Raw genomic sequence first — 105,000 nt, forward strand, 5'->3', positions numbered from 1 at the left:
AATTTTGACCGATGACCATGACCCCCGAAACTTCGGATCCTACCGATCTTCACAAATATGCATTTTTCACTGTAGGAATGGGTAGGATTATAAGTGACAAATAGAATAAGGTTCACTATAAGCTTAGTTTGATGTAATTCAGATCATTTTTGACGAAGTTTTGAGCGAAAAACGATTTTGATCTTTTCGTGACCTTGACCTTGACCTTTGATCCAATTGGACCCAAAAGTTAATGGGGTCGTCCAAGGTTCATTGCCCACCTGTGGATTGAATTTGATAGTGTTTGCTAAAGCCGTTTTGCCGTAAAGTTGCTCACAGACAGACAGACAAACAAACAAACAGACAAACAAACCGGACGATTACAATATCCCGCTCCCTCCCTCCGGGGGGCGGGATAATAAAGGAATAAATATTCTACACTTCCCTTTCTGGGGTTTCACCTCATGTTGTTCCCATTTGATCATTGTTCATTCTTTCATAACTTATTGTGTCCCACTGCGACCTGACTGCCACTCTGTTGCCATCTCTTACCTTGCTCTTCCATTATCCTAAAATTTGTACGCATATACAAATTAAAAGGATCAACGGATTATATTTTTCACAATAAATAAATTCCACATTTATTTTTGCATACATAATCGAGGCTCGTGGAAAAGCAAGAGGAGAATGAAATGGAAAAAATGGAAATGGGGAAACACCAACAGCAGAGAAGAGGTGAGAGTGATAGTGAGATCAAGGGGAGGGTGATAAGGATATGTCAGGTGACAAGCTGCACACCAGCTAAAACAGCAAGAAGGGGAAGGGTAAACTGGGGATTAAACAGAAAAGGAACAAACCAACCAACAAACTGTCTATGAAAAGAAGTGGGGGTTAATGGGGGGAAGAAATCACAATAACAATAATGTTTTCACTGTTCAATATTGAGTCCATCTTCATTCATTAAAATAGGATTTTAAAACCATGAGGTTCTTTGTAAAAAAACAAACCAAAAAGAAAAAAAGTATTTAACACGTGCTTCTTGAATGGGACTCTCCAATTTTGCAGAGCTCGAATCACTTGTATAACAAGGAATAAATAAATCTATAGGATTATGCATGATATTTTCATCAAAAGCCCTGGCACAGACTCCATAATGCTGTGCAGATGGTCCAAAAGTCCAACAATCACAAAGATCCATTGAAACTACTTCAAATACCATATAAGCCATCAGACTAAAACTGTCCATGCATTTATGAAATGCGACAACTATTTTTCAGACCCACAAAGCAGGCATATAGCTTCGCAGTCAGTCATAAAGTCCCTACAGGCAAGGATAAAGCCAACAAGGCCACCAGAAAGAAACGATATTATGCAGTGGCATGTCAGCTGACACATGGGGTCTAGGTGGGAGTCCTGGAAAGCCAGAAAGTCAATGCTCCGATAGGGCTTCATTATCATGGTAAGTCTGGTTCTGTCACTCACTGTGCCATTGTGTGAAAACGTAAGGAAGAGTGGTGCGATGAGGGGTGGTGATGGCATGGATGGGAGGTTGTCGTGGCACGGAGGGAGGAAGTGAGGGTGGGGGGGGTGATGGAGGTTGGGAACTCTGGAGGAATACGGTGGTGGATCCTCAAATGAATGAATCATTTGAATGTGGAAAGGAATTGAGAAAGCCCGATTGCACAGAAGCTGCAATGATTATTCTCCCAAGCTTGCCCCTTTGTTGCTGGCTTAACCCCCTTAACCTATGACACTGCATTAATGCGCTATGCTATCTGGATCAATACAAAGTGTCTCAAAAGAGCTGAAGCAGAAGTAATCAACCTTTAGCTTAATTTTTCTCCTGAAATGATGTAATTCTACCCAAATGCATATCATTCAAAGATGTGTCAATTACCACCACGTAGATCAGGTACAACAGTTGATTTCGTCTTTACAATTATCATGTTTAAATGTGTGTGTATATCCATATAAATATATCTACATATATACAAATATATATATATATATATATATATATATATATATATACATATATATATATATATATATATATATATATATATATACATATACATATACATATACATATACATACATACATACATGCATACATACATACAAACAATTTACTAATTTAAAGGATGTATTTCAATGCTTTATTTCTCATCTTTCCTTCACAAGATAATAATAATTTATCCTGGTGGATGGCAGTAGAATGTTGGTCTTATTTTACCGAGAAAGGTTTGCGGCAGCGCAGGGAAATTTTTGGCATTTCTAAAGATTTTGAAAGCTCAGTGAAGGCCGGCTTCAGAAAAGGTTAAAAACTCCTCTTGCTCGCCTGTGATCTGATGGCAAGAACACTCTCCTTCTGTGTGTTTTGACTGGCTAATGGCTAATCTGGCTGGCCAGCTCAGTGATGAATATGCAGTAAAAACCTCTTTTATCGGCCTCTGTCTGTCACTATTTCCCCCGAGGACCCCACTTCATCAGCTGATACGTTTGCTTTGTCGACACTGGCAATTTAAAGCCTTTTATTCTTATTTTCTCTTCAATTAATAATTGTACAGAGGCCAATTTTGGCACTGTATCTAACCAAGCTCAACCACTGTTTTCTATTTAAACATTACATCCTTCCAGCATTGTGTCAATGCAAAAGAAAGCTTTGCACAAAGCAGATATCTTTAATGATGCTGACTTATTCAGATGCAAAAAAAGTCCTTCCAGACATGAATAACGTTGCTATATATTTTATTGTGTGGCTTTGTTACATCACTGGAGGATTATAATTGTCATGAGTTTGGGGTGCAAAATATGCAGATGAATAACTATTTAACAAAAAGATAATAGTTGGGATAATGACGGAATTTTATTCACGAATCGCATATATATTTGCACATTAATGGGTAATTGTGCATTAACACTAATTAATTGAGTAACATGCATTAAAACCAGCAATAAGTGTTAATTATCCATAATTCACATGTAATACTTTCCCACCCCGAATGCTTATTGTAATAATACTTGGACTCCAATTTGCAACTTGATTAATCACATCATTTCATTGCATTATTTGGAATGTGAATTAGTAGTTCTATTCAAAACTTACCAAAATATATCTCACCTACCTGCAAGCTACGATCACTGAGGGAGCAGACAATAAAGCTTTGCTAGGTTGCATCAAATGGCGATATGTGTGTTAAGAGTATGATTTAGTAAATGAACCTAAAGAGTTGAAGGAAGGTAAGTAGTTATCCTGAAACTTTATATGTATTGTTTATTTCTAGAATTGTTTATGTCGAGAGTTTGTTTGTTTTTAACTGGATAAGGTTCATGTCAGAGCATTCTGACATTCTGACCAAGGTTAACATCGATAACATTCTGGACAAGGACATTAGAAAACATAAATGTACCTTCACATGAATAAATACGTTATTAGACAATACACGCAGTATAGTGTATTTGAACATAGGATCACAGCATGATGAGCGATGTACTCATGGGAACACCAAGCAGACAAACAGCTGATGACATGACTATCAGGTTTCACCCTCTTGCACCCTTTCCAACAGGATGTACTGTATTTAAGTAATTATGTTGTATTCCAATTGTAAATAATCTTTTTATGTCAGAAAGACAAAGAGAAGGTCAAAGTTATTGCCATTCTTTGGCAAAGTTATTGCTGAAGTTAGTGCCATACGATCAAAGTTATTGCCATTTTTTTCGAGAAAACTTGGTTATTTAAATTGACAAAATGAAAGGAAAGAAAAACAAGATAATTTACATATACGAGGGTCATCCAAGATTGGTGTTGATTTCTTCTTTGAGACTATTTAAACACAAAAGTTCAGTGCTGGAATTTTATGCAATTATTTTATCTATGTTGAGAAAGTTATACAGAAATAATCAAATAATTGTGGGTAAAATGATTTGGTGGTCAACAGTCACACGTGTGAGTGAACAGAGATGTATAATCATGTATCTTGTAAAGGAGGACATTAAATCATCTAAAAATTCACAGGAAATTCTTCTCTGCATAATTTAATGATGCACGTCTTTCACATTGTTGTGTGCTTCAGTGCAGCAAGTTCAATAATAGCCGTGAATTGGTGAGGGATTTTAACCATTTTTAAATGCAACCAACTGAAGCTAAAATTTTACGTGATGAAGGATTGCTGGATTACCATAATCCAGCATTACAATTGCCGTTGTCGAATTGCTGGATTACCATAAACTAAAATGCAGTTTAATCATTTGATGTCGTGGTTAGAAGTTTAGAAGCAATCGTTCATTCTCACTTGAAATTCAACAAAAAGGGTGCAGGGTTGGTCGTCCATGCACACCGAGTTGTGAGGACCTCACAATTGATCAAAAGGCAACTCCTGTGGTTGTTGCAACACAACCTCTGGAATGTCACTCGAGGGAGGGGATGATCTTTTGGCAAAACCGTGACAACTGACGAGACCAGGTCCATCATTTCACACAATAGTCAAAGGAAGACACCATGGAAATGGAGTCATTTTTTTGTCCCCACCATCAAACAAATCGAAGGTGCTGCAGTCAGAGGGAAAGTGTTTGGCAATCGTGTTTTGTGGCCTGTTCCGTTTAATTTATGGGTTGTGTCTTGAACGAGGGACAACCTATAATTGTACAGCACAATAGTGAACTATTATTTTATGAAGTGAGCCAAGCAATAAACACATGATGGTCAGGTATGCTCTCTCAAGGTGTGGCTTTAATGGATGATAATGCTTGCCATTACATGGCAAATGTGACTAGTACTACTACTCTTGAGTACATATATTGGAAAGCTCTAAAACACTTCTGATACAATTCAGACTTATCACATTTCAATCAATTTGGTCTGATCAAAGAACATATAAATATATTTTTGCGTCCGAGTACCTGTTAACACAGGATTCCTCAGAACCGGGACCTTTCATCCCAAGAGATGGTCCAAACGATCTTTTATAGCACTGCGGTCAATAATTAATCTACTTTACTGTCCCCCAAAGTTGCCAAAATAAGCCAAAAATTGATGGCATCCACACACAAAAAGCCAACGGCTGAAACACATTTTCTCACCATTTAAAGGGTTTATTTGAAAAGCAAAGTACTGGGAAGAAGGTTGACAAAATTCTATCGGAAATGGAACAAACCAAGTGAGTCAAAAGACACCAAGAGGAGAATGGAAACTTGTATACAATGATGAGAAATAAAAGCTCAAAATCTTACCCACGAGGCACCACAGATCACATTTACACAAGACAATAATCAGGCAGGACTTCCTTTTATCAACGATGCGTAGGGTGGACATCGGACTCAATACAGCCCGCTTTAGAAACTAGGGGTGAGACAGGAGCCAGTGACAATGGTGTCCAAAGAGGAAGTGAAACAGCCACAAGCAGGGCCAGTGATGAGTAGGCCTTCAACCAGACTACGTCGTCCTCTTTGACCTTTTCCCCAACAAGGCCTCCTGGTCAAAACATCTTCTTCCCCCTCCAAGTGATTATTTGCACTCTGTGCATGTAAAGCTCTCTTGTCTGAGGTCTTAGTTCTCTTCTTCCTCCAAGTGAGGTGGCTCCTTCATCCTACCTCTCTCCAGTAGGCAGGCTGATGCCAGCTTGGTCAGGTCAGGTCAGGCATGGGAGCATGCGCCGGAGCAGCGAGTAGCTGCGTCCAATTTCTGCCGGTACTCCAGGGGCCTCTGGCCACACCCCAGGCGGATGCCTGGCCCATCCCCATTTCCTTGAGATGCCGATCAACCTGTTGCAACCACGGGGCATGTGGTCAGCCCATTGGCCTCCTCCACTCACGAGACTCCCTCGCTGAGAGAATCTGGTGAGCAGGATCAGAGTCAGGAAAATGAGCCACATGTCCATACAGCCGCAGCTGATGCTCACGGACTATGCAGGTAACAAATCTCATTTGAGTCTCTCTCAGCAACTGTTCGTTGGACACAAAGTCCGACCAGGGATAGCCAATGATTCGCCGAAGAGAGACCTGGTACCAAAGGAATTAAGTCTCCATCACAGATTCCTGGTCAGAGTCCAAGTCTCACATCCATAGAGCAAGACTGGAAGCACCAAGGACCTGAAGACTCAGACTTTCATCCTCACGCATAGGTACTGGCAGCGCCACACCCCATGATCCAGTGAATATATGACTCCCCAGGCCCTACCAAGACGTCCATCGAACTCTGGCTCACAGGCAGCAGAGATATGAATATCACAGTCAAGGTAAGTGAATCTTTCCGTGATCTCAACATCCTCGTCACAAAAAAGGTAGAGACAGGATAGCAGCATCCAACATGTCATTGAAAGCCTGGATCTTAGTTTTGACCAAGGAAACTCAAAATCCCAGTGGCTCCGACACCTCATTCAGCACCTCGAGGGCCGCCAAAAGGATATCTCGAGCAGTGTTTCTCAACCTTTTTTGTCCCACACCCCACTTTTATTTAAAAAAAAAAAATCGTACGCCCCACCATGATTGGAGACACGACAGTAGATACTACATATGTACTCAAAAGGCTTTATTAAAACTTTATTGCAAATTTTATTAAATTGTTACTCACTTCAATGGGAGACCTGCCCTTGACGCTGGCTGGAGATTTGTTTGATTCGAGGAACCAATTTTGTCAATTTCAGCCTTAAATCACCACGTTTTGTGATTTCCAGTCGATTTCTCTTAGCTTGCAGCAAATCGGTAACAACACTAAATCCACATTCGACGAAATAAGATGATGGAAAATTGATCAATACTTCCCATGCCAAAGTAGTCGAGTTTGGGGATTTCTTTTCGCTCTCCTCAGACAGCCATATCATGGTTCTTTTGTTCTTGAAAAGAGGTTTCACAGACTCATCTTGTTGCAACTCGCATAACTCCTCTTGGTATTGCTCTGGTACTTCAGATAAATCCACCAGAAATGGCTGAGTCAACCAAGAAGGGAACTCATAGCAAAATTATGAAAGCGATCGTATATCGATTCATTAATTCTGAATCCTCATACCCCACCAAAATATTGCCATGCCCCACCTTGAGAAACACTGATCTAGAGTCTCCGCAAAGATGACTGCATCATCTGCAAAATCAAAGTCAGATATCTTCTCATTTCCAAATGATGCACTGCAGCTTGATCTCTCAGACATCCTCCCCAGAATCCAGTCCATATAATTGCTGAAATGTGTGGGAACCAGTACACACTCCTGACAAACTCCAGTAATAACAGGAAATAAGTCAGAGATGGTATCACCACATCTCACAGCACTCTCAGTACCAGAGTGTAGTTCAGACATCAGATTGATCAGTTTTGGTGGCACTCCACGAAGACCAAGAATCCTGCAGAGGACATCCCGATTCACTGGATCAAATGCCTTACGGAGATCAACACAGCCTGCAAGCAGCCCCCTGCCGAAACCCTCGTCTGCGTTCGGTGAGGACCCGAAGAGAAAGGATATGGTTAATCGTTGACCTCTTTGGTGTAAAGCCTGACTGCTCTGGATGCTGTGCTCAAGCAGATGGTGGCGAACCCTATCAATAATTATCTCAGCAAAGACCTTGCCTGGCACTGAGAGCAGCGTCGCCCCTCGGTAGTTGTTGTAGTCTTGGTGATCACCCTTCCCTTTCCAGAGAGGGACAACAAGGTGCCTCTTCCAGTCAGTTGGGATGATGTCTGTGTTCTCGGCAGAGTATGGAACTGCATGCAACGACATAAGTACAGCATTTCCACCAGCACTGAGAAATTCAGCATGGATGCCACCGATCCCAGGAGCTTTGCTTTACCCCATTTCAAATGGTTCACCACAGTCTGTATTTCCACAAACACCCCTGACATCTAACTCGACAGCTGGTGGATCAGCCTGGTTTAGCCGCTCAAAGTAACTGACCAAGCAGGCCTTCTCTTCAGACTCCTCTGTCAAGGACCCACCATCCTCTGCTCTAACTGCACAGCACCAAGGGATGGGCTTGGAGGAACGCAATGTGCCAATTCCCCTGGAAGCAGGACGAGAATCACTTAATCAGAGGTGATGCTCTACCCCCTCACAGATTCCTCGCACAAAGGTCTCCTTGTTCACCCTTAGTGCACATACAGTTTTACGCCTCAGCTCCATGAACAGCTCAGCTCTGCCATTCAGCCTTGCCCTGCAACTCTGGTCAATGGTATCCAGTGTCCCTCGAGACCAAATTCTTCTTCACCCTGCACTGAGCTCCAATATATCCACTGGCAACATCAAGGATGGTGGTCTTGAAAGCACTTCACAACTCTTCAGAATCCTCCGAAGCACTCAGACCCTCCAAATTTCCACTCAGTCTGTTCGCATACTCCTCAGCTACCCTCTCATCCTTTGAGTTTGCCAACATCCAGCCTATGATGGGATGGTACCATTCTCCTGGATTTAAGCTGCTACTTCAGAGTTTCTTCAACAAGCCTGTGGTCAGTATTGAAGAACTGAGCACTGAGGTGGACCCTGCAGTTTTGGATCATTCTTCAGTGACCATCAACGGCCACAATGTCAAACACCTTTGCCACACCGCCAGCATTGGAATACCAAGTCCAGCTATGAGCCTGTGGGTGCTGAAATCATGAACAAGCCACCCTAAGTCCATGACTTCTTGTAAAGTCAAGGCACTCAGTGCTATTCTGGTTCCCTGTTCCAGACCCAAGCGGACACATGTCTTGTCTCATAACCAGAAACATGTCTCATAACCATCCATATCAGTTCCAGTTGATGCATTAAAATCCCCCAAGACGAGAAGAGTATCTCGCCTGGGCACTGATCAACCACAGAATCGAGCATGGCATAGCATGGCGTCCTTCACGGTGAGATCATTCACCTCAGTCGGAGCATATACAGAGACCAGGGAAACAACACCCAAGGAGTGATGAATCCTTGGTCTCATAATATGCTTGTTGACTGGTGTTACCTCAATTGGAATCAGCTTATTGGACACAACGACAGCAACTCCTTGGGCATGGTAACCATCAGAGTGACCAGATCAATTGTAGGTATAACCACCCGCCATTATATCACCGCAATCTGGTCTCCGAACCTCAGAGAGTGCTGCTACACCAATGTCCAAACGCTTGGGCTCAGATGATAACAGAGACAGGTGATCATCCACTCTTAGGGATAGGACATTCCAGGCACCCATGCAGGCCCGTAGCCAGGGCTCAGTATTAAGGGGGGCATATGAACTGGATGGGGGGCACAATTATTATATTTAATATTTTTGATAACCCGGTATACTATTGTATTCATGCAGCAGTGACACATCTATACTGAGGTTGCCGTCGCATACTAACCAAATTGATCTCAGCTAGATTTAATATGTTCCGATGTTTTTGGCCTAAAATTATTCGAATGCAGGAGAGCCACAACAAACTGGCACATTCACAATGCAAATATTCAATGATTAAACAATTGGCACCAATTCAGGTGCACTTATACAAGGTGTTGCGAAGAATTGGCATTAGAAAATTAATATACCAGAGATACAATAACTAAATGGGGGAGGTTGGCACCAGAATCAGTGCACTTTGAAATAAGATACAGTCGACTATGACCTGCGATCATCACGTTAAACTATCAACAGCAAATACGACCAGCCTGAAGATACCACAAAGTCCGCATTTAAAGCAGTCAATTACACAGAGGTAAGGTTATGCACAAAGCACGAGATATGGGATATGCAAAGCACCAAACAACATTTAACTTAAACATCAGAAGTACAAAGCAGCCGACCACGGCGGGTGCTGACCACAATCACACTGCAACCACAACCACACACGCATCACCAGCAGTCACACACACAATCTGAACTCCTCGTATAGTTTTTATACCGCTGTACTCGCTGTCAGAAGAGCTGCAGGCGACGCGTCTCGGTGTGGAATCTTCTGAGGACCTTCTCCTTCCATTCATTCAGGCATTTACGTGTGAGGTCTCTCTCGAAGGCCAGCTGTACCAGTTGTGCCTTGCGTGCATGGCGCATGGACCGTCGATGGTCAGTGAAGACATTCCTCAATATTGAGAATGAGTTTTCACACATGGCAGTGGACACACCAAGTGTTAGTCCAAGTCTCATAGCAGTCACTACACTTGGCATGGCTTCCAGCATTTTGTGGTATGTTGAGAGGAGTTTTTGTGTTTGTCCATCTCTCGTTTGGCTGCTTTTCTGTCTGTGAGCGAATAAACTGCTTTGCAACCACACACTCTGTTTCACTGATGGTTGACTTTGTTAATGTCATGATGTGCTGGAGCAAGTGGGGATGCAAAAACGTGCCATTTTCAGGATTCAAGGCAGCGAGTGAACGGGCGAGTTGTGTGTTGTGCTCACTGAAGCGCTGAGCGATCTCACCAAGCACAGTGTCAATTACGCTGTAAAAACCCTCTGCAGTTCCTTCTTGTCATTGTCGTTGTTTTGTCCTGTAGTCTCCAAAACTACAAACTGTTCCAAGTTCTTATGCATTGTGCGTCTCTGTTTTGGTGGTGCAGGTGTAGAAGTGCGAGCATCGTTGGCCTTGTTCCACAGATCAGTGAACTCATCCTCAGAGCGGAGTTTCTTCACACTGTCACACTCGCCACCAGTTCCAACCCCATTAGAAAGTCCATGTCCTCTGCCTGCAAGAATCTGTTAGGGCCATCTAACAACATCAGCAGTTTTTGTACAAAGATAGCAATGAACATGAAGGCGGGCCCAGAGACTTCCCGCAAAAGCCCAATAGCCTCCATACTCATCTCTGCACCGTAGGCGCGCTCTGCATCAATCTCCGACAGTCAGGATGTGATATCCTTAAAAGATCCTATGATCACAGACACGGTGGCTAAATGTCCCGTCCACCTTTGATCAAGAAGTCGTTTTAACCGCTCACCTTTATACTGTGCAGCAACAGTGGGCTTTCTGAAGAATTTGTACAGGCAACAACAAACCTCGAGGAAATCAGTGACAGCTTTCTCTGCTGCCAGTGCGTGGATAACTACCAGATGGAGTTGGTGATTTAAGCAGTGCACAAAGGGGATTTCTCTTTCCAATATCTCTTGCAAGAACTTTTGCACCCCACCGTGCTTCCCAGCCATTACCGAAGCCCCGTCGTACACCTGACTTAATATTTTTGATGTGTCAAGTCCTGTTTTTATCAGCTCTGCAATTATTAGGTCTGTCAATGTTTATGCATTTCCAGCGTCGGCTGTAGCTATTGTGAGGAGACGCTCTGTTGCTTCATTTGATGCCGATACAAAGCGAATGATGATTGATATGTTCTCACATTCAGTGGGGTCCCTCGTCCCATCCACCTTGATGGCAAACCACGATGTGCCTACTTCTTCCACGATGGCATCCGTCACATTACTCAATGTGCAGATCAGTTTATTCTGCATTTCCGGACTAGTATAGCTTGCGTTTCGTGGGATATGCTTTATTATTTCGGCGAGCTCGGTGTCTTTTTTGAGTGTGTAGTTTAAAAGCGAGAGGAAGAGCCCACTGTGCCCGTCTGACATATCCTCAAAATTATCAAGGCTCCCTCTAAAAGGTATCTGATTTTCAGCGAGAAATCCCACAACATCTATAAGAGCAGACACATAGTACCGGTTTCTATTTAGCTGGTCAGCATTGAGGAGTGTGGAAATCTCCTCAGCACAATCGATGCGCCTCTCATTCTCTTTCCACCTCAAAACACAAGTTAAATGTTCCTTTGAAGTTGCGTGTTTGTGAAACCCCCTGCCTTTCTCAACACCATGTTTCCAATTCCGGTATCCTCGCACTGTGAAAGTAGAGTCCACTGGGCCGCGTGCGGTGTTAAACTTCCAACATGGATAGCAGAATGCTGCATCTGTCTGCACACTGTATTCCAGCCATTCATTATTCTGGTACCACGAGGACACAAACGAGCGACTCTTGTTCTGCAACAGATGGCCAGGGTACCGCTGTAGAACAACTTGATTCGGTCTCTCACTTCCAACATCATCGGGAAGCGGCTTGACAATCACACCCGACCCCGAGGCCGCTGCCGAGAATGGAAACTCGGCTCTCTGTGTTGGGGCTCCAGCCGCAGGGCTGACGTTGCTGGCTTGGTCAGGTTGGCCAGCTTCTGTCGGTATTTCATCGACATGATCGTCTTTTCCTCCTCCTCCTCCAACTCCTCTCACATGTCTTTCATCATCTTCTTCATTTTCGTCGCTTGCATTTTTTCCTTTTCTGAGCCAATTTCGTATATCCATCATCCACGTCTTTTTCTCCTGCTGCAAGCTCGTGCTCTCCGTGATTCGTCCCTCGTGACTCGTGTCACTAATCTCATGACTCGCGAGATTTGACGGTTGACGGTTTTATTTATTAAATGATCCATCCATCAAAAACAGGTGATATCTGCATAATTTCAAATGTAAGCACAATTGCAAACACAAATATTTTTAATTTTTATTATAAAATTACTTTTGTAAGATGGAGGGTTGACGGGTTGTGAAGGTCACGTGGTGCACGTGCACTTCATCTTTAATAATGTCAATTTATGTCTTTTCCTTAATCATATTATGACGATATTACATTTATACCTAACTTACAACCAATCAGGTAACCTGCTCAACAGGGTCTCCATATCGAATACGCTAATTGGCTATTCCTTAAAACTAAATGATCCACCATATATATAACCACCCACAACATCGACATTCGACACGCGGTCTTGGCTGCTGGCGTTGGTGGTTGCGTTATAATCTCTTATCTTGTGGTCTTGGACTGTATTGTCTTGCCAATTGCTTTTGGAGATGCGCTGGGAAGCGCACACTTGACTTATCTCTTGATTCTTATTCAAAGAAGGATATTAGTAAAGAACAGTTTATCCAAGAAGGCCTTATTATTCACCATGTTGAACATCTGGAATAAGGGTTTTAGTTCACACGGGTGAAGTCTTAAACAACAAGGAGTTCACAGTGGGCGCTCGTCCTTAAACACTAAGTTGTTCACAGGGTGCAACAGGGCATAAATGGGTGGCGTACAAGTGGGGGGGCACCAGATGCACCATGGGGGGGCATTGCACCCAAATGCCCCCCCTAGCGACGGGCCTGCACCCATGCAAATGGACTGCCTCAGGTTAACACAAGGAGACCGCCGTCTGGTGGACGACACCTTAGCACCACCCTGACACACACTAGCACAATCTGACCTGGGAAGGTTACCCCATAGTTTCCCTCCCATCATCAAAGATCGGGGTTCCCAAAGGCTTTGCCCCAATCCTGTCATCTAGTGAGCTGCCCTGTGAAGGCCAGCTACACAGGAGGTATTCTCACGGAGTGGATTTTCAGATTTTTTGTGCTTTTTGTATGTTTTGCAGAATTGAAGGGTTTTTGGTGGCCAGAGGGCAAATCTTGCCACCGACCTCCTCATAAAAAGTAACCAAAATGCAGGAGTACATCCGCAGACACATTTCGGCACGAGATATGGATGGCCATTGGCTCACAAGGAGCTCCTCCTCCCTTCGACAGGTTTTGTTTTTTATCCTGCTGGGTGTCCATATCATACACCCTACTCACCAAGAAACTTTTTTTTTTTTTTTTTTTTTTTTTTTGTTTTTGTATACCTTGGTCGAGGCTCGTATGAGAGCTAACACACAACTCACAGCAAGGAGGCATGAGACAAGAGGGGCGGGAGTGGAAGGGACAAAACAGTGGGGAACAGACACATTAGGTGAACTGTGGAAGGGAGTGGGATGGGGATGGGACGGGGAACATGGCGAGGGGAAGATGGACATTAAAGGGACTTTCAGGAAGGAAAGCAGGAGAATTGAAGGAAGTGGGCTTGGGTGGATTATCGGGGGTAGAAAAGATCGAGGATTTGGATGGGGGAAGATAAGAGGTGGTGGTGAACAGCTGTTTTGAAAGCCTGAAGGGAAGAATGGGAAAGAATAGAGTGAGGAAGTTTATTCCAAAGGCGGGAAAAAAGAGGAATGAAAGAGTGAAGATGAGCAGTGATTCGTGATTTTGGTAGTTTTACCAGAAGGGGGTTGTTGGCGGACCTTGAGCGCCCTGTGGAAATGTGGTTGGGACAAATCGCAGAGAGAGCAGGGGGGCAAGGCTGGAGAGGAGTCGGTAGAAGACAGAAAGACCACCGACCAACCTGCGGTGATTGAGTGAGAGGCCCAAAGACTCAGCTTCATTGCGGGAGATGCCAATGATCTTAAAAGCCCTGGTTTCGACAGCGTGAAGTCGAGAAAGGTGGGAGGCAGGAGCACCAGCCCAGAGGGAGAGCAGTACTCCATCAGGCTACGGACAAAAGCTTTGTAAGTGGTCAGGAGCCCAAGAGGGCCGAGGAAGGACTTTGCACGACGGAGGATTCCCAGTCGGCGACTGGCTTTGAGGCAAGGTTGGAAATGTGACTTTCCCAGGAAAGGTCATGGCAGATAGTGAGACCCAGAAGCTTGAAAGAAAAGACTTCTTCCAGAGGATTGTTGAGAAAGTGGATGGGGGGTTTTGTAAACGGTCCTTTCGAAGAGACATAGTGAGAGTGTGAGATTTGTCTGGATTGAAAGACATGTTCCACGTGTTGGACCAGTTTGTGATTTTATCCAGATCTGCAGTGAGCGAAGAAGCTGCTGCTTGCCGGTCTGAGGGATGACAGATGGTACGGCAGAGGGTTGAGTCATCGGCAAAGAGAAATAGAGGATTTTCCAGAGAGTCCGAGAGATCATTGATGAAAACCAGAAAAGAACAGGGCCCAGAAACGCTACCTTGAGGAACTCCAGCCTGCACAGGAAGAGGGGATGAAAGAACTCCATTTAGGGCCACACGTTGACTGCGACAGGAGAGGAAGTCTGCGAGCCATGAGTGGAGATGGCCTTGAATACCATGGGCAGAGAGTTTGGTGAGTAGGGCAGGGTGCCAGACTGTGTCAAAAGCACGTGATATGTCCAGGGATACGGCTCGGATTTCCTGTCTGGCATTGAGGACCTCCATCCATTGATGGGAGAGCAGTAGCAGCATATCTAGGGTAGAGTGACCTTGTCTGAAACCAAATTGATGATTGGAAATCAAGCCATTGGAGAAGAGGAAGGATTTCATGTCTGAAGCGATGATGGATTCCATAACCTTGCTGATGATTGGGAGAAGGCTGATTGGTCTATAGTTACAGGGATCTGTTTTTGCACCTTTTTATGCAGGGCAGTGATGTTAGCAGATTTCCAAGCAGATGGCAGATGACCCTTGGGAAAATGAGAGGGTGAATAGAACAGAGAGAGGGTGAGCAAGAGCAGAAGAGCAGGCTTTGAGGACACGTGGGCTGATGCCGTCTGGACCGGTTGCAGAATCTGACTCGAGGTTTGAAAGCAAGCTCTCCACCTTGTCAGGAGAAAAGGATACAGAGTCCAGGGACAGTTGGGTGCGACTGGGTAAAGTGGGTAGAGATAGTGATGGGTTTGGGACACAAGATTTAGCTGCAAACACCGAGTTTAGACATTCAGCTTTATCACGTGTGGAATCAGCAGTGCGGCCATTTGAGGTAAGGGAGGGGATGGAGGGGGAACATACACCAGAAACAGATTTGATTAAACGCCACCAGGATTTTGAGGAGGGAGAGAGGTTTGAGAGTTCAGACTTGAGATGAGAAAGATGTTGTTTTCTGGCTCTCCTGAGGGTAGCTACACACTTGTTCCGAGCTTTGTGGAAAGAACTGAGATTGCCCTCAGTTGGGTTTGCTTTCCATGAGGCAAAGGCAAGTTGTTTCAGGACAACTGCCTCGCCACAAGCTTCAGTAAACCAAGGGCGGGAGGAAGGGTAAGACAACTGAACATGAGAGGGGATAAATCTGTGCATGAGGGAGAGCAAGTTTCTTTGAAAGAATTCCCAGGATGAGTTGATGTTTGAGAAAGTAGTGATAGGAGACCAGTCTGTAAGTTTGATGGCTGCTCGGAGACCCTGCCAGTCGGCTTGAGTGAAATGCCAGACTCGACGGCGGTGAGGTGGTTCTCTGATAACAGCCAGAGAGATGTCCACTTTAATAAGGACGTGGTCAGAAGAACCAATTGGAGCGAAGGAAGAGCAGCAGATATTGTCAGGGAAATTTGTCAAAATCAGATCCAGAAGAGATGGAGTACCATTGGTTGAGATCCGGGTCGGGAAGTTGACCGATTGAGTCAGTCCCAATGAGTCACAGAAAGCTTTGCTGATGTCCCATGGCAGGTGAGAGAGGTACCCACACCTAGCCAACTGGCGTGATGACAATTGAAGTCGCCACATAAGAGGAAGAGAGAGTTTGGATGAGAAGATAGAAGAAGGTCCATGTTTTCGGAGAGTGAGGTGTAGATGGAGTCATCACAGTTCGGTGGACGGTACAGTACACATATAAACATGAGGTGGGAGTGGAGGGGAAGCCGAAGCCAGAGGTATTCCTGGGGGTGTGGGGGAGTGAGAGCAGTGCAGGGAGAGTGAGGAATAGAGTCTTTGATGAAGAGAGCAACACCTCCACCAGGACGAGGCTCAGGTCTGTCATACCGTAAGAGGGAGTAACCAGGGAGAGATACTTGGGAGTCAGACACGTCTTGGGAGAGGAAAGTTTCTGTTAGGCAGATAATGTCTGGTTTGTCAGTGGCAACCTGCATGGAAAGATCTGAAAGGTTTGAGCGAAGGCCCCGGATATTTGAGGTCCACACTTTTAATGAAGAGGTAGGGGAGGAGGCTTTTGGTGCAGGAGGTGGAGGGCGGGGAGGGTCGGACGAGGGACGAGGGGAGGTAAGGAGGGTTGCTGAAGGAGTGTGGGGTATTGCAGAATAGCGAGGGAGGGGGCCTAATGAGGAGGAGAAAAGGCTCTGTGGTGCTGTGAGAGAGGGGGGACAAGAGACAAGGAAGATGGCAGTTGAGGATTTGAGGAGGTGGAGTGAAGAGATGGAGGTGAGAGGGCAGTGGAGGGGGGCAGGTTGGTGGATGAGAGGGGGGGCAACTTAGAGAAGGAAGAGTGAGGGGGATTAAAGGTGGGAGAAAGGTGAGGGGGAATTTTGAAAGAGGTGAGAGGGAGGCTTGGAGGGAGAAGAGTGGGATGGTTGCTTTGAGAGTGAGAGTGAGGGGTGAGGGGGGTGAGTTGGCACTGAAGTTGGAAAAAAAGAATGGTTGATGGAAAGCGAGCATCCATGGCAAACTGTGGTTTTTAAAAGTTTTAGGTCAGAGATACGATTTAACACAATTCGTGATGGATGCAATGAAGGCGAATTCAGAGCATGGAGAGAAGAAGCGCTGTAATAGTTGGATTTTTAGGCAAGGAATGAAGGAGAGGTCGAAATGAGAGCAGTCTGTTAAAATAGCAGAAGAGTAGTGCATTGTGAAACAGTAAAGAGTACCACATGTGTGAGAGAGGAAGATGAAGCATTATAAGATCGTTTTTGTTGTTAATATTAATGTATGAGAGAGTTCAACAGATTAGGTCATGGAAGTGTAAAAAAAAAAAAAAAAAAAAATCGAGGAAGAGGAGGAGGAAGTTAAGAGGAAGAAGTAGGAGAATCGGGAGAAGGAGGTTGTTGTTGTTGGTTTTTTTTTTTTTTTTTTTTTTGAGATAAGAAAGAGATTAGTTGGGAGAATGGGGGATATTTGGAAAGTGGGGAGGATGAAAATTGAAGTTAATGCGGAGGATAGAAATTGAAGGTAATGGGGAGAAAAAACAAACAAACAAAAAAAAAAAAAACGATCGAACACCAAGTGGAACCGGTAGGCCTCAAGCCTAGGACTAGGCCTCAAACACCAGGTGAGAACGTCGACAATAAATACTCACAAAATAGCACGATTTTTGAAACAAAACCGAACTAGGAACACACATTAACATGTAGGTGAGAAAATTAAACAGTTAAAACGGGACAAATAACAACCGGAACTTAACTTTGAGAATGTCAGCAGGGAGCCCCGAAGGAGACCTCTTGCCGCTCAAAACCGGAACCGGAAGTGAGTGGTGCTGGAGGTGAACTTGGTGGGGGAGATGGTTTGTCGCCGACAACCCGACCATGTAACGGGTTAGTACAGGTTTACATGGTACCTCTAGCATGTCTCAGATCTAATCTGCCCTCTCCAGCTTGGGTCAATCCCAAAACTTCGTCACAGAGACCCAAAATAATCTCTGCTCATGAACAACTCCATATTCAGCTCCTCATCCTTCTCATGATCCTCTCTGTTTTTGTATTTTTTTCCTCATCAGCAGAGTTCTCTTCTTCCCCCTCTGCACCATCCCACCCACGGGAAGGCCCAAATAAAAATAAATGTACATTGCCATTTCTGGCTAGCACACACTGGCAAGAGATTGTAATCGACCTCGTCGCACACGTGACACACGCGCCTCTGTGTTTGGGAAGTCCACACCTTATTGGATGCTCATTGTAATAATATGCTGCCTCCTCACCATAATGTATAACAAACAAATTACTCTGACAAATCCCTGTTACATGGAAATCTAACCTATGTGAAACACATGGTCCAAACTACATTTATCATGGTCTTGCTATGGACCCCCTTCCCCAACCCTTCCACATAACAATATGGATGAAAATGAGTTTACGAATGTTGAAGACATGAAAGTATGTCCTTAAAATGGCGGCATACCCATCCTAAATATTTACACGCAAATGACATTAAGGCACCATTACATTCATGGGATGAGTGCATCCCTGTAGCAGGAAAATTCCATGAGAAATAACTGAAGTTTATTATCCCCATTAACCCTTCCTCAACCACCTCTCTTAATTGCATGTTGCAGTGTACTTCCTCCCATGCACTCTCTCTTTTCCTGCTTGTTCATTCCCCCAGCTTATTGTTTCCAATCGTTGCCCCAATGCACTCCCGTCAGTTCATACCCGGTTACCTTAAGCTTTTATGGACCTCAATCTTGTGGAGAAAAAAATTAACTGGTTCCTGTTTTGCAAGGTGATGAAACAGCTCATAAACGGTAATCGGTCTTCATGTTCACGTTTTTAAAATATTTCACAAAATCCTTCCATATAATGCATAATGCTTACTACAGCATGAAATAATTGGTGTTTTTAGACCATGATTTCCCCTAAATTTTGAAGAAAGAGCCTTGATATTATCTATTTTCCTCGATTTGGCAGGGGCAGGTTGTTTATTTCAAGGTATTGGGGAAAGCAAACAGAAACGTACTTCAATTTTGTGATTTACAAATCGAATAACACCCTCAACTACTCATTTTGTTGATACAGCTAGTACACAACTGGATGATGAAATGACCACAGGGAGTACAAAATTAGTGAAGACAACCCAGGGCGCCTGAAAATATATTGAATGATACTTGTCCATTCATTCAATATTTGACGCAATCAGTTGAGAAAGGTGGGCAAATAGTGTTGATGATTAATCCTTCATTCGGAATCTGCTCAAATAGATTGAAATCTCTGGACTATGATGGCCTTGCAAAGTGCTTGAAGTGTCATGCTTCTCAAACAATTTACATACATCTTTGGCATCTGGATAGGTGCTTTACGAAAAGTCATTTTCTTAATGGTACAAACATACCATTGCTGTCTTGATTCTTGAGTCCTGGGAAAGAAGAGTGGGAATCATAGTTTATCAAACTCAAAAAGTGTCTGTTACTTATGAAAACGAATATTTGCAAGGGAATTGGTTGGTCAAGTATGTTATTCTGTCAGTTACAGTTTTTTTTCCGGTGTATAAACCATGGCCGTGTATGAACCGCACCCATTTTTCACCCTCAAAATAAGTAAATAACTTTTCTGGTGTATTAACTGCACCCATGTTTTTCACCCTTAAAATAAATGAATACATTGATCATTTTATTTTCTGATCTAGATCTAAATACATTTGTACATTAACTTTGTATGGAAGAAAGTGATGGAGGTATCAATATGTTTACGCCCTTGTCTGCTAAAATTTCGTCTTACAGTCTTATTCTCATTTTCAAGAAGTTGAGGGGAAGAGAGGATACGAATAAGTTTTTATTTTTATTTTTTATAACAACAAAAAATTTTAACATTATAATTTATTAATATTTTATTGTTATTTTTTTAATATCGTAAAGAGGATTCTTTTTGTTACTAGAAAAAGGAAGAAAAGAGATTCATACTGGTATCATACATACTTCTTGTGGATTTGTGGCGCTGAAAAGGGCTGTGTAGGTTTGATGAAGCTTTTCAGCTAAACCCGAGGAAAACCTCATCAATGCTTTCCTCATCTAAAACAGCACGCAACTCCTTGTCCGAATCAAGGTACAGCAAGTTCCCATCACTGTCACTGTCATTTGCAGCCTCCTCCTCCTCCTCCGGAATGATGTCATCCTCTGTGCCGTACATGTTGTTGGAGATGCAGCATTTCAGAAATGCTCACTTGATGATGTCCGGCGGAATCTCCTCTCACACCTTAATGATCCAGAAGGTCGACCTTTCTCATCCTCCCACTCTTGTTGTACGTCTTCTCCCTAGTCATAACCAGTTGCACCAGCAGCAATGTATCCCGTCCTTGAACAACTTGTTGATGCACGCATCAAGGGGCTGCAGTGGCGATGTCATCCTGCCTGGGACGATGATGAGATTGGTGTTGGTCCGACAGAACAGTGCTTTGGTATCGGCGGTCTTGTGACAAATGAATGCATCCAGGTCTAGTGTGCTCCGTTGTCGGGAGAGAGAGCGCCATCTGGCCAACTACTCCAGACCGTGCGCACCCAGTCCTGGACCAGTTCCTCGTCTATCCACCCCTTCTGTTGTGCACGAACAATGATGCTGGTTGGAAACTTGACTCTGGGCATTGTCTTCATATATATTTATATATATATATATATATATATATATATATATATATATATATATATATATCTACACTAAGAAATGTCAGTGTGTGTGTGTGTGTGTGTGTGTGTGTGTGTGTGTGTGTGTGTGTGTGTGTGTGTGTGTGTGTGTGTGTGTGTGTGTCAGTATGTCTCCTCCATAACTCCAAAACTATGAAACGTTGTAGTCTGAAACTTAGCATGCATTTCATGCAGAAAATTTCAAGGAAGTGCATGAGTGAAAATTGGATGTTTGGTTTAATTGAAACCTCTCTTTTGAAGATAATTTACGGCCTTGTTTAATGATATCCTTTATCAGGCCCATCCTTGGTCATCGCTCTCTTTGGGATCTTAAGGTGTATCCGAGGTAACCTCGCTGGGGTGTGAAGCCGCCATGTTTTTTGGCCTGCTCAACCATGCCCTGACTTGGAACAGGCCAGAACAATTTCTTAATGATAAAGTTGTTTATTTTTCACTTTCCTTGCTCATATCATCGAATGCTTGATCATCATGCGTATGAATCTCTGGCTACATTGCAATGCTTACAAACACCCAGAGAAGGCAGCTTCGATGGCTTTATTTCATTTTAGCACACACGATAACCTCGAGAATCTTTTAAACTAAGAAGAATTACAAAAGTTAAGCTCCAGAATCGAACTTAGAAGCAGTTCCTATTCCTAAAAAAGTATTAATTTGTCCAGTTCGGACATATTTGACAATTTGGAAGTCTCCAGGAGGTGAATGTTTAACATGACGATTCGGTGATTACAAATCGCATGCCAAGTGAGCCGTTTCTTATCAACCATTTCATTGGAGTGCTTAAGCCACCTGGTGAGCTCTCTGCAATATTCTCAGTCACTGAATACTGCATGTCGATTGACTTGAGCAAAGTTCGGGGACACTCATGTGCGTTGTGAGCCACGTGTTATGCTGTGGTGCAACAGGCGGTGGCTGGCTCAATGAAAATGTGAAATTTTATTTTCCACGATGTTCCCCATTTTGTTCTTCTATTATAGACCTGTCACTTCGACATCGATACATATATAAACTATAAGGGCACTCGGTAAAGTGCATACCTCCATCACGTAATGCCTGATCCACGAGAACACATCAGGCCCAATACATTTTTGAAACAACATGCTAAACAGCACTAGATCGTCTTTGGCCCTATCCCTCAATGGTGAAGAATTACTATAAAAATTAAATAATTCTCGTATCCAGATCTGGAGTCTGATCTTCACGAAAATAAAATATATTCGTCTTTGCCACACACTCAATCTGTCCACCAAGTTTCGTCCGAATCCATCCACAACTTTTTGAGATATCATGCTTCAGGTCGGTTTAGCACAATCTCGCAATGGTGAAGAATCACTTGAAAAATGTTGGTAACCGGATCCGGATGTGGATTTTCACCAAAATCGAATTAGTTCGACCTTCTGTTCGACCAAAATCACCAATCGGTCCACAACGTTTTTAGATATCCTGCACACAAACAAACAGACAAACAAACAAACAGACAGACAGACAGAAAGGGGTGAGAACATAACCTCCTTCACCTTCGGTGGTGGAGATATATAGAAGGGCACTCGGTAGAGCGCATACCTCCACCACGCAATGCTTGATCCAAGAGAACATATTGGTCCCAAGACATTTTTGAAATATCATGCTATATTTCGTTTTTGGCCCTATCTCTTAATGGCGAAGAATCACTTAAAAAAATTCTAGTAGCCGGATTCCGATCTTCACCAAAATCTAATCAGTACATGCTCGTCACACACCCAACATGTCCACAAAATTTTATCCAGATCCGTCCACAACTTTTTGAGATATCCTGCACACAAACAAGCAAACAAGAAGAAGACATCATGCAGAGTACGATACTTGCAAAATCCATAAAACAAATTTGACCTCAAAAATAATTGGGGGTTGAATTCAATGACCAAATAGGCAACTCTTCAAATTTCAAGTGAATCGGATGGAAATTGACAATTTTAGAAATCCGGCCTACGTTGACCTTTTGGCCGAAGTGGAACTCCAAAATAATTAGATGGTTGAATTCAGTGACCTGAATTATAAATCGTCTTCAAATTTCAAGTAAATCAGATGAAAATTGAGGATTTTAGAAATCTCACTTAAGTTGTTGACCTTTGGCCTATTTGACCTTTTGACCTCAAAAACAATAGGCTTCTTCCTTATGACAAATGTGGTGAAGTGGTGAAGTTTCTTCCTTATGTGGTGAAGTTTTGTGCAGCTCAGTTTAAAATTGTGATCTGGAGGTGACAGACCGACAAACAGACAGACAACCGAGCTGCGCGATGGTGGACGATCCCTCAGGTGGTGCCTCACCGACTGAAAATGCGCAATTTCATTTTTAGATGACACCGCTTTATTGAACCTTTTGTTTATCAAAAAAAAAAAAAAAAACCTCCTTTGACCTCGTGTTCAGAGTTCCTTCATGTTGGTTTGGGCAGTGAAAAGCATTGGCCGACATTTTGTGTTCTCTATGGATTGTTATATTTTTGAATTGCATTTTGTACAAGAAGGAAATGAAATCCTACCAAAAGAAGGAAATGTACAAGAAGCAAACTTGACCAAAAACGACTTGCGAAAGTTGCATCCAGAGCAGCCTTAGCTCCTCAACAGCAAGTCACAAGATGAGAAGCAAATGCAGCAGCAATGGCTGCATCTAGAGCAGTTGAAACTCTTTAACAGCAATAAAGAAAACAATAGGAAAACACCACAAAAAAGCTGTATCCAGAGCAGCCTTAACTCCTGAAGAGCAAGAAAGAAGAGAGGCAAATGCAACAGGAATGGCTACATCCAGGAAGCAGCCCTGGAGGGAAAAAGAAAAGTCTGCATTCTCAAAAAAATCCAGCCTGGAATTATGCTTCTGATCCAATAGTTGCTATTGGCTCAATGTCAATTACTTGCAGGCACTGTGATGCGATGAAAAGGACAGGAGAAGCTCCAGGGATATATTACAACAGTGGTAAGGTTCGGCTACCCCAAATGAATTCTCCTCCTGAGCCTCTTCATACATTGTTGACAGTCAACACTCCAAATGCAAGTCATTTCCAAAGCAACATCAGAAGATACAACTCGTGCTTCAACATGACATCTTTCAGGACCACAAAAGAGATCAGAGAAAACGTGCCCACATTTAAAGTGCAGGAACAGATTATTCATCAGATTGGCAGTCTACTGACATGATCAAATGAAGAGCCAAAATTCCTGCAGGTTGACTTCAATGATGACAATACAAAGCAGGCTGAACAGTCATGGGCGTCGATTGCTTTTGGAAAGTGGGGGGGGGGGGGGGGGACATTGCATGTCCAGACCACGAAGCCCACTTCGTGCCGGCGTGGACACAGCAAGTCTACCCTTGCAAATTCTTGATTTTATACGCTCGTTGACATGCTGCCTTCTGATCACACAAATCCCTTAAATTAATCTGACCATCTATCGACCATCTTTTTATCAAATGTAAGCAGACAGAGCGAAATTAATTAAACATTGATCATACACATTTCAAAGTTTCAAGTGTCGTCAAAGAAATATATATATATATATATATATATATATATATATATATATATATATATATATATATATATATATAATTGTTTATCAAGCCTCCTTCTCACGACCCTTGAACGGATTCACTAAACATAAACTGAAAACTGGACTGACATACAAATTGATATTACACGAGTACGGTCAACTTACCTTAAAAGTTGCCAAAAATATAAACCCACTTGTCTGCCGATCCAGTTAAAAACTTTGTAGCAATGTCTTGGGGGTCAAGTGCAGTCAGACGATCTCGGTGAACATGACAGATCATGAGATGGTTGAGGCGTTGTTGGGTCATTGTGGAACGTAACCAAATCTCCATACGTCTAAGTGTGCTGAATGACCATTCAGTTTCGCATGAACTTGCTGGGGAAACCAATAGAAGCCTAAGCAAACGTTCTAGCTGTGGGAACATTCGACGGACTTCCGGCACCATGTCTACAAATATCTTACGGTAATCCTCAACAGATGAACCACTGAACTGGTAACGAAAGAAGCCAAGTTCTTGCTCTAGGGAATCCGACAGTTCGGGATATTTGCGGACTATTTGTGGTTTGAATGACCCAGACAGGAGCATTTCACCCAAATCCCGATATGCCATGAGGTCGGTTGATGTGAAGTACTCGTTCAAGTTCTTGGATGCGCTGTCGATGACTTTTAAAAATTCAACTCTGTATACCCCCTCTGCAGAATTGGCAGTGTATTCCTGCGTGCCTCCATCAAGTCTCTTCGGAAGCTTGCGCTTACGAGGGAGGGTCACTGGATCTAGTTGGCACTGCTGGAGCTTCTGTTGTGCTGCTTCGAAAACCTCCTTAACAGTCTGGTCGGTACGGAGAGATTGGAGATTCTGCGCAGTTACCTTTGCAGCAGTAAGCATACCAGAGACGGTAACTTGTGAACCCTGAAGTGCCTTATTGAGGTATTCTAGTGATTGGAGAACGGGCAATGATGGAAACAGACCGGGAACACACTTTCCTGATTAAAGACAGCTTCAAATACCGTTGGCTCACGATGCCGTGTTCGTACCAAAGTCATCACTTGCTTGTTGAAGGGCATCCAGTACCGCTTCATAGTTATCCAATATCGATTTCACGGCAGGAGAAAGAGTTAACCAACGCGTCGGGCAAATTGGCCTCAGGCATGTAGGGCAAGGAGTGTCAGCATCGTCAGCGTGGATATTCAAGTACAGATGCTTGAATTTTCCAGAGTTGTAGATGTTGCTGAGTACCTGGACATAATCAAGGGTGTCTCTTATGAACGGTGCAGTTTGTAGGGTTTGGATGTAATGAGTTGGGTGACATGAGCTCCACAGTGAACATAATTGGCCAGCGGTTGGAGTTTTTTTAGCTGTGCTTGACAGCCCTTGTACTTTCCGGACATGTTGCTTGCCCCATCGTAAGTTTGTGCTCTAAGGTGTCCAATAGCGAGTTGACACCGAATTAGGACATCCTGAAGCATCTTACAAAGTGATACTCCTGTTGTTGACGATACTTGGTAGAGGCCGATGAGATCTTCTTGAACATCAGAGGAATCCGTCACATAGCGCACACACACCGACTCCTGCTCATTACCCTGAATATCTTGCGCTCCATCAGTTACGAGTCCGAACTGAGTGAACATTTCATTCACGTTACTGCAGATATTTCTGAGGATGGCATGACTCATCAACTGTAGAATTTCGTTCTGAATTTCTCCACTTGTGAATGTCGTCTTCCTTGACAGCCACGTCTTGAGGTTTACATCATCCTCGACCCACAACTGTAAGAGTATTTTGAAATTCCCTTCAGAGGCATCCTTCCCATTAATTGCAAAACCTTGTCAGGCTAAATATTGCAGTGAGGTGATAATCTTCAGAAGTGCTGACCTGCAGATCTTTGCTCTTCTAGCAGTTTGCTGCTCAGCTGCACATGGACACCAGGTTGACTTCTGCGACATTTCAGATTTTCAGAGGCAAGCCAATGTGTGTTTGATCGTTCGTGTTGTCTGAATTTTTCTGTAGCCTTTTTTCCAGTTCCGAAAGCCCTTTGAGACAAATGCGTCTTTTGCACAGCGGGCAAGTTCGGTAAGTTTTTCATGAGAAGCATCCGTACAGGTGTGACAGAGTACACCGCCGATGCTCTGATCAAAATGAAGCCATGGAAAATCTTTGAACCACTGTTGTTGAAACTTCAACTTTCGGTTTGACAGTATTTGGACTGGGAAACAACTGACATCATGAGGTTGAAAAGGCTGATCTGGGAAATTAGGCCGAGTACTCGCACATGCACCCTTTTCTGCTATCTTCTCCTTTGAATCGTCCACCTCTTTCTGGGAACTTGATTGCTGCAGGAGAGTGGTCGGGGATGTGCTACTTGATGCTGTCACGAAAAACTTTCTGATATCCATATCCTCTATGAAACGAGAAGGGAATTACATTTCAGTTGAATAAATTTTGACATGTGAATTATAAGGGTTATTTTTGCGTAACAGGGCATTTTTAAGGTCAACATACTTTTGGCGAGGTCACTATACCTCCAGGCACAATGTTGACATGTGATAAGCTTTGTGTTGCACATGTATTACTAAAAAAAAGCACCGATACGAGTTCAGTTCTTAATTTATCATCTGAGCTCCCAATTTAGCATTCCATTACTCGCTTAAGGCCCTGTCACACCTTGACGATTTAAGCAACGTATGCCTGATGTGTGCAAAATTGGGCAAAAACGCCGGCACACGTCGAATACATTCTGGGTAAGCTTGTATACGTTAAGAGCACACTGGCATACGTCGTAGTACGCTGGTAAACGTCGTAGTTCGCTGAGATTAAAAAAAAAAAATTTTTTAAAGTTAAACAAATTTTCCATGCTTGAAATTTCCCGATGTATGCCAGCGTATGATTCACACGTTCCGCATAATGCTGGTCATAAGTTGTAGGCACGTTACGCGATCGTTGACACACGTCGAAACACATTACTTGTAAGTTACTCATCCGTCAAAACACGTCGAGGTAATGTTTAGCGTACCTGAAACTTATTTCTAACCTATGAGTAACGTGTTGAAGGGATGTTACGTGATCAATGACACACGTTACTTGTACGTTACTCATAAGTCGAAACACGTCAATGTAATGGTTAGCGTCAGTGTTCCAGACTCCCTGAATTTTTTTGTTGTTTTTTTTCTTCGGTATGACGGTCATGTTGACACTTCGATTTCTTGTGCGGTTATAATATAAAATAATTAACAGGCTGCCGCTCAACGATTTAAATCATAACCGTCATACCGAAGAAAAAGAAAAATAAAAATAAAAAAGGGAGTCTGGAACACTGACGCTAACCATTACCTTGACGTGTTTCGACTTATGAGTAACGTACAAGTAACATATGTCGACATGTGTCAACGATCGCGTAGAGTGCCTACAACTTATGCCAGCGTATGCGGAATGTGCGTCATACGTCGACTACGTCGATAAATTTTCAACGTGCTGAAAAATTCTCGACGTACTCAGCGTACAATGACGTATGCCAGCGTACTACGACGCATGCCAGCATGCTATTAACGTATACAAAAAACTTACCCATAACGTATTCGACGTGTGCCAGCTTGGTTCGGAAAATTTTTCATACGTTGGTATACGCTGGCTAAAACGTCAAGGTGTGACAGCGGCTTCACACTTCGATGTCTAGTGCGGTTATGATTTGAATCGTCGAGCCGAAGCCTATTAATAGCCTACACCACATGATCGTCCGCGATACACTTGCCGCACGTTCTGCATAAGTTAGACTATCGTTGGGCATAGGTTGTGAACGCCGACAACACGCTCAGCATTCGTTGGTATAAGTTATCAATATGTGATTAAAACGTTCTGTGCACGTTATGCATACGTCCAGCACGTTATTATACGCCCAAAAATAAAAAAAAACATCAATAGTTCAGCGTACGCCAGCGTTTTACATACATTTTGATACGTTGCCATACGCTGGCTAAAGGCCCGGTCACACCTTGACGTTTTAGCCAGCGATGGCAACGTATTAAAATGTATGCAAAACGCTGGCTTACGTTGAACTTTTGATGTTTTTTTTTTAAAGATTCGGACGTATTCATAGCGACTTGGTCTTATGTATAATGCATTGGTAACGGACACAGAACGTTTCGTTGTGTTATAGATAACTTATACCAATGAATGCTGAACCTGTTGTCGGCCTACACAACCGATGCCCAACGATAGTCTAACTTAGGCATAGCGCGTTGCACGCATCGCCGACGATGTCGTGACGTAGCCTATTAAAAGGCTGACGCACAACGATTCGAATCATAACTGCCGTAGAAATGGAAGTGACAACATCACGGTCACACCTTGGCAATCTTGCCAGCGTATGCCGACCTAAGAAAAATGTGTCTAAAACGTTGGGGCACGTCAAATACGGTATGAGTAAGTTTGGTATAGGTGAGTATAACGCTAAAGTACGCTATCATACATCGTAGTAAGTAGAGTACGTCAAGGAATTTTAAACATGTTCAAAATTTTACGACATACTCGGCGTATGACACACGTTCCGCATGCGATGGGGATAAGTTTTACACACGATATGTGGACGCTTACACACGTCCACAAACGCTACTTATAAGCTACTCATAAGTCGAAACACGTCGCGGTAATGTCTTTTTTACGCGAAACTTATTTCTAACTCATGTTTGACGTGCTTTGAACCAATTCTTTACGTAGTCCCAACACACATCGACGTATGTAGACGTATTCCAATGAAGTCTTCCGGTCGACAAAAAAAATAAATTAACGTGTTTCCAGCTTACAACTGCCATATAAAGACGTGTTCTCAGCGGTTTTGGGAATTGGTATATAAAAATGCTGCTCATAAAAGGGGAACCCAACAGTGTTTTCGAGTCCATTTTGAGTTGATGTCCATGTCAGCAGTAACAGTATCAGTATTAGTATTAGTAGTAGTTTGTTCATGTTGGCAGTGGTAGGTGAGTGTGAGGGGGAGGGTGTGGGTTATGATGGATCATCCTTGCGTTTAACGATTTAACGATTTAAATGATAAACTCAACGATTTAAATGGCTGCATCTCCACTATTGAAAGTAGACGCTTGCGCTCAACAATTGGATTTTTTTTTACACTCAACGACTTTTAAACGGTACCACTTAACTATTTTCATTGTTTACAATGAACGATTTAAATTGCTGTCACTCGCCTTTGTTTTTTGACGCTGGGGTTTGGAAATTTTAATCGTTTCTATTGAACGTGCTAAATCGCTCAAACTCCACTATTGAAAGTAGACGCTTGCGCTCAACAATTGGATTTTTTTTTTACACTCAACAACTTTTAAACGGTACCACTCAGCTATTCTCATTGTTTACAATGAACGATTTAAATTGCTGTCACTCGCCTTTGTTTTTTGACGCTGGGGTTTGGAAATTTTAATCGTTTCTTCTGAACGTGTTAAAATGCTCAAACTTGACTATTTTAAATAGACGCTGCCGATGGACAATTGGAATCATAGCCAAGCTAGACATCGAAGTGTGAACATCCTCGTCATGCCGAAGAAAAGTTTGAAGAATGCTGCAAATAAGTGTCCTGGCCGTGGCCGTGGCCGTGGATGATGACGCAAGGACGATCCATTATACCGACGTCTTTCAGCCTATGAGTAACTTAAAAGTAACGTCTGTCGATGTGTGGCAACGATCGCGTAACGTGCCAACAACACATTAATCATAGGTTAGAAATAAGTTTCGGGTACGCTAAACATTACCTCGGCGTGTCTCAACTTATGATTAACTTACAAGTAGCATGTGTTGACGTCTGTCAACGATCGCAGACCGTGCATACAACTTGTGGCCAGCGTAGCGGAACGTGTGAGTCATACGCCGGCATACGTCGTGAAATTTCAAGCATGAAAAAATTTGAGGACAACCAAAAAGTACAACGTTTAAAGCCAACGTACAACGACGTATGGCAGTGTTTTTCAGCGTGCTCTCAATGTTATCAAAACTTACCCATAACGTATTCAACGTGTGCCAGCGTTTTAGAAAAAAAATTCAAAAATCGGCATACATTGGCTAAAACGTCAAGGTGTGACCGGGCCTTAAAACGTCAAGGTGTGACCGGGCCTTAAAACGTCAAGGTGTGACAGCGGCTTTAGTTCCCAGCTACGTGCTTATTACTTTTATTACTTTTGGTGAGGGTCAGATACCCTGGTATTTTATTACCTGGGATTATTAATATTCATCATCTCTATTATAATACCAAGCTTGCACACTAAAAACTCGGCTCGCCATCACACCATCCCTATGAAATTGCTGTGGCACTTAGCGGACATGCCGACAATGTTTGGGAAGTCTTGGTGTTCCATATTACCACTTGCATTTTGCACAATGCAAATTTTTGTCATTCCCCGTGTACGGTCTGTCGTCTGCTACCAGCTATGTTGTACTGCTATCCCATGCATGTGCACGGGTATCGCTAGTTTTATTTAATCTGCATTTAATTAACCAATGAGCTAAAGTTGAGTGAGATGATTATGATATTATTGGTTCATAGTTAGCATCGTCGTTAAAGATTGTGTTCTTGACTTGCATGCCATCAAAAAGGTTCACCAAAGGAATGAGCTAAAATCAGTTGTAATGTGAACATTTATGTAATTATTTACCTCTCACAAACCACGAGACCAGGAGACGAGGGATTAAGATCTGTTGCCGTCTGGACGTGCACTCTCTTCTTTCCAATCATTGTACATAGTTTGTCAGTTTGTAAATACGTTCATCATTTCCATGAGTGCGTGGCCATACGTGCGTGGCTGTACGTGTGTGCCAAAAAAAAAAACCACAACTTTGAAACCGCGTGCCTTTGTTTAAGTATCGTGCGTGCCCGTACGTTTTGTTTAAGTTTAGTGCGATATAAGTTAGAAAGGTGAAGTAAACCATTTTGGTCGCTCAAGGGGCCCAGAACCGTTGCGGGGTCGACATGGTGAAGAAGAAGCTGACAATCCTCCATTTTATTTTCAACGCCGCATTTAAAATCTCTAATTTAATCATTCTAAATCACACAGTTTAATGAGACACCTTATCCCGGTCGGTCTATCCTTTGTCTTCGTCCTCGTGCAAACGGAAAATTATTCGGATGATGGCGGAAGAGAAATTCCTTCCAGAACGTTATTTTTCCGAGTAAAAATTGCAAGCCGCGGCTAAACGACTAAGCCTAAGCCTTTTTTAATCGGATTTTCGAGGTAATCTCATTACTACCCTATAGATACTGTATAATCCGAGAACAGAATTCAAAAATAATTTTCCGTTCGTTTGTCCGAACCGCTGAAGTGAATTTTGCATATTTTTCCACAGCTACCTTTTAAAATGTATAATTAAATCCTCATAAGTCCGCCGACCGAATGATACCTCTCGTTTTGTAGGTCTATACCTCCCCTAAATCCAAGTACCGATGAAAAAATTATTTACATTAACCGCCGTAAAAGCGAGTGAATCAGCGCATTTTATTTTATGTTTCCCAAGTATTCAAAGCTAATTTAGTCGCCAAAATACCCACTTTCCTTCGATTTTCACCCGGTTTTTCAACGTTGAGATTTAGGCCACTGTTATCAACTGCGAAATATGAAAACAGAATTATAAAATATCTTTCTGTTCGTTCGTGCGAGCCGGGAGAGTGAAACCGCGTCTTCCTGCACAAGCTTCACCATCTCAATCAGCATACCAGGCCGCAAAATATTTTATTGGCTTATAAGTCGACGGTGCAAAGTCACAAAAATTAAACACACACATCATCATGCAGGTAATAATATCAGGCATCCGGCGATATAAGTTAGAAAGGTGAAATAAACTATTTTGGTCGCTAAAGGGGCCCCGAGCCGTTGCGGCCGAACACTATCCGAGGCGTGGAGCTCAGGACGATGAAGCCGCGATTTCTTGAAACACTCATAAAATGACGATACAAAGTCCGAAAACGTCCCAACATACCTCAATGTCCAGGTCACGTTCCCTCTTAGTGGGTGAACAATCCAACGCTTGGCGAATTCTGCTTCGCAATAATAGGAAGAGCCGACATCGAAGGACCAAAAAGCGACGTCGCTATGGACGCTTGGCCAGTGGGAGACCATGGCTTGGGAAGCACGGATACTCAATGTTGAATTGTTAACCTATCATCTTTAATAGAATGATAATAGACCAATAAAACGAACGGTTCTTTTCTTTTGTTGTTTTTGGCAAAAAGTAAAGATCCAGAGAGGCTTTGTATTGGGCCACCCCCCCCCCTCTATTTACGTGAAATGGTTTGGTCCAACTCCCAAAGCCAAAGCAGATGCGAACGGCTTGCGAGTATGGAGACCATAACTTGGGAACCACTTGTCCGATTAATTTCAAACCGTGAAAAGGCACATCCTCATGTCCCCAGCAATATACCTGGCAAGTTTCAAGTAGATCGGACCAGGGGTTGTCGAGAAACAGCGGTTGCAGACAAACATGCCACAGACAAACATGCACACACAGATTGCTGGAATTATAGAGGGATTAAAAAATTTATTCTTGTATTTGAGGAGCATCTCGGCCTGGTTGTACTAGAGCAGCTCGTTTTGTGTTACGTAACTTACGTTCAATGAAAAAAGTCGGGGGGACAATCGATATGTTGTCCCCCCCTTGATAAAAAGTGGGGGGGGACATGTCCCCCCCGTCCCCCACCAATCGATGTCCATATGAACAGTGCTGCAACAATGTCATTCAAACTAAGCTGGAAGTGGTGTTACAGTTACAAGATATGCTCCACAAGGAAATCCACTATGTTTAAACTCTCAAGTGTGCCATGGAGAAGATGATTGAACAAAATTGTCATTCATTCAGACAAAACTCCGCTGGGGATCATGAGCGGCGCTTCAATGCACCATCCACATCAGAAGTGGCTGTCATCCCTGGTGAACAACATGGCAATCGAGACATTGTGCTGCAACCCGGAAACGACTCCCTCCAGAGAATGCTGAGACACTCCCATCATATGATGCACTTCAGTAACCACTAGTTTTCTGGCAGGATGATGATGGATATGATATTAAACTGCAACAAACAGACCCAGCAACAGGACTGCCAAATGAAAATAACATTTCTGACATGAACTTTTATGTCTGCAGGATTATGCTGAGAGCCGGTAATTTCACTCACATCTTGCGTTGCAAAAATCTCTTCCACCAATTTGTTGTGGACATGCATGCCAAAATTGAGGCAGAAAAGCTGAGATTCATTCCAAAGAACCAAAAGAAACTCCGAGTCTCCTCAGGGATGCCACTTACAATGATGGAAATGCTGCCAATGTTGGCCAATTGGTCATCTTGCCTTCCAGTTTCACAGGTATTTCTGCTACATGCATGAGCGCACTCAGGATGCCATGACATATGTGCGAAACTATGGCTGTCCTGATCTCTTCATCACCTTCAATCTAGCTTGGGAGGAAGTGGCTAATGAACTGATGCCAGGTCAAAAACCACAACATCACCATAATTTGCTGGCAAGAGTATTCCGACAAAAAATGAAGGCAATGATGAATGTCATCACCATGGGTAAGATTTTTGGAGCCATTAAATGCTACATGTACACAATTGAGTGGCAAAAGTGTGGCCCACCACATGCCCACATTCTGACTTGGCTTCAAGATGAACTTCATGTGTACAGAGTGGATAACTTCATCAGTGCTGAACTTCCAGACCCAGTAATTGATCCACTTCTGTTCAGCACTGGCAAAACAAAGATGGTGCGCATGGTCCTTGCGGAAGCATCAATCCAAACTCACCGTGCATGAAAGTTAACAAATGCACAAAAAGGTTCCCACAATATCTTCTGAAAGAGACAAAGACTGGACAAATGGATACCCACTGTATTGGAGAAAACCAAAAGATGGTGGATTCACAACAATCATCAGAGTTTGTGGTTGGGAGATAGAAGTTGACAACAGGTGGATTGTTCCATAGTGTCAACTCCTCACACGGTTATCCAATGCACACATCAATGTTGAGTACTGCCATTCTGTGAAATCCATCAAATCCATCAAAGCCAGCGCAAGTATGTCAACAAAGGATCTGACATGGCTGTATTTGGCCTGACAATGGATGGGACTGTGCATGATGAGGTTCGGCAGTATGAAATGGGAAGATACAACAGCAGCAATGAAGCCATCTGGAGGATCCTGAACTTCCCAATTCATGAGCGACATCACACTGTGGTTCATCTCAGTGTGCACCTTGAGAATGGTCAGAGTGTGCACTTCACTGAGGAGAATGTCAGTGAGCACGCTCAAGTCCCACAAGACACAACTCTCACTGCTTTCTTCAATCTCTGCCAGGATGATGAATTTGCTAAAACACTGTTGTATCATCAGATACCCAAGAACTACACATGGAATGTTGGCAGCAAGGAGTGGGCAGAGTAGGACAAACTGTACCAGACCAGCCAGACATCAAAGCCTTTGATGCACTTGGCCATGTGTACACTGTTATTCATAATAATTTTAAATGCTTTTACCTGAGACTGCTTCTCTATTAGGTCAAAGGTCTAACATAATTTGAGGACTTGCAAATAGTGGATGCCACAATCTGTAAAACTGAGCCTGCCAGTTCAGAGGACTCCTGGAGGATGATACACACTGGAACAGCACATTGGAAGAAGCAACTGCAAGTCGATCACCATGGATGTTGCGAAACTGAAGCCTGCTGTGAAACACATCCTCAACAACTATGGGACAATCACAAGGAGAAACTGGCATAGGACATTTTGCATCATGCACTATGAATGTTGCTTAACAACTATGAATGCCAACAGTTAACCACAAGTTCCAGTGTCCACCGTCTAATTTGCCATTTACCTAGAGGTCACATTGCCTCCTGACCAGGTAATGTGCCCTCGGCGATGCACCAATCTTATCTTTATTAGATCTTAAGTAATATGGCCGAGCGTTTACCGCTGGTGCACACCGACTATGACAGGTTAATTCGTTTGGGAAGTATAACCTCCCAGTCTATCTAGGTTCGGACAATGCTGGATCAATGGAAGGAAATGACAGTCATAGACAGGTTGAAATGTCAACAAGGAATTTATCATGAAGAAACATAAATAAAGTGAAGGACTTTTTATTTCCTTGTCAATTAAATGGATGAATTCAAATCAAATGTTCAATCAACAAAATAATCTCAAACAACTAAAGAATTCAACAAGCATTAATAAAAAAATGGACAAAGAGCAAATGCTTCTCACTATGCCTTACTTAACAATTAAACACGAGACATGAGTACCCAGCAGACCATTCAGGGGAAAATAAATCCGGTCACGGCTTATCAAGGCAGAAATCAGCATACGTCTACTAAAATAACCCAAAATGTGTGAGCGTGCCTTGCTTTACCTCTCCAAATTAGCTCTCCACAGCCCGGCTCATTTCCGCTGCCAGTGCTGCCTCATCGTGCACCCACCCGTAAACATGCTCAGACACCAATCGACATCACGTCGTCACCCCCAGGAACCAGGAACGCCAAGAACCAGGTATGCCAGGAACCAGGTACGCCAAGATCCAGGTATGCCAAGGAGCAGATGCACCAAGAGCCAGGTATGCCAGGAATCAGGTACGCCAAGAACCAGGTACGGCAATAGGCATGTACCGAGCAGAACCAGCAGGAGCAGTCTAACTGTCACCAACCACCATTGCTGCTGCCCCCAACCGTCAGGAGCTGTCACCAACTGTCAGCAGGATCTCTCACCAACTCCGATCAGGATCTCTGACCAACTGTCATCAGGATCTCCCACCAAAGGCCGTTGCTGCTGTCTCCAACCGTCAGCAGGATCTGTCACCCACTGCGATCAGGATCTCTCACCAACTCCATCAGGGTAGTCCTGCTGTCCTTTTATAGGCGACCAGTGTGGGGAGAGCCTCCAGCACAACTTCAGCCAAATCCAGCTTGCTTATTGGCACATCGCTGCACAAGACCTCCAACTGACCATTATTGTGGTCATTCTCTCCTGACCATCGAACGAGATGCAACTCCCAATCAACACGGCCTGGCTTACGACGCCATGTTCGGGGCATTGGACGAACTCCAGAAAGCAGCCACCTGCCGGAACAAATGAGCGAAAACATGAAGCACTCACACAATGTCAACTGGCAATATCACCTCTTTGTTCAGCCAGATACAAAGAAGAGCCAGTTATCCTCTATAGAGTTGCTGAACGGGGTGTCGGTCGCCGATGGAAAAAGGTGGGTGTCAAGCATCAACAAAAGAAAATGGGTGTTGAACATCAATCGGAAAAGGTGGGTGTCTGAGGTAAATGATCCAATACCATAGCGATGTTTGACAATCAGAATTAACTGTCCAGGAAAAGCTTTAGTACTGCAGCATAGCAAACCAATTGTTCAACTTTTCATAAAAGCACCAAAATTGGTACATATGTTGACTAATGTATTCTGAACAATTCTGGATATGGAGCCACTCGAGATTTTGCCTTGGTCAGCTTTGGCGGCCATTTTACAAATGGCTACTTTTACAACATGGGATATCTGTCATTGTTATTCTCTTTGTAGGTTTCTCAGAGGTGATAAATACTCCATGTGATGTGCATTTACAAAGGAAAACAATACAAATGTCATTTGTATTGATTTATTATATTTTCAACCATTGCATTGGGGAAAAATGGTCATTTTTATGGGAAAATACATTTTCGCACACAGCATCAGTGACAGGTTCAGAAGTATTTTGTTGTGGTGGGGGTAGTGGTGGAAGTGGTGTTGTAATTGGAAGTGCTGAGCACCGCAGCCATACCAGGAAACTGGCAGAGTTCCCTACATGTCAACGCAAACAAGGTGGAGCTCTTCACCGTCCTGTCTGATGTGCTGGTGCAGTCCTTCCATGACAAGGAAAAGGAGCTGGTAGAAGATGAAAGCTCTCTGGCTCCATGCGGTCAAGAAGAGGTGGACACTCGCATCATGCTACATGTGGCCCATGCTGCAGAACATGACCACCGTCGGATTCAAGTTCGAACCGTAGACACTGACGTCGTCCTCTTGGCGGTGATGGTAGCCCAGGCACTACCATGCGTGGATGAACTCTGGATTGCCTTTGGGACGGGCAAGAACTACCGCTACATCCCTGCCCATGAAATAGCTGCCTCCCTCGGTCCACAGAAGGCACGTGCCCTCCTTGTCTTCCATGCCATGACCGGATGTGACACGGTATCAGCATTCGTGGGGCATGGGAAGAAATCTGCCTGCCCACATGGAACTCGTTTCCAGAACTGACAGATTCTCTTGTGACCCTCACCACCATGCCAGTCAACATCCAGGATGACACAATGCACTGCATTGAAAGGTTTGTGGTGCTCCTCTATGACCACACCAGTCCATATACGGATGTCAACGAGGCCAGAAAGAAACTCTTCGCCAAGATGAACTCCGTCCAGCGCATCCCACCTACCTACGATGCTTTGGAACAGCATGTGAAGAGATCAGTCTTCCAGGGTGGCTATGTCTGGGGGCAGGTCTTGGTCCCTCAACCCGTGCTTCCATCACCAAGCTGGGGCTGGCGGCAAACAGAGGATGGGTCCTACGAACCGCTCTGGACCACAATTCCTGAGGCTTCAAAAAGCTGCTTCGAACTGGTGTCGTGCGGCTGCAAAAAAGGCAGTAGAAACCGCTGCAAATGCAAGAAGGCTAATCTGCAATGCACTGGACTGTGTGCTTGTGAAGGAGAATGCCAGTAGACAGACGCTTTAAACACAGACTGAGATATCGGCCGAGCTTAGAATGTGCAAATGCAAAGTCGCATTGCTTGTAAAAGTGTTGATTTATTGATCCAGAGCCAGTACACTTGAGCTCAGAAACTCATATTGTACTAGACTGATGTATGTGTGTTCCATGTGTCCTGGTAGAATGGTAGTCGACAGTAAACCGTAGCCACTTCAAAGTGAAGTGTGCAATAATTTGACATTTTTTGAGTTTGTCATTATCACGATTATCAGTTCCCTTTTCAAAAATAGAGTAAAGTATGTAATCTATAATGCAATTTTTGTTGATTCCAAACCCATTGAATGTGATGAATATCATTTGACTCTTGTTCTCCAGGCAATAATGGGTACTTTTCAGCGAAAGGTTTCAGGAGAGCAGCAATCTACAAATCAAATAATGGCTTTTTTACTGAAAATACTGGCTCATAATATTTGAATACGCCTTTTCATGGTCAATTTACTGGATTTTACACTTTCCTTATATCTACCACCTGATATCTACCACCTATTTCCTTATAGCTCACCAGATTCTCTCAGCGAGGGAGTCTCGTGAGTGGAGGAGGCCAATGGGCTGACCACGTGCCTCGTGGTTGCAGCAGGTTGACCAGCATCTCAAGGAGATGGGGATGGGCCTGGCATCTGCCTGGGGGAAGGCCAGACGGAGGCCCCTGGAGTACCGGCGGAAAGTGGACGCAGCGACGCGCTGTTCTGGCACATTATCCCATACCTGACCTGACCTACCACCAATACAATAAGAAAATAAGAGCATATAGCCAATTTCGCTAAAGTAGAATGGCGGCCATTTTGGAAAATGGTCTCCGAAGCTCACCAAGGCACATTCTTGGGTGGCTCCATATCTAGAATTGTTCGGAATATATTATTCTACATGTGTACCAATTTTGGTGCTTCATTGCAAATTTGAACAATTGATCTGAAATATCAGACTACGCTGCAGGACGACTTGCAGTGTGATTAATGACTGAAATATCCTGTAAGTCCAATGTGAAAATGATAACCAAAATAAAATGTGTAAATAAATCGTGTATTTCCAAGCCAATGTGTCTTGATAGAAAGGGAATAGACGAGTATCTGTTGGGCTTACAGCTATCTTGTCGCGTATACGAGCAGTGAATATCGCTCATGCAGAAATGAAAACTGACGCAAAATCATACGTCATGAACTTGACGTAAAGAGGAAAAGGTTATCCCATAAGAAAGAAAGGGAACCTGTTTTCTAACATTCTCCAACGCATCAAAAGTTAAACATCAAACGGCACCACCAATCCGGACTTCGAGCTTATTTGCCCTCATCAGGATAACATACCGATAAATATCTCACCAATGATGACCACATTTGTCGTTTATACATCAGATGCACCTCCTGACTGTTATGGTGAGCATCGCCGCAGATTATGTCTCGCATGGTAAAACTGCATAAACCACACAGAGCAACCATCCATCTGCCACCTCAACCATTGTTCCTGCAAATGCAATTGCAATCAAAGATTTGTTGCGGCGGTTATAGAGCAGGGTGCTCTTGTCTTCACATTCATAATGAGAGATGGTGGCGATGCAGTGTTTGTAGCAAGTGATGATCGCCATGTGGTGCTCATAGTGAAATGGGTGACTAAAAGTCACGAGTTGGCGTGGGTTGCTGCGAGGGTATTTTCCCCAATTGTATGAAGCGGTTGTGAATGTGGTAAGGTTTGGTGAGTGGGGTGAAGTTTTCCAAATTACAATTTCCAAATTTCCTTTGGCTACAAAGTGTTACTTATTCAGGTTTCTCTTCCCATGCAATGCCGGGTGAATTTGTCAGTGTGTGTGTGTGTGTGTGTGTGTGTGTGTGTGTGTGTGTGTGTGTGTGTGTGTGTGTGTGTGTGTGTGTGTGTGTGTGTGTGTGTGTGTGTGTGTGTGTGTGTGTGTGTGTGTGTAGAGAGGCATGACAGAAGTAAATAGACGCCATGATTTTTAAATAATTTATTTATTGAATGTTTGAAGCACATTTGATGCATTTTAATATATACACTAGTATGTTGTGGAGTGCCATTTGCAGATTTCAATGCTTTTACTTTTTCAGGCATAGAAGTAATGAGTTCCGAAATTTTCTCATGAGATATCTGCCCAAGCTTCTCACAAAAGGTTGAACAATTTTACCCATGATGTTGGTTTTCTGGAATTTTTTCCGCACAACTCGATCCAATATGGCCCAGAGGTGTTCAATGGGATTCATGTCAGGAGACTGACCTGGCCGTGGAAGTCACTTGATCCCATTTCTGTCCTGCCATTCTTTGGTCTTTTGACAGCGTGGCATGCAGCTCCATCTTCCATGAACAGAGCATTGTTCTTGACCATCTGATCAGTGGGGAAGACAGGGAGAAGCTTTCCCTCAAGGATAGAAATGTATAATTGTAGTGATGATGTTGCCAAAATACTCCACAAGCTCTGACCGACCAGTGCTCCAGATTGCTCCCCACACCATTATTGACAAACCACCGTGTTTGACAGTTGTCTGCAATCGGTTTAAAGAAAACTCTTGATTGGGACGTCTCCAGACCATAGGCGTCCACTGTCTGAAAATTGAGCAAATTGGGACACATCTGAAAAAATGACAGTGTGCCAAAACTCCAAGGGTCAGTTGGCCATCTCGTCAGCCCACTTCTTTCTCCTTTGAATGTTGGCTGGTCGAAGAAGAGGTTTTCTCCTCGCTGCTCTCCCATAGTAGCCCAGTTGATGAAGGTAACACATGGCAGTTCTTGTGCTCAGCTGGACCTCCTCTGCAAAAACCTACTGCCTTGTAACGGGGAGTTTTCTCAATGGACCGCTTGACAGCTTGAAGAGACCTTTCTGAGGGCCCAGATCGACCAGATTGGGAAGCTGTGGATTTCCTTGCCTTTGCTGGTGAATTGCACAATCACCCGATTGACTGTAGAAAGCGGAATGCCAAGGTTCTGAGCTCTCTGACGCTGGCTGACTCCACTTCTGATTGGCCAACAATTCTTCCTCTTTGAAAATTGGAAAGTTTGTGTGCTTCCTGGATTTGAGGCAGAGTTAATTGTCATACAAGACCCAGGAACTCGTTTCTGCAAAGCAATAGTCAAATATTAGTTCAAATCACCAAGTAAAACTGTGTTATACAGATGAAATGAAGAAATTTAAGGTGTCTATTTACTTCTGTCATGACTGTATGTATATACATATATATATATATATATATATATATATATATATATATATATATATATATATATATATATATATATATATATATATATATATATATATACATATATATATATATTTTTTTTTGACAGTTTTTGGAGAACCTATGGAAGCATATGCCAGGACACATGAAGATATTCTCATACAGTCATCTCTGCAATATGTTGAGAAGCTAATTCTGCCCCCCCCCCATCCCCATTTTCAGTTGGGAGAGGAACATGCATTGTGGTTGAAGTAAAATCAAACTCCATTGTGACTCTTTTGTTTTGCTGCATCTGTGACTGTCTGTCTGTATATCTATATCTATATCTATATCTATCTCTATCTCTATCTCTATCTCTATCTCTATATCTATATCTATATCTATATCTATATCTATATCTATCTCTATATATATATATATATATATATATATATATATATATATATATATATATATATATATATATATATATATATATATATATATATATATATATATATCTCTCTCTCTCTGTTTCTCTCTGTTTCTCTCTGTTTCTCTCTGTTTCTCTCTGTATCTGTCTGTTTCTCTCTGTTTCTCTCTGTTTCTCTCTGTCTCTTTCTGTCTCTTTCTGTCTCTGTCTCTCTCTCTCTCTCTCTGTCTCTCTCTCTCTCTCTCTCTCTCTCTCTCTCTCTCTCTCTCTCTCTCTCTCTGTTTCTCTCTCTCTGTTTCTCTCTCTCTCTGTTTCTCTCTCTCTCTCTCTCTCTCTCTCTCTCTCTCTCTCTCTCTCTCTCTCTCTCTCTCTCTCTCTCTCTCTCTCTCTCTCTCTCTCTCTCTCTCTCTCTCTCTCTCTCTCTCTCTCTCTCTCTCTCTCTCTCTCTCTCTCTCTCTCTCTCTCTCTCTCTCTCTCTCTCTCTCATACACAAATGCTTTCCAACACGCTTTGCACAAAGATCACACCACAAACATCAAGCCACATTTATCAAAGGATTAAATGGATACAGCACCCAGACCGGCACAAATGGGGATGGCTGGAGTGTCTGAGGGAGGTTTTGTGTGCAGTTTACGGAGGTCCCATGGCATGAGAATGGGTGTGGAAAATGCGACTGTGCAAAGCATTCCCTGTGTAGATTTGCGGAGGTTATGCATCACGAGCACGGCAATGGGCATGGCAAACATGGGTGGGTTCTCCTTGAAGAAATCCCCAGTGCCCAGTAAGAGGATTTAAATGGAGGGGTGATTCACAGGTAGCGGACATGACACCGAGCACTTCCACAGATGTGGGGCTTGGTAGCATATGGGAGAAATATAAGCCCATGTGGGGGCACTCATAAATGGTTGCTCTATGTAGGGGCACAGGAGCACTAGAAAGGAGCATTAGGGAGATTGGTAAGACTGTGTGGGTATGTATAGAGATTTGTGATGCAGAGTTAAAAGGAACATGCATAGTTTAAGGGATGACAGATTGAGCACAAGGTAATTACAAGGATATAAGTTAGAGAGGGCTTGACATTATCATCGCTCTCAAAGAGGCTTGGGATGGAGTGAATGCGAGAACAGTGGCCCGGAAAAGAATGAATGAATGAATGGTGGTGTGAAGGAATGATTGGTAGGGAATGAGCCCTGCTCAAGGAAACCTTGGGGTAGATAAAGGCTAGTTCGCGGGACCCTGCAAATTTTTATGGAAGTCATTCTGCGGTTGGTGCTGCAAGTACAAAACTTTGTTTTGCACTGTGCAAAAATTATTGACGGGCTGGAAGTGTGACTTGTTGAAGGTAGCGAGTTATTGGGAAGGGCACCCGGGCGCTGAGAACATGCTAGCCATGAGTAGGCCGTGCACTCTGAGGGGTGAGACAAATTATTGGGCCCAGGTACCCAGAGAGAGGACCCGGGCACCAAGTGCCAGAGAGAGAGCACCAGGAGGGAAGCTGGGAAGGGCTCCCCCCATAATTTGACATGGAGCAGGTAAGCTTGGTAGGGGCCTCAGCAGCCCGGGGGTATCGCGTTAGAACAAGCAGGTGATCAGACCTGCAGATGTAAACACACTACCCAGCCACAATATTGTGTAAATGCAGAAGTGAAAAATGGAGGGCCAGGCCGGAATCAGTCTGAGCACCAATGCGTGGGACGGCATGTGATTCAGGTTTACAGAACCTCGTAGTGCAAGGAGAGACGAGTTGGTAAGTCTTTGGGAGTGTAAACAATGATTTAAACATGGTAGGGTCGTCAGAAATCGATTACGTGCCATTTCTCTTGAGGGTTAACATGGACATATTGGGTCCCAAGAGTCGCGGTAGAAAGACTTGGGGACAGTATAGAGGGCCGACGGCTTAGGGACAAACAAAACAGTTTGTTGAGGAGGGGACTAGGGGCAGAGCAGGGACATACAAGGGTAGAGGGCATGGACAATGTCAGGGATAGGACAATGGGGAGATTAGGGGGACAGAATAGGTTAGCCCAGAATAGCTAGCTACCATATTGGTCGGCACCGCTACCTCCTCGGGTACGAGTCCACCATGGAGAGGCCGGCAAGGAGCACTTGCCAGCCCAGTTGACCTTGCCATGTTTTGCCTGTTGCCTCGTCTATTTGCCATGTCACCTTTGTTATGACCCCCAAAGAAGTGTTCACCAAGCTATGTAGTAGGCAGTCCACATTCATCATTTGTGCTTCGGACTCGAGACTATTTTGTGGTCAAGCCGGGTTGCTGTCAGACATTATGGAGGACCAGCCATGATTGATGATCGTGTACAGCGTTTGAACCCATCTGGTCATAAATGCTTCGATAATAGGTTGAAGTCTGAAGACAAGTTACGTGCCCTGAGCGAATGCGTATGAATAGTTAAACAATGCATTAGGTTTCATTATTTTTTCTTATTGGGGACATGTAGGTGGACAGTTTTTCCTTCACAAAATGTTGCACTCAAGGATCCAATAGGCTAGGTAATTGTGGTGAGGAATACACTGGAGCCCAGCAGACTTGGGAGTCTGGTACAGGGGCGGGGGTAGTGTGATGGTTCTCAGAGACCAGGGAGAGGCACATACCAAGACCCATTAAGAAATCCTCGTATAATTTTCTCCCCAGTATATTGTGCAGCAAAACTCCAGAAAGTGAGTGGATCAAGCGATATCCGGACATGGTGGAGAGAAGAAAGGGATTTATAAAAGTCTGAAGCAGAGTCCATAACAAAGCACGCCTGGGAATGGAGAGATCGAACGAGCTGGTGTCTGGAGAGAGAGCTGGTGTCTGCAGAACAAATGGGTGCTTGGAGAACAAGTGAGAGTGAGCGAGGTCCAGTGCCAGGCAGACCCAGCGGAGAGTTCCCGGGTACATCGTCCTGATACACTGACTTGTGCGATCTTAATTACCTCCGCCACCAGGATGGAGGTTATGATTTAACCCGTCTTTCTGTCTGTTTGTTACTTGCGAAAATCGAAGAAGTTTCAAGTATATTGGCTGATTACATGCGTTATTCTGTTTGTCTGTCTGTTTTTATGTTTATCACCTAAAGGTCACAATTTTAAACCAATCTTCATGAAACTTCACCACATGGTAGAGTTCCTCATAAAGGAAGCAGTCTATTGTTTGAGGTCAAAAAGTCAAAAGTTCAACAAAGGCCAAAGGTCAACAAATTTTTCAAACTTCTAAAATCCTCAATTTTCATCCGATTGATTAGATATTTGAACAGGATTTGCATATCATGTCACTGAAATTGAACCACCAATTACTTTTGAGGTCATCTTTGGCCAAAAGGTCAACAAAGGCCAAATTTCTAGATTTGTAAATTTTCATCCGATTGACTTGAAAATTTATTCCCATCTCTCTCTAAAACTCCTCTCAACTCTCAAATCTCCTTTGAAAGCTCTACAATTACACCATGTGATACAATAAACCTATTCGGTATCACTCCAACATCAAATTTATCCTGGAATCGACACATTACTCAAATAGCTAAGTTTTCCTCGAAGAAATTAGGAGTCCTATTCAGATGTCGAAGATTCTTCTCCTCCGAACAATTGCTCCAACTATATAAAGGATTGATTCGTCCTTGTATAGAGTAATGCTTTCACATCTGGGGAGGTTCCAGCTCCACATACTTACTGAGCAGAATTGAATTCAAAGTTATTCGACTTGTCAACTCCACCAATGTGACCTCAAAACGCTACCCGCTCAAATTATGCCGCAAAGTTGGCTCTCTTTCTTTTTTCTACAGATATTACTTCGGTTTCTGCTCGTAAGAACTTGCTGCTTGTGTACCTCCACCATTCGCAAGACCAAGGAACACTCGAAAAGCCACTACATCACATGATTATTGTGTGGCCATTTGCAACTCAAGGGTGGGCCATTACGATGTCTGTTTCTTCCCCTCCACTGCTAAACTCTTGAACTCTTTACCTTCTCATGTCTTCCCAAACACTTATTACCTTCCCCTTTTCAAAAAGCACATTTTTTTACTTCCTCAAAAACTCTTAGACCATTCTCTCTTATTCTCCCAAGATTGGGAAATTAAATAGAAATTATGAGCAGAGTAATAGATATCAACCAATGGATGGAAGAATACAGCAGGGAGGAAGGTTTTGCATTTAAGAGGCAGTGGGAATCATTTCGGGGGAAAATGGAGTGTTTCCAGAATGATGGCCATATGCTAAATAGAAAGGGGGGCAGCAAGGTTTTCAGTGGGAATTGAGGAAAGTATTCAGGCTTTTTTTTTAGGTCAACGGTGGGTGGGGAAGCCATTAACGAAGGAACTGATGATTTAACTATGATTAGTAGGGCCAGGCAAGAAAATAGAATTTGAGAAAGGGAAAAGTTAAACATATTCTATCCCAACGAAAGGAATTCAAATAATAGGATGGAAGAGCTTGAGGCCAAAGTCGATAGCAAAGGAGTATGATATTGTTGCAGTAAATGAGACATGATTTCAGGAGGAAAGTAGCTGGAGGAGAGGATTAGAAGGCAACAAGGTGTATCGGTGTGATAGAAAGGAGAAAATATGACGAGAAGTAACAATCTGGGTAAAAGACAACATTGCATCGAGAGAAAGGGGTGACATTAAGGAGGGAATTAATGCCGAGGATTCTGTATGGTGAGAGATTGTGAAAACAGTAAGATACTGGTAGGAAGCTTTTATATGTTTTTGCTCCAGGATGTGTTTGGGACCCTTGGGTATGAGCGGGCATGGGGTTACCGTGCAGGGGCTTATCCAGAAAGAGGCTGGGTTTTTGCCTCGTTCGACACGATTGTTACCCGTGTGAATAAAGTTGCATTTACAATTCTGGAAGAGTGGTGTTTGGTCGTGGTTCTGAGTTGGGAGATTTCCTTTAACCAAAGTGGTGTGGTGGTGGTGTCGGTGAAACATTTCCATGCACTCTTTGCCCTGGACTCTGAAGATGGCAATCGGCGTTAAATCACCGTTACGTGAGCCATCTTCAAACTTCAATCACACCCCACAAGAAGGTGAGTAGCCAACCAGCTCATTCTGTAGCTGTGTAATAAACATCACCTTGCATTCCACAATGTGCCTGTCAACAAGATGGCTACCGCACACCGTGCACAAAAACAGTGGCCACTCAGCAAAACTGAAATGGTGAGTTCCTTCGAAAATTGGAGACAATTTTCTTTATATTTTATCACTCGATTCCAACTTTGCTCCCTTCCTCATCGAGGGTGTCACTTTAGAGAAGAAGAGCAGAACATTTCCCCTTTGTGGACTTGTTGATGATGATGGCAACGTCCCCGCTGCGCAGCATCGCACTGCCCAACAGAAAGTCACCGTACTGGAGTTTATGCTGGGTCAGATTGCAAACTGCAACCCTGTGATATCCCGTAACACCATAGTGCGAAACTACCTCCATAGCCAAAATATGGCAGTCGATCTGACAACATTTTGGGTTCTTGTCGATGGGTGCACACTTCATTGACTTTGCAGCAATATGCCATAAGCCGGAGGAGCGCCATCAAGACTTGTACCAATGCCTGATGGCATTTGTGGAGAATAACTTAATTTGCAAAGATGGTCGCATCCTCCACCATAACCAGGTCATCACTGAAGGTGAGGAGTTTTCTCCCTCATGAGAGAATTTTGTTGTTCTCACATGGCTTCGCCTCATACACAGTGGGCTCCCGGACTCATCAAACAACATTATGGAACTGAACTCAGATCTTGACGGAAATATCAGATCAGATCCATAAAGCCGGAGATATCCCAAGCACTTGACTCACTATGAGATGAACTCCACACTTGAAGATGCAAAGCCCATGTGTACCTCAACTTCGCGACCACAATTCTCCCACCCGGTATCATTCCCGTTGTTAAATCCCCATCAAGTTCTTTCAGGGACTTGTCCAAACAAGCTCATGAAGTCCTGTCCCCTCTGCAAACAAATGCATCATGCTGATTGCAATAATTTCATTCGTGAATGTCCTTACCTCCCCAAATGAGATTGTCAGCATATTGCAAGAGCACTTCAAGTAGCCAGCTTATTTGAAGAGTCAGGAGACTTAACAAGTGCCCATGTGGACAAGATAGACGGCAACATATATTACCCAGAACCGTTCACTACCTTTCGTGTCCAGGTTCACCAGTCTCCATATCTGGACAGGTTCCATGGCCACCACACAACCGGAGTTACCATCAACAGCGGTGCCACAGGAAACTTGATTTATGCAACCACTGCAAACAACTTGGGAACCAAGATTCAGAAGAGCGCACAGTCCGCTAATGAAGCAGATGGGTCCTCGCCTCTTAAAATTGTTGGTGAGACGAGACTCACACTGACACGCGATGAAAGAGAATTCCAACTTGAGGGCCTGGTGGTCGACAATCTTGATGTAGAGCTACTAGGAGGAACATCTTTCATGGAATGTAATGCCATCTCAGTCTGCCCTGCTAAACACCAAGTAATCCTGGGTGATGGTACCACAAATGTGTATGGTGCTCAGGGAAAGAGCCTTGATCGCCATACAGTACGCTGAGCACAAGTACTATGTGCCCCACCTTGCACAACTATGCTGTGGCCCGGAGAGTTTATTGAAGTAGTCCTCCCAGGTGATATGTCGAGTATCGACACAGTGTTCACACTCGAAGCACATGCATGGATGCCCCAGTGCAAGGTCACTGTGACCCATTGAGCTCTGCCCCCACCCGGTGTCATCCATAGCATCAGCAGGAAAGTTTGGATCTCCAATTCAACTGAAGAACCACGAGTTCTCAAACCACAGGAGCAGTTTTGCCAGAAATGCCCCGTGTACATCAAAGAACACCCAGGTGCTTACATCGAGGACAACTCCCCCAATGTAAACCACACACCCACTTTGCCCTCAAGACATTCTGCAACTGTCACCCTCGACCCTGACAACATACTTACTCCTAACATGCGACCAAATTTTTGTGCCCTTCTTGAAGAATATGATGAAGTATTTAACCCAGTGTTCCAAGGCCACAATGGCTCTGCAGGCCCTTTTGAGGCTGTCATTAACATGGTCCTGGTTCAGCCTCCACAACATAAAGGCCCTCTGCCACAGTATGCGCATGATAAACTATGTGAACTACAACACAAGTTTGATGACCTGTAAAAACTTGGAGTCTTTGCCTGCCCAGAAGACATGGGTATTACCGTAGAATACCTGAATACCTGATCCTGATCAAGAAACCCAATGGCGGTTTTCGATTAGTCACGGCTTTTGTTGATGTGGGCCGGTACAGTAAGCACCAACCCACTCTGATGCCAAATGTGGATTCCATCCTCTGCAAGGTTTCTCAGTGGAGGTATGTGATTGCGACCAACCTTCTACCCAAATTCCATTATCCCGCCAGTCTATGAAGTACTGTGGTGTGGCCACACCTTTCCGCAGAATACGCGTGTAAACCAGATCCGCTATGGGAATGCCTGGATCAGAAACAGCACTCGAAGAACTCATGTGCCACGTCCTTGTTGATCTATTAGAGAAGGAAACCATTGCCAAACTCATTGATGACCACGATTGCGGTGGTGGTATATTGGATGAGCTTCTTCAAAATTGGAGAATGGTTTTGTATGCTTTGTATAAATGTCGACTCCTCTCTACTCTGAAGACAGTTATATGTCCAAAGAGCACCATCATCTTCTGCTGGATCTGGCTGTCGGGACCAACGTGTCACTGGAAATTGGCGATTTGGTCTATCTTTACTCTGACTGAAACAAATCACGCGTTAGAAATCACTACCCCGTCTCCGCGATCGATGGATCCTGCTGCAACATATGCAAGTTCGTGTGGTCACAATTGAGGAGTGCGGCCTGTCCGAGTCAAAAAAATCCGAATGCTACAAGGTCCCCGACTCCTGGAAAAGTATATATCCATTCCCTCGCAACCGGTTACATGGCAATTCACTGCACACTGAGGACGTTTTCCTCCAACCAGTATCAAGACCACCAGACCCTCCATACATCCCCCATGAGCTGTCCACACTTGCCAACGGTGCTGAATCATTCCCAGTCCCTATCAGCCAAGTACCAGATCACATCTCCGATACATCCCCAGAGCTTGACACTTGTCGACCAGATCACTCCCAATCCGTTGAAGCCATCTGTGACACCAGTGAGAATGATCCACCAGTGTCCGCAAGCTGCTGTGCACCATTCACAAATCACAATACTTGACTCGTTGACACATGATATCCGTGACATCCCACTTCCCTTAAAGTGATCATTATCTTTGTTTCAATGTTTGTACACGGCCCCAATTTCAATGAGCAGTTACTCGAACCTGTTTTCTGCATGTATAACACCAGGAATTGTATTGAATGCCTGAATACGGAAATGAAAAGTTTAAGAGAGGAAAGAAGTGGTCACTCCAGGATGTGTTTGGTACCCTCGGGTCTGAGCGGACACGGGGATACCATGCAGGGGCTTATCTGGAAATAGGCTGGGTTCTTTTTGCCTCGTTCGACACGGTTGTTACTGTTGTGAATAAAGTTGCATTTGCACCTCTGTAAGAGTGGTGTTTGGTCATGGTGCTGAGTTTGGAGACTCCCTTTAATCAAAGTGGTGCTGGGTGTGAAGGAAGAAGAGGAAGGAAGAGTACATGAAGAATTCAAAAAGGTATGTGGAATTGGAATAGTATTGATTATGGGGGATTTTAACTCACCAGGGTTAGATTGGGTCGAGGAACAGGGAAAGGGCAGAGCAGATGAGGATTTCCAAGATCGAGTACAGGATTGCTTTTTAACTCAGTTTGTAGATAAACCCACTGGGGGGGGAGTACAGTGTTAGACCTTCTTTGATGAAACAATCCCAATATGGTGGAAGAGCTGGATGTCGCGGAGCATTTTGGATCAAGTGACCATAACATTGTGTATGCAAGGATTCTGTTAAGGGTTCATGATATTAGAGTAAAAAATCAAAGAAATCTAAAATCTAAGAGTAGATAAGGCTCAGGGGCCAGATAATCTGCACCCGAGAGTATTGATGGAGGTGGCTGAGCAGGTAAGCGAGATGTTAACGGATATTTAAGAGCTCACGAGAGTCAGGACAGGTACGGAGGATTGGAGAGTAGCAAATATAACACCATTATTTAAGAAAGGATCAGAGCAGAATTGGAAAACTCTAGACCTGTTAGTTTGACTTCAGTTGTGGGGAAGGTGTTAGAGACATTTAGGGACCAGATGATGAACCATTTAAATAAATGTAAACTAATTAAAGGTAGTCAGCATTGGTTTACCAAAGGTATTTCCTGTCTAACAAATCTATTAGAGTTCGATGAAGCATGGTCTGATTGGGTGGATGAGGGAAAGGCAGTGGACATAGTATATCTCGACTTTAAGAAATAATTTTATAAGGTACCACATCAGAGGTTGTTAGCCAAGGTGAGGGCTTGTGGAGTGGCTAGTCAGGTACCTAATTGGATTGAAAATTGGCTTCGTGATATGAAGCAAAGAGTGGCTGTGAGTGGGAGGATGTCTTGCTGGGAGGACGTAAGTAGCGGGGTACCTCAGGGTTTAGTACTAAGACCATTATTATTCATTATTTATATCAACGATTAGGACAGTGGGATGAAGAGTAGGCTTTCCAAATTTGCAGATGACACAAAGCTTGGAGGTAAGGAAGATAGCAAAGGTGGTAGATGTCATATTCAAGAAAGTATTGATACTTCCATAGATGGGGCAAAAGACTGGCAGATGCAATTTAACCTGAACACGTGTAAGGTGTTGGGGATGGGTAAGAATAATGAGATTACATTGTCCAAGGCCAATTTTGGAGCATGTCACACTGGAGAAGGATGTGGGGGTGGTAATAGATACGGAAGGTAATGCAGACAGCACAGTGCCTGGCAGCTATAGGTTAAAGCAAATCGGACTTTAGGTTGTATTCCGAGGGGAATCGATGACAAATCAAAAGAGGTGGTTTTAACATTGTATAGCAATGTAGTGAGGCCACATCTGCAGGGTGTATGATAAGTCAATACCCAATTTTAAATTATTGTAGCAGTTTTATTTATGAATAGATTTTGATTAAACAAAATGTAAATAATGGTGTCCAATAGCATGAAGCCAAAAAGATTGATGGACTGGAGGAGACAATAACGAATGTTCTCACCAACATTCCTGAAAATACGTTGCGATCAGCAGTCATGAATGTGCCAGTCCGATGAAGGAAATGTGTTGGCACTGCTGGAGCATATGTGGAGGTTTAAGGAGGTGTGCATAAAACCTCACTGGGCACTTCGTATTCATAAGCTGTTTCATTAAAATTGGTTCATAAATAAAAATGCGACAACAATTTAAAATTGAGTATTAACTTATCATACAACCTGTAGAATATTGTGCGTAGCGTTGGTCACCACAACTTAAGTAGGACGTGGAGTTGCTATCGAGAGGATTCAGCACAGGGTTATTAGATAGATTCTGGGCTTCGTTAGACTCAGCTATGATGAGCGGCTGAATGAGACAGGGCTTTATACAAGAGAAAGGAAGTGGGGATGTGGGGATATGATGGAGGATAGGATAGAGATTATTTTTCTTTGTATTCAATGTCAAGGTTCGAATGAGAGCAAACACACAGAACGTACAACAAGGGGAGCAGAAAACAAGAGGGGCAGGAGAGGGAAGGAAAAAAAAACCAGTGGGGGGCAGACACATGAGGATACCTGTGGAAGGGAGAGGGATGGGTGGGGTACACAGGGTAAACAACATGGACACGACAGGGACTTTCAGGAAGGAAAGCAGGGAATTTGAAGGAGGTGGGTTTGGGGTGGATTCGTGAGGATAGAAAAGATCGTGGTTTTGGATGGAGGAAGATAACAGGTGGTGTTGAGCAGCTGTTTTGAAGACCTGTAGGGAAGAATGGGATTGAAGATCGTTTGGGAGTTTGTTCCAATGGCGGAAAAAAAAGAGGAATGGAAGAGTGAAGGTGAGCAGTGATTCTTGATTTTGAAAGTTTTATCAGAAGGGGGTTGCTGGCGGACCTAGAGCGCCCTGCAGAAATATGGGACATATCACAGAAGAGCGGGGGGGGGGGGGGAGGGGCGAGGCCAGAGAGGAGACGGCAGAACAGATTAAGACCACCGACCTGCCTGCGGTGAGAGAGTGAGAGACCCAAAGACTCAACCTCATCACTGGAGATACCAATGATCTTATATGCCTCGGTTTCCACAGCGTGAATCCAAGAAAGGTGAGAGGCAGGAGCCATTCATCCAATTATGGCTGGAATACCACTTAACTGATGACATGCCACGTTTCAATTTTTTTCATTGAGTGGTTTTGGAGAAAATGTCCAGTTTTTTTTTCTTGAATCCAACATGACTGCCATACCATGTGACCTATGACATCAGAGTGAGCAATGAAATATTCTATAATTTTAAAATACCAGTACGTGCCCGTAAAAAAATAATAATAATAATAATAAATAAATAAACCACACAGACCGTTTCTTCGCTCTCACGTGCCCATACGTGCGTGACCCAGAAGTTCGATATTATTCGCAGTTACGATTATTCGCAATTTATTTTTAATACCCAATTATTCAATTAGCGCCAACATATTTTACCTTTTCGCAATGTCGTGGCAAGGAAAAACAAAAAGAGAAGAGAAGAGAGAGAAAAAAATTTACTTCCTGGTTCGGAGCATACCAGCACTCTGATGTTCACGAAATTTATACACCGTCTAATATGATAACGATCATAACTTGGGCCATTGTGTTTATCTATAAATGCGCATGAGAAATCGAGAAATTATTAAAATACACGAAGTCATCACTCTCCGGAAGCCCGTACGTTGTAACCCGTAATGGGGAACGTGGCTGAGCTTCCCTTCCCCATCGGCCACGCCCACGCAACAACGTGTCTTCCCATTGGTTTGGTAAATAAATGGCCATAACTTGGGAACCACTTGTCTGATTAATATCAAACCTTGAAAAGGCACATCCTCAGGTCCCCAGCAATATACCTGGCAAGTTTCAATTAGATCGGATCAGAGGTTGTCGAGAAACAGCGGTCACACACACACACACACACACACACACACACACACACACACACACACACACACACACACACACACACACACACACACACACACACACACACACACACACACACACACACACATTATAGATAGAATTATCGCTGGAATTATAGATAGATTGTATATTCTATGTGGGAAAATCCCTCCTATTTTTAAAGTTTCACAGCGATTGGACAAGCAGCTGCAGAGAAATCCACTTTTAAAGCAAAAACATATTGATGCAGACACCAACTTTTTGGGTGAGATTAATGAGAACAGCACTAGGTAGAGCACACACCTCCACAAGACTGAACAGTTTAATCTGATAGGCCAGTTTTGTATCTGATGAAAGGCCACTGACAGGCCAGATCTGGGTCCAGACCTTAACCAAAATCAAAACCATTTGTTCTTGTCACCTAACCATCTCATTGATGGTATCCACCTTGTTTCGTCCAAACCTATCCACAACTTTTTGAAATATCGTGCTACATATCGTTTTTGGCCCCATTTCTCAATGGTGAAGAATCACTTAAAAAATTTAAAAATTATCATATCTGGATCCAGATCCAGATCTTCACCAACAAAATCGAATCAATTGTCCCTTGCCACATACCCGACCTATCGAGCAAGTTTCGACCAAATCCATCCACAACATTTTGAGATATCCTCTTCACAGACAAACAGACAAGGGTTAAAACATGACTTCTGCTCACCTTCAGTGACGGAGGTAACTAGAACGGCACTCCTCTGCCAGGCTGAACAGTTTACTTTGTTTTGTATTTTTCCAAGTCTCCCTCTTTATGTAATACTTCTTAATTCTTGTAGTAACGACAACAGAACTCGGTAGAGCACATACCTCCACAAAGCTGAATGCTTTAGGTTTTGTGAAACCTCTGATAGGCCGGATCCGGATTCGGACCTGAACCAAAATCTAATCAGCTTGTTCTTCTCACCTCACAAACACATCCACAACTTTTTGAAATATCATGTTATATATATCGTGTTTTCCCCCATCTCTCAATGTTGATAAATTACTTTTAAAAATATCTCACCGGCTTGAGATCTTTGCCAAAATCGAATCACTTCTTCCTTGTCACACACTCAACCTGTCCACCACGTTTCATCCAAAAACATCCACAACTTTGAGATTTCCTACTCACAGACAAACAAACGGTTGATAAACATACAGAAAGGGGTGAAAACATAACCTCCGTCCACCTTCGGTGGGGGAGGTAATCAATGCATATGTCTCTGTCCTGTTTTATGTTAATTTTAATTTTTGGGATGCAAAGTTGAGGCTCGTGGATGAGTGAGGCCACTGAATGGATCAGGACACAACCAAACAAAAGCAACAACAGAGAGAGGGGAGAAACCCCCAACAGCAGGGTTGAAAGACAAAATAGAGGGAGACTTGGACACATCAGGGATGTGGGGAGGAAAGAGGGGTAGGTGAAGATGCATGGGGTGGAGAAGATGGATAGAGAAAGAAACTCTCAGGAAGGAAAAACTAGAAATTTGGAGAGAGGCATTGCGGGGAGGATGAAGGTTATGGGGGTAGAAATGATAATGGTTTTGGTTTTGAGATGATTTGAGATGATGGTAAACAGCTCTATTGAAGATCTGGAGGGAAGAATGACATTTAAGAGTTTGACGAAGTTGATTGCACGGGTGGAAAAAAGAGAAACAAATGAGTGGAGAAAAGCAATGATTCTGGATTTTTGAAATATGTCTTATACATGTATTGCAGCTCTTCAATATGTTGTGTTTTTGACTGAATTATAAATAACAAATTCCTGCCTTGACCTCCTGAGTCGGAGTGGAAAACCGACAAGGAGTGCCACCACATAACCGCTTCGACAGCACCAACGCTCTTCATAGGGCATGATAAATGATGATTATGATGAGCTCAAAGAAGAGACATAAACTTATTGTTGGTAATGAAGTCCTGACTAGGTTCTGGCATGGTAATGTCCATGCACAAGCCAAACACAAGATTGGTTCAAACAAAAAAGATAAAAATGTTGCGGGAGTCAAAACCTCAATGAACCATCGCTCATTGCACTTTTTCAAGAGCCACCCAGAACAAAAGGAATCCGAGTTCATTAAGGAAGAGTATTTAATGTACACCAAAGTCTACCTTGCATAACTTGTCCATTTCTACTGTCGGTCAAAACTAAATTTGGTGGTGGGAGCGATACTTGAAACGGAGTAAATATTTTAAATATTTTTTTATAATTATTATATTGTGAACGGATACACTTAACACGATAAACCTATACCGTGTGCAGAGACGTAAAACAATTTCCACAAACGCTGCAAAGACTTTCAAAAGAGCAACGGCTGGGGGAGCTGTTCTCCCGCTTGCAAGACCTTCAAGCCTTGCTATTTCTGCAATCTCTCGGTCAGCACATAAAATATCAATGGATTGTTATTGTTGTACAACAACATAATTGCACTGGCTTTGTTCTAGAAATGCTATTTGTTATTCCCATATAAACATCTCCATCACTTATTTTATCTATATATATATATATATATATATATATATATATATATATATATATATATATATATATATATATATATATATATATATATATATATATGACATCCATTTTTGCAGGCAACTCGTGTTATATAAATACAGGGTGGCCCATCAAATGATGTTTTCATTTCAAACAAAATATTATTGCGAATTGTCTCACCATTTCATTGGCCAAGCTGTATACTGGATAGTAATTATTACATAGTGTCTGTTCACTGATTTTACATCATCAATGGCACAATTATAAGAGACAATTCAACTATAAATGTAATTTTTTTTTCATAAAGTGGAGATGAAAACTCAAAACATAATGGAGCTTCGTCGTTTTTGTTGAGGACTAGAAGATAGTGGGATCAACGAAGCTTGTTAGGAACACGAGTGAGACCTGGTATCAGCTTGCCAGAGCCGTTTGCTGCTATACCCTGCTGAAGGGCATATGGCGCCTTAATTAGCAGCTGGTAAAAGCCCTGAGCAGCAGACTTCGCAGAATCTGTTTGCATTGCACAGAAACTTGGCTGTTGTCGACTACTAATATGCCGTAGTGCATGTCCACGAAAGCGAGTTCATTTCCTGAAAACGTCTCTTTTGAGGAACGACTCTCAAACTTAAAATGCAGATTAAGATGTGTTCAAGTATACCCCATCACCTGAGGTGGCAGAATGTGACCCTGGAGTGAAAAATGATCAGGCGCCGCTAAAAAATAATTTAGTTGCTCCCGATGATCAGTCGTATTATAGAAGGGTGTGCAGACACAGAAATTAGCAATTTTGTGCATAACACAAATACAGTAATACCCCAGTTTGCGCGAAGGACAGCGACCTGAGAGATTCATGCAGGAGCAATTTCACGTAGAACAGGGCTCATACACCATTGTGTTAATGAGAATACATGGACTGGAAGCACTACCGCCAGGGACAGAAGAATGATGTACTATAATATATTAACTGTGATAACCTGAAATCATTAAAGGTCCACAGAATCAGATGTATAAGTATCTTGAAACGAAGATTTTAGTGTTTTTTGTTGACTTTATACTCTCGATTGGCCCCGTCCCCTCAAAAAATGGGTGATGTGATTACGTTGTGCATCACGTGATCTGCTACATCATCTGCAGAACACTTTTGCTACTGGACTTGTGTTTACGTGCGGCCGACATACGCTCGGAAAAACTTGAACTCTGAAAAAGTACTGAGAATGCCAGCGAGATGCATAGTTGCTGGCTGTAGCAATACAACCAAAGATTGTGTGAGTATGCACGTTTATCCCAAAATATCCAGCTGTAAGGAAAATTTGGACAGCCAAGGTAAAATTTACCAGAGGAAAGTGGCGTGTCCTAACTGCTTCAAGCGTCATTTACAGCGCCCATTTTGAAGATAATTTGTACGACACAGGCCTGTATTCCCAGTTTGGGACGAATAAATCGAAGCGACTGAAAGTCAACGCGATCCCCACGAAGATTAGAGATGATTCTCATCGAATGGAAAATAAAAAAAATGGACAGAACAGTTGCGGAAAAGTACGAGAAACTGAGGGTAAGTAACGTTTTTTAGCCGCGTCGCGTTGCGAACGCTGGCTCTAAGAGAGCTTCGCATTGTTTTTCTTCTTCTTGTTGTTCTGGTGAAGACAAAACCTTTATGACGCGGCTCTTGAACACATTTGTCCTTGTTTTTATCCCGTGGGGTCTTCTACCCCATGGGGTCTAAGCGCCGCTCGCGTTCTCTCTTTTCTTGTGTACAGTTCATTTGAATGTCTATTTCTCCATTATTCGTGAACAAAATTCGATGAAAATCGACAGGCATATACTAGTCACGTATGCGCAGGTATTAACTAAGCCTAAAGTGTGATTGCAGCCCTTCGGGCCGAGGAATGGCCCATTTTGGCCCATTTTCTTAAAATTGCTATTTCTCGGTTATTCGTGAAAGAAACCGGACCAAATTTGACAGGTATCTTCTTGAGGTCACCCTGCAGGCATTAACTGAGCCCAACGTGAGATTATGGCCCTTTGGGCCAACAAATGTCCCTCTCGGCCCATTTTCTTCAAATTGTTATTAAAAAAAAATTAAATGCGTTGGGCATCTTAAGTCGCAAATTATGATATTAAACTATCCTCACTCTTGTGGGGTGCTCTGGTTTCTTTTTCTGATGTGATGAAAACCTTACCAAATTTCGAAACTATCTGACGTCCGTGCTATCGCTCACCTGAGTGTTGAACAAATGAACTCCCACGGGATATGTTTGCAATTCGAACTTGTTTTCTTTACCCAGAATTTCAATTTAGCATCAGCCATGATCGCCACCCCTTTAGTAATAATTCAGTAACTTCCTACGTTATGTATCAGACATACATACAGCCGTAAGCAGGGCTAATAGTAATATAGGTGTAGCTTCTATGTCCCATGCTGATAGGTCAGAGGTCAGTTATGGGAGCATGCGCTAGAGCAGCGCGTTGCTGTGTCCATTTTCCGCCAGTCATCCCCCAGGCAGGTGCCTGGCCCATCCCCATCTCCTTGAGATGCCGAACAACCTGCTGCAACCATGAGGCACGTAGTCGGCCCTTTGGCCTCCTCCACTCACGAGACTTCCTCGCCTAGAGAATCTGGTGAGCAGGATCAGAGTCAGGAAAACGAGCCACATGCTGATAGATAATCTATAAAAATGGAGAAAACTACGAAATGTTGAAATTATGTTTAATCTCCATGACCATGGTGCAGTTTGATAAAAACAAACAACTTTCACAATTTAATGCCTGTTATTTGTAGACGCATGCTCCGATTTCATACCTTAATCCCAGGATGTTATTGATCCCATTGTTTGTTTTTTTTCAGTTACTGCAAACTATAGTTTAAAAAGTAAAGGTGGTACAGTGTACCATCAATAAAACTAAGCATCAGTCAGATTCCCTGGAATGATGTCATTGGACTAATCGCTTGGAGTGATGTAATAGTTTTGAAATATGTTTGATTGCTTTCATTAGGAAATGAGATTAAGTGTCTGTGGGAAAAGCAATGATGGAACATAAATAAAGGGTTTGCTTTTATCATTAATATTATTGAATACGTGTAATTCTTCACCATTGAGAGATGTCGGTCATGTGGAGGTGGGTCGGTTCGTTCAGTTTCGTTGTGCAGATCACCCATCTAAACGAAATTCACCCTGTACATTCATGAGAACACACCATTGAAATTCCTACTTGTTTCCTGAAAACTGCACATGTTATTATGAGTGTGTGAATGACATATACCACAGACAGAGTGAAGGTAAACTCCAAACTCAGAAAGTGAACTATGACTCAACATTTGACATTTTCTGTGATAAAGTAATCCAGGTAAGACTCATTGATGGAAAGCAATCTATACATATGAAGAAGTTATGCGAGATGTTCAATGACCTACTCAGAGTATGCGAAGGTCAGGATAAGGCCAACTACCAGGCAACAAGACTGAAGAAAAGACTGCAGGAACGGTACCCAGACATGATTTTCTATCGTCCACCAAAGTGTCTGAGAGCAAAGTGGTGTACATGAAGGACATTGATATTGGTTCCATTGCTCAGGCTGCTGTTGTAGACATAACAGTAGCTCTAAAACAGAAACAGAGTCAACTACAGAGGATGAAGCCAGCCAGGGTCCACAAGCAGGGTGACTCAGACCTCAGTTTACATGTTCTATACTCGGGAGCACTCATGTTGAGGGATGACCTGAACAAACACCAAAGTGTGGACATTACATGGCCCTACTTGGAAATGGTGGAGCTAGCACGAGAGCTTATACGGGCAACTCGTACTTCGAATTGGCCGAAACACCTTGTGATCACGAGAGCGTCAATGCCCTGCTACTTTGCGTACGATCACCTAAACTATGCAAGGTACTTACCTGTTTACTGGCTGGAAATGGCCGGGCAAGAGCACTCCCACCCAGACACCTATCAAGCGTTCATGGACGGCAAATGCACTGCCCAACAGCATACTCGTTATGGATTTAGTCGTGTTGCGTGTGATCAGATCATAGAGCAGACTTTAAATAGGGACAGCAAGACCAGTGGAGGCATCATTGGTTACACTCAGAAAAGCACAGCTGTGAAGAAGTGGATCCTGTCCCAACCAGCACGTGCGGAAATCGCAAGAAAATGTGAGTCCATGGCGGGTATCCACGACGAGCCCCGAACGAGAAAGGATTTGGATGTGTCGAGCTCGAAGAAGAACGAAGCAGTGGTGGTACAAGTGATGGACACAGTACTTCAAATGATTAACCCTTTCTCCGGTGTTCACCTTGAACTCGTCAATATTATTTCAGGTGTCATCGCACCGCCAGCCACTTCCGCGGACTTGATGAACGTGTATGTCAAGGGAGAGAATGCTGTCGTGCAATTCATGCATGATCGGCTTCTCTTGGGTGAGGTCCCATTCTTCAGTCCGATTTCGAAGGCCAAATTGGCAACTTTCTCGAAGGCGCGAGGAAAGTCGGCGACTCCCCACCAGCAGACACCGAAGGTTGAAATTGCGAATGAACGTTGTCTTTTCACATGACTGCTGTTAATTGGAGAGAAAAGCAATGCAACACTCCACGATCTGCTCGCATACCCACTGGCGAACATATCTTTCCCACTGGCAACTGGTGATGGTTCGATTGCTATGACGGACAAAGCCAAACTCCGCAACCATATACTGAAACTGTGGCCCGATTACTGTGTGGACGCTCGGCCTATCCAAGGTGCAACAATTGTGGATGGAATGGCCGTTATTCAGGCGATAAAGGCTGGTTCACTGCATAACACTTTCGGCAAACTGGAAGAGATGGTGCTGAACATCGTAGTGGCCAAAGCACGACATAACCAATCTTCGAGACTGGACATGGTGTTTGATACTTACCCAAGTATCAGCATCAAGTGCCTGGAGCACGCCAGACGAGTGGGCAGGGCGGGCGATCTTCAGGTCCGAACCATCTACGGATGTGATCAAGCCCTTCCAAAACAGTGGGCCAATTATCTCCTGAGTGGAGCCAACAAGGAGGCGTTGATAGAGTTCATCGTCGAATCGTGGACGAGAAACATCTCTCCATCAAAACTGGGTGACATGCTGTTGTACGTCAGTCATGCCGACAAATGTGAAAATCGAGGCGTCGAATGGTGTCATGGCTGTGTCGTGTCGTCAGTACCTGAACTTGAATGTGACCATGACGAAGCCGACACGAAGTTCCTGCTCCATGCCGCTCATGCGGGACAGAATGAAGAGTCGGTGCGCATAGAGAGTTTTGACACCGATGTGTTTGTGTTGGCATTGGCTCACTCGAAGTCGATTCGAGCACGAAATTTCCATCTGGTCACAGGAAGTCCCAAGGACATTATCGTCGTTGACATTAGGAAGCTGAGTAATGCCCTGGAAAGTTCTGTCTGCGATGCGTTGATAGGTTTGCACAATTTCACGGGGAGTGATACCACCAGTGCATTCCATGGGAAGGGCAAAACAAGGCCATTCGACTCGATGATGAAGAGTCCCCATCTCATCACCTGTTTCGGGAGCATTGGTCGAGAATTCACGCGAGATCAGAATATCATTCACGACCTGGAACAATTCGTCTGCGCCATGTACAAACAGCCGACCATGAAGAGTGTGGATGAGGCTCGCTACAAGCTATTCTGCAGCCAGTCGCTGGGAGAACAGAAGTTGCCGCCTACAAGCGACGCTCTGATGCTGCATTGCAAAAGAGTGAACTATCAGTCTGCGATCCACCACCGCGCGACTGAGAGGTTTATAGAAGCCCCTTCTCCTACATTTCATGGATGGATGGAATGCAACGGAGCACTGATTGTTCACTGGCTGAGCAAACCACCAGCGCTGAAGGAACTGTTAGAGGCGACGAAATGTAATTGCAAGAAGACGAAATGCGAGACCAACCAGTGTTCTTGCCGGTCAAAAGGACTGTCCTGCGCAGAGTGCTGTGGGTGTCAAAACTGCGCCAACGTTGAACAGACCCATGCAGAAATGGAACTTATGGATGATGAAAGCAGAACTGACGATGATTCCGATGATGAACTGTGAATGCGGGTGTCACACTGCTTCTGTTGTGGTAATCTACTACACAGTAGTATTCAGGTTGGTTAGCATGTAATAGTGGACTTGAGTTTTGTAATAACAGCAGTCAAGAGCCTAGTTCAGCAACCGCTTCAGAGCAAGAAATACTGGAGTTCTAAGACAGTAATCTTTTTGTGGCGGTTCTACTTTTCATCAGGCTGAGTCGCGCAGTCTCTTTGTCTTTGATTTAATCCGTAATAGCCAATGTAACTGTCTTTAATAGGCACTGTAACTGCCTTTAATAGTCAATGTAACTACCTTTAATAGCCAGTGTGGCTGCCTTTTAAGCAAAAAGTTGCCTTGGTCAACTCGAAGGCCTGTCTGGTCGGTCCAGACGTTTTCGGCCGGTAAAAATATGTAACTGCTTCGGTTTACAACCTTTAATTATAAACATCTTTAATAACAGTGAATAGGGCTCTGTATGAACATATTTTATCATTTTAAGACCTCACAAGAGTTTTCTTTGACGTACATATCAGTCTATCCTTGATTCTTCATTTCTGTGTCAAAATCGTGCTTTAATGTTCGGTGTATCTTTAATTGCCAAAAATGACCAATTGTGTCACATCCTCGACGTGGAAACAAGTGGATTTGGACTCAGCGTCTAAAATTCTTTAAGCATGCCAAATTTCATTCAGATTGGTGATCTGCACAACGAAAATCATTTTCTGAACGTAATAGCGAGTACTTCCACATGGTCTAATGGGGCCAAAACGATATGTAGCACAATATTTCAAAAAGTTTTGGACGAGTTGTGACAAAACTTGGTGGATGAGTCGGGTAGATGACAAGAAAAAGCCGATTTGATTTTGGTTCAGGTCAGGATGCAGATCCGGCCTATCAGTGGGATACAAAACATAAACTCTTCAGCTTGGTGAAGTTATGTGCTCCACCGAGTTCTGCTCCAGTGACGACAAGAATTAAGGAAAAGTGTTACATCAAAATACAACTAAACTCCACATTTACCATGTTCTAGGTTTATGATTTACCACTTACCAGTTGTAATTGCCGAGTATTTCTTCGATGTTGTCGCCATTTTTGTGATGTCCTGGTATTTCATGCACACGATATCATCCCCACTTTCCACCTCAGGTTCATACAAGTACGGTCAGACACAGCACCTTCTACATCATGATTTTGATGATCATCGTAATCTGAGGATTATAGATCAGAAAATTATTTGTCAAATTCACTTTCTGACGAGTTTGCAGCGAGTTTTGTGGCAATTATTATTGGCATGCTGAGACAATCGTATTTGTGATGACGTCACACAGATGATGCGATGACCATAGAGGTATTCTGGAATTTTTAGGGGTGGTATCAGTGAGGTTGGGTATTGTTTTTTTTTTAAACTTTAATACCTCAAAAAATTATTATAATTAAAAACCATGTTCAGTTCCTTGTTTATTACTTACAAATCAATATCATCACATCAAATGAATAAATATTAGTAAATAGAAATAAAAGAAATATATAACTTTATACGAGTATATTTAAAAGCGAAACGTTTGTTTGTTTGTTGGCTGCTCTTAGAGCACCCTTATTCTGGACATTTCCATCTGTCTGTCTGTCCGCGAAACTTTGGTCAAGCCTAGGGGCTAAACCACTCAACCGATTCCAATGAAATTTGGGCGAGTACATGTCGAACATTTCAGAAACGGTTAATTGCGAATATCTCTAAGAGAAAGAGTCTGATTTTGATGAAACTTGGGTGAAATGTGTACAATGTGGCTAGCATGTACACAAAAATGAATGGTTGCTATGCACACCTCCGTTGCTTAGCAACAGCTAAAATACTTAATCGTACATCGTACACTTATTGTGGACTGTACAAAAAAAAAAATCAATACCTCCGAAAATGGACCTCCGAGGGACCTGTTTTTTTGTGCCCAAGGAGAATGTCTTGCAGCATCATATAAAAAAATAAAATATTTAGCGAATAGAGAGATGGAATTACCAGGGCTGACATTTGTTAGAGTCTCTTTGGAAACAAGCCTGAAATTTCACAAGGCGGGTTTCTGGGCGCAAACTAAGAGGGCTGTGATAATCATATTTATTGTGTTAAATTGATTAATAGCATGTACATGAATATCGGCTAGTCGCGTCGGCCAGCATTCCATCGAGAGGGAGCAGCCATGTCGCCTACCGGCTTGTTTGTTTGTTTGTTTGTTTGTTTGTGACCCTACTCCTCTGAGCTCTAAAGGTTAATCGCCACAAAACTTTCTAGGATCACATTGTTTACCACAGTGCACCTATAAAGGGCTTTTTAAAGTCATTTTCTCACAATTAATAAATATTTAACACACGAGCTGCAACCTGTCGCCAAACACATGAAGGGAAAATCCATATATTCAATGCTTCATAAAAAGCCCATTTTCTTTTGGATTTCAACCCGGATACTGATATATTTGGTGAGGTGATGATCTCCGATTGTCAAATATGATATCAAATGTAAAAAAAAACACCCTGTTGATTACAGAATTACCAGAATCGGTTAAATTGGCAAAGTAGGAGTAACGTGACCTCTCAAATGCGCTAATTATCCAAAAACTGAACATAATACAAATACAACCTATACATCGATTTAAAGGTAAATTTACTGCTCACCTAATGACATAACTCTCGAGGGTGAAAAAACAGTTTATGGAAAAAAAAGTGACCATCTTAGCTAACTTCACCAAATATACACCTCTAAATATACTGTTACGGCTGTGGAAATTCGCAGACCACCATAAAGGACCTTAGATCAGTTATGATGATAAGTATGTGTGTAGTTAGATTTCCCCACCGTTGTTTAGAGGGAATTTCCATGTTCACAGGGCTGCGATCCTTTGAGATAGCCGTTTTTCTTTTCTCTAACATCATTTTGGACCAATCATCCCCCAACAACCAAATTGCCACCACCAACATCATTCCCAAACAACTACAACTCAAACACCACCACCTTCACCTCTTTACCTCCACAACTCCACCCCGCAAACATCGCTTCACCGCCATTCTCAAACGACGCCTGCCAGCAACCAAATCGCCACCACCAACACCCTTCCCAAACCACCACAGCAAACTCCCACCACCTTCGCCTTTCTACCTAACGTCGTGCCATTGGTTGTGAATGTGATCCTTTCGAAGAAGAAATCGGATCAGGAATCATTCACGCCCACTTTTCATCCATCAAATGGCTGAGCATCAGGTGGCGTAGCCCCGCCACCAAAGCCGCTGTGATCCACAAATTTACATATGCACTCCTCCCCCGGCCTATATAAGCGCGAGCACAACGCAGCTCGAGGAGTGGCAGTGGCAGTGTCAGTGGGGCAGAGTCGGGAGACGGAGCTCGAAGCAGACGGGGAAAGGCAGGCGGGGGCCGATCGACGGAGAGGAAGGAGCTCGGAGCTCAGGTCGAAGTTGAGGGGAGAGGAGGGCGAGTTGCTGAGTGGAGCAGGGACGTGGAGGAGGGCTCAGAGGCGAACCAAAGGGCTGAGTGGGGACCGCTGCCGGAGAAGGGGCGTTGTGGAGGCCACAGCCAGGAGGAGTTCGCCAGAGCCAGTGCGGTCCAGAGCGTCAACTCATTGGACGGAGCGTCAGCAATTCCCCTCTCCCTTACCGAGCTCCACGCTAAGAAAGCGCCGGTAACCCCGTCCGTTCCCCTCCCCAACCGTGGTGCCGACGGTGAAACACATGCCTGCGCGGAGAACGCCGGAGAGAGCTCACCGGCCACGCCAGGGGCACGAAGCCAGGCGCAGCTACGCTGACATCGCGGCTTGCCCGCCATCGCGCCACGAGGGCGCGGGTAAGACCCTTCGGTCTCGTGGACCTGGCCGCTCATCCAGGTTCCACGTACATCTGGTCCACGGACCTGTCTGCCACCCTTGTCCTGGAGGGTGGCTTTTCTTGGCTTTTGTGTAAGTGCATGTGGTGGCGCCGTCTTGTAAGTAAAACTGTTCAAGTAATTGTGTGAATAAATATTCGGTTGTAACTCTGCCTTTGCTTGCTTTCATTGCTTTCACTGTTATACGTGCATGATTTTCTGTATGGCTGTAAAATACGTGCTTGTCCGAGTGTGCAATAAATGTGCTTGTTGAACTGTTCCCCGTTTGTTTGCGTCCTTTCCCTTGTTTGAAAGTTCCATCTTGCATCACGGAAGGAATTGGTAGAAGGGTGTAAGCACCCGGTAAATAATCACGTCCATCGGGACCGGCGATAATACCGCTCGGTTATCACTGAAGCACGGAACGGACCGCTTAAATGGTTCGTGTCCAAGGCCGTCCAGCGGCGAGGTACGATCGCCCGGTTAACTACTCGTGTAGGTACTTAGGTAGGTCGAGTTTGGCAAACAACCCTATCCTGCATGGGTGGCCGATTGGTACGATTGTGGTGTGGTCGAAAGACCCATCTGCGACTAGCTCCTGGCGGTAGTTCCAAGGAAGGTCACGACTGAATTGTCCGTTCTGGTGGGCGATGCGGTCGCGATTCGAGTTACGTGGCCGATCGCACACCGGGCGGACCGAAATTCGTAACAATACATACATCATTTATGATAAATGGATGGGGTGTGCATGCGTGTGTGTGTGTGTGTGTGTGTGTGTGTGTGTGTGTGTGTGTGTGTGTGTGCCTCCATGTGTGAGGCATACTTTTTGTCTATTAATAACGTATGTATATTCATTAATTACGCACTATTGTAATGTACCTTTTGACCCTTGAGACTAATGAGACCCCTTCAAACTTTGAAGACCTTTTAAGACCCCCCAAGACCCAGGAGCCCCGAGGACCCAAAAGTCCCAAAAGTTTGAAAAAGTCCCCGAGGACCCAAAAGTCCCAAAAAGTTTGAGGACCCAAAAGTCCCAAGAGTCCCTAAGGACCCAAAAGTCCCAAAGTCCCCAAAGACTGTTGATCCTGTAGACCCTTTAAGATTTGACTATACCACAAAAAATCTGTGAGAATTACCATGTTTTAAATGCACACCATGTTAAGGTATATAATGCAGCTTAATACGTCCTTCTCCCATGGCATTCTAATTACAAAATATATCACAAAAACAATGATAACATTGCAACAAAGCATATATTATTTAACACTAATAATATTTACAACAATAATAAGAATAGTAGTATCATATGGCAAAAATAATAATGAACATATAATACCAGTGCTGGGCTGAGTGAAAGCCAAAGATCGTAAAGCGGAGCAAGATAGCCCACTCGTGCGTAACCGCGTTCAATTCGGTGAAGAACGCAACGGGGCAGAACGGCGGCCATTTTAGCAAGCAAGGGAGCTGCTTTCTTGGTTGTAGTTCGACCGCGGAGTAGGAGGCAGGAGAGGGCGGGAAAGAGGGTAAGGCGATGATACATTAGCCATGTACAGGACAATTTCTTTTTATCACAAGTGAAATTACACAAAATAAGAAGAGATGAGATAGAAGAAAGGGAGAGAAAAAAAAGAAAGAAAGTAGGATGGAGAAATAGAGAAGAAGAGAAGCTAATAGATAAAAAAAAGAAAAGGCAAATTGAGAGAGGAAAGGATAAAAATCACAGCCCAGACACATGAAGAAAGTATATTATTCTTACCTGGAGATATATATATATATATATATATATATATATATATATATATATATATATATATATATATATATATATATATCAACAAAATAAGTCATGCAACATAATCTGTATAATAAATATCACCTTCCAAGAAATTATCCTTTGAAGTAACTATTTAGGCATGGGGAGAAATCTGGGGAGGGGAGGCAAGGGTAAACACACAAACACACAAACACACTTTAATGGGTATTGAATGTTCTCCCAAATGCCCCATCAATGGATGGTGAAGACCTTTTTTTTGCTTCTCACCTCCGACTGTCCCTCCTCCCCCATCTATTTTTATTTTTGCTTACACATCTTTATGTCTCCTTTTTATGCGATTTACGCCAATGCATTCAGCCGTGGCAAAAATAGTTAAATGTAGATGTATTATCTATATATTAATCCTTGAGGACCAATTTTGTGCTCCTCCTAGCGGTCGCGTCACGTTTTTCTCGGTACTGTGACCTGGACTGAAAGAAACTTCGTACCTGTAAGAGTGCATCGCACATAGTGGCAATAGTCAAACTTCGGAATCCGTCTGTGATGGGGTTTCGGCTAGTTTATTGTAAAGCGCCTGATTGTAAGTGCTATTCAGATGTAATTTAAGTGTTATTTGTAGTTTTAAATGGTACATTTACATGTACGGTATGTCAAATTTATGAACATAAATATAATGGTGTAAGAGTTTTGCACCTGGCAGTCAACCGAGGTGGAAACTGAGTAATAGCTTTCTGCCATTGACTAGCAAATTGAACAATAGTTTTGTTCTACTTTGCTTCAAAGTATGACCTTCTTTTCAGTAAACCCAGTGCCATACACCATACACCATTACACGCGCGCGTGCGCACACACACACACACACACACACACACACACACACACACACACACACACACACACACACACACACACACACACACACACACACACACACACTGCAATAACCTGTTACAATATCAAAATGATTGCTGTTCATATAAGTATGGAAGAATTTCTACTTAAACTTCATAACTTTTCAATATATTTACAAATGCCTTTGTATTCCAAGTACAGCATTTCTTTCTTTTCCTTTACAAGTCTGCATTTTCCAGCATCTTCATTCATGCATATGGTTTTACTTCACTAGAAAAGAAAAAGAAAAGTTATGTGTCATTAGAAAATGTACTTTTAAACGCTTGCCTGCAATGATTTTTCACACATTTTACAGGTGGAAATGAAACTTACAGTTACCCATGCTGAATATTGCATCATCTCCTGACAATTAATGAAAAGATAAATTATTTTCAATTATTTGCACTACATTAAGTCGGTATTAGATCAAAATATTAGATGCACAGGTGTCCATGTATTTAAACATTCCAGTGTTCATATACCTTTCCCTGTTCTTTGGGAATCTGAAGAAAGACAAATCAGGTCGTTTGGATTGACGGTTTGAGCAGTTTATTGCTGAGCAGTGATTCTGAGATGAGGAACGAGACGCCATTGCTTTGTTACCTTCTGGAATATATGTGTTGTGAACAGCTTCCGGGTATTTGGCGAGCGCAAGCTCACTCTGCCTGCCTGCTAAAATGGCCGCCGTGGGCATCCATCGGATACTTCACTGTTTCGCACGAGTGGGCTATCTTGCTCCGCTTTACGATCTTTGGTGAAAGCTAAGCTAATACTCAAGCTGTGGAGCAGGTGGGGAAGCAAAAAGTCTGTGAAGACCAATGCAAATTTGGTCCATCGGCCAACAGGCCGACTAGTATAGTTTAAAAGTACCAAGTTGACATCGTGATTTGCTTTTGATCGTAATTTGATTCATTTAATCGTAGATGTCTCACCTCAAATGAGAAATTTTTTGGAGTGTGCGTTATATTGATAGAAACGGGAATTCTGTGATGACAAATTGCAGTGGATGGAGCTGATAACCTCAGCAACCGTTAATATTTTCGATTTTCAAATGGTTTCTGGTCACTATCGCAGAAATATTCAATCACACGAGATAAATTTCATTTCTTACAATATTATTGGTATCTCCAACTTCTTAAGGATGTCTTATCTCAGGGGCCATCCAAAAATTATGTTGCGATAACGCTTGGGGTTTGGAGTAGGGTGGGGGTACGTCCAAATATTATTGAATTTTACACTTACAGGTGGTTGGGGGGTGTTTCCAGAGCCATTACATCACGACATTTTTTGTTATATATTAAAACGAGCTATTAAAGGACTTTTTGAATGTTTCTGGGTGAGCTTTCCCTTAACCTTGAATGAGGTTCTGATATAACTTTTCTCTGTTAGCCATGGTGTTATGTCGCTCAACAGACGCGAAACAATGCGATTGGTTGCAGGGCACAAGTCCATTTATTCCGCAGCACATACATCAATATCTTCCTCACAATCTCTCAACATCTGGCAATTCAACAACAACAAAAGCAAAAACAACAACATATTTGGAAAGAATATAACACCTAAGAAAGAACACAACACATGATTTTTTTCCGATAGATCTCACTGTAAGCTGCTCAATGGTACAAAAAAAAAGTGATGCCATCTCCCTGAAAAGAGGAAGAAGAGGGAGGAAGAAGAGGCTGCAAAAAGAAAATAGGTTGTCCATCTCGATATATGTAAAAGCGAATTCTTTGTTTGTTTGTTTGTGACCTCACTGCTTTGAGCTCACAAAGTTAATTCTCCACAAAACGTTCCATGATCAAATTTTTATTTGATAGAAACTAGAAGAGCACTTGGTGGAGCATATACCTCCGCCCTGCGTCAGAGTAGCAACCTGTCCAGGATTGTGCCCAATAGCCAAGAGACTGCTTTGGCAGCACCAATGCTCTGCACAGAGTATGGTCCTGATGGATGGATGGATACCTCTGCCACGTAATCCATGAGAACATATCAGACTCAATACATTTTTGAAATATCATGCAATACATTACTATGTCGATTTTAGCCCTATCTCTCAATGGTGAAGAATCACTTTAAAAATTTGAGTAGTCAGATCCAGATCTTCACTAAAATCTAACAATTAGTCTTTGTCACACACCCAACCTGTCCACTAAATTTCATCCGGATACGTCCAAAACTTTTTGAGAAATCCTGTACACAAACAGACAGATAACTACTCGGTATCCACTTGAATGAAAAATACCGAAAATGCGGTTTGAAATCGGAAATCCCCAAAGTTCGAGGGGGTGCTGCGGGTGAACAAAGATCCAAATCTAAAATCCGGCTTGATCGTTTGTGCACAATGTATTCCAGACGATTAGTGTGAATTTTCATGACCATCCGACCATAACCCAAGGAGGAGTAGCATTTGGCGTGAAGGCACCTCCAGCTCTCGCATATTATCGATTTTTGCACTAATTGACCTTTGACCCCTGACCTAAGCGAAATCGGTCAATATGTCCTGAGGAAAAGTTGTAGTACTCATTGACTACCATGAACCTGCAAAGTTTCATTTGTATCAATGCACTCACCTGGTCGCTAGGGGGCCTTCAATTTTTGCCAATTTTCGCACATACCCTAATTGTAGGGGGCGTTGCGGGTAAAATATTCCATACATCACAAAAAACGGAATATATTTGATAGAGCATCACCTGTAGATCATTCGTCTCAAATTTCATAACCCTACGTGGGATTATGGCTTTTGGAATTGATTTCGCGTGAACGGTACCGGTTTTGAAGGTTTTGAAGGTTGTTGCTAGGGAACCAAAGCGTCCCGAGCAACCATCACATTTTACAAAGCACGAGGTCATAAGATGTACCTACCACCCGAGTGTGGTTAAAATCCGCCCACGTTTACTACCAATTATGCTGATGACAAACGAACAAACATCCAAACAAACACATGAATTACTGACAATAAGGGTCACCTATTTCGGTGACCCAACAAGCGGTAGGCGACATGGGTGGTCGCTATATAATTGCATACTAGTCATACAATTTTTGACGGATTGGGCTGAAATTTTTTGACAAAGAGGGTGATTATAGCGTGCATAAAAGCCTGGAAGCCGATTTTTGATTTTCGAAAAAAAAAAATATAAAAATATTTTCCGGATTTTTTCAAAAATTTCAAAGTCCCTTTGCTAGGCAACGGTGGCGTCCATAGCAACGGTGCTCAAAAGCATACAACTAGATCCTGGTATGAACCTACCAGTCAAGTTTCATCAAAATCGTTTGACTTCTGGCCTCCAGAGCTGTCCATTACATACATACAGACAGACGGAAAACCTGAGAATAACGGTAGTCTAGCAACCACCCAACAAAGACAGAAAGGTGTGAAAACATAACCTCCTTCACCTTCGGTGGCAGAGGTAAAAATGATGACAGAGGATGGAGGATAGAAAGTAAATTTGCTGATAACTATGAGAGGGGGAAGAAGAAGAAGAGTAGATTAACTGGAGTAGGAAATATCATGCAAACATAGGAGTTTCATGTGAGGTGTCTCAATGTCACCTTATATAATATATAAAGCCGAGTTTGTGTTTTTGGGTGGATGTGTGAGTCTAAACAAGGTAAGTTTTCATTACAGCGAAAATACTCGTGATTAATATTTGAAGTGTTTAATTTTTTTTCAGTCCTTTTGTCGGTGTTTTGTATGTACGTTGAGATGTCCAGTGTATGTATGCTGTTGAGATGTCCAGTGGTGTGTTGCTACCAAGTAGCTAGCCAGTTGTTGCCAAGCCAGCTGTTCATTATGAACAGTTTCTAATGGAGTGCTTGCTTGAGTGTTTAAGCCACTTTGCAAGCGCTCGACAAGAAACTTGGTAACTGAACACACCCCAGATTTATGACATGGCGATGAGGATAAACATCTAGAGCATCATTATTTCAGCCAGAATCGAGGAATTTGTCCCTCAAGGGGTGGGATGTGAGGAGGCAGGGGAAAGGGTGGGGTGGGAAGAGGGACCTGACGTTGCCCGGCAATGCCAGATACACCTGATCATAATATAAATGAGAAAGAGACTGGGCCACTCAAGGACATTTATATTTTTGTTCCTTAGTCACACCAGTGTAGCTTTGGTTGTGTGCTTCAGGTCGTTGTCACGCTGAAAGGTGAACTTCCGTCCCAATTTCAGCTTTCTTGCAGAGGGCAGCAGGTTTCCCTCGAGGTTTTTCTGTATTTTGCTCCATCCATTTTACCTTCTATCTTGACAAGTGCCCCCAGTCCATGCTGATGAGAAATATCCCCATAACATGATGCTGCCACCACCATGCGTCACAGTAGGGATGGTGCTCTTTTGATGATGTGCTGTGTTGGGTTTGCGCCAAACGTAACATTTGGCATTTAGGCCAAAAATTTCCATCTTGGGTTCGTCAGACCACAAAACGTTTTGCCACGTGGCTTCAAAATCTTCAGAGTGGTGTTTCTCATTCCTCAAACGGGACTCAAGGTGGGCTATTTTGAGTAATAGCTTCCTTCTTGCCACCCTACCATACAGGGCAGACTTGTGGAGTGCTTGGGATATTGTTGTCACATGCACACAGTGACCAGTCTTTGCCATTTTGGCATGTAGCTCTTTCAATGTTGCCATTGGCGGTAGCCCCTGTGATCAGTGCCATCCTTGCTTGGTTATCGAGTTTGGAAGGATAGCCTGATCTTGGCAGGGTGTTGGTGATTATATATGCCTTCCACTTCTTAATGATTGTTTTGATTGTGCTCTAAGGGATATTCAAGGCCTTTGAAATATTTTTCTACCTATATCCTGATCTGTGCCTTTCCGCAACTTTATTTCAGAGGTCTTTTGAAAGATCCTTGGTGCTCATGGTTGAGTCTTTGCTGTGAAATGCACTACCCAGCAGAGAAAACCTACAGGAACAGCTGATTTTATTCTGAAATAATCGCAATCACTACAATTTAACATAGGTGGAGGCCAATTAACTTGTTGTGTGATTATGAAGGTGATTGGTTCCACCTGAGATAATTTGCAATTGCCATTATAAGGGGGGTGGACACTTATCCAATCAACATATTCTAGTTTTGTATTTTTAATTAATTTTCTGAAATTTGTAAAATTTGTTTTTACACTTGGAAGTTGTGGGTTACGATGTGTAAATGGAGATGGAAAAAGTCTGATTTAATGCAATTTATTTTCAGGCTGTAAGGCAACGAAAGAGGAAAATTTTGAAAGGGGGTGTAGACTTTCTATCGGCACTGCCGATCCATGAAATAAAATGGTCGGTACTAGTCAATCCAGTTTGACCATTTTTGACACCAGTATAAAATTGTTGGATTTAGAATGAGAAAACTGCTCTAATAAAGGTTGCGTTACAAGAACCTTCAACACAGGATGAGGCATTTTTGTCCATCAAACCTGCACAAGTGTTGTCAACCTATCGTTGTTTGTCCGTGCTCTATCCCTTTTAAATGTTGTGTGTCAAGTAAGGAAGCAGCACATACCATTTTTAAATTATTTGGTATGACTCATCCAGGGTTGGAGCCAATGACCTACCAGACTCAGTAAGAGTGTATGCTCTAACAATTCAAATACCAAGTCTGATGTGCGTGTGTGTGTGTGTGTGTGTGTGTGTGTGTGTGTGTGTGTGTGTGTGCTGTAACATATATACAGTATATATACATATAGGCTACATACAATTTAAAAACACACCTGAGACAAAAGTGTGCCTCGCTGACCAGGTCTTCAGTCGATCAGTCATCAGCATCATCCTGTTTCGGCCCTTCAACCTTGATACGATCTGCTAAGGTGGGCCAGCAAAGGCACATATGCCTCAACGTGCAGCAACTACACATGGATACATACATATCCTCACCCCCAGTCAACGAGACCACAAACTCCAACAAAACAACAGCTTCCACTCCCAGAATCCGAAGCACCAAAAATATATGCTGGAGCAACCAACCAATCACCCAGCCTTACAACATCCACAACTCAACAGCAAAACACATGCAAAAACACATACACAAAAGCAAACAAACACCCGCACAACCTATACAACTAACCTTACAACATACACTTCTCAAAACAACAACAATACACACAAACACGTGTATCTTCCACGCTCAGTCAAGACGCCCCTTTTGGGCTGAAAGAACCATCAACCAATCAAGCTCAACCTACACTGTTTGCGACATGCCTCCATAAACTTCATCCAAATCCAAAGTGAGCCTATCAACACAACGTGAGTCACTCTCTCACACATCCTCTTTTCCATTCCACACACTCCAAGTTGAACAAGAAATGCATATAAAGAATTGCCAAGATACCCTCTACACCCCATCTCAAATGGCTGACAAGAAACTCACCAACCTTTCTCTTTCCACTCCACCTCCAGCTCACTATACTTTCCTCTCTTCCTCTCTTGCAGCTCCTCCATGTTCTCTTCCCAAGGTACTGATAAATCCTCCAAGATGATCTGCCTTGTTGTACCTGACCAGATGACAATGTCAGGTCACAACATTGTCATGATGCCTGGTGTTGGCTTAATGGTTAGCGTGGTGGACTTGGGATCCTAGGGTCCTGAGTTCAAATCCTGCTTTGCTGTTGAATACCATGTGGGGTTAACTCAGCCTGTTGTCCTTCTGAGGATGGTAAAATGAGTGCCAGCTTGCTGGTACCCTGTGTCAGAGTGGAGACCTGTCCAGGATTGTGCCCAATAGCCAAGAAGACTGCCTAGGCAGCACAAATGCTCTGCACAGGTGGATGGACACTGGCAAACCACAACCATCAATCCACCTCAAACCTCTCAGAATCGCATGCTCTTTACCTCCTCTCTTACCTCCTCCACCCTTCCCACATGATTCACCTCTACTGCATACCATCTTCCCAAGATCTTCATGGAACCACATCCCCTCAAAGCTCAGACCTGAGAATGTCATGCACCACCCCTCCTCTCACCACAACAATCCTCAACTTTATTACCTTAAAGCCCATCCTTGACCAATGCATAAACCTTTCCAATCACTCTAGTACATCTATTTCTGCATCAGCTGACTGTTGGACAACTGCAAGTCATCCATGAATGTGTCGTGTACTTTCTATTGGTGACAACTTGTTAGTATTTTTACATAATTAACTTTGTTCCATTCACTTGTCCAACCAATGGCAGTTGTGTCAGCGTGGTTTTTATTTGATTTCCTACTCATCGTCTTACCCCCACATTACTACCAGGCTTGAGGACCTCCACCTTGAGGGATGAGTGGTGAGGAAGGCTTCAATGGAAGTTCACTGCCTGGCAGCTCGCGAGTTACAACATCGTGAAAATGACTCATGGACTTGAGTGTCAATGTAGTTCTCAACTCTTTCTCAACTCCAGTGCATTTTCTTCCCGGATTGTGACTTCCACTTTGATCGTCGTGGAGATGCTTGTGTGTTCCTGTGACCTGGAGAGATATACGTACTGACGGAAGCTTTGCACGTGGTAGATCTTACCTAGTCAGGCTGGTCAATGGGTAGGAGTCAGAATAAGAGTAGTCACATCTTTGGGGGTAGGGAAATGTATTTTTACACCTGGTCTAGTCACCACCACCTTCACAGTGGTCCTGTGAAGAGGGTTTTCCTTGTTTCAGGACAAGGTGAATGGCACCAGCCAGTCTACTTCTTCTTCTGTCGTCTTCTTCCTCATCCTTGTCGTCTTTGTCTTCTTCGTCTTCCTCTTATATTCTATTTTCTATTCTTCTATTCTGTCGTTTTTAATCTCAGTTATTCTGCATCTTTCTTGTCCAGGCCTCCCTTGTGGGATCTCATAAGTTCTGTCTCTGAAGGGTACCAGAAATTAACACGTCCAGGTCATGGCCGCATGGTAATACAGGATCCTAAGCTCTTTGGTAATGCTTTGAGAGGCTGATCTATCTATCAACAGGTATAAAATGTCGAAGTGGTTGTACTGCCATGGACATGCATGGTGGTGGTGGTGGTGGTCTGTGCAGCCATTTTTGGTTGTATTCCTGAGGCCATCAGAGGGGCACTGTGACGACAATGTGCTTACATGAGTTCCCGGGACCTTATTGAGAGTCTTGGACTGGATTGTGAATTTGTTTGGGTAACTTTGACTGATTTTTTCTTCTTCTTCTATGATGTATTTTTATCAATAAGAAAATGGTTATACACTCAAAGAATAACAGATATCTTCCTGCATGCGTCAATCCACCAGCCCATGTGCAACGACGCTCAGATCCTTTGAATATTTCTTTCTCTAATGTCGGGGGCTTTCACTCCAACTTTTTTGTTCAGCTTAACTCACCTGACCTGCTGGCTCTATCTGAATGTCAGTTGGACAGTGGCATCTCCTCCATTTCTTTCAAGTCACCTGGTTACATTTTTCACAGACTTGATCACCTTCATTCTCATGGTCTTGGTATCTAGGTCAAGGACTATTGCCCTTTAAAGCTCCTGAAAATTCTCCTGAAAGTGGCTCTCATAAGTTTATGTCTTGTCGCAGTCAACGCGTTTCTCTTTATATATATCTCTATCTCTCTCATCTCCTCTTCCTGTAGTTCCTCAATGCAGTGTTCTAGGACATGTGCTTTTTCTGGTTTTCATCAATGATTTCAGGCTCTCTGGAAAATCCTCTTTATCTCTTTGCTGATGACTCCACCCTCTGCCATACCATCTCTCATCCCTCTGTTTGGCAGGCAGCAGCCTCTTCACTCCATGCATACCTAGATAAAATCACAAGCTGGTCAAACACTTGGAACATGTCTTTCAATCCTGACAAATCTCACACTCTCACAACGTCTCTCGGAAAGGACCGTCTGGAAACCCCCATCAATTTTCTCAACAATTCCCTTAAAGAAGACCTTTCATTCAAGCTTTTTAGCCTCACTATCTGTCACGATCTTTCCTGGGAAAGCCACATCTCCAAGCCTGTGTCCAAAGCCAATTGGTGACTGGGCATCCTACGTCCTGCAAAATCCTGCCTTGGCACACCTGAGCTTCTAAGCACTTACAAAGCTTTCATCCGCAGTCTGATGGAGGACTGCTCTCCCCTCTGGGGTGGTGCTCCTGCCTCAGACCTAGCTTGACTTCACGCTGTTGAAACCAGGGCTTTTCGGATCACTGGTAACTCCCATGAAGAAGCTGAGTCTTTGGGTCTCCCACTCCGTCACAGCAGGCAGGTTGGTTGTCTTTGTCTTCGACCATCTCCTCTCTGGCCTTGACCCCCCCAATCAGCTTTCACAACCCCCCCCCTCCCCACCCTCACATTGCTCTGACTGTGCTCTGTCCTCCCTATATTTCTGCATGGTGTTCAAGGTCTGCCAAAAAACACCTTCTGGTGAAACTGCCAAAATCAAGAATCACTGTTCACTCACCTTCACTCTTTCATTCCTCTTTTATCCTGCCTCTGGAACAAACTCCAACACTGTCTTCAATCCTACTCCTTCCTCCAGGTCTTCGAAACAGCTGTTCAGCACCATCTCATATCTTCCCCCATCCAAATCCTCGATCTTTTCTACCCCCGTTAATCCACCACAAACCCACCTCCTTCAAATTCCCTGTTTTCTTTCCTGAAAGTCGCTGTAGTACAATCTTCTTTACCCCATATACCCCACCCCATCCCTCTCCCTTCAACAGATCTCCTGTTGACTCTGTTCCCCCTGTTTTTTCCTTTCCTCTCCTACCCCTGTTGTTTCCTGCATTGTAATATGTTCTCTTTGTTAGCCCTGACACGAGCCTTGACATGGGATACAAAAAAAGTGTTTCCACCTTGCTCTCCTGCATTCAACAACATACCTCTACTCTTCTTTCTCTATTGCTCGCCTTCCTTTCCCTAGTGCGCTGTGCTCGATGTGATCTCAGACAGCATCGACAGGGATATTTTACTCCACCCTTCTGCACACATCATGGTATTTGGTGACTTCAATGTTCACCACAAGGAATGGCTGGTCCACTCTCATAATACTGACACTCCTGGTATTGATACCTATAATTTCTCAATGTCTCAAAATCTCACCCAAATTGTTTCCTCTCCCATTTGTATTCTTGACTGTGCTTCTGATGGAAGATACTTGCTTGATCTGTTTTTGTGTTCTAATCCTGGTGACTGTGTTGCCGATGTCCTGCCTCCAATTGGTAACTCAGATCATTCTACAGTTTGTGTCTCTTACTCCTCATTCTCAACTTCAGTACATCCTTTTCACCGCACTGTTTCAGTTTGGGAAAGCTAATTGGGATGGATTTTGTTCATTTCTTGCTGATGGGCCATGGACCTCAGCTTTTCGTCATGGTCCTGATATGGCTGCCGTGGAAATATCCCAATGGATTCACACTGGTATGGACATTTATATTCCCTTAATTATCTATCGATGATGGTTCATTCCCATCCATGGTTCACTCTAGCTTGTGCAGAAGAAATTGCTCATCACAACCACAATTTCAATCAGTACCATGTTGTGCAAGGGTCTCTAGAGTCCAAATATCTGTTCCACAAAGCAAGTTACCTCTGTAAAAGAGTTCTTGAGGATGCTGAGCAGAAATATGCATCTTCTGTAGCCAATTACATTGCAACTCAGTGGCTTGGCTGTCAGGACTTTTGGCAGATTGCCAACAGTGTACTCTGCAATAAATCTTCTATACCTCCTCTCTTTCATGGGCCTAAGGTTGTTACTTCACCTGTGGATAAGGCTAACCTCTTTTCTAATTTCTTTGTTTCTAATTTGACCCTCAATGATAAGGGACACCCATTTCTTCATTTCCCATCTCATACAGACTGATATTCCTGTTCCATTTATCACTCCTAAGAAGTTTTCCAAAATTATTCATACTCTAGATGCCTCAAAAGTGACTGGTCCTGATGGAATCCATGTGATTGTACTGAAGATGTGTTGGCCTGAACTGTCATCGATTCTTGCAAAACTATACAACCTGTGCTTGTCTGCTTCAGTGTTTCCTTCATCCAGGAAAGTGGCTTCTGGTGTCCGTGTTTTCAAGGGTGCTGGTGAGCATTCTCAGCTGAGTAACTTTTGCCCCATCAGCCTGCTTCCTGTAATAAGTAAGGTATTTAGATGCTTCATCAATGAACAACTTCTCAGGAGGACAATGAACTTCTCACTGACTGCCAGTATGGCATTCACCATTCCCACTCTACTACTGATCCGCCATCCTTAATTACAGATCATTTCAACAGAGCATTGGAGCTCAAAGGTGAAGCTCGATTAGTTGCTTTGGATACCTCAAAAGCCTTTGATAAAGTGTGGCACAAGGGTCTGCTCCACAAGCTTCAGTCATATGATGTATCTGGAGTGATGCATTCAATCATTTCGGCTCTCCTTACAAATAGCAAGATGAAGGTGTACTTGAGGGTCAATCTTCTCCTCCTTGCTCCATCAAATCTGGTGTTCCACAGAGCTCTGTCCTTGGTCCTGCTCTGTTCCTTATTTATATCAACCTGCCACTTATCTTTACTTGATCGGCCCCAGAAACGCATAGTTACCCTGATTGGTGCAGAGATGGGTGCAACTCTTCAACTGTTCTCTCACCGTAGGTCAGTTGCCACTCTTAGTTTGGTCTGCAGACATTTTCATGGCAAATGTTCTGCTGGACTAACTTGGTTCCTCCTGCAGGAGTGTTTGGATGCAAGACTCTTTTTGCCATCTCTGCACACCCATGCACTATAGCTGATCCAAAGTGCAGAAGGAAAGGCTATAAAGATAGTTTTATCCCTCGTGCTGTCTGGCTTTGGAATTCACTTCGTGTAATGTGTTTCCCATTATCCTACAATTTACTCTGCTTGAAGACGAATGTCAATTCCTACTTCTTACATCTTTGAGGTTGCATCACATTTCAAAACAAATAAAACAAATAATACAAACCTTTCAAAACACCTCAAATGGTAGTTGATCCACCATGAATAAAAGAGGAGTTAATGTTTTGGGTTTAATGCTCCGTCAGGACAAAGAAAGAAGGAATGAGCTGGTATTGGGTCGATACAAATCACACAAATGACGTCATCATTTACGTACTGGGGGCAGGGAATGCCAATTGGACAGAAGTGTGCGCATCAAATGTGATGTATTGCCCAAAGAAAAGGCATCAAGTGACGATTTGAAAGAGGCAGGATAGGAAAAGGAAAAAAGAGGAAGAAAAAGAAGTGCAGTGGAATGAGAAGTCAAAGGAAGGGAAGAAAGGGAGAAGAATAAAAGAAAAATGAGGGGAGGGGGAGAGAAGAGTGGGTAGGAGTTGGGGGGGGAGGAAGGGCGGGAAGGGGAGAAGAGGAGGAAATGGAACATGAGGAGAGAGGAAGGATATATACACAGTGGAACTTCCCGGACTTGGCACCTCGAGTGACCGGCCCAAAAGTGCCAACTTTGAGAAGTTGCCAAGTCCGAGAAGTTGGGAGTTCCCCGCAAGAATGTCAAGAAAAAAACAATGGAACAATGAAGTGATTTATACAATTTATGTACATTTATTAACACACAAGATATATGTACAATAACTTCTATGTAAAAACTTTAGCAAGATATTGTTACGGCTGTGGAAATTCGCAGAACACCATAAAGGTCCGTAGTTCAGTGAGATCGATAAGTCGATCGATAAGGAAATCAGTTAGATTTCCCCACTGTTGTTTAATGGGATTTATTCGTATTACAGGGCTGTAATCCTTTGAGATAGTGTTTTTCTTTTCCTATCATTATTTTACAACAACCAACATCGCTCCCAAATAATCACAACGCCAACCACGCCACCATCACCAACCACATTTCAACCTCAAACCACAACAACCACGATCAACACCAACCACGATCGCCTCAAACCACAACAACCATGATAGTCTCAAACCACAACAACCACGATCACCTAACCACCTTCCCCGCTACACCAACTGCTGATCCCCTTCTCCTCATGCCAAACCACAGCCCTCTCCGCTAATGTAAACCGTCTCGACGAAGCGAAGGAAACAAAGGAACATCGATGGCTCGCGGATTTTCCCGCCTGATTCTCCCGCCTGTTTTCCCCACGCTTTGGTGTGGGGGAGGGGCGAAGCGGGCCAGAGGTCAAAGGTGAAAAAGGTGGGGGCCTGATTTGGGGGGAATGAATCTCCCTGGACCTGTGCCAAGAAAGATTCTCTCGGCCCCCACGAGGCGCGTGGGGAGGGGGGCAAGAGGGCACGCCCCTTTTCTAGAAGCTTCCTGCAGGAGCTGGAAGGTGGGCGGAGCGATAAAAGGGGAGGAGCGAGGTGTTGGAACGGGGGGATATAAGGGCGCGCAGGACGCCAGCTCGAGGGCTTTGTTTGGTCTTCTTCTTCGTGGTGGTGCGTGGGGCTTCTTCTTCTTCGTCGTCTTGGTCTTCGAAGAGTCTTGGGTTCGGTGGTTCAGGTCGAGTCGGCGGAGCTCGCAGTCGGTGGGGAGTCCGGGCGTGGCACCAGGGACGCGGATGGGAGGAGCCGCTTTGCCAGCTCTGTTGTGCAAGCCTGCGCATCCATGTGGAGAGCACCAGAGAGAGCTCGCCCACCATCGCACCACGAGGGTGCAGGTAACCTGCAACGGTCTCATGGGATTTGTTCGGTCTGCAAAGTCCCACGCCATGAAGGTCTACGGACCCTGTCTGACTCCCCTGTCTGTGGGGGTAGTCTTTTTTTTTCCTTGGGTTTCTTTCGAATGAATGTTGGTGGCTCCGTGCCCCGTAAGTAAAACCTGTTTAAGTGGCTGTACATAAATTGCTTGTAGTCGGTTGTCGTGCTTTCGCTTTATTGAATGCATACGTGCATGGGTGTATATGTGTGCTGTGTAAAATAAATGTGCTCGTGTGAATGTTACCCGTTCGTCGTGTCTTTTTCTCCCATTGGAACGCCATACTGCATCTCGGAATATTAGTTGGGTTTTAAATACCCGTTAAATAGAATCGGATCCGGCGAGGTCGGGCGATAATACCCGCTGGGTTATCACTGCAGAAAGGAACGGACCGCTTGAGCGGTTCGTGTCCAAGCCGACCTGCGCCGAGGTACGTCTCCCGGTAGGCTACCCGCGCAGGTACTTAGGTATATCGATATTCGGCGATTGACCCTATTTTGCGCTGGTAGAAAATTTGCTAGGCCGTGGTGGGGTTGAAGACCCACCCATGACAGGGTTCTGGCGTTGTTCCGGAAGGTCACGACTGAATTGTCCGTCCGGTGGGGGAGCGGCTACTATAAGTGGAAAGCCACCGTTCGCACGCCGGCGGACGCGAATTATTAACAATATATAATCGTTTTTATTTAAAATTCGCAAATTACATACATGTGTCTTCATTATTACATGTAACAATAATTTTATTAGCTATCCTGGCGAATGGAAAAAGACATCAAGTCCATCTGGCGGGAAGAAGTCACGAATTTTTCTAGCAAATAATTGTTCATCTGTGTGATAATCTGCACATCATCAGGCATAATCTCTCTGAGAAAAAAAGTCTCTGAGCTTGTCCGTCCTTTCAATCGCTTGTCTCGTTGTTATTGTCGGAGATGGTTCGTTTTCCACATCGTTGTCATCAGCTGCAGGCAGTGACTGTCGTCCTCCGTACAGTTGACGTCACTGGTGACGAGTTCATCGTCACACGCCTCGTATTCGATGGGAATATCGTCTCCTGACCCGATTGCGCGTTGAAACCGTCGAATGAGATCGGCCAAAGGCATCTCGTCTTTTGGATCGTACAATTCAATAATTCCGAGCAATCTTTCTTTCCACTGGTCTACAGTCTCTAACTTGACAGCGGCCCCTTCACCATTCAGAACGGCACAATTTATGTCGTGGCGAGTTTTAAACTTGTCCAACCAGCCTGTCGAGGCCTTGAAGTCGCGTATTCCTTGCGATTCAGTGAAGGCGAGTGGCTTTCTCCCTGATCATTGGTCCCGAGATCGGCACATTCAAAGCTCACATCCTCTAGAACCACTCCCAGATAACAGGCTTTACAGGCTCGAAACGACAGATGTTTGCCCATTTCTTCTTGCTCGGCTCATTCTCTTCGTAGGCCTACATGAACTCTGCTTTACGCTTTAGAATGTTCCGTACCGTACCTCGGGCGATGCCGTACTGTTCCGCCAGACTTCCTTGTGATCGACCATCGCTGTTCTTGATTAGTTCCACCTTCTCTGCCAGGGTCATTTGCTTGAACTGTTTGCGAGGCATGTTGCCAGCTGACTGGTTCGTCAAACCCATCGCTCCTTTTTATATTGTTCTTCGAGTCCAAACATCAAACTTGAGTTGAACTGTCATTAAACCACACCTACATTATTAATTGGGCCTATCACCGTGAAAGTTTTCTTCACTGTCAAATCCGAGAAGTTGATTGGTTAATTGGGACCGGCTTTTGGGTGCCAAGTGCGAGAAATGAGAAGTGCTGAGTCCGGGAAGTTCTGTCAATAAGAAATTGCATTAGCTTCGGTCGGGACCGGCCGAAACCTGCCAAGTAGGAGAAGTTGCCAACTCTGAAAAGTGCCAACTGTGGGAAGTTCCACTGGATATATATATATATATATATATATATATATATATATATATATATATATATATATATATATATATATATATATACAGTATATACACACACAATTTCAAAACACACCTGAGCCACAAGTGCGCCTCGCTGACCGGGTCTTCAGTCAAAGTCCTCAGCATCATCCCGTTTCGGCCCTTCAACCTCGATAAAGTCAGCCAAGGTGGGTCAGCAGGGGCCCATATGCCTCCATATGCAACAAGTATACTTGGGTGCATATGTACCCCTACCCCCAGTCAGTGAGAACTCAAGTCTTAACAGCAACAGCTTCCACAGCACCAAACATAGATATTGGAGCAACCAACCAACCACCAAACCTTACAAAATGCACCACTCAACAACAAAACACATGCAGAAAACCAAACACACACACACACACACACACACACACACACACACACACACACACACACACACACACACACACACACACACACACACACACACACACACACACACACACACACACACACACACACCCAACTAACCTCGTAACATACACTGCTGAAGTCAACCACCATTCCCACATCTCTCCATATCTCTTCCACACTCAGTCACTACCCCTTTTAGGGCTAAAAGAAACACCACCCAATCAATCTCAATCTACACTGTTCGACCTGCCTCAATAAACTTCCTCCAAATCCAAAGTGAGCCATTGAAGGCCACCTTCATCCGAATCCGTGCACAACTTTTTGAGATACCATGCAAATATCGTTTTTGGCCCTACTCCTCAATTTTAGAAATTAAGCCTATGTTGACCTTTTTAACCTTAAAAAAAACAATTGGTGGTTGAATTCATTGAGCTGATATGAAAATCCTGTTAAAATTTCAAGTGAGTTGGATGAAAATTGATAATTTTACAAATTCTGGCCTATGTTAACCTTTTGGCCTATGCTGACCTCAAAAATAGTTGGCGATTGCTTTCAGCGACCTAATATGCAAATTCTCTTCAAATTTCAAGTCAATTCGATTAAAATTGAGGATTTTAGAAATTGCACCTAAATTGTTGACCATTGGCCTATGTTGACCTTTTGGCCAATGATGACGTCAAGAATAGTTGGGGGTTAAATTCAGTGACTTGACATGCAAATCCTCTTCAAATTTCCAGTCAATCGGATGGAAATTGACAATTTTATAAATTTGAAAAAGTTCTTGACCTTTGGCCTCTGATGACGTCTTGACCTTTTGAACTCAAAAATAAATATGATTCTGTCGAACCTCAAACTGTACCGTTTGGTGAAGTTTCGTGAAGATGGCTTTAAAATTTGTAACCTGTAGGCGATTAAAGGTGAGCGGACAGACAAACGAAGCGATCAACATACTTGTCAAAAAAATTCTTTCCAAGTAACAAACACAGACAAACTCAACCAAATGCGACTCCTTCACTTCTGGTGAGGGTAATAAGCAACACAGTCAACACAACAAAGTTTTTTCATAAATTATTGCAGATACTTTTTGACTCACCCTTGTGCAACCCATCACTTTGCTGATGGGAATATTAAGGGAGGGTGAGGGGAGAGAGGTGGTCGGGGGGAGAAAGAGAGGAGGAGGGAAAGGGGACAGAGGAGGGAGGAGAGTTGGGGGAGCTAGGAGTGAGTCAGGAAGGGGAGAAGAGCAAAGAGGGGGAGAAGAGCGAGGGGGGAGAAGAGCGAGGGGGAGGAAGAGCAAGGAGGATGGGGGAAGAGTGAGGAGGATGGGGAGTGAGTAGAGGGAGGAAGTGAGGAGGGGGCTTGGGAGGAGGTAAGCATGAGGGCAGGGGTTTTCAACTTGCATTTGGTATTGGGACTTGTGGAGAAAGGGGGAGGGGGGGAAGTCCAGGATTGAATGAAATGGGGTACGTTAAAAACAGCATGTTTATACAGCATGCAGACACCGCCAGGAGATGGCCATTGGGGGTGCAGGAGGGGAGGAGATGCACATGAGGGGAGGGGGAGGGAAGGCAATTTGATTGGAAGAGAAGGCAGTGTGAGGGTAAAGGGAAGGCAGGATGAGGGAAGGAGAATGGAAGACAAAGCATGGGGAGAAGGTTTTGGAGGAGGTAAGCGTGAGGGAAGGGGTTCACGACGTGTTTGGGAGTGGAACTTGTGGAGAAGGGGTCGGGGTAGTGTGGGATTGAACGAAATAGCATATGTAAATACAGCATGCGGAGAACACCGGGGAGATGTACATGGGGGGGGGGGTTGGGAGGATGTAAGCATGAGGGGCGGAGAAGGGAAGGCAGCGTGAAGGGAAGGAAAAAACGCAATAAAATGCACCCAAACAGGAACATCCTCATTTTAATCACCAGGATCTATATAAAACCAGGTGGGAATATTTAAATCCCACACTATCTACCTGTCAAAAGCCTGCCTGTATGTATACTCGCACATGCAGCGACTTTTGCACCCCTCTGGTCGGCTTACTCCGAATCTGATTCACACATGATACACTATGGTGATGCAGTTTTACATTACAAACTAAACCATCAGTCCTTACCAGTCTCCTTAACAGAGGGAGGAGAGGGGTGAGAGAGGGAGCAGGGACAGAGAGGGGAGGTAGAGAGGGTAGGGGGAGAGGGTGAGATTCTTACAGATGTGATGTCCAGTTTAACGTCCATCTGAGAGACGGCACACACGATGATGAGTAACCCTGCCTGTGAAAGACCGGGATGACAGTTTATAGCTGTGTCGAGATTCAAACCCAAGCTAGACAGCGAAGAGTGAGTGCGCGCACCTCTTGGCTATCCTGCCCTGATGTGGCGATTCATTGCTTTGTATAACAACTGATAACCTTTTTTACTCATTGTAATCATCCAATTCATTTTGCCTTCCTAACTCCAGAAATGTCCCCACGTAGAACCGAGCTGTGAGCTTGAAGAGCACTCACCAAGTGCCTAAATCACTCAAGCAAGCACTCCAACTCAATGGTTGAAGAAACTTTGAAAAACAAACGTTTAATTTTTTTTCATATGGATCTATCTATGCCGAAGTGATGGGTCATATTATGAAAGAAGATCATCCAAAAAGGGGAAACATGGTGTAAAATAAAATTGCACATATTCAGCGAGTCAGTCACCACATGATGCACTGCAGAACAATATGAGGCCAATGCAGGCGAGTGACCCTTGAACTTTGTTCAAGTCGATCGATATACAGTTTTCATTGACAGTGTGAATATTACAGAGCTCTTCCAAAGTGACTTAAACACTCAGAGAAGCACTCCAACAAAACGGTTGATAAGGAACGGCTGGTTTGCCAAGCGATTAGTGATCACTGATCCATAATATTAAACACCTCCCGGAGACGCCCGAAACGTCAAACTATGTCTGATTTGGACAAATGAACACTTTTTTTTGCAGTTGGAACTGCTACTAAGTTCAATTCTGGAGCTTAAATTTTGTAATTCGACTTAGTTTAAGAGATTCTAGATGTTATGCCATTTGTGGAAATGAAATAAAGCTACAAATGCTGGCATCTCCGGGCGTTTATAAGGATTGCAAATGTATCCAGCGATTTGTAGGTATGTAGCCAAGGCATTCAATGATACGAGTTAGGAAAGCGAAAAAAAAAACAACTTTAGCGTTAAGAAATCGTTGCAGCCTTTTCCAAGTCAAAGCATCGTTGACCTTTGTTGACAAAAAAAAACAAAACATGGCGAATTAAGACCCCATCGAGGGAGAGCGAGGTGTCCAAGGATGCACATGATGAAGGATATAATTAAATAAGGTGGTTAATTATCTTCAAAAGAGGTGTTTTAATAAATGTAAACACCCAATTTTCAATCTTGCACTTTCTTGTCGCTCCCTTAGTATGCATGCAAAGTTTCAGGATGCAAGGTTTCATGGTTTTGGAGTTATGCAGGACACACACACACACACACACACACACACACACACACACACACACACACACACACACACACACACACACACACACACACACACACACACACACACACACACACACACATTAGTATAGATTGCCTGCTAAGTTGTATGTGATTAATTAATTGGAATGATACTCTTTTTCTAAACTCGAAAGTCCTTCCGCACAAGGTGTGGGTACCTCTGTTAGTATGTATATAAGATACATCTATGTAAATATTTTCAAGTGTTGGTGCATTTGTAAGTTTTTCTTTCATGGCAGAACTGGAGCACATGGAGGCCCAAAATTAGGCACCCCCACAAAAAAGATCCCCCTCTCCCCTCAAGGAAATTATCTGTATGTATGTGTGCTTGTGTAGTTATGGAAATCATTAAAAAAAAAACAGCTGTGCCAATCTCCAACTGATTTTGCATAAGTGCTGGGGGTACCCAGGTTCAGGTCAAGACCACCAAAAAAATCCTCCCCCCCCCCCAATTACCCTCCGCTCTCGTCACCCCCCCTCACCCCCATGCTTCCACGGGAAGTTGTGTGTACATTTGAAAATCATTTTTAAAAACTTGCTCTGCCAATCCACCAAATTTTGCAAATGAGCTGGGATTAACCAGGGTCAAGTCATGGGTACAAAAAACAATCTCCCCATCCACAAGGCGCTGTATGGGGGGAAAAAAAACTACACATGGGTTTTGACGCATTTTCTGCATTGAAAACGTTGAAATCTTATCAAAAATTGTTTGTGTGTATTTTTGTGCAGTCGTTTCTTACTCTTTCATGGCCGAAACCACCGCTCACACAGCCAGGTAGCACTAGGAACCGCCCCTCCCCCTGCCTCACCCCACCCTCTTCACCAACCTGGCAGTGCCAGGTAGCCCTGCTAATATATTGTACATTCTCAAGTGTTTATGTGTTTGTTTGTGCATTTGTACGTTATTTTTTCATGGCCGAACAATAGCACCCAGAGGCCCCAAATTTTGGAATAGGAAAGTCAGAATCTCAGAAAGGTTTTAAGCTTCCCCCATAAATATTTCCATCTATTTGTTTGTACGTCATTCTTTCACAGCCAAACCATATCACCTTGAGGCTCCAAATTTTGGGTGGAGGTACGTCAGAATGTGGGAAAGGTTTTAACCCCCCTGCCCCACAAAATCCATGTGTGCATGTCTGAAAATCATAGACAAAAACAAGGCTGGGCCAATCTCCACCATATTTTTGCATATGTGCTGATTCTGCATACTTGCTATCCTGCTTCATGTCATGGGCACCAAAAAATTTCCCCCACAGGGGGAATTCTCTGTATGTATGTGTGTACATCTAAAAAATCAGAGCAAAATTGTGGCGAGGCCAATTTCCATCAGATTTGGCATTCGTGTTGGGGGTACCCTGGGTCAGGTCATGGGCACAACACCCCTCTGCCCCCCTCCCCCCCACCAACGCCTGCAAGGGAATCCTCCATTTCTCCATATGTATGTGTGTGCACGTCTGACATGCAACAACTTCAGCAAAGACCATGGCTTTGTACGTCCTAAATGTTATCTTCCGTGTTGAATGTTTAAGCATTTTACGATGCACAAACATTTAATCGTGCATATTTTACTCTGCAGAAAGATACTATCTGAGGCTCAAGTGATCTACATGTTGTACCAGGGAAAAGTTCAACAGCAATGTACGTGGGTAATGGCTGATTGTGTACATATTACATGTGAATCTGCTGGCGAGCCATCCAGTGAATGTTTTTAACTTTATGTGCAGTCCATGAGAAATAAGTATATTTTTGCAATCTTTGAATTCCATTGACTTGCTAACTGTTTGCCATCCATAGTTTGAGAGGTAGAATCGTATAAATTAAAACTGAAGATAGTAACCGTGAGGAATGGTAACCGCTCACCTTCCTCCTTGTTGCTCAACACAATAAAAGGTCTTTAGAACTCTGGGAATAAAACATGATATCTGAAAAGGTCAAATGGACTTTGTGTTTTGTGTGACCCCTGGAATTCGTGACAAGTCTTTGCAAACAGTGCATGATAAAATAAATGAACTTTATAGTATGAATAATAATACTTAAAGTTGGTGGATTATGACTTCAGTGTTTTTATTTTTTTCAAATGGTATTCTTGTGAAAAATAAAACATCATTTATATGACAGGTAAATTATAAATGTACGACAACATAATTGTCGTACACGCAAGGCACTGAACTGAACATATCGCAATAGGTGATGCAAGGTATTGCAATTGACCTTATGAATGATGCAATTTATATTTGTGCAAAAGAGCATTGTTACGATTCCAAACAAATATTTTGCTTTAGGTAGTCTGATAACATCTCTAATAACGTCGAGTAAAGCAATAGTGATGGTGCAATTACTATCCGTACTTTCTACAAAACACTCCATTGCATAGATCTCACTGATCTCAGCTCACTTTCGGCTTATATTTTCAGTTGATGGCAAGAGATGATGTGATCACCCACAAACATGAGGCAGTTCTCATTAAGAGGTGTTAGATTTATTAGTTTAGCAAAAGAAAAGGAAATTATTGAAGATTTAGGTCAACGTGATCCTTTAAATCCATATATTAGTGTTTGGCAGCTTTTAATGCAGAAACTGATAGCCAAAATGATTTTTCATCGATGCCTGCTTGGACCACTATATGCAGTAATTATCGCAAAGCCAACGACAAGAAAACCGAGCAGCTCCACCACTCACTCTCCTGGAACTGCCAGTGGAATTGCTCGCATATGGCGGATTACTCCTCACCACGAGTGAGCACAGCCGTTCATATGGGCCACACTTTGAGAAAACCGAGAGGAACACAAAAGAAGACAGTGGTGGGATGGCGCAGAACATGGAGCAAGAGAGGGTGGGGTTGAACTTGCCAGATGGCTCTTCATGCTGCTCCCTCGCTGCCATCGTTTAATTTCTGCCGCGGCGAATAAACAGCCGGAAAGGTCTATTCCCAAAGTACCCGCACCCAAACACGGGAATATTGCTGCGTTATTACTCAAATCTCTGCTGACATTTCATTACATCGCTCAACGGCTGGCTGCTTAACGGTCTCTAGCCACAGCTCACACAGTGTGCCTGAAAACATCACATGATGTGCAAAAGATGTGTACATTGCCTTACTTGGTCTCATGACCTCACTTTCAAGTCATCAAAGAACAGCTACTAATTGGGAGAATGCATAATCACTGCAATTGGGAAAACCATGAAAGCATACACAACCCACTCGCCATCTTTTCAAAATTGGGGTTCCATCAATTTTGTTGTCGTCACTTTATCTGAGACAGGTTGCATATCACTGAACTCTGACTTAGAGACTTTGGGTTTTGGCTTCTATCCTCTGGCAGAGATTTCTCGACCACTTATATTTCCTGAACATCTTTACGAATTGCACCTGTACACTTTATTTTCGGACCACCCCTTTGGCAGGGCTGAGGTGCCAAAACCAATTTTCTCTTTTTTTGTCATATTATGGTCAACCATGAGCCCAAGGTGAGTTTAGCCACTCCAAGCATTTTACTAACCTTATCTCCTGCTGTTTGTAAATCCCCCACCCCTCCCCCTCGTAGTTGCCTAAGTTATTATATATGTTGAGTCCACTGCTGTCTGTTAAAGATGCTTAGTGCAGTACGTATCCATTTATGATGAAAGGCGTCTAGTCTTCTCACATGCTTCCGAAAGTGGATCCAACATTCAGAAGCATTTTCTGTAATAACGCTGAGGGCACGCATGCCTCATAAACTTTATATTTGGTCTTCATGCTCAGGTTATTATCCATGAACATTGTCTTGTGCAAGGTGCCAAAAGCTCTGGATTACCAGGCAATCCACGTATCGACATCTGATTCCATCCTCCCCTGATGACGTGATCACAGATCCGAGGTTTGAAAATTTACTTACAGACCCCTGCCCCTCCACCCCCCCCCCCCCACCAAGATCACAGGTAAATGAGCTTTGTCCTCTTTTATTGCTTCTCTTTCCATTACCATGAGCTTGGTTTTGGGAATACGAACTAATAGGCCAAGGTGTCCATTGACTATTCGGTACTCTTGCATAACATCTCTCCCAGAACCAGGCCTTTTTATGGCAAGGATTGTTGCATCATCAGTAAATTAGAAGTTTGTCAGCCTTGTCTATTCCCCATTGCATGTATACCTTCGGAACAACTTCCTGTGAAGTTTATACTTTCGGTTGATTTCCACTCGTCATATATCAACTCTTGTATACCAGCATTCCCCCAGAAGGCAAGCATACAGGTTAAACAGGATGGTGCCATACGGCATCCCTCTCTTTATCTTTTTACACATCATTGTCTTCCAAGACGGTGGGAAACTGGGCCTGAAGGTGGACCTGGAAGTGGGCCTGGGAAGGCTCCATTCCACTTTCTGAAACCCCCATATGGAGATAACAACCAATGACACAAACAATATATATATATATATATATATATATATATATATATATATATATATATATATATATATATATATATATATATATATAAAATTGACACTCCTTCAGCTGAAGAAGCTGCCTAAAGCAACCCAAGAAAGCTGACACAAGGTAAGCGCTTTGCTATTTCAAACCCTTCCCAGAGATTATCCACAACTATAAAGAGATTCACAAATAGTTCACGCATGAAAATCCCAATGCTACACATCCCTTCAGCCACCGGACCAGTTTCATCCCTTATTGGCAAATCATCAGTGACAGCGCAGACAGCAATGCATACCAATGAGGCTCCCAAGTATGCACCACATGCAAACACCAAAAACAGTCAATATATAAATAAAGACCAAACCTACATCTCTCACCTGTGAATGAAGGGAATACCCAATCAGCTCTCACCTAATCAACTAAACCCAGGTGGCTAGGATTATATAAATAATTTACCCCTACCACACTCCTCTAGTCCAAGAAGCTGCATAAAGCAACACAAGAAAGCCGACACAAGGTAAGCACTTTGCTATTTCAAACCCTTCCCAGAGATTCTCCACAGCTATAAAGACGTTCACACAAAGTACACACATGAGAATCCCAATGCTACACACCCACTCAGCCACCACACCGGTTTCATCGCTTATTGGTGAATCATCAGCGACAACACAGAGAGCAATGCATACCAATGAGGCTCCCAAGCATGTACCACAAGTCATGCACATGCCAAGAACAGTCAATATATAAATAAAGACAGACCCACCAACCTCTCCATTCACAAGTGAGAGATGTCCACCACCCATCATCATCATCATCATCATCATCATCATAAGATACGGGATGAAACTTTTCCACCATGGTGCCCGTAACCAAGCATGCAGGAATGCACACACATCCGTGGAGAGTCCCTTGACAGATCCAAGTCTACCCCTATGTACCTCTACCTTGCAACACCTGCCCGACTATACATCCCAATCGGGACATGAACTGTACCACTATTGACTGGAGGGCACTTCACAAGTGGCTTAATCACTAAAGCAAGCAATCCATTTAAATGGTTGATAAGGAACAGCTGGCTTGGCAAGTGATAGCAAGCTGATTTATAATGGTACATGTACCCACAAAAACCGAAACATCACCGATTTCTTAACATTTTCAGATTTCTCTCCAGATTTTGAATTATGTAGTCCATGTGGTCCGATCCTCCAAACTCAAATTATATTTCTATTATATACTTGAATGAATCTGTGAGAGGAGATCGTGGAAAATGTCATCACATAATGCATGAAATTGCTCCAAGATACTAATCTGAAAACAACAGCACTTACGAAAGCAATATATACAGCAATTTGTAGGTATGAAGAGGAGACATTTGATGATATCAGTGAGGAAAGTGAAAAAAAAAAATTTGAGCGCTCTATCATTAATAAACCGTTGCGGTCTTTTCCAACTCAAGGCGTTGTTGAGCAGGCTGAACAAAATGGCGAATTAAGACACCATTAAGGTAATTGAGGACGCGCCTTACGACCCCATCAAGAGCGAGGTGCCCGAGGATGCACCTGATGAAAGATATAATTAAACAAGGCCGTCAATTATCTTCAAAAGGGGCGTTTTAATTAATCCAAACAGTTGGCGATCGTCATGTGACGGGTAAAAAAAATTTGGCTCGGAAATTTAGAAAACATGTTCAAACGGCAAACAGCTTGGAAATATGGTGGTATCTTGCTGTGAAACTCACAAAGAGAAACCATATAGCCTTTGTAAAGCACACTTGTTCATATAAATTGAAAAGGGCACTTGGGAGAGCGCACACCTCCGCCACCTAATGCCTGATCCACGAGAACATATCGGGCCCAATACATTTTTGAAATATCATGCTATACAGTACTATATCATTTTTTGGCCCGATCTCTCGACGGTGAAGAATCACTTAAAAAACTAGAACAGGCACTCATAGACCGCATACCTTCACCGCCACTACTTTTTTTGTTCTTGGTATGAGTGTGGGGAACTGGTTTGATGCTGGTTTCATGCAAATCGAATAAGAATTGACTGAGTTATGCCGAAAATCGGATATTTTTCAAGGGCGTGACCCCCCCCCCGACATTTTACCCCAACCGGTGACATGTGTTATGACGTCATTATGTCACAAGATTGGGCATTAAATTCTGAACATTTTGGTGCTGGGTTCATCTAAAGCGGACAATAATTGACCGCGTTATGACAAAAACCGCATATTTTTCAAGGTTGTGACCCCCCTGACCTTTGACCCCTAACCGGTAACAAGAGTATGGGCGTCATTGTGTCATATTGCATATCACAAGATGAGGCGTTGAATTCTGAACATATTGGCGTTAGTTGCATGCAAATTGAATCAAAATTGACCGTGTTATCGTAAAAAGACGATTTTGACCTTTTCGTGACCTTGACCTTGACCTTTGACCCGAACGATCCCAAAATCTAATCGAATGCTTCCTGGCTAATAACCAATCATCCCACCAAATTTCATGCAATTCGGTTTAATACTTTTTGAGTTATACGAATCACAAGATTACAAATAAATAAATAAATAAATAAATACACGCCGACTAAAACATAACCTTTCGCAGAATGCGAAGGTAATTAAATAACTCTCGTATCAGGACGAGCTGCTTTTCTGATATTCTGTTTCCTGAAAAGATTCCTCACTTCAGCCTCCTCCACAGTAAAAGGCTGAGGAAGCAGTGAATCAGCAACTGGGAAAGAAATAAAACTGTAACATGCGCAGTATTCTGGCGATCAAAGCAGCTGAAGAAATCGTTCAACTTGTCGGTAAGCTTGGGGTCTTCAACATTTGTGATACAATTCTTCTCCTTATAAAGATAAATATTCCAAAGATCTTGGCATAGCAAGCAGCTCAAACATTATTAGTAAGGCCTAAGTCACATCTGCCACGGCGGCCGTGGGGTCTCCAAAATCTACGGCTACTAGCAATTATACGGCGGCCGCAATATTTCCACGGTCACACAGTGTCGCAGTCACATATGTTTTTATTTTTCGTGTAGCCACACGGCGTATTTAGAAATTGTGGAGACCGAAAACGTGGGGTTGCCGTACGGTTTTTGATTTGATGTCGCACGGTGACCTTAGGACGTCCCTGCGGCGGCCATATAATTTTCAAGGCAGACGCAAGGTAGCCTCAAGGTGCCCGCAAGGCTACCACAGGGGGGCCCTAAGGCGAACGTGCGGCCAGACGGACGGTAACGAGTGGGTTCATTTTTTATTTTTTTTTCCAGTTTTTTTTTTCCGGCTTGTCGAATTGCTACGGCGAACGTAAAAATGAAAAAAGTTATAATTCCGTGTTGTAATTCCACGGTGACCCCTACGGCCTGTAAAAGATAGCCAAACGGCGTAGGGCCACCCTGAGACAATCGCAGAAACTCTGCGGCCACCGCGCGTTTCTGTCAATTCAGAGGGCGTACGGCCGCCGTATCCTCGCCGTAGAGCAAATGTGACTTAGGCCTAAAGAACTAGTTCTCCAGCTTCTGTCTATACTCTGATTTTGCCCTGTGAATCTCCCTCTGCACATCATATTTAGCTTTATTGTACAGAACTCGATCGCCGCTCTTGTGTGCTGCTTCCTTTACTTTCAGCTTTGCCTGAAGACCACTCTTAAACCATGCTTTGTTATTTGTCCATGATTTGATCTTCTTGGTTGGGATGCAGAGGTCTTCGCAAAAATGAACATATGACGTGACTACATCAGTATGCTCATGCAAGTCAACACAGGCACCAGCAAAAGAGGCCAAATCAGTACAATCAAAGCAACCATGTAATTGTTGAATGGAATCCTGGTCCCAGCATTTAACAATGCAAATCTGCGGTTTAGCAGTTTTAAGCTTCTGCCGTAAGACGGTATCAGATAAATCAGAGTGATCAGACACTTTAGGCCCCTTTAGACTCCTAAGACCCTTTAGATCTGTAACTACTGCTGAAACATACCCTTTATACCTTCAGATTTCAGACAATTTTAGATGTTTTAGGTCATTTTAAACCATTTTAGACCTTTTACGATTCTTAGGACACCCTTATACCCCTTGAGCCTTTAGACTCATTGGACCCCCTGATAGCCCTTGAGCCTTCAGACCATTTGGACCCTTTAGACGTTTTAAGACCTTTACACTGCTTAGACACCTTGACTCTTCGACCTTTAGACCCAAACTACTTATCGACAATGTCATTTAGATGTTAAACCTCTTGAGACCTCCAAGAACTTTAGACCTCTTGAGACTCTTATAGAGCCTTATAAATCCTTTGAAACACCTAGACCCATTACACACTTTGCATCCCTTAGACACCATATCTGGTTTCCAAGAAGAGCAAGGTGTAAAGCAGGGGACCTAGCCCAGAGGGGAGGGCATACTCCATAAAGCTGTGGATGAAAGCCTTGTCAGTGGATAAGAGTTCAGGTGAGCCAAGGAAGGACTTTCATGACAGATGATGCCCAGTTGGCAACTGGCTTTGGAAGCTAACTTTGAAATGTGGTTTGCCCAAATAAGATCATGGATAATAGTGAAACCCAAGAGTTTGAGTGATTTCCTCAAGAGGATTGCTAAGAAAGAAGATGGAAGGGTTTGCCAGGCATTCCTTTTGGGGAGGGGGAGGGAGAGGGGGAGAGAGAGAGAGAGACAGAGATATCGTTCGTTCTCAAGATTCAGACATATTAGAAGTGTTTGACCAGCTTCTGATATATAATAGTTTAAGATAGTTTGTGGTACTTTAACATCGTATGTCGGTCGTGGTGATGGTATTTAGTGTTGATATAATTTTTTTTAAAGATTCAAAGTTGTGTGTAAAGTAGGAGTAAAGGAAGTAAATAAACAGGTAGAAAAATTAAGGGATGATAAAACTCCAGGGCCAGATTATATGCATCCAAGAGTATTGAGGGTGGTGACAGCAGATAAGCATGGTGTTAGTGGATAACTTTCACAGCTCGTTGGAATCAGGACAGGTACCAGAGGATTGGAAAGTAGCAAATGTAACAACTATTTAAGAGAGGTTCCAGAGAAGAATTGGGGAACTATAGATATGTTAGCTTGACTTCCGTTGGGGGAAAAGGTGTTGGAGATGTTAATTAAGGAATGGATAGGGAACCATGTGAATAATGTCAAACTAATTAAAAGTTGTTAACACAGATTTATTAAAGGGTGGTCATTTTTAACAAAATTATTGGAGTTCCATAAAGCAGTTACTGATTGAGTGGACGAGGGAAGTGAAATGGGTGGAGTGTATCTGGACTTTCAGAAGGCATTTGATAAGGTACCACATCGGAGGTTGTTCGTTAAATTGACCGCTTTGCACAGTGGCTGGTCAGGAAACCAACTGTATTGGAAACTGACTTGTTGATAGGAAGCAAAGAGTGGCTGTGAGTTGGAGGATGTCTGGCTGGGAGAATGTAAGTTGTGGGTTATCTCAGAGATCAGTACTGTAACCTTTATTATGCATACTTTACATCAACGATTTGGATAGTGTGGTTAAAAGTCGGTTTCTAAATTTCCAGATGGCACAAAGCTTGGAGGTAATGTAGATAGCAGAGAGGGAAAGGGGAGAGGGGTTGGTGGGTGGGAGAGGGAGTTGTTGATCAGATTCAGGAAAGTCTTGACACTTTTATATATTGGGCAGAAGATTGGCAGATGTAGTTCAACTTAAAGAAAGCTAAGGTGCTGGGGTGGTAAAAAGTGTAAGAATTATTCCTTTCGCATCCTCAGATGTATTGGGCTACACTCCTGGACAAAATACTCGAATGGTTCATTCTTCCCTGGAAGCTGGTACTCATTTTAGCAACCTCATAAGGATGACAGGCTGAGTCAATCCACCTGTTATTATGTTTAACATCATGACAGGGCTCAAAAACTCAGGACCCTAAGATCTTAAGACAGTCACCTTAACGGAAAAGCAAACACCAGGCTTTGTGGGTGGTAGGAGCAATGAAAATAGAAACTACATCATGTTGTTGTTATTATTATTATTCGAACAAAACAAAGTTAAGATACCAATAAAAACAGCAAAATCATCTTTGGATGAAGACGTTACTTTCCTTCAAGTGACTATTTCATTGCATGTTATATTGCTGCAAACACTGAATCAGTGTTTGTTTTCTAGATATCAATTCAAAATAGTTATCCTATCGTTGGACTGGACCCTGCCAATAATTGTCTACAATTTTAAACTTTAAAGAATGAGTTCCTGGTATTTCCCAGCTTAAGTTTGATTTGAATGGGGGAATCTCTGATCCATCTCAACTTCCTTCTAAATATTGACTGCTAATTATTATCAGTAACTAAGTTTCCAGAAAATTAAAAAATGATCACGTTACTTCTGTTTATCCTAGCAATTATAATTCAGAAGAACGGTGAGGTCATATATGACAAAAGAGATTTTGGATTGTCACTGCATAAGTAACTAGAAGGGCACTCGGTAGAGCGCATACCTTCACCAGGCTGAGTTTACGTTTTGTATCCGACCGATAGGCCGGATCTGGATTCGGACATGAACTGAAATTTAATCGGCTTGTTCTCATCACCTAACCAACTCATCCACCAAGTTGCATCCAAATCCATCCAAAACTTTTTCAGATATCCAATCACTCAATGGTGAAAAATCACTTTTAAAATTATCGGATCCAGATCCGGATCCGGATCTTCACCAAAATCGAATAGTTTCGTCCATGTCACATACCCAAAGCTTTCCACCAAATTTCGTCCAAATCCGTTCACAACTTTTGGGGATATTTTGTTCACAAACAAGCAGACCTTGAGTTTGAGATGTGAAAACAACCTCCATCCACATTCGGTGGCGGAGGTAATAAATTAATTTAAACAAGGAAGAACTGCAGGTGCCATTGTTCCCTAACTTTGACTGAGATTTTTTTCAAGTGTTCTGATTCAGGTGCCACTCAATTTTGGCCTAAATTTGTAATCATCATGTATTGTTGTGCAAGTAATTATTTCAAACATAATGGGTGTTCTATTTCTGAATGAACTCACCATTTGCATTCTCGAGGAGCCCAACAGCTTTTTACAAGAAATGTGGGATTTGGACAGGTTTTCTTTTTTAAATTTACTTTGGCCCAAGTGCAAGGTGATTGACAGCAAGGCCAGGTGAGTGCACAATTGTACATGCAAACAACATGTACACTTTACCTGTTCATCTTCACTAAAAAGGGCAGATGAGACAGAGGTTATGTCATGTTCGAGGTGCAGAAGATATTCGAAGGAATTCATGTCGTGATGGAGCAGACACGACCAGACTCTTTAGAAAGGTGTAAATAACTATTGAAAATCACTTTCTGGTTCAGTGCCAGCAGGGGACATCACATCATCGAACACTGCACTTTTCATCGGAAGGAATGCCAAGCTGGCTATCCTATCTGATTGTACGTAGTTGTGGATGTTAAAGATTCCCTGATATATTTTTCAATAATACGGTCTACAGGCCAGTGCACTTGATGATGGCGGTTATACTTGGGACACTAGAGGAAGCCATTTTGCACATCTTGCTTGTGCCACATCCGTTTCATAGCTCTTCCACCTACTGCGTGTCATAGTGCTAATTATACAGCTAAACTCCAAGCAGATAATTTGTAGAGAATACCCACAAGCAATGGCCTACTCGTTTCAAAATATGCTGTTGTATCTTGCAAAGTCCATGAGACAGCTGGCTTCTCATCTCGTTACAAGTTATGCAGTGGCTGCAGCGTTCATTGTTGGTACTTTACCAGAATGAGAACTTGCAGTCTAGTGTATTCCTGTTGGGTATCGAACCCATACTCCGCATGCCTAGTAGGAGCATGATACTCACCGAGATCCATCGTTGCTCAAGTTGGTGTGTAATCATATCGTTGTCTTTAATAACTACCGTTGTTCTTCACATTGCATAATTCAGTCATTTTGTTTGTAATTAATTATGAGACTAAACACGAAGGTAAATGTGAATTCACTATTTCAAACTTCAATTATATTTTCCACCAACATGCACCTTTGCCATTGGTAAAGTGATGCCAGGTTGTGATTAGCTTCCAGTAACCGTACAACTGCACACCATCTAAAAAATTTTTTTTTAAGGATATCTGAAAATGCTGTGTCTAAGCCAGAGCAGTCTACGGCAAGAGGCCATTGCTTTTGCAAGTGAAGACAAGATGTGTCACGTGCCAAACCTCATCCCTAAGGTATCCACACTACTGTGCATGCACACCACAGATACTGCAGCTGCCCAGATTAGCAAGTAAAATAGGCCAGTAATATATCGTCGCCCCTTATGAAAAGGCCCTAATTAATTCCAACTTCCGTGCTTTATGAAGGCATTTCATTAAATGGCCATTCACACAAGACTTCTAAATGGGGGCTCCAGGGAACAAGACAGAATCCCTAATTTATCACCAACCACAAGACTCCTTGTGAACCACGACCGGTGAGCTCCAAATGCAGCGTGATGATCGGATACAGCTTTCAGGTCTCCGCATGAACCTCCATGCTCGAGATGAGATGTCCTGTTAACCTGGTATATTTTCGTGATAAACACAATTGCTTGGACAAAAGCAAATTCCTGCATTACATCCGTTTTTGAAGAAGTGGCATTCTTTGCTTTAATTATGAAAGAAGTCTTTTCCTCAAATTTATATAATCATACACAGTACATTTATAGTTTGTACACTCCCACACTGTGCCGGAATAATAATTTAGTTTTTCTCTGTGAACTGTCAAGCAACCTGACTGTTAATTTTGCTTCATGTCACTTTGGTCATAAAGCAAGGTTTTCTTTGACAAATATAAGGCGGTAATGAGCAATAAACCAGCATGAAGTGATGGGGCAGTCTTGTGAAGCTGACAATTAATCAGCTTAACAGTAAATCCAGAAAAATCCAAGGAAACAAAAGTTTTACATAAAAGTTGGCAAGCGTTCACAATTAAATCTGCAGCTTTATAGTGCTCTGTGATGCGTTCTTTCATGTCGTTTCGGCAGTTGTGTTCAAGCAGAAGACGTTTATTTTCAACATACCTGGTGATTCAGTTAGTTATTTGAGCAGCAATGTGGGCTACCTATGCGCAATAGGCTGTCATTAGCGATGATTTATGTTCTTTAAAACTTTGTTAATTTGAACAAAACTGGATTTAGAAGGAATGTTGATGCGTCATTAATAAACGCTGTGGTTTACTGCAATGCAATTAGAATGCATTGCCAATGCACTATTTGCTGCATCTTTGTGCCACCAGACTATTTAAAGGCAAATGCAAAATAATTAGCCTGAATGATATACTTGCAGGTAGATTTAGGAAGGGTCACGAAGCATTATTGGCCATTTTGGACAAACAACCCCACTCCCCTGCCTTTATTCAGGAAAAAACCCCCCCAAAAAATCCATTGCTATTTCAAAAGGGTGGAACTGGTAGGATAGCCTACTGGTGTGCGCTATCAACTTTGAGCTGTCTGTCCTGCAGTTGAATCTCAGCACAGATTTAAAATGTTATCCTGATGTTTCACAGGATATGCAATGATTCATCATTGCGCATGCCATCCCTCGGATGGACATCAAACTGGGCGTCCCATATGCCGGCATTCGTTGGCCGACGTTAAACATGAGTAGGCGAGCTATCACCAGCACCCTGAACAAATTACAAATTCCTGCTCTCCACCATTATGAAGGCAATGGAAAAAACACTGTGGTTAATCCTTGCTGTTATGCTGCTTTTGGCCACAATGAACCTACTTTCAGGCAGAACACCAGAAAGATTCCTTAATCTAGAAATAACAATGCTTTTATTGATGAGATCATTTGATGTCTCATAAATCCTGATATACCTATGCTGTTGGCCATGTATTTACCGACAGTTTTTGGGCTTTTATAAATGCACAAAAAGGGGGAAAGGAGAATAGAAGGGGCATTCAAAAGTTCTCAGAATGAGATACTCACAACAGTCCAAGAAACGCTGGCGTTATTGATTTTCTCTTTGCAAAATACAAGTGTTTAATAATTACAAAATAAATATCTCTTCTCCCTAATCATGTATCTGCGAGAGTGTTGTGATCTGTAGTGAACATCATCTTCCAAGATAATTTATTGCCTTGTAGTGAACACCTTGTAGCTATCAAGAGTATGGGCCTCCATTATTATCCATCAATTATGTATGTTCAAATTATTTAAAAAACGGCTTTTGTTGATCTCCAGCGAGTATCTCGTCCTGAGAACTCGAAGAATGCCCCAGTAATTACAGAAATAAATCTTCTTCTTTCGGCTGCTCCCGTTAGGGGTCGCCACAGTGGATCATCTGTATGATCCGCATTCTGATTTGGCTTAGTTTTTATGCCGGATGCCCTTCCTGACGCAACCCTGGTCGCCTCTTACGACACGGATATGGTACACCTATTTTAACCGGGGTATACACCGGGACCAGTACACTGGTACTCACTTCACCGACCTCGGAAGGATGACAGGCTGAGTCAACCTCCTGGTGTGTATTAATTCAAGCAGCCAACGGGGCTTGAACTCAGGACCTTTTGGATCCTAAGCGGCTACCCTAACCACTACGCCAACATCAGGCTTTACAGAAAGAAAGAAATTTTGAGTTCCGACAAAAACAGGAAAAAAAAAAAGACAATAATGCTAAATGCTGTATAAATGTACATACATATAAGGCATTCTGAAAATGCACTCGAGAAAAAGTCATTATATTCAATCAAAATTCTGCCATATCCATCTACACTAAGAAAATCCTAACCCTGGTGAGAGCTCACCTCCTCTCTGTGAAGGACACCATAAATTACTTAACATCTGCCAACCCTTAGGAGCAAACAAATATTTCTGTTAGGACATTGTTACGTGGAGCGAGGGGAGGAGAGGTCCACTGCCAGATTGTGCTAAGAATATTATGGACTGTGTACCGAGTAGTTCAGATTTACTCATGTATCATGGATCTGTCAGAGGTAAGTTGAATGATAAAATGTGCATCACGCAGAAGATGGCCCTGCCCACAGGCCGCAGGCAGCGATGATGAGGTAAGTTGCGTGCTTGAAAGGCGGGCCATGTGAAGTGGTAAAGGCTGTGTCCGTGAATGTGCACCCAAGTTGGACCTTGGACCTACGAGAGATGACAATCTCTATCTCTATCTCTATCTCTCTCATTGCTCCAGAGGAGAAGGACCACCACAGGAGTCGTGAGCGCTATCTCTCCACTGCTATCTCACCTCATCACCATTGCTCCTCATTGTCATTATTCTGTCTCGAGCTGGACTTTGCATTATCTGACTGGGACCGGCCTGCACAATGTATATGTATGTGTTTGTGTGTGTATATATATATATATATATATATATATATATATATATATATATATATATATATATATGATCATAATGTGGATCATAACGGGTGATCCGCTGTGGCGACCAAGAAACGGGAGCACGCGAAAGAAAAAGAAGATATATAGAAAAATATACACACATATATATATATATATATATATATATATATATATATATATATATATATATATATATATATATATACATGATCATAATGTGGATCATAACGGGTGATCCGCTGTGGCGACCAAGAAACGGGAGCACGCGAAAGAAAAAGAAGATATATAGAAAAATATACACACACACATATATATATATATATATATATATATATATATATATATATATATATATATATATATATATATATATATATATATATATATATATACACACATACATATATACAGTCATGCACCGCATAATGACATTTCGGTCAGCGACGGACCGCATGTACGACGGTGGTCCCATAAGATTATAATGGAGCTGAAAAATTCCTTTTATTCGTCTGGTGATGTCGTTGCCGTCGAAGCGCTGCCAGTCATATAAAAGTACAGTATAGCACATACAATTATGTACAGTACATAATACTTGATAATGATAATAAACAACTGCAGTGTGGCCCCGTTATAACACAATCATTGAGGTCCATAAAATGTCATCGTGACAAAAACCGGGTCGCGAAAAATCGGGATTCAAGAAAATCAGTGTTCAAACTGACCAAATGTTGACCTAACATCCTAAAACACCCCTATTTTCGTCCTCTTTGACCAGTTTTTGCACGTTTACCTTCCAGCAAGTAAATTACCTTTGAGTTAAAGAATTCTGCGAATAAATCATTGTTGTTACAGTCAAAATTAAAACACAAATTAGTTTTTAGTGAAGCTTTTTATGTTGTTAAAACATTCGCACTGCTCTGAAAATATATCACACAACTGACAGGTACTCGATTCTTCATTTGTAAATTATAACATCGATGCAATGATTACGTATTTATAAAATCCAAACGATATTTATTCATCTTTCGATAATTAATCGATGCGAGAGGAGATTGGAAGTAG

At 43.1% G+C, this 105,000-nt stretch overlaps 1 long non-coding RNA gene across 1 annotated transcript; it reads right to left on the reverse strand.

Annotated features, from left to right (window-relative positions):
- Positions 1-36,257: 36,257 nt before the first annotated feature.
- Positions 36,258-77,981, reverse strand: LOC147030089 (uncharacterized). The gene is made up of 4 exons (XR_015056221.1): positions 74,491-77,981; positions 67,460-67,594; positions 39,371-39,527; positions 36,258-36,381 (listed from the first exon to the last, which is right to left on the reverse strand). It is a non-coding gene; the product is annotated as an uncharacterized LOC147030089 (long non-coding RNA).
- Positions 77,982-105,000: the final 27,019 nt, after the last annotated feature.

Source organism: Eptatretus burgeri, chromosome 3 (genome assembly GCF_056783735.1).
Source record: "Eptatretus burgeri isolate ZD-2024b chromosome 3, Ebu_testis_v1, whole genome shotgun sequence".
Classification (NCBI taxonomy): Eukaryota; Metazoa; Chordata; class Myxini; order Myxiniformes; family Myxinidae; genus Eptatretus; species Eptatretus burgeri.